This window comes from Cervus canadensis, chromosome 2 (genome assembly GCF_019320065.1).
Source record: "Cervus canadensis isolate Bull #8, Minnesota chromosome 2, ASM1932006v1, whole genome shotgun sequence".
Lineage (NCBI taxonomy): Eukaryota > Metazoa > Chordata > Mammalia > Artiodactyla > Cervidae > Cervus > Cervus canadensis.
In genome coordinates, this window is record NC_057387.1 from 26,110,972 (window position 1) to 26,255,150 (window position 144,179).

General features: G+C 43.5%; 1 protein-coding gene and 1 long non-coding RNA gene across 2 annotated transcripts; both read right to left on the reverse strand.

Moving 5' to 3' along the window:
* Nucleotides 1-52,643: 52,643 nt before the first annotated feature.
* Nucleotides 52,644-58,964, reverse strand: LOC122435752. Its single transcript, XR_006267698.1, has 4 exons — nt 58,835-58,964; nt 58,323-58,499; nt 57,099-57,197; nt 52,644-54,015 (listed from the first exon to the last, which is right to left on the reverse strand). It is a non-coding gene; the product is annotated as an uncharacterized LOC122435752 (long non-coding RNA).
* Nucleotides 58,965-88,710: 29,746 nt separating this feature from the next.
* On the reverse strand, nt 88,711-119,058 carry MAB21L3 (mab-21 like 3). The gene is made up of 8 exons (XM_043459848.1): nt 118,931-119,058; nt 118,035-118,090; nt 117,844-117,936; nt 108,143-108,283; nt 103,591-103,882; nt 97,383-97,561; nt 96,721-96,915; nt 88,711-92,237 (listed from the first exon to the last, which is right to left on the reverse strand). Exons 3-8 carry the CDS (start codon nt 117,877-117,879, stop codon nt 92,004-92,006), a joined length of 1,077 nt encoding a protein of 358 aa, XP_043315783.1. The 5' UTR covers nt 117,880-117,936; nt 118,035-118,090; nt 118,931-119,058; the 3' UTR covers nt 88,711-92,003.
* Nucleotides 119,059-144,179: the final 25,121 nt, after the last annotated feature.

A 144,179-nucleotide genomic window follows, 5' to 3' on the forward strand; every position in this document is an offset into this window, starting at 1 on the left:
TTTGAAAAATCAGCATTGCTACAGAGTGAAAAGCATCACTATAGCAACGCTAAAATCTTTTTATTTCAAACTTCATTGATTCAGAATTGGTGGTAATTTGCACAAGTGTCCAGGCTGAAAATTTTCTTTCTGCTCACTATAACTAAAAAGATTTGCTAAGCAAACTAACAGTGTGGCCAAGATTGCCAGCAGCCGTTTATAACCCACGGAAGACAGCCATTTTCCGTGGGAATTGTGGCATTATTGTAAGCGTATTGGCCTTTAATTAATTTTGAACAATGCCCTTTTCATTAAAGTAGGTTTGGCGGGATTTCTACAAGGCAATAAAACTTGGTTAGTCATTTGTTTGAGCTTCTGAATATTCTAAAAGAGTAAGAAAATTGCTAAGCAAATGAGTTTGGGGCCTCACAGAGAGAATGTGTTTAAGAAAAGACTGGACAACCATTTGGCGAGGAAGTTGAAGAGATTCTGGCACCAGTGTGCAGTTTGGATTAATTCTGGCAGTGAAAACACTTCCTTTTCCTTTCCCCTAAAATCTACATAAAAGCTCCATCAGGCTGACTCACAGAGCGCTTCTGCTTGCAGGGAGGGTGTATCCTCTTGATTTCTCACCTCTGACCTCCACTCCTCTCAAGGCATCACTGACAAGGCACTGGAGAGATCCAAGACTTGGGGACATGTAGAACATCTTTGAATCCTGTGTCTATAAGTTTACGGAGAGCTACAATAAATGACAGTCGATGCTTACTCAGAGCTTATTCTGTGGCAGGTCTTGCTAAGTGCCTGTTTTTACAGATGAGGAAACTGAGGCTTTGAGAGGGTTTTTGTTCGCAGGTGTTTTTTTCCCCTCATTGAGTGACTTGAGAGATCTTAGTTTCCTGATCAGATCAGGGATCGAACCTGTACCCTTGCCAGTGAAAACTCAGAGTCCTAACCACTAGACCACCAGGGAATTCCCTGAGGCTTTGAGAGTTTAAGAAACTGGTCCATGAGCATGGTAGTGCTGAGATTCAGGCCTGGTCTCACAGGTGCAAACAATATGCTTTAATAATCATTCTCTTTACAGATTACATCTTAGTATCATCAACCCCCCCTCTCAGGTCAGTGGAACATGATTCAGTGGTCTTGCTGCATTTTTAATACTTTTAAGTCCTTACAAAGATAGGATGAACATCCATCTCCCAACCATATTTCTTGAAGCCCTAACCAGAGAACTTAGTGATACGTCTCTGTCCCAGGGTCCTGGAGCTTCGGGGAGAAGTGGTGGTCAGCTAAGGATCTCAAGAAGGGCAACTCCATAAATAGAAACCTGAACTTAGCAATACTTACTGTGTTTCCAAGTGGATGCACATTTGCTAGGGACATGGAGGGGGCTCCAGAAATCAGACACTGGGGATGAATATAGAGCCACATAAACAATTTACAGCACTTCAGCTTGGTTGTTTCATCTGAAGGTCATGCATTCAACAGACATTTAATGAGCCTCATTCTACACCAAGCACTGGGCTGAGTGTTGGGGACATTGAAAAAAGACGAGGCCTCTGCCTCTCAAGGGAAATGACTTGTTGAAAAATAACAATATTCAGAAAATAAGAACAGCAGCACAGAGCAAGGAGCAGTCGGAACAGAAGCCAGTGTGGGTGACTGGCTCTCACTGCAGACTTCTGTAGGGACATCTAATAAATATCTATAGTCATGTTGAAGGGGGTGAGCCCTCTTCCTTGAAGGGTAAGGGTCAAAAGAGACTGCCTGAAGAATACTTTAGTGACTCCTCATGATGACTCTGCAGTCTCACTGACAGAGATTTGGCCAAGGGGGAGGGACCCTCATTCACCAGGCTCCCTCTCTGCAGCCCCAGGCTCCCCAGGCTGCCGGTCTTGCTGCAAGCACTTAGAGAACAGGCATGATTGATGGGAGGGCTCAAAGGCTGTTCTCTCACCTCAGATAGCCTCTCACTTCGCAGAGGGAGGCTGCATTCTATTTGCGGACAAACTTCTGGCAGAAACATCTAGGATTCTGTCTACCTTGTGGGCCCTGCCCACCTGGGGCACTGTGTTCTCATTCCAGGTTTCTCTATTATTTGACAGGAGAGAAGCTCCATGAGAAATAGGAACTGCCGTCTCCTGGGGAGGTAGGAAGGAGGAAATGGATGATGGACCTGAGGGGAGACATGGATGGAACTGGAAAAGGGGTTCTGATACCGAGTATCAGTCTGTTACCGGCTGTACCACTGCATAAGCTCTTTTTGAGACCTCAGAGGTCACTGACTTTCCTTCTCCGGCCTTCTCTCTTTTTTAAATTTATTTTTAATTAAAGGATGGTTGCTTTACAATGTTGTGTTGGCTTCTGCCATACATCAACATGAATCAGCCATAGGTATACATGTGTCCCCTCCCTCTTGAACTTTCCTCCTACTGCCTACTAGGCCTTTGCTTAAATGCTCTGAGTTTCAAGAAACAAGCTCTTACCCAGTTTGCTTCAAGTGAAGGCCTCATTTGCATGACTGTGCTTGGTTATGAAGACTACTGGATGCTCATAGGGACCCAGGGACATCAGGATACTTGGCTCCACAGAGGCCAGAAGAGGGACAAGAGCCAGGACCATAGGACCTAGGACAGTGATAGTCTACTTCTCCCCCCACGTCTTGGCCCCAGGGGCTCCTCCACGTTACCATGGAGACTGCCCTCCCATCCTGGTGTTGCACCGGAATGTCCATAAACTTATCTAGCCCCTCAGCTTCCATGGCATCAGGCCTCCTGTCACCTCCAGGGCCCTGCTACTCTCTGTGGATTTTTCTTCAGTTTCTCTTTTTCCCCCCAAACCCACCTTCACTCTCTTCATAATCTCCAGTTTATATTCCTGCTTCTAGAATTTCTTGCATTCTAGAAGCGGGTTCAGGCAGCTATGGCCAGTTGGCCATAGACACATGACATCACAGTGTCCAATGAAGGAATGTCCCTTAGCAAAGGCCTCTGGGCTGGTTCCAAGGTCCCCACATTCCCTGCCTTTCCCCAACCCCCTGAAAAGGGGGCTGTTATGCACTAACGCATTAGGGGACCTGTTCTGCCCAATTAGGACCTCTGCTTTCAGACTCAGGCTCTGAAAGTGCGGTGGGGAAGGGGGGTTAAAGGTGCTTAAAGGTCATCTAGACCAAAGTCCCTATGAGGTTCTGGTCCCTTGTACCACTGTCTGGCCAAAGCATCACCCAGCCACTTTTTAAATACCCTGTGTGACAAGATGCCCATGCCTTCTAAAGCAACCCTATCAACCTGTGGTCTACTCTGCATGTACAAGGAAATTCTCCTTCTATTTAGTTTGAATCTGCTTTAGCCTGTATTCTGCCAAAGACAGAACCGTTGGTCCTATTCTATGCTTCCAGGCCTTAATGGGCCAGTTTAATCCCTTTTAAATATCATACCCTTGTAGATAACAGAAGACAGTTCCCTTGTATCTTCCCTTCAAGAACCTAATTCCCTCTAGTTCATACAAGCATCCCTCACATGACCTGTTTTGAGTTATCTTAGCACTTTACCATTCTCCCTGGACCTGTTTCTGTGTACTTATGTCCCTCTTAAAATGCAGCCCCAGAGGAGAAGTAGTTCTCTAGGCAACAAGTTCCCAGCCATGTGTGGATAGGGCTGCTTCCATCGCAGATTTCCAACTCTTCCTCTTATACTTGATTCTAATGAGGGGTTCCATCTAGTCAGGGGTTCCATGGTCCCCAGTGATCCTTCTGAGTGGCATATTATCAGCAGTGCTTCTGTTTTTACGACATGCATATTTGTTCAAATTGAGTCAGCCAAAGACCACCAGGGACCATCTGTGGTCTGGAACACACACACACACACACACACACACACACCACAGTCAGATTTCCTGGCTTGCTGCAGTGAGAGAAGACACTCCAGAGGAACCATCAGGTACGTGTTCCTGCAGAAGGATTCTGACTGGGCCGTGGGGAAACAGTGCTCTGCTCTGGACTGGCTGCTTCCTGATTCGGGTTCAGGGGAAATGGAGGGATGAAGGGCTGTCAGAAGACCAGGGTGTTTAGCGATTGGGTGTCCTCTTTACTGGGAGGGTTTAGCAAAGCACGTCTGGAACACCATTAGGAAGAAAGCAGTGGTCATTCCTTTTACAGCCACTGCATGCATGACCTTGGGAGAGACAAGGTCACCCGCTAAGTCTGTAGCTGCTTTTATCTGTGTCCTCTCAGCCTGATTAACTAGAAGACTCTTTTATTTTTTTTTTTTTGGTCTTAGCTCATTTTCACTCTTTCAATCCCAGCTGGATGTTTATTCTTTCAGTATCTTTGTGGATTCAAGGGGCTTTCAGAGGCAGGAATGATGTTGAGCACAATCCCCATGTTCCACCACATTTTTTCAATGACAGTCCCACGTAAACCACACAGGCCTGGAGGTGGTGCCTGCCTGACTGTCTTCTTTTTACTGCTCCTACTGTCATTTTTTGGGCTTCTCTGGTGGCTCAGTGATAAAGAATCTGCCTGCAATGCAGGAGATGGAAGTTCAATCCTTGGGCTAGGAAGACCCCCCGGAGAAGAAAATGGCAACCCCCTCTAGTATTCTTGCCTGGGATAATCCCATGAACAGAGAAGCCTGATAAGCTACAGTCCATGGAGCTGCAAAAGAGTCGGACACAACTTAGTGACTAAACAACAACAACTCATTCTTAGGCCTCACTCGGACTGTGATCACAGTCTACCAGTGTCCTCAGACCTCTTGTCTGAGTCCAGGTCCATTCATCCAAATGGCTGCCTGATAGCCCACTGGGACATCCAACATGCCCTTCAAATGCAACATTCCCCTCTCTTGTCCCCTCACCCACACTTAATCACTTGCTCCTGCCTTAGGGTTGCTACTGAGTATTGTGGCTTCATCCACCCAGGCATCCTCCTCACCCAAGATGCTTCCTTTTCCAGGAAGTCCAAACGGTTGCCATAGCTTATCCACACTTCCTCCTAAATATCTTTTAAAGCTGCTTTTTCTTTCTCGGGTCCATTGATACTTTGCTTGGATTAACATAACAGCCTCATAACCCAGCTTCCCCCTCTAATCTCTTCACACTTTAATTCATGGAATGCCCTGCCGCCAGAGAGAAATCTTAAATCATGCAAATGTGATCCTTTTTCTACCTGTGAAATGTCCTTTCACAGCGTCTCATCACCTGGTGTGAAACCTGAAATATCTTACACAGTTCATGATGCTTTTCATCTGTTGGGCCGGCTTTTCATCTGATGGGCCAGCTTTTCCAACCTTGTTTTCTACCACATCTTCCCTTCACCATGTGACCCAGCCACAGAGAGCCAACTCCCTGGACTGGCTGCCCTCATCCTTTCCCCGCTTTGGACAGGCTGTTCCCACCATCTTGAATGTCAGAAATATTAATGGCACTGTTACCAATGGTAACAACATTGATACCATTTATTGATCACATACCATAGGTCAGGCACTCTGCTAATGAATTCGCATGCATGCATCAACATAACAAGTCTGTAAAACAGGTGCTATCATTATCTCCATTTTACAGATGAAGAAACTGAGGTTTAAAAGAGGTTAAGAGACCTACCCAAGGTCACACAGCTGATAAGTGGCAGAGCCAGGATATGAATCCAGGTTTCCATCCACTGCCTCTCCTACATTTATCACTGCATATGATAAATTCCAATCATGCTCTAAAACTCAACTGCCATATTCCTGTTTTTTGAATCCACCTCTTGCTTCTTCTTTATAAGCAGTTAGTAGATGCCCACCTTCCTGCCATGGCATCTTGTACCTAATTAAATTATGTCAACCATCTCCCTGCTTTCCGGGGCTTCTGGGTGGTACCCACCCACACATCACAGCCCTCCCTAACTAAGCAGCCAGGCTCCTCACTGTGGGTTTTGCCTATAACCCAGGCTGTGGCTGCCCCAAAGTGGGGCTCCTTCAAGCAGTCTTGGCTTGGGAAGCTCTCTCTTGGTTTGGCTGAGACCTTTTCAAACCTGCACGGTCTCTGATGCTCTCCTTTCACAGGTGCTATTTCCCCATCATTAATCTTCAACTCAGGATTCAATGTCTTCCACGGTTGCCGAATTCCTGTGGGTGGCGTCAGCCCCGCCAAGTGTTCACTCCAAGTGAGCACCATTCCCACAATTTCTGGGGATGGTAGTGTCTTGAGTCACACCATGCACAGCCCTGGGTGGATTCCCCTTCACCAGGGCAGCCTCTGGGGAAACTTCTTTCTCCCCCAGACTCTCCAGCTTGAAACCAACCCCAAACAACTCCTCTGTGATTAGATGCATTCTGCCTTCCCTGGCAAATTTCCTTGAAAAAGACTCTTCATGTAGAGCTTTTGGCACGATAGTCCAAGACAGGGTTATAATAAGCATCCTCTTGAAGCCTTAAATACAGTCTTTGGCTCTGCAAATACCATCATGATAGACTTGTGTTCTCAGTACTAAGAAATGTTGTGGGCACTGGAGCTCAGAAACGTCCTAGGCCGTGAGGCAGGCTTTGTTCTTCTTTGTGTCTTGGATCCAAGGAGAAAATAGGGTGTTCCAAGCACCAGTTCACACGACACTCTCCTGGAGGCCAAGAGAGGGTCTCTGCAAGCGTGCTTCTGTGCTGAGACGGTGAGCAGAACACATATGTGGGGGCCGCTCAGTGCCTTTGGGCCATGGGGCTATGAGAGTGAGGTAGCAGGGACACATTTTGACAAGTTAGTGGCCAAAAGCAGAGGCTGGGAGAGGGTCTGGATGGAGCCCCCTGCACATACTGCCTGTGGTCAGAAACGATCATGGTTACAGTCGGAATTAGAGACATGGGGCTCAGATGACCTCAGAAGGATACTGGTGGGTTGCCTCACTGAAACCATGAAAGGGTGAACATGAGGCTCCCTGTGTGCCCACCCTCCCTGCCTCCACCCCTCCCACATTCTCTCTGGGTAGTTGCCCTGGGCCGCATGTAGCCATTCCCAAGGCCTAAGGCAAACTCCTTCCAAATCAAACTCTAATACTTATTTCAGATCCACGTGTCCCTTTGTTTCCCAGAAGACAAACATGTTTGAGGAATTCAAGCAAAAATACAAAAATGTTAAAGCTTTGTATTTTTGATAGGAAGGAAGGCCTAGTTAAAAAAAGACTTTGGTTGGGAGTATTTTTATAAATCACACACAGTTTGGAAAGCTAGCTTTTTCATCCATTGAGTTCCTTAAGGCCTGGATAAAACTGTATTTTCCTAAGGAAACTGTGGAATCCTTGTGAATTGCCTTACCTTTCAGGATTTTTCAGAGAGGGACAGAAAGTGAGTGGCCCGTGAGTCGGCTGTCGGGGGGGGGGGGGGCACTATTGGGGCCCTAATGCTGGCACAACCCAGATCTGGACCTAGGATGCAGTGAGACTGGGCCAGAACCCTGGGGGATACTACTGCCATGGCCAGAAAGTCTACAGTTTCCAGGGCACTTTCTTCCCCACAAGGGAAGCCACTGGTGGCTGCAGCTGAACCTGGGCTTCCAGGCTTGACCAGAGGCACGGCCTGGGAGAGATGGGGCAGAGGTTTTCCTCCCTGGAGCAAATTCTCCATGAGAGGCATCTTTGCAATCATGTTTACAAGGTGATACTGTAACACAATGGTTACTCGTACTGGAATGAAAAATTCATTGCCAGAAGCAGAGGGAAACTGAGGGTCAGTCTGCTCAGTTAGTAACTGATGCCTTTAGAAACTGTATTAGTGCCAAAGGCTGTAACAAATACCACCAACTGGGTGCCTTAAACAGCAGACATTATTCCTCACAGTTCTAGAGGCTGCAAGTCCAAGATCAAGATGTCAGCCAGTTCAGATTCTGGTGAGAGTTTCCTTTCCAGCTTGCGGACAGGGCCACCTTCTCGCTGTGTCCTCTCATGGCAAAGAGAGAAGCAGCAAGCTGTCTGGTGTCTCTTCTTATCAGGTTACTGATCCTAACAGATTAGGACTCTACCCTGATGGCCTCTTTGAATCCTAAATACCTCCTTATAGGTGCTATCTCCAAAAATGGTCACACTAGGGGGCTAGGGCTTCAATATATGAATTTGAGGATAGGGGGATATAATTTGGTTCACAGCAGGGTCCAACACTGAAACATTCAGGAATGATGATACCCTTTGAGGTGCTTGCTGCCCTTCCAATCAAAGTCCCAGGCCTCAACCTCTAGCCTACCCACATCAAGCTCCTCTCCCCATCTGCTTGTTCAGTCACTCAGTCATGTCCGACTCTATGTGGCTCTGTGGACTGTAACACACCAGGCTTCCCTGTGCTTCACCATCTCCTTGAGCTTGCTCAAACTCATGTCCTTTGAGTCGGCGATGCCATCCAACCATCTCATCCTCTGTCATCCCCTTCTCCTCCTGCCTTCAAGCTTTCCCAGCATCAGGGTCTTTTCTAATAAGTCGGCTCTTTACATTAGGTGGCCAAAGTACTGGAGTTTCAGCTTCAGCAATCAGTCCTTCCAATGAATATTCAGGACTGATTTCCTTTAGGATTGACTGATTCGATCTCCTTGCAGTTCAAGGGACTCTCAAGAGTCTTCTCCAACACCATAGTTCAAAAGCATCAGTTCTTCGGTGATCAGCCTTCTTTATGGTCCAATTCTCACATCCATACATGACTACTGGAAAAGCCATAGCTTTGACTAGATGGACCTTTGTTGGCAAAGTAATATCTCTGCTTTTTAACATGCCATCTAGGTTTGTCATAGCTTTTCTTCCAAGGAGCGTCTTTTAATTTCATGGCTGCAATAATCATATGCAGTGATTTTGGAACCCAAAAAAAGAAAGTCTGTCACTGTTTCCATTTTCTCCCCATCTATTTGTCTTGAAGTGATGGGACTGGATGCCACGATCTTCGTTTTTTGAATGTTGAGTTTTAAGTCAGCTTTTTCACTCTCCTCTTTCACTTTCATCAAGAGGCTCTTTAGTTCTTCTTTGCTTTCTGCCATAAGGTTGGTGTCATCTCTGTATCTGAGGTTATGGATATTTCTCCCGGCAATCTTGATTCCAGCTTGTGCTTCATCCAGCCTGGTACTGAGCATGATGTACTATGCATAGAAGTTAAATAAGCAGGGTGACAATATACAGCCTTGACGTATTCCTTTCCCAACTTGATACCAATGCGTTGTTCCATGTCTGGTTCTAACTGTTGCTTCTTGACCTGCACACAGGTTTCTCAGGAGGCAGGTAAGGTGGTCTGATATTCCCATCTCTTTAAGAATTTTCCAGTTTGTTGTGATCCACACAGTCAAAGGCTTTGGAATAGTCAATAAAGCAGACGTAGATGTTTTTCTAGAAGTCTTGTGCTTTTTCTATGATCCAATAGATGTTGGCAATTTAATCTCTAGTTTCTCTGCCCTTTCTAAATCCAGCTTGAACATGTGGAAGTTCTCTGTTTACACACTGCTGAAGCCTAGCTTGGAGAATTTTGAGCATTACTCTGCTAGTATGTGAGATAAGTGCAATTGTGCAGTACTTTGAACATTCTTTGGCATTGCCTTTCTTTAGGATTGGAATGAAAACTGAGTTTTGCTAGTCCTATAGCCTGAGTTTTCCAAATTTGCTGGCATGTTGAGTGCAGCACTTTCATAGCATTATCTTTCAGGATTTGAAATAGCTCAACTGGAAATCCATCACCTCTACTAGCTTTGTTTCTGGTGATGCTTCCTAAGGCCCACTTGACTTCACACTCCAGGATGTCTGATTCTAGGGGAGAGATCACATCATCGTGGTTATCCGAGACATGAAGATCTTTTTCGTATAGTTCTTCTGTGTATTCTTGCCACCTCTTCTTAATATATTCTGTTTCTGTTATGTCCATACCATTTCTGTCCTTTACTGTGCCCATCTTTGCATGAAATATTCCCTTGGTATCTCTAATTTTCTTGAAGAGATCTCTAGTCTTTCCCATTCCATTGTTTTCCTCTATTTCTTTGCATTGATCACTGAGGAAGGCTTTCTTATCTCTCCTTGCTATTCTTTGGAACTCTGCATTCAGATGGGTATATCTTTCCTTTTCTCCTTTGCCTTTAGCTTCTCTTCTTTTCTCAGCTATTTGTAAGGCCTCCTCAGATAACCATTTTGCCTTTTTGCATTTCTTTTTTCTTGGGGACGGTTTTGATCACTGCGTCCTGTACAGTGTTACTCACCTCTGTCCATAGTTCCTCAGACACTCTGTATACCAGATCTAACCCCTTGAATCTTTCTGTCACTTCCACTCAAGATCTGAGCCACAGTCAGCTCCCAGTCTTGTTTTTGCTGACTGTATAGAGCTCCCCCACATTTGACTGCAAAGAATATAATCAATCTGATTTCAGTATTGACCATCTGATGATGTCCATGTGTAGAGTTGTCTCTTGTGTTGTTGGAAGAGAGTGTTTGCTATGACCACTGCATTCTCTTGGCAAAATTCTGTTAGTGTTTGTCCTGCTTCATTTTGTACTCCAAACTTACTGTTACTCCAGGTATCTTTTGGCTTCCTACTTTTGTGTTTCAATCCCCTATGATGAAAAGGACATCTTTTTGGGGTGTTAGTTCTAGAAGGTCTTGTAGGTCTTCGTAGAAGCATTCAACTTCAGCTTCTATAGCCTTACTGGTTGGGGCATAGACCTAGATTACTGTGATATTGAATGGTTTGCCTTGGAAATGAACAGAGATCATTCTGTCATTTTTCAGATGCAAGTACAGCATTCTGGACTCTTTTGTTGACTATGAGGGCTGCTCCAACTCATCTAAGGAATTCTTGCCCACAGTAATAGACATAATGATCATCTGAATTAAATTCACCCATTCCAGTCCATTTTAGTTCACTGATTCCGAAAATGTCGATGTTCACTCTTGCCATCTCCTGTTTGACCATTTCCAATTTACCTTGATTCATGGACTTAACATTCCAGGTTCCTACGCAATATTGCTCTTTTCAGCATCAGACTTTACTTCCATTACCAGTCACATCCACAACTGGGTATTGTTTTGCTTTGGTTCAGCCTGTTCATTCCTTCTGAAGCTATTTCTCTGCTCTTCTGCAGTAGCATATTGGGCACCTACCAACCTAAGGAGTTCATCTTCAGTGTCATATCTTTTTGCCTTTTCATACTGTTTATGCCTCTGTAGCCATGAAATTAAAAGACACTTGCTCCTTGGAAAGAAAATCATGACGGACCTACACAATGTATTCAAAAGCGAAAACATTACTTTGCCAACAACAGTCTGGATAGTCAAAGCTATGATTTTTCCAATAGTCATGTATGAATGTGAGAATTGGGCCATAAAGAAGGCTGAGCGCTGAAGAATTGATGCTTTTGAACTGTAGTGCTGGAGAAGGCTCTTGAGAGTCTCTTGGACAGCAAGGAGATCAAACCAGTCAATACTAAAGGAAATCAACACTGAATATTCATTGGAAGGACTGATGCTGAAGCTAAAGCGCCAATACTTTGGCCACCTGATGTGAAGAGGTGACTCACTGGAAAAGACACTGATGATGAAAGAGGGAGGGCAGGAGAAGAAGGGGGCGACAAAGGATGAGATAGTTGGATGGCATCACTGGCTCAATAGACATGAATTTGAGCAAACTCTGGGATATAGTGAAGGACAGGGAAGCCTGGCATGCTGTAGTCCATGAGGTCGCAAAGAGTTAGACATCACTGAGCAACTGAAGAACAACAAATACTTCTGCCACATCACCCAGATGGGCAGGGTGGGCACCCTTGAGGCCTGGTGCTGGGACATAGACTGGCAGAGATATCTGGATAGCAGTCTTTGCAGGGAGCCCAATGGTTAGGCCCCGGATGAGCCTGGGGGAAGGGTAAGAGGAAGCAGAGTGACCAATATCATCTGTCACTTGGCAGAAGCCTGAAGCCACCCGAGGTCAGGACTCAGCAGTCTTATAAAGTCTGTCCTTGGGCAGACTGCCTCATACATTTCACAGGTTAAACCAATGAAACTTTTGGGCCTCTGCATGCCTGGCCTATGATGCAGAGATGTTAAGGCCAGGTTCATCTGATAAATAAAAAATACTTGGGTTGAGGCGGGATGGAGTGGGAGGTTGGGGTTAGCAGATGTAAGCTATTATATATAGAATGGATAAACAACAAGGTCCTCCTGTATAGCATAGGGAATTTTTTTCAATAGCCTGTGATAAACCGTAACAGAAAAGAAAATGAAAAAGACTGTATGTATAAGTGAATCACCTTACTGCACAGCAGAAATTAACACAACATTAACTTAAATCAACTACACTTCAATAAAAATTTTTGAAAACACTTGGGATTTGTCTAGCATTATAAATAGCTCAAATTACAGACAAAGAAAAATCTTCAGTCTCCATTATTCTTCCTTTTCACCCTGGAAAGTTCTTTGGCCTCTACCCCTGTTCTCCTCAATCTGCCGCCACCACTGGCTGTCCTTTCTCTGTCTTTGTTTCACGGCAGTGAATGGTAATGACCTTCAAAAGCTCAGGGGACATTCTTCCATTGTTAGAGAATCCAGCCACGCTGCTCGGGCTGCCCCCACTCAAGATTTTATTCTTCTAGCAATGAATCACTGCTGCCATCTTGTTCCTGTGCTTCCTGTCAGGAGATAAGCGAAGGAAATAGAAAGGGGGTGGGGAGCACCGGCCAGCTCATGGATCACCTACAGGCCTGGGTGGGCTCCAGTCATAGGAATCTGCAGGTGATAGAAAAGGCAGGAAGGGGAATCAAGAGGCTGGCCTGATCAGGAACAAAAGCCGTGACTCTGTGGGGGTGTGGGGTCACACTGGGCTTCACAGCCCTGTAGGTAAGGGGCCTGAGGCAGTGCTATTAACACGATAGGCTTTGGGCTCCAACAAGTCTGGCTTTGATATCCAGATCCACTGCTTCTAGCATCCTGGCATGTGCCCAGCCTTCTGGAGCCTTCCTTTCCTTATATGTACAACAGGGATCTCAGTCCCCTTCACAGGATCATGGCAAAGGCTGAAGGACATGACCAACGCAAACCACCTAGAACAGGGCCTGGCGTAGACCAGGAGCCACGCATTTAGTAGCTTTCTTCTTTCTCTCTCAGATCTTCCTTTTCTCCTTTCTCCACTTAATAGGAAAGCAACCAGACCTAAGCAAGGGTACCATCCTCAGAAAGGTTTGGCAGTGCCCAGCCATCTCTTGGCGGCCAGCTGCCGTGCACACAAGGGAACCATTTCATGCTGGAAACCAGAAACAACTGGGGGAATGTCTGGGAACAATGAACCTTGCCTGGTACCAAGAGGGACCTCAGTCCTCTCGTTTGTTTGACCTTGACTCTGATCTATTAGTTAATTCTTACGTCACAGATTCATGGTAAGAATTTGAATCCCCACCTACAGGCAGCTCTTATCATCATTCGGCTCCATAACCATCATTCAATATTTATTATGTCCAGGCCTTCTTCCAGACACCATATATTTCCTTCAGTCTGGAAAGTGGAAGGCTGAGAGGGGCTGCTGAGAGGCCCATGAGGTCCCCAGAGGTGCCCAGGGCTCAGGAATGAGTCCTTGTTCACTCGACCCTAGCAGCGTAGGTTTAGGAAGGGGTTGGTGACATTGGAGCGAGAGGACTTTTTAAGTTACATGAAAGGAATCTATTTCACTACCAGCAAATAATAAGCTCACAGAATTCATTACCCAAGAGGGAGCTGAGCGTAAGCAGAGAAACTACGTCAAGCGAGGTTTCAGGCAAATTCATAGTTGGCTGATCTGTGTGGGGTGTCCCCTGACCCTGTGACCTTGCCACCAGGAAGGACACTCAGCATTCAGCAGGACTTAAAGATGAAGGACTCTGTCCTCTTGGGCCTTGGGTTCTGGCCATGCAACAGTTCATATGCCCATGAGGCTGTCCTGAATTTCTTAGCTTTGTGATTTTTCAATGTCATTCATCTGAACCAGCGGGGAGAGGGAGTAGCAATCCTGGAGAAATGAGCCTTTCAACAGAGGAGTAAGCAGCAAACCTTACAGTGATTTCTTTTTCTTGTCTAAAATTCCAAATGCCTACACCCTTTTAAGACTGCAGCAATTTCATAAGAGCACGGAGCATTTGCACTGGGAGGGAATTGCTGGACCATTCCACTCACTGCAGTCAGTGTCTGCCCTGAACACTTCTATGCAATAGCAATTAGACTCAGAAATAGAAACAGTGACGATGCTAGAAATGCAGTTGCTGAGCTATGTATCTTTGAGGCGAAAAAGTCTACATACCTAAGAACTGAACGTTTACTCATTTATGCGACAAATATTTTGAGCAGCAACACTGAGCCATGTGCTTTGGATATGAAGATGAATAAGGCATAAAAATATCTGTCTTCTGAGAGCTCAGCCAGTGGTGAAAACAGGCAAACAGCTCCCATATTGTGGGCGCTATGGGAACAGGAAGAACAGGGGGCCCATCCATCTCTACCTGAAGAAGTCAGGATTCAAAGGACTACCGGGGGTTCCTGACATAGGTGAGAAGGGTAAGAGGGATTCATGCAGACAGGACAGTGGGGAACATTTAACTGCTTAAATTCACTATGAGTGGAGCTCAGGTCACCTGAGACAAAGAAGCAGGAGGTGAGTCTGGAAAGAAGAAGACATGGAAGTGGTAATCCAGGCTAACGAGGAGGGCATTAATAATTTTTGGAAGGGAAGCTGGGAATTAGTATGATCAGATTCTAACAGTAGGAAGATCATCGTGGGATGAAGCTAGAAACAAGGACAGGAGTAAGGTAATTTGCAGAAGAGCAATGGCTAGGGACCAGAACAAAGCCTTGAGGTTGTTCCAAAGGTCGGATCGATGGGCATATGGGGGAGGGAAAAAAGAGGGGGTATTCAGGGATGACTTCCTGGTTTCTTTGAGCAGATGGAGGTATCACTGAATGGTAACATGATGCTAAGGGAAGAATGTGACAGAGAAGGTAACAGCACATGATGTGCTGCACTTGCCTTCTGCATGAAGCAGGCAAACTGAAATACCCATTACGTGGTGTATATAAAGATCCAAGTCCCAGAAAGAGATGCAGACTGGAGATCCCGGATCCAAGGGGCATCAGCTGGTGGTGATGAAAACTTAGCAAGGGAGAGTCCAAATGTGGACAGAGGATAAAACTGAGGCTGCCATGCCAGAGAATGCTGACAGCAGAGGAAAATGAACCCTCCAAGGACAGTAAGCAAAGAGGCGGGAAGAGACAGGCTTCTTAGAAAACAAAGGAAGGGTGATTTGTGAAGAAACAGTCAAGTGATGCAGAGGTAAAGGGACATAGGGACTGGAGAGAAGCTATTAGACTTGGCACCTGGATCCTTACTGCTGACCAGGTGGAAGAAGATTCCGTGGGAGATGTGGGGAGAAACCAGAAGGCAGCAAGTCAAGGAGTGAATGGAAGGCAGGCAGTGGGGACAACAGGGAGACTATTCCACTCAGAACCTCAGCTAGAAAGGAAGGAGAAAGCTTGAGGATGCACCAAGGAGAAAAGTTCAGTAGAGGAGACTCAAACACAATTAGAAACAGGCTGTTAAAGTGATTTAAGAGGGAGAGAGAAACTGATGGAGCAAGCATGAGGAAGAGGCTCAGAGAGGAGCTCAGGTGTCCTATGTCCATTTTTCCTCCCTGTCCCATTCCTTCTCTGCAGCCCTCTGACATCCACTTGGACCACTCGTCTAATGTCTTCAGACACTGCTTTACATTATGGTTATTTGAATGTATATCTTACCTTCTATAAATAACTTTGTATTCCTTTCAGGGAAGGAACTCAGTCTTAAACATTTTTGTTGTAATCCATGAGCTTTTTTTTGTTTTTTTAAATAAAATTGAGTTTCACAGTATTTTTTAAAGTGAGGTATAACTCACTCCAGTAATTTACACTCAGTAAATTATCAGACCCAAAGAGCATACAGCTTGATGAATTCTTAGATATGCATAAGCCAATGAAATCACTACTCCAACCTACAGAATATTTTAAGCGCATGAAGCTCTCTCATGGCCTCACCCAGATGGTATCCCATGTTGAAGTAACTATCATTCTGCCCTCTTTCACTGAAGTTTTGCCTGTTTTGGGTCTTCTTATAAATAGGATCTCATGTGCATGTTCTTTGGTATCTAGTTTATTTCTCTCAGTAGTATGTCTTTTATTGTGTGCGATGGTAAGTTCCTTTTTATCTGTGAAGTATTCCATTGTGTAAATACATGCCATAGTTCTTCTATCTGGTGATGCTAGGGCTTTTTCCACTTTGGGGCCAATAAAAATAGTGCTGTTATGCACGTTCTTAGCTATGTACATTGGGGTCATAGCACTCATTCTGTTGGGTGTATGTCCAAGAATGGTATCGCAGGATAGTAGGGTTGACATTTGTTCAGCTTTAGTAGATGTTGCCAATGTGTTTGTGCCAATTTATATTTCCTTGCAGTGTAGGAGTGCTCTGGCTCTATAGTATTTTTAAATAAAATGCAATTCAATGAGGAGTGCTTAAGACATTGAAAAGAACAACTGCTTTCAAGAACCATCAACTCTTCAGAAGTATCTGTTGATATGTTAACAATTACTGTGTAAATAACAGACCACTGCTCGATCCACTAAGAGTTCTATCATAGAACCTCTGGTTGACCTAGTTTGAATTAGGTAAGTTCTTGAATACAAAAATAAGTGAATTTCTCTATGTGTAATTTCTATAATGTACTATTATCACTAGCCATTTTTTTTTAAGCTTTCTTGTTTCATATTCAGGTCCATGAGGTTCTATTTTAATATTCAATTATGGATCTGATTTTCCTGGGAGCTGGCAGAACCACCTTATCCTAACACGATGTATACATCTTGGATGTCTCAGGAGTCAGCATTAATTCAGTTATTTATTCATTCGTTCACTCTGTAAATATATATGGAGCAGCTTATTTGTGCCATACACTGAGAGATGTCAGGAGGGAGAGATCAAGAATCCTTAGCCATGGATTCTGCCCTGAAAGAACTTGGCCTAGAAGACCCGTATACAAAGAATTTAACGCAGAGGAGAAAGTTAGCAAGCCTCATATATATTTCATTGCAAGTTTTTCTAACACAGCAGAGCTAGTACCAACTTAGGTGGAACTTTAGCAAAAGAAACTGCCATTTAAGGGTCAGTTATCTCTCTGAATGGTGACAGCAGGTCCCCTGAGGGCAGATCTTGGTTCTCAGGTCACTGGAGTATTCCCTCAAGATAAGCTTCATAGACGCCCATTATCTGAAGGGGAAGTGACAAGAACCTCTGTTGTTGTTCAGTCACTCAGTCACGTCTGACTCTTTGCCACCTCGTGGACTGCAGCACACCAGGCTCCCCTGTCCTTCACCAGCTCCTGGAGCTTGCTCAAACCCATGTCCACTGAGTCGGTGATGCCATCCAGCCATCTCACCCTCTGTCGCCCCTTCTCCTCCTGCCTGCCATCTTTCCCAGCATCAGGGTCTTTTCCAATGAGTCAGCTCTTCACATCAAGTGACCAAAGTATTGAAGCTTTAGCATCAATCTTTCCAATGAATATTCAGGACTGATTTCCTTTAGGATTAACTGGTTTGATCTTTCTGCTGTCCAAGGGACATTCAAGAGTCTTTTCCAGCACCACATTTTGTAAGGATCAGCAAGAACCTTACAGTTTGACAAAGGATATTCTTTTAAATACCCCTACGGAGAAACTGGACCAAACTGCATAAAGTCAAGAAACCTCTTGGAACCTATTAGTTGTGTTTGTGTGTGTGTACAGTCGTTTATTCATGTCCAACTCTTTTGTGACCCCATGGACTGTAGCCCACCAGGCTCCTCTGTCCAAGGGATGTTCTAGGCAAGAATACTGGAGCAGGTGGCCATGTCCTACTCCAGGGGATCTTCCCGACCCTGGGATGGGACCTGAGTTTCTTGCATCACCTGTAGAAGAAGGTGGATTCTTTACCACTAGCGCCACCTGGGAAGCCCTTGACACATTTATAATCTTTCCAATTATTGAAATAGTTCCAAATGGTGTTAGCTGGCAGCAAAGAGCCCAAGAATCCCCAAGAAACACTCATTAAACTCAACACTAGGCCTAGATAGTTGCCACAGGAGTGCTGATTCTGGAACAGTGAGCAATCAGGGAAAGAAGGCTCATTCTCTGGACCCATCACACCAGCATGAAGGCCCTACTTTGGGACCAGCTGCTGAGTATGTGAGTGTGACCTTAGAATCCAATTTAGAACATTCTTAGATGAACTTCACTTGGGAGAGGGTGGGTTTGTGGACATTTAAAAACTGAGTTCCTATTCAGATTCCAAGTTGCTGAAGAGCTTCATACCAATTATAGGCTTAGCAGATATTGTTGTTTCTGATGGCAGAGTTTTCATCCCATATTCCCTCCAGATCCCTTTGCTATTTCTTGAACACATGGGTTTCTGAGACCTTCCTACAGGAACACGGTCAGAGAAAAAGGACTGTCATGTATATTCTCCATCCAACAATATATATTCTGGGATCTTTTTGCACCACCCTTCTGGAAAGACTTTTGCTTTTATCCTGTGTTGAAACTTCTGTTCTTATTATCTCTTTCCTTCTCTCTGGAAAGGTTTTCATAGAGAATATATTTTTTGAGACGTTGCATGCCTGAAGATGTCATTGTTCTATCTTTGTAGTTTGGGGATAATTTGGCTGGGTACAGAACCCTAGTTTGGAAGGCATTTCCTTTCAGAATTTTGAATGCGTTGTCTCATGTTCTTTTTGTTTCCATTGATGGTATTGAGAAATCCAAAGCCACTCTCATTTCTGATTCTTGGTATGTGACTTTTTCTTTCTCTAAAATCTCATAGACTCCATTTTTTCCAATTTTTTGGCAATATCTAATGAGATACCTTAATATGGATCCGTTATTATCCAATGTGGTATATATTTGATACATTCTTTAAAGCTGGAAACTTATAATTTTTTATCTCTGGGAATTCTGGGCAGTCATTTCATTGTGATTATTTTCTTTCTATTTTCTGTTTTTTTCTTGTTCTTTCTCTGGAACTCCTATTATTTACATATTAGACTTCTTGGACTAGTCTTCTAATTTTTCTTTCTTTTCTTTCCAATTTTTTTAATCTCTGATTTTTTGCTCTACTTTCTAAAAGACTAACTATTGAGTCTTTTTCATTTCTTCCATTTTTAATTTCCAAGAATTCCTTTTTTGGGCTCTGAATGTTCCTTTTTATGTTTCACCTTGCTCTTTTTTCTTGGGTTCAATATCTCCTCTTATCTTTGTAGAGATGTAGTTTACACACACTTTCATTCTCCTCCCCTCGCAGCTTCTCAGCTTCCTCACACACTACCTTTATTTTTCTTCGGTGTTGGTCTTGGTGCTTATTGTCCACATTACCAGCCCTCCTCAGATAGTATTGGGATAATTGATCATGATTAACAGAGTGAAAATATTAATCTGATTGGAAGTTTTTAAGCTGTTTGGAAACTCTTGACAAATGGGTGGGGCTTTGGACTTTGTGCTGCAATGTAGGATTACTGGAGAACCTCCTATGTCAGTATTCCATGTCTGTCCCTCATGGGTTACACAGATTCCCTAAGCACTCTATTTAAAAGAGTGCCTGACACATAGCAAGTACTTAGTACTTGTTATTATTGTGCTAGCTGTTATTACTATTATTGTAGAAAATACACTCACAGAGAAGCAAATATACAGGCAATTCAATTAATCAAAGCCAGTATCTTTGCTTGGATCTTCAGAGAGAATCACAAAGGTGTAATTATTCTCAGAGATTTAGACACAAACTTTAAATGGTGGCTTAGATGCTTCATGTTTGAGTGGATGATAGAGAAGGTGAATGGAAGGAAGATGCTTGGGGCTGACCTGGGAAAGGATGAGCAGGGAGCTGATTGAGAAGGAAGAAGTAGCTAGCAGGGATGTCAAATGGTCATGGTGGCTTCCAGAGAATGCTGGTGGTTTCCTCATTTAAGCTGGTATCTAAACACTGGACTTCCTCAGTGGCTCAGCGGTAAAGAATCTGCCTACAATGCAGGAGCTGCAGAGACACGGGTCAGGAAGATCCTCTGGAGGAGGGCATGGCAACCCACTCCAGCATTCTTGTCTGGAGTATCCCATGGACAGAGGAACCTGGCAGGCTACAGCCCATGGTGTCACAAAGAGTTGGACATGACTGAAGTGACTTAGCATGCACACATTCGCTATCTTTGCAGTTCTAGTGGAATGGGACTTGACGCACTTGGGGACAGATTTGTTAATTAGCTCCATGGCTCCCTGGGTGCCATCCATTTTATGGGTGATGGCACCAGAGGACCAGCTCTGCCAGGGGAGAGAAGGAATATTCCATTAATCTGGCTATGGGTTATTAAGCCACTCTTTCTTCCTGTCACAAACAGATTGTGAATAACACTATGTTCTCTCCCATCCTCCTTCTCTGCCTCCTCTTCCTTTCCCACAGCCTGGGGAGGATTGTGAATCCCGCAAAGTCTCATTGTTCTCAGCCCTTTTCTCAGCCTGTCCAGCCCTTGGTAATGGGAAGGGCCCCCCTTTTCCTCCTTCCGACACCTGTTGGTCCTCAGCTACCTGGGAGTCCCTTCCAGAAACCTGTCTTGCAGCTTCCGCAGTGCTGGACCGCTGGCCAGAGTGATGGATTCCTCCCAGGAGTTGCTGTAGCCTTTGGCAGGGGATCAGCTCTGCGAGTCATTGATTTCAACTGCTCAGCATCTTTCTCAGCTCTTCTTGTGCGTCTGCTGCTCCCAACTCAATTCTAATAACTTTATTGGCACAAAGAGGGGGAGAAAGCGTTGCCAAAGTCAATAATCAAGTTTCTGCAACCTAGATAATTCGATTTGTGTGTGTGTGTGTGTGTGTGGTTGCTTCATGGAGATAAGAACTGTGTGAACCTATATTGGGCTTTATCTTTGCATTATTCTCTGGCAAGGCAGTTCATATAGGGAGGTCTGAGTCAGATCATTTCTCTCAGTTATGTAGCCTCATTATCTTCTATTTCTTGGTTTATGCTTGTTTTTTTCCACGTCTTTTTCACACATAAATTACTTTAATGGCAAAAAATCAGGTAAGCAAACCTTCACTGATCACCTACTATGTCTTGGTGTGATGGGGTATTTAAAAAATACACTATGTTTTATTGAGAGTAGAAGAAAGCTGGGGTTAACTCTAAAGAAGTAATGAAACATGGTTGCTCATCTATCCCAGGCAACTCATCATATCATTCCTATCAGAAGGAAAAGAGAGCTGAATGGTTGAGTGTACAGGTCTCAACTCTGCTCCTTCATTATGTGGCTTTGGGCAAATTTCCTTGTGCCTCAGTTTCCTCACCTACAAAAACGGAATAACATCAATAGCAGCTACCTCCTAGGGCTGTGGTGGAAATCATGTAAGTTTGAATATAAAGCACTTAGAGAAAGCCCTGGCAATCAGTAAGCACTTAATAAATGTTAGCTATTTTATTATTGTGACTTACAGAGACCTCACCGGTTTTCTTGTCCAAGCTCCTTCTCTTCCCAGTGAGTATCTAAGAGGCAAGAGAGATTGACTTGTGCGAAGTCTTAGTTTGATCTCTTTTACTGCAGACAAGGATGAAAATTACCTCCACTCTATAGCATGCTGCTTTTTTGGTCAATGGCATGAGTTTTGATTCTAGAAACTCAAGGAAACTTTCAGCAGGGGATTCCTCTCCAGACCACCATACCATGAATAATCCCTCACAGAGTATATAGGGACTTTCATTGTCTCTCTGACTCACTTGATTTCTTGGAGTAGAGTTACACAGACATGGCCAGCATTTGGCTGAATGATGGTACCTCTGGTTTAGATGATGTCAAGATGGTATAGTGGTTAAGAGTCATGGTCTACTGCCAGACAGATTTGATTGAAACCTTGGCTCTTCCCTTTATACATGCCCAGAGATCTTGGACCAGTTACTTAACATCCTTAAGACTCAAGTTACCCACGAGTAAATAGGAACAATAATGACACTACCCCTTATTGCATCGTCATGAGGATGAACCACGGTAGTATATAAAGAGGTCAGCTGACTGGTACAGAGTAATGCTGACTACATGGGAATTAATATGATTTTTGTACTAGTTTTTAGTACTTTCTTTTACTCGTGCTCATTTTATCTTCAAGACATCCCTCTAAGGAAGGAGAGATTCTTTTATTCCCACCACCTATTCACAGAGGTTAAGTGAGCACCACAGCTCGCAAGGGGCATCAGTGGGGCCGGAACACCCAGTGGCTTCAGGGTACCTATAGGGGTGCTCCGTCTCCTGTATTTACACCCCAGAGACTAAGAGAACCTGAAAATATCCTCAAAATCAAGACTGGGTAAAATAAAGAAGAAAAAGATGAATAAGGTCATCACAAAGTAAAAGCTGGAGTGAGGCTTTTGTTAGACACATTACATCAAAATGCACATAAATGAAACAGACATGAAAAAAAAGGAAGTTCCATGCAGTCCCCAAAGGACCAAACAACAACATGAAGCATGCTATCCATAGAGAAAGACAGACGTAAAAATCATCAGAAGTGGCCTCATAAGTTAAGGCCAGGACAATAGTTTAGGGAACTGAACACTTCCAGCTTATTCGAGATTTGCTGATAAAAAAAGATGGGCAGAGAGAAGGGAAGTATCAGATCATTGTTTGCAAAGACGATGCAGTGCTCACGAAAATGGTTCTGAAGATGAACTTGGTTGCTAAGATCATAAACCCTGCGTTCACATAAACACAAGGCTGGGAATTGGTGTGTTCTGGGATTGTTCATTAAGTCAGGATGCAGTCAGATGAGAGGAGGGAATGGTACCCATTTGCTACAGATCCTTCTTCTCCCTCCCTTCCTGAGGAGCTGTGAATCTGGAGATCCTGCACAGACAAGCCGTCTGGTGTGAAGCAGCTGTTTGAACCGATCCTGAAGCCAGGAGTGAACCCACCTACCAGCTGCCCTGCTCCCTGTGCCTGGCATGGTCTGGTTAGTCCACCTTCTCCCCTAAACCTCTCCCAGGCATCAGCCACCCTCGGGATTGGCAGGAAACCTAATAGCTCTCTTAGCATCAGTTTCCCCAACTTTTGCTATTGGTGCCTGTGGCAGGAGCCTAGGATTTTACAGGGTAAGAGGAAAGCTTGAATGAGGGAGTGCTGTTCAAGATCTGTTTTGACATGTATCGGGTTGGAGTATGATGGCCATGGAAAAGACTGAGAACTAGACCCTCCCACCACCTCTGCCCAAAACTGCCCCTTTTCACAGTCCTTGAGCTCCCCAGGCATAGGCTGTCATCCCCCCTCCCAACTAAAGCAGTTGGACCCTGGAAACAGGCCGCATGGGTCCAGCAGATATCAGAGGAATATGGACCCCAGGGGATGCCTGTACTGTCTGCAGTATCATTGTAGATTTGGCACATCTGAAACTTTTTTTTTTTTTTTGCCTCACTGATAATTTTTTTTTGACTGCATTGGGTCTTCATTGCTGTGTGCGGGCTTTCTCAAGTTGCGGTGAGCAGAGGCTACTCTTCATTTCAAGGCACCGTGCTGGCTTCTCATTGCAGTGGCTTCTCTCGTTGCAGAGCACAGGCTCTAGGCCCACGGGCTCAGTAGTCGTGGTGCTCAGCTTTAGTTGCCCCAGAGCATGTGGGATCTTCCCAGAGCAGGGGTTGAACCTGAGACCCCTGCATTGGCTGGTAGATTCTTAACCACTGGATGACCAGGGAAGGGAAATGCCACTAATAATATCTTGTTGCTTTATCACTGGTCAGGGTGAGTGCAGCCCTGATGCTCTCCATCACCCAGGAAAGTTTCGTAATCCCCAAGTCAGCGCTCTGCTGGTGCTGGGAAAGGCAGTGGCGAGTCCACGCACAGACTGCCCGCTCTGTGGAGACAGAAGCTGGGACTATCCACCCAGGACCTCAGCGCCTGAGATGGACTGCCACCCTCTGTAACTTTTTGTTGATCGATCCCTAGGGAACGCTAATGGACATTTTGCTGTTGAGTGTTGAAGGGGCAGGTGCCAAAGCAGTAGGGCATGACGAGCAAAGAATGCTAAGAACACCTGAGAAACAAGAAAGGAAGCTGGGCCTCTTTACACTGAAAGAAAATAAGGATGGGAAAGAGTATAAGGTGAAGAGTGAGAGGTGGTACCATGGTGAGGGAACAGGGGTTGCCTTTCCTGCCCTGAAGAGTCTGAGGGACTTGGAGCACATCCACAGAGGAGACCGATCACAGCCTGGGGTAGTTCCAGGGGTGGGTGCCTGGCTAGGACAGGCAGAGGCAGGAGCAAGTAGAAGACTATTTCATCCTCCATCCCCTGGGCTTTCAGCCACATCAGCATGTCCTGACTTCACCTGGGAATACTGCTTGTCTGTGGATTAAAGGTATTTCAGTTGGTGTCTTTTTTCAAAGCAGCTGCTGAAAAAGGTGTAGGGCTCATCCATGAGTTTGAGGACAACATTTGCTTCTGGAGGAGGAATCTTCTGCTCCTTGAAACTACAAAACCTACTTGGAGCCATGTCCTCATGGGGTACACCATTTTGAATTCAGCAAATTAAACTGGGAAGTACAAGCCGTCACAGCATTTGGATTTATTGCCATTTTAGTTTTTAAGCCATTTGTCAAGTGCTAAGTAATGAAAAATGGGCTTCCCAGGTGGTTCTTTCAGTTCAGTTCAGTTCAGTCGCTCAGTCGTGTCCAACACTTTGCAACCCCATGAACCACAGCACGCCAGGCCTCCCTGTCCATCACCAACTCCCAGAGTCCACCCAAACCCATGTCCATTGAGTCGGTGATGCCATCCAACCATCTCATCCTCTGTTGTCCCCTTCTCCTCCTGCCCTCAGTCTTTCCCAGCATCAGGGTTTTTCCAATGAGTCGGCTCTTCGCATCAGGTGGCCAAAGTATTGGAGTTTCAGCTTCAACACCAGTCCTTCCAATGAACACCCAGGACTGATCTGTTTAGGATGGACTGGTTGGATTTCCTTGCAGTCCAAGGGACTCTCAAGAGTCTTCTCCAACACCACAGTTCAAAAGCATCAATTTTTTGGTGCTCAGCTTTCTTCACAGTCCAACTCTCACATCCATACATAGCCACTGGAAAAACCATAGCCTTGAATAGATGGACCCTTTGTTTGCAAAGCAATGTCTCTGCTTTTTAATATGCTATCTAGGTTGGTCATAACTTTCCTTCCAAGGAGTAAGGATCCTTTAATTTCATGGCTGCAATCACCATCTGCAGTAATTCTGGAGCCCAGAAAATTAAAGTCAGCTACTGTTTCCACTGTCTCCCCATCTATTTGCCATGAAGATGCCATGATCTTAGTTTTCTGAATGTTGAGCTTTAAGCCAACTTTTTCACTCTCCTCTTTCACTTTCATCAAGAGGCTTCTTTAGTTCTTCTTCACTTTCTGCCATAAGGGTGGTGTCATCTGCATATCTGAGGTTATTGATATTTCTCCCGGCAATCTTGATTCCAACTTGTGCTTCCTCCAGACCAGCGTTTCTCATGATGTAATCTGCATATAAGTTAAATAAGCAGGGTGACATTATACAGCCTTCACGTACTCCTTTTCCTATTTGGAACCAGTCTGTTGTTCCATGTCCAGTTCTAATTGTTGCTTTCTAACCTGCATACAGATTTCTCAGGAGCAGGTCAGGTGTCTGGTATTCCCATCTCTTTCAGAATTTTCCACAGTTTATTGTGATCCACACAGTCAAAGGCTTTGGCATAGTCAATAAAGCAGAAATAGATGTTTTTCTGGAACTGTCTTGCTTTTTCAATGATCCAGCAGATGTTGGCAATTTGATCTCTGGTTCCTCTGCCTTTTCTAAAACCAGGAGGTAAAGAACTTCCCTGCCAACTCAGGAGACTTGGGTTTGACCCCTGGGTTGGGAAGATTCCCTGGAGGAGGGCATGGCAACCCACTCCAGTATTCTTGCCTGGAGAATCCCGTGGACAAAGGAACCTGGTGGGCTATGGTCCATAGGGTCTCAAAGAGTCGTACACAACTGAAACAACTTAGCACGCATGTAATTAAAACAATCTTATATACTACCCACTTGGTTCTTAACTCTACTAGTTCCATTTTATAGAGGCAAAACTGAGGTCTTAAAAATGTCAAATAAAGTCATGCAGCTAACCAATGTCCATCAGACTTCCTGATTTTAGCTGTTTTGCTTTCTTTATTTCTTCACATATAATCTTTTCTTCCCCATTATCCCAATCAAGAATATCATGAGGTTATAACTTAGAGTTCATGATTGAGTGACAGGACATGAGTGAATCTCCTAAAATAATTTGCAGAATTTGCATAAGAGGACATATCTTTTTTCTGGAGAGGAGGGGTCATAATTTGAGCAGATTCATGAGTTTTCATGATACACAAAACATTAAATAGCACATCATAAAAAGAAAAGGTGTACTGCAGAACGCTTCTTTTGCATCAAACATCTGCCCCCTCCCTACATACTCCAGTACGAGTATAACATCCTCCAAACTAAGCGCTTAATAATTATTTCAAATATTTGGCATTGGGCTACATAAAGCATTCAGAATGATCAACTCTTCACTTTTATTGGAACATTTTGGCTTTGTGTGGACACAACCTAGCTCTTGTCCTGACTGTTCCTTGTGTCTTTTCCTCCCACTCCCACTCAGCCTGGGGAAGGGAGATGGTAGACAGTCAGGAGATGATGTTTCTGGTCCTCTTTAGAATACTCTCTTCCAGCCTCTTTAACAGACACTCTTGGTTTCCCACCCAGAATCCCAGTTTGTTTGTTTTTCTTCAGTGTGGTCATGGACTTTCCTGAACTTGGCTTTATTCCCAGACCCAGCACATCAATCTTGATAATATCACCAATCATGGTAATTTTATTTCCCTTGCTAGGAATTGGCTTAAGAAGGAACATGTAACTCAATTCTGGTTAATAAGATTGGAGAGTAACTTCTGGGAAAGAATTTTAGTGTTTTAAAGAACTACAAAGAACACAGAGGTCTCTTTTCTACCTCTGAACATGGCTGCACAGAGATCTGATCATTGGAGCTGTGGCAGCCATCTTGTGTCCATGAGGGAAAATGGCCGACAGGGCACAGATGCCTAAGCAGAAGGTAGAGAAAAACTCTAGGCCTTTGAAGAAGTTGCTGAAATACTGAATTAAACAAGGAGCTGCTCTCCTTTTAAACCCTGTTTTATGTGAGCTAGCAAATGCCTTCATGGTTTAAGTCATTTTGAATCAAGTTGACAGTAACCTGTCAGCAAAAGCATCCTATTTAACATAAGCCCCTCACGATGGAACTTCTTCTATGGAACATGTTAAAGTAGGATCATTTGCTATTTTTGAGACAGACCCATCTTATAGCGAACAAAGAGCCGATGTAACTGGATAAATGACCAAAATAGGAGGGTTTGGGTAAGACATCATGAATTAACCTATATGAGCCAAAATTTCAAATTTTAGAAGAGACTTTTAAGATAATTTAGGGGGTTTAAAAAATTCTGACCAATGGATCCCTACAGTTAGGCAGGAATGCTTTCAGTTCAGTTCAGTTCAGTTGCTCAGTCGTGTCCGACTCTTTGCGACCCCATGAATTGCAGCACACCAGGCCTCCCTGTCCATCACCAACTCCCTACAAATATTTGATTCAAATTCATTTCAAACTGTGTTCTACAATTTTAAATTTCTCAATTAAAACAAATCACAGTTAAATATTTCACACACAAAATGTTATATACTGGAGACAAACCAGGTATTAGATTGTGCTTCCAGCTTTACATGCTTCTGTGTATACAACTCTTGACATAAATGTTTTGTAAATGTTCATTTATTCAGAATATATAGCTCTCCACTGGTTCTTTGTATATTATTATTTAAATGCAGGCTTTCCCATGTCTGCTCACATAAAATTACACACATGAGTATCAAATGTACCATGCATAGGCCCTGTGAAATTAAGTGTCAGGTGAAATATACCTTTGTTCAGCCCCTGTGTAATCATGGTACAATAATAAGCTTTTAAAAAAAAATTTTTTTTAATTACATAAATAAATAAATAAAATAGGTAAATGTGGTACAAAGATTGTGTCACATTATGTATAATTTTAACACTTGTTATAAAATGTGAATGCTTCTCTCTCCCTTTTAAAGACAATAAGCTCACCTTGACAAGGTAAAGCTTCTGGGTTAATCCTAGAAAACTGGTCAGCAAAGACTTTATATTAATACCTAAAATATATATTCAGTGTTCTAAGCAAAATAAATTTGTCTATTTTAAAATTCTGAGTAAACATCCAACAGAGATAGGCAATGGAAAACCTCAGACATCACTGGGTATCTTAGAATTATTCACAGTTGTTGTTACTATGTATCCAGCACTGTTCCGAGGTCTCACTTGCATTGACTGATTTTAAAACAGTCAACAGGGAATTCCCTGGTGGGCAAATGGTTAGGTACTCAGAGCTTGCTGTGGACCAAGTCTGATCCCTGGTTGGGGAACTAAGATCCTGCAAGTTACACAGCGTAGCCAAAATATAAATGAATAAACTTAAAGCAACAGGGCCTCCCTTGTGGCTCAGCTGGTAAAGAATGCACCTGCAATGCAGGAGACCCCGGTTTGATTCCTGTGTTGGGAAGATCCCCTGGAGAAGAGAAAGGCTACCCACTCCAGTATTCTGGCCTGGAGAATTCCAGGGACTGTATAGTCCATAAGGTCACAAGAGTCGGACACGACTGAGTGACTTTCACTTTCACTTCACCCAACAATTTTGTAAGGTTGGTGCAATTAATGTGTCCTATTTTACAGATGAAGAACTGAAACAGAGGCACTCAGCCAGCAAGAGGCAATCCAGGATTTGAATCCACAATGTTTGTGTCCAGTATCTGGACTCTCATTCACTATACTGTATTTTCCATTGGACAATGAAGATTTATTTCATTGAAAAAGCCATTCAACAAAACTCCCTCCCTCCAGATTTGATGCTTGCCAGTTAAGGAATGAGAGCAGATATGCTGTTATTGACTCCACTTTGAAGGGGACTTGTCCTCATTACCTTCTTTTAAATTCTTGGATCTGAAATTGTAGGGTGAAAAACATATGTTTGCAACCACTTCCTTGTGTGAAGTAAGATTCTCTCAATATTCTATAATTAAAACAAAATTTTAAAATACATTGGATAAGCATTATGTATAGCTGCTAAGATATAGAGGCAACCTAAGGTCCATCATCAGATGAATGGATAAAGAGAATGAGGTGTGTGTATATATATATACACACATATATACTTGCTGTGCTTATTCACTCAGTCATGTCCGACTTTTTGCAACCCCATGAGCTGCACCAGGGCCTGCCAGGCTCCTCTGGCCATGGGGACTCTTCAGGCAAGAATACTGGAGTGGGTTGCCATGGCCTCCTCCAGGGAATCTTCCCAACCCAGGGATCGAATCCAGGTCTCCCACATTGCAGGTGGGTTCTTTACCTACTGAGCCACCAGGGAAGCCTATATATATGTATATAGGAATATATATATAAGCCTATATATATATATATATAATGGAATACTACTCAACCATAAAGAGGAATGGATTTTTCCATTTGCCACAGCATGGATGGACTTGGAAGGTATTATGCTAAACGAAGTCAGACAGAAAAAGACAAATACTGTACAATGTATTCCTTATGCGTGGGATCTAAAAAGTAAAACAAACTACAAAAAAAAGGAAGTAGGCTCACAGTTACAGAGAACAAATTAGTGGCTACCAGGGGAAAGAGGGGACGGGAGAGAGATAAGGGATTAAGAGGCACAAACTATGACATATAAAATAAATAAGCTACAAGGATATAATATACAACACAGGGAATAGAGCCAATACTTTATAATAACTATAAATGGAATATAACCCTTAAAAATTGTGAATCACTATATTGTACACCTATAACTTATAGTACTGTACAGTAACTCTACTTCAATAAAAAATACATTGAATGATGAGGTTGATATAAGAATGCAATTGCCATTGGTTTCCCCTTTATTTTCAAATTTTATGTATTCACTGGAAGAACCTTTCTTTTTCTTGTAGATTAACATGGTAACAAGTAAATGTTACAGAACTCAGCTGATAGAGTGATTTTATGGTAATATCCACTTCTATCTTATTTGATAGATGTGGACCTGTCCTTCCTGTTTTGGGCAATGAGTTTTGGAAGGTTCTGTGGTTGGTAGAGAGCAAATATTAGAAAAACACTTGGGAGCAAGGAATAGAAACTCAGTAGCTTCAACAAAGAGGCACTTGTTTCTATCACATAACAAGAAGTCAGGAGGTAGGTGGTGGTGGTGATGCTCTGCTTAACAATATCAGGGCCAACCTCTCTGTTATTCTCCTGGCCTTTCCCTCATGGGCACAGGAAGACAGATGTAGGTGAAGCCAACACATTCACCCTCCAGACAGGAAAGGGGGCAAGGACAGCACCTGCCTCCTCTTTCCCTTCCATCAGGAAAGCAAAATTTTCACAGAAAATTCCTGCAGCCTTCTGTTTATTCAAGCCAAATCTGTTACCTGGTCACTTCCAGTGCAGGGAAGCTGGAAAAGTACTTAGCTTCCTTGGACTTTATAAACAAGGTGGGCAAGAGAAATGAGGCTGGAAATGGATTCTGAGTCAGCCAATATGTAGAAGCTCCCACAAAGAAAAACAAAGACCTTCTAGGTTAGCTTGGGCAAATGGTCAGTTTGAGGGATTTAATAAGTAGGACAACCATGCACCCTTTTAAAATTAACTGCTTATTATGCATCTAGCACTGTACTGCATGCTTGGGAGTCTCAGAGGCTTGACTGTAGAGGTTTTCCCCACCTGAAGGAGAAGATGCCCTTGCTAACCAGTTTTCCACTGTGCTAAGGAATCATGGGAAATTCTCAGTCTCCATTTTTATATAAACAAAAGGATTAGACCTCAAAGGACACTTCAAACTCTAGAGTTCTCTTGTGTGTAAATAATCACTTATTAAGATGTTCTCTGCCCCTGCTTCAATGTCAATGTCAGTGTTATTGTCAGCAACATTAACGATGCATATTTTTCCAGCAGCTTAAGTGTCATGGCATTAATTTGATGTGATAGGAGCAACCAGAATGTTACATGGGAATTATATTTTAATGGAAAGCAGTGTTACAAGCTTCAGAAGCAAAGACAGATGGTAGAAACTTGGAAAAGAAAGGAAAAATAATCAACATTAACAGAAAATAAGAATTTAGAAGGTGAAGCTAGTATCAATAAGCAATTCATAAACATGAATTTGTGTCCCTGTAAGATTCTATCACTGGGTAGACCCCCTTTCAGGAACAAGTGGCAGACCTATTTGTGAAGGCGGCTGCTCTTTGTGCAACCTCAGGGGCTTACCCCAAGCGACCATGTAGACACAGTCCTTCATACATTCAATAAGCCTTCAAGGAACACCTATTATGTACCAAGCATTGTCATAGGTCCTTGGAACATAAACACAAAAGAAGTTGAGGTCCCTTACCTTAGGATGCTCATGTCTATTGGAAGAGATGGATATTTTTGGCTAAAAGTTGAAATTTATCGGGACAAGCTGCCATAACAGAACTGTGAATCAAGTTCAGGGGACAGCCTGTGGTGACACAAGTCAATTGTGCCTGATGTAGGAACGGGGCACCGATGGGGAGGGCGGTGGAGGAATGGGAAGAGTCTTCCCAGGCAGAGGAGAGGTAACTTTTCGTGATAGGATGAGTGCAAAGGCATAGAAATGTGTTTGGAAGATTGCATGTCATTTTGTGCATCTCCTAGAATACAACAAGCATGGGGGAGAAGGGCAAGTAAAGCATTTGAAGAGTTTAGCTCATTTTGAAAGTGTTTTGGGTACCTTACATACAAAAGGACAGGCTTAACAAATTAAGGCAAAACCATGTGGGTTACTGGTTTTCCTTTTTTTTTTTTTGGCAATAAGCTTTTATTTTTACCATCTGTATACTACAGGGGCTGGAAGCCTGGGAACTACTCATTCCTTTACCTCCAGGGTTTTGAACACCACTGACATTCAGCCGGTGAGATGCATTTGTTCACATTTGGGGGTAGGAGGCAGTCGGAAGGAAACTGTGTTAGTCTGTCTCTAGTATTGGCTTGTTATGTTTGGGCTTTGGTAGAAGGGAGGATTTACAAAGTTCTCCAAGTATCCTTGTCAACTACTTGCTTCACCGCCATAGGATGGCTCTGATCATCAGCGGCAGTTTCCTGCCGTTTTCTGACCTGGATGCCAACAACGATTTTCTAATTTGTAGGACCACAACTGCTGTGGTGAACCTAAAAGTGAGCAGCACTATCCCTCCTCTCATTTTCCCAACAGTTGTGTCAGCATCCAGTCCTCTCTATTTAATCTCGTTGCTTGAAATACAAACAGCAGTTTCTCTTTCCCTAACTGAATGAAGGTAAAGAACAAAACCATCCTTCTTTGCAGGCAATAAAATTGTCTACATAGAAAATCTACAGTTATGTTTTAGAATTGAAAAAGAATGTTCATAAAGGTTTGCTAAATACTAATATATATATATATAAAAAATCAGTTGTACACATCACAAACCTGGATTCATCCTTGATTCTTTCTGTACTTCCCACATCTAATCAATCACCAAATCTTATTGTTTATACCTATTTGATATTTCTAAAATGTATCAACATCCCCCTGTGACCGCCCTCATCCAAACCACCAGCATTTTCTCCTAGAATGCTTAGTCCATTTGGGATACTTAAAAAATACCATAGACTGATATGACTCATAAACAACAGAAATCTTTTCTCAAATCCTTTAGATTGGGAAATTTAAGATCAAGATTCTGGCAGACTGCACGGCCCACTGTCTGATTCATAGATGGCTGCCTTTTCACTGTGTCCTGACATGGTTAAACGGACTAGGAACTTTCTGGGGTCTCCTGTATAAGGGCATTAAGGCTATTCATAAGGCCACCACCCTCATGATCTAATCATCTTCCCAGAACCCCACCTTCAATACCATCACATTAAGGATTAGGTTTCAACATAGGAATTTTGAGGGAACAAAAACATTCAATCCATGGCAATGACTGTAGCAACCTCCTAATTGGTCTTCTCAACGCCGTTTTATCTCCTTGCCTTCCTCACGGCATAGGTGGAATGGTCTTTGTAAAACATGACCTCAGGTTTCCCTGGTGGTGCAGTGGGTAAGACTCTGCCTGCCAATGCAGGCACGCAGGTTCAATCTCTGGTTCGGGAAGATTCCACCTGCCACGGAGCAATTAAATCTGTGCGCCACAACTACTGAGCCTCCATGCTAGAGCTCACTAGCTGCAACCGCTGAGCCCGAGTGTGGCAATTACTGAAGCCCAGGCACCCGAGAGCCTGTGCCCCACAAAAAGACACAGCTACCACAATGAGAAGCCCATGCCCTGCAATGAAGAGGAACCAGAGAAAGCCCACACGAAGCAACAAAGACCCAGTGCAGCCAAAAATAAATAAATAACATTTCTTCTTTTTAAAAAAAGTACAGCCACATATATTAAAAAAATATATATATATATATAAACTCAATCTAGGCATTGTGCTGCTTCAAAGACTCCTCCTTGCTCTTAGGAACAATCCCAAATTCCTAAACATGGTTTTCAAAGTCCTTCACAATCTGCCCCTATCTACCTCTCCAGGTTTACTTCTTTCTACACCACACTTCTCTCTTGAGATCTCTAACCATACTGTAATTCTTTTACATTCCCAAATAAGCCTTTTCATAAGGCAGGTGTCTTCATAAGGGACATTGAATCTTTCTCCATAGGCACCCACCCCCACCCTTTAGCTTCTAATCAACTGTCAAGCTTGGGATTCGAACTCATTTCCTCTGATTTGGTAAACCAAGCCAAGAATCCTGCCAAGTACTCTCAAAATTCCCTGGGCCCCCTGCCGCACCATGGCACTTACCATACTTTATTGTTATTGCTTGTTTAATTATTCTCTTTTAGTCCCTTTTAACCTCCACAGAGGATGGAAGTGTGTGAATCAATGTATTTCTACTGCTGATGAATAGAAGACATCTATTAACTATTTGCTGAATATGGACCCCTATTCTAGGCCCTTTTCAGCAACTGGATTAAAGGATGAAGGGGTTGGCAGAAAGGGCAGGTTAGGGTGAAGACAACCAGGATGCTACTGATGGGTTACTGTCCTACACAAACCACTACAGAGGACCACAGTGAAGTTCATTTATATCTCAGTAAACTCCAGGAGGAGGTGAAGCATTTGCCCTGGTGCACAATTTAGAGAGGTACCAAAAAAGCTCAGGAATCAGGATACAGAATACTTTAATGAATGTGAAAGCCATATAAGAGCTGGAGGCAAGAGGAAAAATCAGGAAAAAATACCAATCCTATCTATATTTAAAATTTGTCTATTTTGCATATTTTGTTGAGTTTTTATATTTTGCTCTTTAAAATATTTCATTAAAATACTATTTACTCCACTGATTACTGAGCTTTTTGGCACATGCTTAAATTTTGTAACTAAAGTACATTCATCATTCACCTAACCATAGTCCCAGCTCTTAAGTATCCATAAGATGTTTTACCAAACTCTCATGGGAGGCTTTTTCTGCTTCCTTGTTCAGTATATTATTTGCAGCAAGTTTTAATATACCTTTTATAAAATGAGAGCTTCCCTTTTATTCCTGGCTTACCAAATATATTTATTAGGAAAGGTCATTGAGTTTAATAAGTACTTTTAAAGCATTTATTAAGATCATCATACAGTGTTTGTCCTTTAAAAATGTAGTGAATTTAATAGCCAAGAAACAACCTAAATGTCCATGGACAGATGAATGGATAAAGAAGATGTGGTATATATGGAATGGAATATTTCTCAGCCATAAAAAGAACAAAATAAAGTTATTTGCAGCAACACAGATGCAACTAGGGGTTATCATGACCCAGGTTCAATCCCTGGGTCAGGCAGATCCTCTGGAGAAGGGAATGGCAATCCACTCCAGTATTCTTGCCTGGAGAATCCCATGGACAGAGGAACCTGGTGGGCTACAGTCCATGGGGTCACAAAGAGTCGGACACATCTGAGTGACTAACACTACTACTACTAGGGGTTACCATACTCAGTGAAGTCAGAAAGAGAAAGACAAATACCATATGATATCACTTATATGTGGAATCTAAAATATGACACAAATGAGTCTATCTATAAAGCAGAAACAGATTCACAGACATAGAGAACTGATCTGTGGCAGTCAAGGGAGAGAGAGGATGGGAGAGGCATGAAGTGGGAGGTTGGTGTTAGCAGATGTAAGCTATTATATATAGAATGGATAAACAACAAGGCTCTACTATAGGGCACAGAGAACTATATTCAATATCCTGTGATAAACTACAGTGGAAAAGAATATTAAAGAAACTATGTATACATATAACTGAATCACTTTACTGTACAACAGAAATTAACACACCATTGTACATTAACTATACATCAATAAAAATAAACTAAAAAGAATGTAGTGAATTCCATGGATAACAATGTCATGTTTTTCCCAATTTTTATCACTAATAAACAATACATACATCTAAGGATGAATTAGATGTCATTTGACTTTGTCTTCTGTCATTTGAATTACAGCTTTAGGTAAAATCCCCCATTAATATTCTTGTAAATTAAATTAGTGTGTTGCCATTTTATTTTTAGCTTCTTCATTTTAAACTTTTCCCAAATGAAGCACATTTTAAAAAATGCTGTTATCAATAGTATCAGTCTTCCTTTACTAATGGTCTAGGGGAATTTGACACGTTTTCTCTTCCTAGTGCCTCTTGTTTTCTGTCACATTTTGTGCGTAAGGGAAGGGTTGGTGGTACTGACAGTACAGTAACCGTTAAACCTGATGGGAACTTTCAATACCTTTTATGGGAAATAAAAGAAAATCTCCACATATGGCAGAATTCTGTCAGGAGAATTTACTGCCACAGAATTCTCTAATACATCTGAGGGCCGCAGAATAATAAAGTTGGACCTTAAGTATGAGAAAAGGTAGCCAACTCTTTTACATCTTTTCCTCATATCTTGGCTGGGAATATAAAGTAAAAAATTGTTTCATGACTGACTCACCAAGAGCGGTTCAGCCTCTCTTTCCTAGGAGGATCTGCTGACTTGTTAATTGGATAAGTCAATGTGAAGTCTTGCATCGGAAGATGCAAAATGAAACAGCTGCACGTGGTAAAGCTGAGGAAGTAAACGAGATTGTCCAGGAGAAATGTGGACAGTGGTCATGACCACATCTGCCACATTCAGCACAGGCGTACTCAGTCAATACCTAGCAATGGATAAAAGAAGGAGCCACTAAATCCTGCCGGATTCCACCGTCAAGGACTAAGCTAAGGTGGGAAAGACGAGAAGGAATCAGAAAATCCAGCAAAGTGGCGTCATGAATGCCAAAGAAAGAATGCTTTAAGTGAAGGGAAATAGACATTGTAGTAAATGTTGCTGAGAAGCTGCAGCAATTACAAAACAGTTGACTGGAAGTAAAACTGAAAAATGCCACAGCCATAACTTAAAAGAAGTAATGATTTTGATGTTGTTGTTTGGTGTGTGACAAGAAGTTCCAAGGGAGATATTCTAAGACAAGGCAGTAGCTCAGTAATGCCATCAAAGGTCCAGATCCTTTCTCTTTGCCATTTGCAGAGTTGAGTTTCCTTTTTGTGTCACAGCATGGCTGCTATATCTCCAAGTACTGTATCCACATCCACAGCAGAAGAGGGGGCATGGGCAAAAGGGTAAGCAGTAGACCAGCTGAGTCCACCCATCTTTCTCAGGAACACCAAAACTTTCCCAGAAGCTTTTACTTTCCCTTCTTTGATGAGATATAGGTCACATAGTCACCTTCCGATCAATCACTGACCCAAAGTCTGGAGATTCTGTTACCCAGCAAGGACCGGCCATCTTACTCACAATGAAGCCGATACTATGGCATGAGCTTTTGAAAAAGAGAGCTTTATCACAAGATGGAGGGACAAGGAAAGAGGGGGCAAGACACTCAAACCTGCATCTTTGATCCAGGGTTCAGGATGATTTTTAAGGTATTAGGAGACTGTCAAACTTGGAAACTGATTGACTAGTCTTCAATTAGTCCATAGGAGCTACTCAGCTGCTGGAAGACACAATCTCCTTATCGAAATAGTTCTCCCTCTTAAAGTGCTCTAGAGACAACATCCCTGTTCTTTGAGTTCCGCAGACCAGGAGCTCCCAGCCCCCAGGGACTAGAACTAGTCTGCATCCGGTCAGGAACCAGGCCAGACTGTAAGACGTAAGTGGCTGGCCAGCGAGGGAAGCTTCATCTGCAGCTCCCCAGTGCTTCCTCACATTACTGCCTGAATCATTCCCTCCCCCACACCAAAATCGGTCCCTGGTATCAAAAAGGTTGGAAACACTTGCCTTAGACTGAAGACTCTATTTAAGGTCAACCTGAAAACACGGGTTCCCTTCTTGCACATGCGCAGTGCCATCTCTGTAAAAACCACAAGTTTGAGTAATCAACAACCTATTTATGGAGGCAAAACTGATTTAAGCAGGTGCTGTTTCAGTTTGATTAATCAACAACCTATTGAGACAACCTAAGGAGGCGCAACCAGTTTTAAGCCAGTCAGTGGTTTCCATGTTTTAATCAGATTCATTCTCTACAATCAAGGGGGTCTTCAATGGTGAATGATAAAAATGGGATTCTTTTGGAGAAAAGAAAGAAGAATGCATGTTGGGAAGACAATGGATGATGTCTTTTGCCAATGTTACCTTTTTAAAGGGTCTGAAGAGGATCAGTTGCATAATTTGCAGAGTTCAGTGCAAAATGAGAATTTAAGATTCCTTATTCAAAATTAAGAATTTCAAGACAGAAACAGTGAAGCATTAAAAACAAGCACAGAGCCCTTCGGAGTGTGGGGCCCTCTGCAAATGCATTTACCCATGTCCATAAAGTCAGCTTTGGACCCAAAGCTGTCCATTGAACTGGGCAGTTGGGAGATCATTGGTCAATTCAAGTGAGCTGGGAAGGAGAAAGGAGGAAGAGAACGCAGTAGGCTGAGAATTGAATGGGATGTGAGAAAGTGAAGATAGCACCAATATTTTTTGGAGAAAATAGACATGATGCAGTGGGAGAAAGCTAGCTAAATAGGGAAAAAGAGAAGAGAGTGGGTGGAGGCTATATGTCCCCAGCAAACCACTGCAAGGCATTTTCTCTGTCTCGTACACCAGCTTGTATTGGAGACTGTGGATGACTTTCATGTAGGGCAGATAGAGAGGAGCTGGAGCTGAGAGCTCCACTCACACTTATCAAAGCACATGCCACCTAACCAGGAGATCATGGATGCAGAGAAGAGAGCCCCAGGTCAGAAAAGCTGAGCTCAAAAATTCCCAGTTCTTCAAGAGACTAACAAAACCAAGTCCTCCTCCCTTACTTAGCTCAGCAAAGAATAGCAAAACATGTGTCACAGTTTATATGAGGATGACTTGCTACAAAGGGAAGGCACAGTTGCTATCCTTTGAACAGACACCCGCGACACAAAGCCTGGGCATCCTTCTCCTCCACACCAGCCCCTCAACACTTATTTTAAGAAGGGGTGTCAATTTTAAGAGATTCATTACTTATATAATGATGCTGTCAATACAAGTGATGGTGGAATGGTGTCGGGGGAGGGGCAGGAAGAGATAGACCTGTTTATGTAAACCCACTCTGTTTGTTCCTGCCTGTCACTTTTGCCATCCATTGGAGGCTTGGGCTCATGGTTTATGCCACTTGGTGAGATAATCAGTGCTTCAGTGATGTCACCCCCATCAGTGCCAGGAGACATAAATTTCATTTCCCAGAAGATGCAGCAGACATTAGCTTCTGGGCAAACAGTGACTCTAGCAATAAATATTGGCAGAGAAGAGAGACCTTTAATGGAAAAGCTTTGTGAACCTGGAGTAGCTAGACTGTAAATCCCAAAACAGAGAGGGATTTAATACTTTAGATCAGAAGACAGAGCCATCAGAAGCAAAATAAATAATTCCTGAGCCCATTTGAAGCAATCAACTATTTAAATCTAAGTATTAAATAAAAACCAAATAAAAACCACAACTGAGGTAAAAAATATATATATATATACACATATATTTATATATGAAAATGAGACAGAAACTCCCCATCTAGAAAGAAAACAGCCTTGCCTAGGTTCTGAGCTGTGTGGCTAATCGGAGGGGCCGTGTCGTCCTCCAAGAAAGCAGAGCCAATCAGGAGACCACAGGCAGAGCCTCTGCTCTGGGACCAGGAAGAAGGGCAGGGCCGGGAAGAAGGACAGGGCCAGGAAAGCCGAAGAATTGGATCTTACCTGAAGGTTACAAAAGCTGAAAATGTTAAGGGAGAACAACAAAACAAAACAAAAGAGGATATGTTGCAAACTTATATAAAAATCAGAAAGTGTCCCCCAAATACCATTTGTCAGCAAAACACATTAAGAGACTGAGTTCTATGACATTTTAAGTAATTAAATGTGAATTTCATTCTTTATCTCTCTGCAGTCAGTTCCCGTCAAAGACTGCTGCAGGAAGAAACCTGAGGCTTGTCTTCATCTTAAAAGATGTCTAGGCCCCTAATGCCTAACAGTCCCTGACACTAAATCCTAGTTTTAGGAACAATCTCCCACCTGGACAGAAGATGGTCTGGAACCTTGAGCAGGTGGAGTTGAAAGAAGGTGCTCAGCTTGTGGTGTTTGCCTCCTAGGGCATTTGGCCTGGACTGCAGATCCAGATGTGTTCCATAGGAACTGGGCTGAAAATCATCACTGTAGAGACCTGCGGGGGAAGTGTTGAGAAGGCAGGCTTGAAAATCCCAGCTAGATGGTGATACCCTCAGGACAAGAACCAGGTCTTATTCATCTTTATATTTCTCCTGCTCAGCACATCGCCTGACCTCTGGTGCCCTCAAAACTTGCTTACTGGATAAATGAACAAATAAACTTTGGATGAAATACTTGTATCTGAGTCTCGGCTCAGTTTACCTCGTAAACCCCATGTGGCAGTCAGCAAACCCTCAGAGCTCTTCAGACTATAGTTTTCTCCAGGGAAGTCAATTATGCTATGTGGTTGTAAGGAATAAGTCAACTAAAGTGCGTGAAAGAGCCTGGTAAATTAAAATGCACTAAAAATATGTTAAAAAGTCAAGAGAAATCTTTTTCTTGACCACTTGTTATCTTTCCTCACTACCCTATCACTCTCCCAGATTCAGACTAATTTATGATCTCCCACCATGACCTTAAAAAGCACTGGAGTGATGATGGGTGGAGGAGGTAGAAAGACAAATTAGCTTCAAATTGCTGTAATTCTATACATCTCTTTCTCACCTAAAAGTAACAGTATTCCTAAAAGTGTATCTGCAATTTCCATGGACCCAAAGACTGCCCCCCTCACATCCAGGCATCCAGAACAGTGGCCGTGTATTAGATGGATCTGTGTGTGTTCGTTTGCATGCACACCCACACACACACTGGGAAGAAGTGTAGATGATCCAGCTGTTGAGACACTGTATCTCCCAATGGATATTAAGTGACCCAACAGATCTAGGCTTATTCCCAGTGAAAACAGGAAGTGAGCCGTTTTCGATGCATTACATCAAGGGTCAGTACTCCATAACCCATAGGTCACATCTGGCTTTTTACCTGTTTTTATACAGTCCACAAGCTTAAGAATGGCCTTGCCCAAGGTCCAGTAGAAGAGCATATAGGTTAAGCAACTAGTCCTCTGTGTTCCTAGAGATGCCAGATCCATCCTGGGTCCCTGGTTGTACAGTGATCCCATGCTCAGTCACTCAGTCAAGTCCGACCCTTTGTTACCCTGTCTACTGAGGCCCACCAGGCTCCTCTGTCCATGGGATTTCCCAGACAAGAATATTGGAGTAGGTTGCCATTTCCTAGTCTCCTGTGTCTCCTGCATTGGTAGGCAGATTGCTAACCACTGCGCCACCTGGGAAGCACAGAGGAACGAAGCACCTAGATAGAGATCCCAGTGTAAGGTAAATAGAGATCCCAGTGTAAGGTAACATGGCCTCAGCTAGAGGTCCTTGCCATTTATGATCCCGCTAAGGGTACAATTCTACTGAAGACCAAACTGGCCCCCTGAGGCTACCCAATAGTCCCTGGGAGTGCCTGGGGTGTGGGCTGATCTTCACATCCAGGTGCCACCCTACACCAGCCAGTTCTGACTGGCACTTGGCAAACAGGTGTGGGGAGATCCGATCAGGACAGGCTGAAGTCCCTTGTGCCGGACTGCACTGCCAGCCGTCCCTGGGTCACCAGTCCTGTGTGTGTAGCTCTGTCCCCTGTCCCTTCAGTGAATTGTTTTATGGTTTCACTACTGCGGTTTTATTATGGGTACTGCATGCAATCCGGCTTCTCCCTCTTAGTACTATCCTTGCCTCCTGAGGATGTAAAATGCCTCCTTCCCTGGGTGGACTCACCAAGTCTCTCCTGATGCCACCTTTGGCCAGAGGCTTTTTACAGGGGGTGGAGGCAGAACCAACAACATTTAGCACCTAGCCTGAACTGGTAAGAGCAATGTAGTGAATGATAAAGTCAAGTTCAAAGTGCCAGCGGCCTAGGTGTCAATCTGTTTGGTGCGGAACTAGAGAACCCCTCAGCCAAGAGCAAGGGAGAAAGTCTAAACTTAAGTTATACAGGGAACTTCCCTGGAGGTCAAGTGGTTAAGAATTTGCCTTCCAACACACGAAGTGTGGGTTTGATCCTTAGTCAGGGAGCTAAGATCTCAGATGCCTCGGGGCCAAAAAACAAAACAACAACAACAAAAAACCCATAAGATAGAGAAATATTGTTACAAGTTCAATGAAGACTTTAAAATTGGTCCACATCGAAAAAGTCTTTTTAAAAAGTCTTTAAAAATTTAACTTTTAAAAAAAGTTAAACAATCCAGGGAATACTGCTTCTTTCAATGCCCAGTGCCCACATGGTGCTTGTCTAATGGGATCTATGAGCTGAGCTCAAAGGTAATAGGAAGGGCTAACTTGGATTTTAAAAGTGAGCCTTAAAGATAACTAAGGATGTAAAAGAAACGCCTCTTGCTTCTGAACGGCAGGAACCTGCGATTGTCTAGGGAAAGGCCCCCCAAACAGTATCTGGCAAGGAGAGAAGGAGGAAGAATGGTGGGTCAAACAAGGCGACTCTACTAGGGAACGCAACTCTGGTTGGAGGCATAAGAAGGCTCAATACAGACACGAAGGCGTGTATGTGCTTCATCCAGGAAGGAAGGTTGCTATGGCAAAGGTGTGGTTTTGCTTGTTTTGGAAGGAGGCATTCAGAACGCAATTTGTAATCTTAAGGGGAGAGTTGAAATGGGCTATGGATTTGAAGCAGGTGGTGGCTCAGCCGTAAAGAATCCACCTGCCAATGCAGGAGCTGCTGCTGCTGCTCCTAAGTCGCTTCAGTTGTGTCTGACTCTGTGCGACCCCATAGGCGGCAGCCCACCAGGCTCCCCCTGTCCCTGAGATTCTCCAGGCAAGAGCACTGGAGTGGGTTGCCATTTCCTTCTCCACCAAGGCAGGAGATGTAAGTTCAATCCCTGGGTCAGAAAGATTCCCTGGAGAAGGAAGTAGCAACCTACTCCAGTATTCTTGCCCGGGATATCCCATAGACAGAGATAGTCCATGAAGTCAAAAAGAGTTGGACATGACCGAGTGACTGAGCACTCAGGCAAGAAAGATTTCATTGGGGTGAGGGGTGGCAGTGCTCTGAGCTGTGTAATTCACTCTTCTGCACCTGCTTTCAGCGTCTGTTCTACACAATTGGCTGCAGAGGTCCCCCAGTGTGCTGAGCAGGGGACTGTGTTTACCAGAGTCTCTCCGCTGTCTGAGGCCAGCTGATATCCTGAGAAAAAGATTCTCACTGGGACAGACTGCTTGATGTTGGCGCACCCTTGGGGAAACCCCCCCAAGGCATTGGTGCTTCCCCCAGCACTATACCTCACTTTCTAGAAAACTGCAGAGGAGCAAAAATGTGTACAATTTGAATCAAAATACAAGTGCACTAATGGAAATTACATTTCTAATTTGCATCTGTATAGTGCTTAATGGTTGAAGTTATTTTCAAAGGCAAGATCTTCCCTTGGGAGGTGGCTATTATTTTCAGTTTTGCTGTTTTGCAGACAAGGATGATGAGTTTAAGTGTGAATCTGTTACCTTACACAACAGTAAGTCCAGTGATAGAGAAGTCCAGCTGTGGTGCATGGGTTTAGTTGCTCCTTGGCATGTGGAATCTTCCCAGACCAGGGATTGAACCTGTGTCCCCTGCATTGGCAGGTGGATTCTTATCCGCTGTACTACCAGGGAAGTCCAGATTATGTCTTTCTTTAGTTCATTTTTATGATAAAGGGTATCTTCACCAGAAGCCCTTCTCTGCAGACTTTTCCTCCTGTTACATGAGCCAGAATAGGGTTACAGGTCCATCTCTAATGGGATTGCTGGAAGGAGGATGCGTTATCAGGATGGGCTGGGATGAAACATACTGTTTTCACTCTAAATTCATGGCCACTCACATCAAGAAGGCTCTTACTGCCACTTTCCATTGCACCAGAGACTCCTAGACTAGTGCTTCTCCCACTTGAGTGTGCATCAGAGTCATCTGGGGTGGGGGTGTTGTTTGAGCACAGGTGGCTAGACTTAGGTGAGAGTTTCTGGTCCAGGAGGTCTAGAGCAGGGCCTGAGAATTTGCATCTCTGACAAGTTCTCAGATGATACTGATGCTGTGGGTCCCGGGATCATACTCTGGGAACCACTGCTCTAGATCATTGACCCTCACTGTCCTAGACCACACCATCAGCCTCTTTTCTTTTCTTCTCAAACATCCACCACCTCTCCCCACTTGATCCTCCATCTCAACTGATGCCTCAGCTGATGCTGCCCATTTCATTGAGACTACCTTGCCGCTCCTACCATCACATCTAACATGGTACTCGTACATTCTGGTTTCCTTGCCATCACTCTGCATGAGCTGCCAAGCTCCTATTGAAGGTCGATCCCAACATCTGTGCACTCAACCTCATCTCCTCTCGCTTATCCAAGAATATCACTCAAAAATATGTTAGCAGATATGCTCTGACATTGTCCATCTCCAAAGACACCAAAAACAGACAAACTTCCTTGACCCCAATTCCTCCTCAACCATTATCTCAATTCTCTGTTTCCTTCGATAGCAAATCTCTTGAGATCTCATCCTCACTCTCCTCACTTTCTTTCTTTCATCCTCTCTTGATCCCAGTCTGATCCAACTTTTGTTTCCACCTTTCTGTTGAAACTGCTCTTGTCAAGGTCAACAATCACTTTCTGGTTCCTATTTCCAGGGGTGAAGTCCAAGTTCCCACCTTATCCAGCCCATTAGCAGTACCCAATGAAGCTCATCACTTCCTTTTTGGAGCCACACTCTCTTTTGACTTCTGGCCACTGATTTCTCTTGGTTCTCCTCTCTCCTCTCCGACTGTTCCCTCGCAGTTTTTTCTACCTACTTTTCTTTTTTTCACTGACCTCTAAAGACTAGAGATTCCTAGAGCTCAGTCCTCTCTACCTACATTTTAACTGGACATCGTTTTATCTAGTGTTTTACATGCTGCCTACCTGACATGATGCCCCAATTCATATCTCTAGTCTAGATCTCTCCACTGAATTCCAGAGACATGGACCCCATAGCATGCATCACAAGATATACAGTGGATATGTCAAAATTAACACCCCCCAATCTGGGCTCCTTCTTCTTCCCCAGAAATCCAGCACATATATAGAGCAACTTTTTCTTCCTACTTACAGCACATGGGGATTTCATTCTTTCCAGGGCTTCCTTGGTAGCTCAGCTGGTAAAGAATCTGCCTATGAGGTGGGAGACTGCGGTTCAATTCCTGGGTTGGGAAAATCTGCTGGAGGAGGGATAAGCTACCCACTCCAGTATTCTTGGGCTTCCCTGGTGGCTCAGCTGGTAAAGAACCCACCACCAATGCGGGAGACCTGGGTTCAGTCCCTGGGTTGGGAAGATCCCCTGGAGAAGGGAAAAGCTATCCACTCCAGTATTCTGGCCTGGAGAATTCCATGGACTGTACTGTCCATGGGGTCACAAAGAGTTGGACACAACTGAGCGATTTTCACTTTCATTCCTCATACCAGAATCTTGGAATCATCCTTGACTCTACTCTTCTCTCTCATACCATATCCAAACCATCAGCAAATACCATTGGATCTACCTTCAACATGTACCCAGAATCTGATCCCCGACCACAGCTTCTACTGCCATCAATTCTGGTCCAAGTCACTCTCCTGTCCTGCCTCCACAGTTATCAAAGCATCTTAGGGACATCCCTGGTGGTCCAGTGTCTTAAGATTCCACACTCCAAATGCAGGGGCTGGGGTTTGATCCCTGGTCAGGGAACTAGGTCCCACATGCTGCAACTAAAAAAAAGATCCTGCAAGCCACAGCTAAAGAACCCACATGCCACAATGAAGATTGAAGATCCCTTGTGTCAAAACTAAGACATGGTGCAGCCAAATAAATACATTTTTTAATTTTTAAAGACTACAAAGAAAATACCATTAAAAAAAGAAGCACCTTAATCTCTCTACTTGTTATCTTTCCTCCCCTCAACTCCCATCATCTATTTTCAACACAACCAGCCAAAAGATGCCATTAAAATGTAAATCAGATTATGTCACTCTTCAGCTCAAAATCTTACTCAGGGCAAAAGCCAAAATCTTGACAAAGGCCTACAAGTGATCCAGCCCTGGAAGTTTCTCTGACACCATCTCATTCCCCTTCTCTCGCTTCTCTACAGCTAGGCTGGCCTCCCAGCAGCTCCTTGAACCCATCAAGCACAGGTTTACCTAATACTTAATGTGACTCTACCAGGGGCACCCCTCCTGCAGAAATCTCTGAATTTAGCTCCTTCACATTTCTGCTCAGATGTTTCTTGTTCAGAAAGACTTTCCCTGACATCCCTAAGTGAAATAGGAATAATTCCTTCTCTCACTTCCACCGCAACATTTTCTCTTTCCTAAAAGAGAAAAATTGACCCTAATTGTCTCATAGCACATATTACACCTAACATATGATGTAGGTTATCTGCTTATATGTCTCCCTACTAAAATGAAGGCAGCATGAGGGCAGGCAATTTGAACTTATAGTGGGCACCCAGTAAAATTTTTGAACTGATTAATGGAAAGGGGAGTTCCCACAGAAAACAACAAATTAGCAACTAAATCATACTTTGAACTCTTGTGAGTTAGGTTAGTGATAGTCAGTCCCACAGAGCCCTATCAACTATTTTCAGTCTGAGCTTCTGGTCTGCAAGGCCCAGAAATAGACACTGGACTACATTATTCCTTGGTAGATGCTATCGTCCTCAGAGACATGGCCATCTAGCTTTCATCAAAAGAGCTCCATTTTGAAAAGGGAACACTTGTACATTGTTGAGAATATAAATTGGTACAGCCAGTGTCAAAAACATTATGAAAGTTTCTCAAAAAATAAAAAAAGAACTACTATATGACCCAGTAATTCCACTCCTGGGTATATACCCATTAAAAAAAAAGGAAACACTGGACTTCTCTGGTGGTGCAGTAGGTAAGAATCTGCCTGCCAATGCAGAGGACATGGCAGGGGACTTGGTTTGATCCCTGGCCTGGGAAGATTCCATATGCCTCAGAGGAACTGAGTCCTTGCATCACAACTACTAAAGCCTGCAAGCCCTAGAGCCAACATGTCTCAACTACTGAGCCCGCATGCTGCAACAACTGAAGCCCACGTGCCTAGAGCCCAAGCTCTGTAACAAGAGAAACCTGCTAAACAAGAAGCCTGCACACCACAACTTGAGAGTAGCCCCCGTTCTCTGCAACTAGAGAAAGCCTCTATGTAGCAATGAAGACCCATCACAGCCAAAAATAAATAAATAAAGCAGTGTGTACATATCAAAAAAGATTTGCATATCTTAAAAAAAAACAGAAACACTAATTCAAAAAGATCAATGCAATCCAATGTTCATAACAGCATTATTTACAATAACCAGGATATGGATGCACCTAAGTGTCCATCAACAGATAAATGGGGACTCATCTGGTGGTCCAGTGGTTAAGAATCCCCCTACCAATGCAGGGGACAAGAGTTCCATCCCTGGTTTGGGAAGATTCCACATGCCATGGGGCAACTAAGCCCATGCACCACAACTCCTAAAGCCTGCATGCCCTAAGCCCATGCTCTGAAACAAGAGAAGCTACCACAGTGAGAAGCCTGGGCACCACAACTAGAGAAAGCCCACACGCGGCAATGAAGACAGCACAGCCAAAAGTAAATAAATATTGTTGAAAAACAGGTAAATGGATAAAGACATGGCATATATGTGTGTATACATATATATTTGTGTATGTATATATATATACACATACATATATATAACAAACACACATATATATACATATAGTGGAATATTACTTAGCCAGAGTAATTTTAAGAAATAAATTTTACCATTTACAGCAATATGGATGGACTTAGGAGGTATTATGCTAACTGAAATAAGTCTGACAGAGGAAGACAAATACTGCATGATATCACTTGTATGTAGAATTTTAAAAATAAGAGAAACTACTGAATATTACAAAACAGAAACATACTCACAGATATAGAGAACAAGCTAGTAGTTACCAGTGGGGAAAATAGATCAGGAAGGGGCAAGATAAGGGTAGGGAATTAAGAGGTACAAACTATTATGTATAAAGTAACTAAGTTACAAGACTCTCTTGTATAGCACAGGGAATATAGCCAATATTTTATAATAACTATAAATGGAGTCTAACCTTTAAAAATTGTGAATCACTATTTTGTACACCAGAAACATACACAATATTGTAAATCAACTATACCTCAATTAAAAAAGCAAATTCTCCAAGTCCCAAGTCCCCCAACTAAAGGTAGTAGTTAATGAAACTGGTGGCAAAATCATTTTACAAGCAGATAATCCCTCCCTGATTGATCAGGTTCACAACCAACTAATTCTTGTACATTGTTTTTGCTCAAAGCTGGGCACACATGTAGGCTCCCTTAGAGAAACTTACCCACCAGAGTTGACCCTCTCCTTTCCTCCCACAAGTTAAAACTCAATAAAAACCACCTGATCATTTTGGTGATTCCATTCTGCGCCATATAACCACCCGTGTGAATGTGTGCTCAGTCGTATCTGACTCTTGACTCCATCGGCTATAGCCCATTAGCCTCTTCTGTCCATGGAATTTTCCAGGCAAGAACAATGGAGTGTGTTGCCATTTCCTCCTCCAGGGGATTTTTCTGACCCAGGGATTGAACCCATGCCTCTTGCATCTCCTGCATTGGCAGGTGAATTTCTTACCACTGCGCCACCTAAGAAGCCCCTGTACCTTGACAAATAAATTGATTATTCTATGAGGAGGCTTTACTCTTCTATCAGCATTGATTTGATTTCTTTCACGTAAGCCAAAATTGTTCTCATCCCCAGACAATGGTGTTCTTTTGTTAGAAACATACAGCATCCTGTGAAAATGGCAAGAACGTCCATGAGGAATTGTCTGGGTTGGAGCCTTGCCAATGGGGCAATACCTGTCTGCGCTACAGAGACCTGAAATGACCTCCCCAGGTGATTTTTTTTTCTCTTCTATGGAAGACCGCACTAGAGATTTTGGAGCAATTCAACAGATCATGAGACTGGCAAAAAGAGACAGAAGGACTCAATTGGGAATGAGCCAGGGCAGCAGCCTGACCCCTCCACTGAAAGGGATTAAATTGAACTAACTGGATTAGAAGCTAAGGCAGGTCTCAGATACTGAGAGGGTACTGGAGGCTTTCAGAATTCTGCCAGTGATAAAGCATAGGTGTCACTGGTTTTAGAGCAAGCCACCTGAAAACACTGCAAATTCCAAACCCACTGGGTGAAATCTTTGCTAAATGAATCATTAACTCTCCTCATTGTAAAATAGGAAGAAAAATCTCCTTAGGCAAGAAACTCAGAGCTTGCTGGGGGCATTTTGTTTTGAGAGAAGTATGAAGGGAGTAATCATCACATGAATTCCAAATAGAAACTTCAGAAAAGAAAAAAAAATACAGAAACAATAAAGAAAGAAAGAAACTTCATCCAGTCTGGAACAGGGCCAAATGCTATGAAAATAGCCTGAGGTCACCCATTGATAGATGTGAAGAGAGTTTAAAGTTGTAGGTATTCCTGACAGTTAAGTGATTAGAGTTTGTTTCTCTTTACTTGTGGCTTCCCTAGTGGTTCAGCAGTAAAGAATCCTCCTGCAATGCAGGAGGTGCAGGTTCGATCCCTGGGTGGGGAAAATCCACTGGCAGAAGGTAATACCACTCTGGTATTCTTGCCTGGAGAATCCCATGGACCAGAGGAGCCTGGAGGGCTATGGGTCACAAAGAGTTGGGTGTGACTGAAGCGTCTGAGCATGCACGCACTTGCCCTTGAGCTGAGTATTTCAATTTTTTTCCAACCATGCTGCATGGCATGTGGTATCTTAGTGCCCCAACAAGGGATTGAACCTATGCCCCCTGCCTTGGAATCATGGAGTCTTAACCACTGAATCTCCAGGGGAGCTTAATTAAAAATTAAACATTTTTAATAGATGTAGAACTAGTCATAGGTGAAAGGGCTTCATAAACTGCAAAAAGCAAAACAAAAACAAACCAAAAGGGACTTCCTGGGTAGTCCAGGGGTGAAGACTCTGAGTAGCCAGATTCATTGATTAATTAAAATAAACCCCAGACCTGTTGTGTTTGTTATCTAGCTGCTATTATTCAGATTCAGAGTTTATGTATTAAAAAGCTCAGGTGAGTTTCTGTGTTCCCATGTCTGTTTGCGCCCATCTCCAGTGAGTCGTCACGGCTACTCTGCCTGGGACCTCTGCTCATCTTGTAAGGCCATCAGGAGTCACATGTCCAGTAGGGATTAACACTCAGAACTCACCTCAAAAGCAGAGCTTGTCAGATTGTGCTGTGTCTTCAAACCAGGTCAATCTTGCTAACACACAGATTCTGATTCCCTGGGTCTAGAGTGTGGCTTAAGAGTCGGCACATCCAACAAGCTCCCAGGTGATGCCAATACTACTGGTCCACTGACTGCACTTTGAATAGCAGGCTTTGAGCTACATAGTCTGCAACTTGGGTTCTCTTTTCAATGATAGAATGTCCAGGGAGGCAGATTCAGGTGTAACTGGTTAGGTCAAATGTCTGGAGCAATGGTTCTCAAAGTGTGGTCTAAGACAAGCAGCATGAGCATCACTTGGGAGTTTGTTAGAAATGCTAATTCTTAGGCCCCCTCCCCAGAGTTTCTAAACCAGAACCTCCTGTGCAGTGGCAGTAATCTGTGTCTTGATAAGCCCTCCATGTGATTCTGATGCTCACTAATGTAGATCCAACCAGTCCATCCTAAAGGAGGTCAATCCTGGGTGTTCATTGGAAGGACTGATGCTGAAGCTGAAATCCAATACTTTGGCCACCTCATGAGAAGAGTTGACTCATTGGAAAAGACCCTGATGCTGGGAGGGATTTCGGGCAGGAGGAGAAGGGGACGACAGAGGATGAGATGGCTGGATGGCATCACTGACTCAATGGACATGAGTTTGAGTATCCAGGAGTTTGTGATGGACAGGGAGGCCTGGCGTGCTGCGATTCATGGGGTCACAAACAGTCAGACACGACTGAGCAACTGAACTGAACTGAATGTTTAAGAACCACCACTCCAATACATTAAAATCACCTGAAAAGTTAAAAACAAAACCAAGACCTGAGTCCATTCAAGAGAATCGAACTCAGTCATTCTGGGGTAGGACCCAGGCATGCATAGAGATTCTACTGTGTAGTCAGTGCTGAGGACAGCTGGGCTGGAACAGAAAACTGATCCTTCTCATGCAGGAGGATTAAGTTTAAAGCATCTCTGTGACCCACCACAGGCTTGTTGCAGGTCTGAACATCTATCCAAACAGTATGCACCCTGGGTCTCCAGGATGGCTGGGTCAGAGTGTGGCTGATGCAGAATTAAGTCCTCACTCCTCACCCTGACACTCCTCCCTGGCGAACCCATGTTTCTCTTCTTTGCTCACAGTGTGCCCTGACTGGAGCAGCCTCCTGCTATACCACCACCAGTCACCCATCCTTAAAGACCCATATCAAACCCAGGTCTTCAGAAATCCCTCCCTAAACTCTTGCTAGATTAGATTTACTCTTCCATAGGGTCTCACGGCCCTTTGTGATGCATCTTGTGATGCTATTTGTGATTCTTATTTTCCTGTATTACCTTCATGCCTTGACTCTTCCTCTCCACTGAATTGTAAACTCTTTGAGATACCAAGAATCGCATATGACTCAACTATGTTATCTCTTCCTTCAGTGTAAGTGCCACACTGCAAACCTAGTAGGCATTCAATAAATATCTTCTTGAATCTGGAGTCAAAGCAGCTGGGGTTGGGGTTTGTCTTTGCTGCTAGTGGCTGTGAAACAGGAGGGAAGAGGGCAGGGCACAACCTTGAAAAGAATGACATAGTCGTTGAGGATACGACATGAACTAGTTAGAACCAACTAGGTCCAAAACTGCAGAATATTTGACTTTCAGGGGACCTTGGGCCTCATTATTTGTTTATTGTAATGTATTACCATGCTAATGACATACCCACTAGTGCCATGACAGTTTCCAGGCTGACCATAAAAGGCCGAAAAGTGGGCAGTGGTCCAATTCCTGGAAATCATCCTTTTTCCAAAACAGTTGGAATAATCCTCCCAGTGATTAGCCTATGAAATTACCCAGCACAAGAAAACTAACCATCCCATATTTTGGGGCCTCTCACATTCTGAGATGGCCCACATTCTGTCTGTGGACTGTGTTTCTCCCAGGCCTCTCTCACCTTTTGAGATGGACTGTATTCTATCTATGGAATGTGTATCCCTCTAAATAAATCCACTTCCTACCTATCACTTTGTGTCTCACTGAATTCTTTCTGTGATAAGACATAAAGAACTTGAGCTTCAATAAGTCCCAATCAGAGTTTTGGCAGGGTTCAAATCCCATCTGAGTTCTGTGGTTTCAGCCACATGACTCAGTTTGCCAACTCTCTCTTAGTCTCGCTTACCTTATCTTTAAAATTAGGATGTTGAACAAGATAGTCTTTAAGGTCATTTCCAAACCCCAGATTCTCTGATTCTGTGTAGTCTATTCTTATCCCTATGGACTACACACAAGCCCTCCTGATACTCGGTATAGTTGGCTACTGGATTAGAGGTGGACACAAATTCTTTGATATTCCTCTCATAGAGGGGCGAGGTCTACTTCCCCTCCCCATTATTCTGGGTTGTACTGTAACTGGCTTTGGCCAATAACAGACTGCAAAGGACATGATATTGTGCCAGTTCTGGGCACAGTAAGTGGCTGTCCTGAGCAGGGTCAGGATGAAGTAGAGGGAGAGAAGGTGAGGAAGAAACTTGGAACTTTGGGACTCCAAAGACAAGCCTCTAACAGGGTATGGCAGTTTTGGCTTTATGCATCCTGGGACACTAGGTGTTAGGGATCTGAACCATAATGGGGAAAAACAAATCTGACTCCATATTGAACCTGTTTATTTTACTTTAACCTTTGTATTATATTGCTCTTGCTACAAAAATGCTGCCTATAGCCTGCAATATACAGGACAGTCCATTCTCAAGGGTCTGATGTTTCAAGGTATAACGTCAGAGATACATATTCCACTCATACAGAGATAAAAGGTGCAGAACAGAGAATAACATTTGTCTTGTTGGAGGTTTATAGGAACACTGTGACCAGACCTAGGTGAACAGAAGAAAGGATTCTGGCACCAAGAAGTTCACAGCAACCAACCACACTCTGTCCCCTTTTAGCGTAGAAGAAACCTGAACTCTAACTCAAGTAAGATGGTTTTCAGGGATACTAGTCCACCATCTTCTCAGTCTGCTGGCTTTCTGAATAAAGCCGCTATTCCTTGCCCCAACCATTTATCTCTTGATTTACTTGCCTGTTGTGTGGGGAGCAGTAGGAGTTTGGACTCAGGAGCAGAATTGTTTATTATGTGAAGTCTGGCCAACTTACTGGAGAGACGATGCAGAGAGGCTTTGAGTCTACAGGAAGAGAGAGGTTTTATGAAGTCCAATCTTCCAGTCATCCCTGCCAAGGTGCCAGACATGTGAGTAAAACTGTTTTGGGCCCTCCAGATCAGCCCCACCACTAGCTAAAGGCCAGCCAGTGATCCCAGTTGACACCACCTCGAGCAGCAGAATCATGCAGGTGAGCCCTGCCCTCCTTCCTGAGATATAAAATCACAATACATAATAAAATGGTTGCTGTTTCAGTCACCACATTTAGGGAAGTTCATTACGTAGCCACAGACAACCAGAATACTGTGTTGATGGCATTCTGTGAAATTCTTTGCAGTTTAACATGCAAATATTTGATAGATGTTGGAGAAAACATAAAAGAAACCTGTTAAAGTGGATGACATTTTGTGCTCTTTCCACTGACTTTGATTTCTCAAGTCAATTACATGGGCGGTGGACACATTTTTAGAGCAAACCCACTAAAAACAAGGGCCTCCTTGAGATCTCTCTTAATGACTATGACGTAGCCCAGGAGCGCGGTGTCAGGACTTGTCCAGCGGATGTAGGAGGAGGCAGGGAATTGTAATGAAGGCTGGAGAAGGTGGGGCCCTCACTCAAAGAGGGCTTTGTCTGCTCCTGGACACAGTGTGGCCGTTTCCTCAGGCGAAATGTTCAGTTTGGGAGAGATTTGCAATTTGAAAAGACAGATTTTATTTCCTCCTCTTCCCAGCTAATTTAAACCTCCACTGATCCCAAGGGAGATTTTTAGTGCAGTATAATAAGGACACTTTCAGAATCACAGCCTCTTTTTTTCTGAATGTGTTTCTTATGTAAATGCTGCATCAGAGCCATTTCCCTCTTCTTTACACTTTACTTCTGCTTTTAAAACCTGCAAAATAGAAACACAGAGAAAGACACCTTGAAAATACTTTGGGTTTCATCTCTTTTCCATTTTTACCTCAGGCTCCCCACATTTTTTAAAAAATCCTTATTCTTCAAGTCAAGCATATTTAAAAATCATGTTCTGTTGAACTGGAGAAGCAGGAAAAAAAAAAAGATTCCTGTATATTTAGGTCCAAATATACCAAGAATGCAAGGCACTTTATAATGATCTAACAATCCTCAGAAGGCCACAGTGAGGTCAGGTGGCCCGTCAAGAGTCATTCAAAGAGGCCCCTCTGAGGCCGTGGTGCTCCCCTCTCCCATGACAGTGTTTCTGGAGGCAACACGGGGGCGACGGGTGGGGCAGCAGGGAAGAAAAGTGCTGGCTGCCTAGGGCTCTTCCAAGAAGGTTTCCTTTCCTTCCCGACTCCCTTCCACTTTCCCACTGCCTCTCACTAGGGAGAACTGGCCACCGTGTAGTGTTTGTGGTCCACGCTTGTTACCCTATATGGCGGCTATTCTACAACACCTAACTGTACCGATTTGTTCATATCTGTTCACCTGGGCTCCCAGTCTGACTGTGGCTCAGATCATGAATTCCTTATTGCAAAATTCAGCATTAAATTGAAGAAAGTAGGGAAAACCACTAGGCCATTCAGGTATGACCTAAATCAAATTCCTTACGATTATACAGTGAAAGTGACAAATAGGATTCAAGGGATTAGATCTGATAGAGTGCCTGAAGAACTATGGATGGAGGTTTGTGACATTGTACAGGAGGCAGTGATCAAGACCATCTCCAAGAAAAAGAAATGCAAAAAGGCAAAATGGTTGTCTGAGGAGGCCTTACAAATAGCTGAGAAAAGAGAAACTAAAGGCAAAGGAGAAAAGGAAAGATATATCTATTTGAATGCAGAGTTCCAAAGAATAGCAAGGAGAGATAAGAAAGCCTTCTTCAGTGATCAATTCAAAGAAACAGAGGAAAACAATTGAATGGGAAAGACTAGAGATCTCTTCAAGAAAATTAGAGATACCAAGGGAACATTTCATGCAAAGATGGGCACAATAAAGGACAGAAATGGTATGGACCTAACAGAAGCAGGAGATATTAAGAAGAGGTGGCAAGAATACACAGAAGAACTATTACAAAAAAAGATCTTCATGACCCAGATAACCATGATGGTGTGATCACTCACCTAGAGCCAGACATCCTGGAATGTGAAGTCAAGTGGGCCTTAGGAAGCATCACTATGAACAAAGCTAGTGGAGGTGATGGAATTCAAGTTGAGTTATTTGAAATCCTAAAAGATGATGCTGTGAACGTGTTGCACTCAACATGCCAGCAAATTTGGAAAACTCAGCAGTGGCCACAGGACTAGAAAAGGTCAGTTTTCATTCCAATCCCAAAGAAAGGCAATGCCAAAGATTGTTCAAACTACTACACAATTGCACTCATCCCACATGCTAGCAAAGTAATGCTCAAAATTCTCTAAGCCAGGCTTCAACAGTACATGAACCAAGAACTTCCAGATGTTCAAGCTGGATTTAGAAAAGGCAGAGGAACCAGAGATCAAAATCCAACATCCATTGGATCATTGAAAAAGCAAGAGAGTTCCAGAAAACATCTACTTCTACTTTATTGACTACACCAAAGCCTTTGACTGTATGGATCACAACAAACTGGAAAATTCTTCAAGAGATGGGAATACCAGACCAACTGACCTGCCTCCTGAGAAATCTGTATGCAGGTCTAGAAGCAACAGTTACAACCGGACACGGAACAACAGACTGATTCCAAATTGGGAAAGGAGTACGTCAAGGCTATATACTGTCACCCTACTTATTTAACTTCTATGCAGAGTACATCATGTGAAATGTCGGGCTGGATGAAGCACAAGCTGGAATCAAGATTGCCGGGAGAAATATCAATAACCTCAGATATGCAGATGACACCACCCTAGTGGCAGAAAGCAAAGAAGAACTAAAGGGCCTCTTCATGAAAGTGAAAGAGGAGAGTGAAAAAGTTGGCTTAAAACTCAACATTCAGAAAATTAAGAGCATGGCATCCAGTCTCATCATTTCATGGCAAATAAAATGGGGAAACAATGGAAACAGTGACAGGCTTTATTTTCTTGGGCTCCAAAATCACTGCAGATGGTGACTGCAGCCATGAAATTAAAAGACGCTTGCTCCTTGGAAGAAAAGCTATGACCAACCTAGACAGCATATTAAAAAGCAGAGACATTACTTTGCCAATAAAGGTCCATCTAGTCAAAGCTATGGCTTTTCCAGTAGTCATGTGTGGATGTGAGAGTTGGACTATAAAGAAAGCTGAGCATCAAAGAATTGATGCTTTTGAACTGTGGTGTTGGAGAAGACTCTTGAGAGTCCCTTTGACTGCAAGGGGATCCAACCAGTCCATCCTAAAGGAAATCAGTCCTGAATATTCATTGGAAGGATTGATGCTGAAGCTGAAGCTCCAATACTTTGGCCACCATGTGAAGAACTAACTTATTGGAAAAGACCCTGACACTGCAAAAGACTGAAAGCAGGAAGAGAAGGGGACAACGGAGGATGAGATGGTTGGATGGCATCACTGACTTGATGGGTATGAATTTGAACAACTCTGGGAGTTGGTGATGGACAGGAAAGCCAGGTGTGCTGCAGTCCATGGGGTTGCAAAGAGTCGGACACAACTGAGCAACTGAACTGAACTGAAATGATTCACCTGGGCTCTCAGGTAGCTCAGTGGGTAAAGAATCCGCCTGCAATGCAGGAGACCTGAGTTGGATCCCTTGGTCAGGAAGATCCCTGAACAAGGGCATGGCAACCCTCTCCAGTATTCTTGCCTGGAGAATCCCATGGACAGAGGAGCCTGGCGGGATGCAGTCATGGGGTCACAAAGCATTGAACAGGACTGAGGCAACTGAGCACATTCACCTGCTTAGGAGCAAAAGCAGTGGGGGAAAGAAGGATTATATCTCATTTCCATATCCCTGCACACAGCAAAAACAATAAAGAATAAAAATACACTTAATGAACGAACGGATGATTGAACAAATGAGTTTCAATTCCAAATCGGGCACTTACTAGCACAATTGCCTTGGGCAAGTTCTTCCACCTCTGAGAAGATCCTGGTTTCCTTCTGTGTGAGATGTGGAGAGTGGCAAGCCCCTCCCTCGTGGGTAGCTGTGAGAGATAATGGGGTAACATTTGTGAAGGGTGTGGCAGAACATGTCAAGACATGTCAGGCACACAGTTGCTTCTCAGCTAAGGTTCAGCCACTCCTCATTTCCAGATCCACCTCCTAAAGCAGGGCCTCGAGATGCACTGGGCCTGGCTGCTCTATAAGCCTTGAGCGCCGGGGCGAGGGGGACCACCTGTGGGGCTCGTTGTTCCCAAAGTACTGCTCTTCCTTCCTGTGTCACTTACATCAGTTTCCTTAAGACCTGGTCCTTTAACCTGAGGCTTTGCTGTTTGGTTGCTAAGTCATGTCTGACTCTTTTTGACCCCATGGACTGTAGTCTGCCAGGCTCCTCTGTCCATGGGGATTCTCCAGGCAAGAATCCTGGAATGGGTTGCCATGCCCTCCTCCAAGAGATCTTCCCCACCCAGAGACTGAATGCTCTATCACCGGGCAGGCAGATTCTTTACTACTGAGCCACCAGGGGAGCCCCAACCTGAGATTTAGTTTCTATTTAAAAGGCAAATTTGGGGGAGGGAGGAGAAGGGGACACTTCAGGCCTGGAACCTCTGTGGATGAGATAAGGAGGGGGGGGATGGAGGAAACTGGGAATCTTGGGATTCCAAAGACAGGCATCAGGAGGGGCTGTCTTGCGTACAGGAGAGATCAGAGTTCAGATCTGAGCTTTTCCTGTTGCTGGAAGCAAGTCAATTACTTAACCTCTTCAAATTGTAGCCTGTTGTTTGTCAGTCGTCCAGTCGTGTCTGACTGTTTGCAACTCCATGGTCTGCAGGACCCCAGGCCTCCCTGTCCCTCACCATCTTCCAGAGTTTGCCCAAGTTTATGTTCACTGCATCGGTGGTGCCGTCCAGCCATCTCATCCTCTGATGCCATCTTCTTCTTCTGCCCTCAATCTTTCCCAGCATGAGGAACTTTTCCAATGAGTCCTCTGTTCACATCAGATAACCAAAATACTAGAGCTTCAGCTTCAGCATCAGTCCTTCCAGTGAATATTCAGGGTTGATCTCCCTTACGTTTATTGACCTATAAAAAAGGACTGTAAAAGCGAGGGTGCGGGGTGACTCTGGGGTTAAATGAGGCGATATAGCCAATGCTTAGTAGTTAGTTACAGTTCCTGCGCAGTGGGTGCTGGAGAGAGACAGAGGCAGCGCCTGCGGGCTCCAGTAGGTTAAGCAAGGCTCACAGTGGGGCTCCATCGGGCCATGGTTACTATTTCCTTCCCATCACCTCAATCTCTCAGGCTCCGCTCTTTGCCTGGGGCCAGCTGTGACCACACTGACAGCCACCTAAATTATGAGAGAATGCACCTTTTCCATCCTCAAATCACAAACCAGAGACAAAGGCGAGAGTACAACAGTAATATTTCATGCCAGCGGAGACAGTGGGCCTCAACTTCAGCCTCAGGAAGGAAATGGTGAAAACATTCCACCATTGAATTGAAAGCCAGGAGAAAACAGTAGGTGGGAGGCAACCCACAGAGCGGGGCGGGGCGGCTGCGGGTTGCGCCTCGGGCCGCGAGGCGCTAGGGGCGCAGGTGGGAGCCTGTCCGCGCCCCACCTCACTCCACCCCACCCCCCAGGGCGCCGGTGAAACCTCCCGGGCCGTGGCGCCGAGCTCTCACCCCTTTGCTTTTCTCCCCTGCTCCTTCCTTCTCCCCCTCTCAGCCCCACCGCGGCTCCTACACCTCCTCTCCAGGCGCCCCGGCGGGGGCGAGGATCCCACCAGGTGCACCGCGGGAAGCTCGTAGCGCGGCTCACCCTCTTTCGCCCCTCCCCTGGCTCCGCCTTCCCTTCCTTTCTCTTTCTCTCCTTTCTCTTTCCATTTACTCTTCTCTCCTCTACTCCTACGCTCTTTCCTCCTCGCCTTTTTGCTTCTCCCCTCCCCGCCTCGCGAGCCTCCCTGTCCACACACCGCGGTCTGGAACGCCCCAGAAGACGGCTGATGACCTGAGACGGATCCCAGCGCCCTGTTGATCTTTTCTTGCTTTGCTTTGAGGAGGAGATAGCTATCTCCGAGCATGCCCTGGCTGGCTTGTCCCAGTGGGCCCACTGAGCTGCTGGGCACCCAAATTTCGATCCTCCTCCTGCGCACTCCGCAACGCCTCCTCACTGTCCTGTGTGCGCTCTAGGCTGGCCCCAGACCCGTTAAACCAGTCTCTGTGGTCCCCGGACACCGCGTCTGAGAGCCACATGCTGCGGGAACAGTGAAATGTAACAAGCTATCCACCTTCTCCTCTCCCTGCTGGCCTCTGGTTGCGGAAATGCTGCCACAGGGCTCAGGTTGTTCGGGGAGCCCAGTTAGGAGTGGGGGGTGCAGGCAGGAGAGCCAGGTACACCCCTGGGGTGGGGATGGAAAGGGGCATCTGGAGGGCCTTCTGGCCAGGCTGGGCCCCAGAGCAGAGCCTTATTCAAATTCAGAATTCAGTGCCACACTCTGAAAGCCTCTGGCATTTCCTCCTGGGTGGGGATGGGTTTCACCACAGGTCACATTGCTCCAGGAAAGAAAAAGAATCGTGATCTGAATTGTCATGGCAAGTGTGTACTTGAAATCTTATTAAGGTTTATTTTTAGATCTCATGTCTGCTGCACTTATCACCAGAGATGAATTCTAGAGGGTCTCTCTGCTTTACTGATCTTTAAGGAAAAACTTCCAAGATGAGAGAAGAGTGGGAAGACGTAGGTCTTGTCCTGGGAGGGTATGTTTTTGTGAAGCCCTCACCTGCCTTGAGAGGGCAGTAGCCCTGGCCTGGGTTCAACAGGCCTCCTGAATGTAGCAGTAATGCCAGGACTGTGGGAATCCTTTCCGGGGGTGAAGGACATTGCCCCTGTCTTCTTCCAAGCCTTGACACCACAGAAGACAGGTCTCCCTACCCACCCCTACCCCTCAAGGCAGGGTCAATCAAGGCAGATTGACCTCTGGGTTTGTCTTCTAGTAGCAAACAGTTGAGTGCTTTCTATATGCCAGGTACCTTCTATACAGTAACTCACTTAATTCTCACCATCACCCTATTTCCATCCCCTAGTTACAAGTTAGAAAACAGCCCTGCAGGGAGATCTAACCAATCCATCCTAAAGGAGATCAGTCCTGGGTGTTCATTGGAGGGACTGATGTTGAAGCTGAAACTCCAATACTTTGGCCACCTGATGCGAAGAGCTGACTCTTTGGAAAAGACCCTGATGCTGGGAGGGATTGTGGGCAGGAGAAGGGGACGACAGAGGATGAGATGGCTGGATGGCATCACCGACTCAATGGACATGGGTTTGGGTAAACTCCGGGAGTTGGTGATGGACAGGGAGGCCTGGAGTGCTGTGGTTCATGGGGTCACAAAGAGTCAGACACGACTGAGCGACTGAACCAAAGCTAAAACTGAAATAGAGAGCTTAAGCATTTTGTCTGACATCACAGAGCTTTCTGATCACTTTCCTCATCCTAAAAGTGTCCACACCTGCAGGTACCCTGCCTAAGTCCCGCTAGCCAAAGAGCACAGTGAGGGTGGTCGTTCACATTCTGCAGCCCTGAGCACAGGTGCTGAGGAGGAGGGAGCCTAGGCAATAACGTAGGAGCGCTGCTGCAGACAGAGTGACTCTGCATCAACGCTCTGGCAGCCGGTGCCAAGAGCTGCCTGTCCCTGCCAGGCTGCAGAACCATCTCCCACATCTGCCTCTTGAACTGGTACTTCTCTCCTAATGGCCCATCAGCAGCTTCCCAGCCAGTCTCTCCCTCTCCATCAGAGTCCACGTAGTCATAGGTTGTAACAGCCCCCCACAGTCCCCACTTCTCCCAGCTTTGAGGGCAATGTGGAGGCACTGAATACACCCCCAAGAAAACTAGAGAGGAGCCTGACGGCACCTTGAAGGATGCTGCTGCTCCCCACTGGAACCAATCAGAGACACAATGACTAGAGAGGAGATGGGTCGGGGAGAGACTCAGGTCAGAAGGGGATGGAGTGTGGGATGCAGAGGTTCATGGACATGGTCCTGCCATGCCTCTGGGGACTCTTGGCACTGTCCTTTCTTTGGCTCAAAAGCGGCCTCTGTACCACATGTTTTGCCAGCTCCCTTCTGATGAGGCTGGAGGGCGAGTGGGGAGCAGTCTACAAGAGTAGGCCAGAGCAGGAGAGGAGATACCAGTGGGAGCAGGGGAAAGCTGGAGTGGCTGCTCCTACAGAAACAGAATCAAGCCAAGCCACCTCCCTCTGCAAAGCAGGGCCCAGATCACCTTGGAACATTGCAGGGGGGTCTTGGAGCAGCAAAGGAGGAACGCCAAAGTGGCTGTAAGCCTCTCAGAGCGTGTTGAGAGTCAGTCCACGCCCACACACACGGATGCACAGTTATATACCTCCAGCCTCCCTCTTCCACACACACAGACTTTGACACACTTTATGGGCTCCCAAGGTGGTGGTAGTGGTAAAGAACCTGCCTAGCAATGTAGGAGATGAAGGAGACATGGGTCCCATCCCTGGGTCAGGAAGGTAGGTCCCCTGGAAAAGAAAATGGCACCCCACTCCAGTATTCTTGCCTGGAGAATCCCATGGACAGAAGAGACTGGTGGGCTACAGTCCATGGGGTCACAAAGAGTCAGAAATGACTGAGCAGATTTCTTTCTTTCTTTCTGCTTAGGTTACATACTCGGGCTTCCCAGGTGGCTCAGAGGGAAAGAATTCACCTGCCAATGCAGGAGACACCAGAGACATGGGTTCGATCCCTGGGTTGGGAAGATCCCCTGGGAGGAGGAAATGGCAACCCACTCCAGTATTCTTGCCTGGAGAATCCCATGGACAGAGGAGCCTGGTACAGTCCATGGGGTCGAGAGAGTCGGACATAACTGAGCGACTAAGCACAAGCATAGAGTCCATACCCACATTTGACATAAGCCACACACACACACACACACACACACACACACACACACACACACACACACACACACACACGTGGGCAAAATAAAGACACAAAGGGACAACCAGTGAACCACACCCTTGTGAGAGACATTTTTGTCCGTTTACCCAAACAGGCCCAGACCCAAAGGCACACAGTGACGGACTCCAAGATGCGACCACTGGGCATTCCAGACAGCTGGTCCCAGAACCCAGGTGTCCAGCCCTGAGTTGCCCAGAGCTCAGCTGCTCTCACCCAGCCTGGTCTGGGAAGCTCTGAGAATCCCAGGAATGGCTTGGAGGTGCTGGGCTTCCCCCAGGAATGTGAGGCACGCAGACTGGGGTACCTGAGAAGCTTTTGGAAGGCCTGAGGGAGATGGGTGGGGGGGAGCTTTGTCCACTTGGAATGGCCTAAAGCTTCCACGGGGTTCCTCTTCTTGTGTGGGTGGTGGTCAGTCTGGTCAATTGTGTTCCTTGTGGCCACAGTGTCCACTGGCCTGGATGCCACCAATGATGTGCCCCCTGATCCACACAGAAAAATCACCAGACCTGGAGGCTGAATGTAATGTAATGTGTGTGCTCAGCTGTATCCAGCTTTTTGGGACCCTATGGACTGTAGCCCGCCAGACTCCTCTGTCCATGGGATTCTCCAGGCAAGAATATTGGAGTGGGTTGCCATTTCCTTCTCCAGGGGATCTTCCCAACCCAGGGATTGAAACAGAATCCACTGGTGCAGAAAAAGCACCAGACCTGGAGGCTGAATAGCTCGAGGCTAAAAACACAAATTCTGGAGTCACACAGCCTGGATCTGAATCTGTGCTCTGCCTCTGACTAGCTGTCTGACCCTGGGAGTGTTACTTAACCTCTCTAGGCCTCAGGTTTTTTCAACTATGAAATGAGAACAGTAATACTTACCTCCTAGGGCTACCGTAAGAGTTCAGTGGGTACATTTGGACAAATTGCCTAGTGGTGTACACTGCGAGCACTTTGAAGAGGTGGCTACCTAACTGAGAGGGCTGGGGGCCCCGGGGCGGGCGACAGAGTGGCTGATAAGGAGAGGAGGGTGGGGCAGAAAGAAACCAATGGTCTGACCATGACCACACATCTATGTCTCTGTGCTGTCAACTTTGATATTCTGGAGGGAGAATAAGTAAGAGCATATTTCCTCACAGAGTACAGTGTGCTCAACCAGAAAGCCGCAGAAGACAGGAACATTTCCTCATTATTATATAATCATAGCAAAGATAATGCCTCCTTCTCAAAGGAGTCCAGAGCACTTAGATCCTGCATGGTCAGAGCCCAACATGCCGGGCCCTGTGCTGGAGGATCCAGGCTGCTGGCTGCCAGCTCGGGCTGCTCCTGCGGTGGGAACAGCAGCATGTTGACCACAGGCATCCTGAGGACCCCATCACACACAGGCTTGTGCGTGCACATGTACACACACACACCCCAGCAGCAGCAGCACCACCACCATACTCAGCATCAACACGGCATCCTCAGAACTCCTGCGACAGGTCCACTGCCCCGCGGCCGACCCACACGGCGAGGCCACTGATTCATGTGCTCCGGCTCTATCATCCACAGCCCCTGGAGGCTGCAGAGCAACTTAGAAGTCTTGGAAGGGCTCCGCAGAAGCAGGGGAGCCCTCTCAGCCCAGTGTTTGTCAACAGGAGAAGTGAGGTGAGGGGTACCGGCCTGACACAAATTGGCACTTCCTCCTCCCCTCTTCTGTAGGCTGAGTTTGTGTCCGAGAGGGTCCCATGAGCAGGGCAGCCAGAGGGCTGCTCCACAACGGAGTACAGGCAGTGACTCCCGTCTGCCCACTGCGAGCCTCACTGCGGACGCCACTGGGGTAAGAAGCCCAGGAGGACCCAAATCATGGATGAGGACCTCGCCTCTCTGTCCAAGCTCCGGATTGGACTACATGGAGGGGAGAGAGGTTTTCTCCTTGTTTGAAGAAGCAGAGGCCCATGGAAGGATTCCGTGAGGCCAAAGAAATTGCAGAGTTGCTGATTTGATAGGGCCGCTGAGGCAAAGGAGGGCTGTCTGGGATCAAGTGTGAGTCTGGTACCACGAAGACTTAACACTTCCCTCCACTATTAAGCATAGATGGCGTTTTGCTTTTAGGAGAAAGAGGGACACGTGTGGCTCCGGACTTGAGAGGTTTTTTAAAATTACTTTTTATTGGAGTATAGCTGCTTTACAATGTCATGTTAGTGTCTACTGTACCACAAAGTGAATCAGATGTATATATATATATACATACACACACACACACACACACACACACACACACACACATATATCCTCTTTTTTCTGGATTTCCTTCCCATTGAAGGAAGTGCTCTTTCCACAGAGCACTGAATAGAGTTCCCTGTGCCTTACACTAGGTTCTCATTAGTTATCTACTATATTATATATAGTAATAATATACTATATTATATATAGTAACAATAGTACATATATGTCAATGGCCATCTCCCAGTTCATCCCACCCTCCTCTTTCCCTGCCTTGGTGTCTGTATGTTTGTTCTCTACGTCCATGTGTCTATTTCTGCTTTGCAAATAAGATCATCTATATCATTTTTCTAGATTCCACATATATATATGCCTTAATATATGATATTTGGCTTTTTCTGACAGTTTCTAGTTCTATCCATGTCTCTACAAATGACCCAATTTCACTTCTCTCTATGCCTGAGTAATATTCCATTGTACATATGCACCACATCTTATTTTTTTAATTTATTTTTTAATTGGAGGAAAATTACTTTACAATATTGTGTTGGTTTCTGCCATATATCAACATGAATCAGCCATAAATACACATATGTACCCTCCCCCCATGAACTTCCCTCCCACCTCCCGCCTCATCCCACCCCTCTAGGTTATCACAGGGCCCCAGATTTCAGCTCCCCGTGTCGTACAGTAAATTTTCACTGGCTATCTAATTTTTCATGTGATAATGCATATGATTCAATACTGCTCTCCCTATTTGTCCCACCCTCTCCTTCCCCGACTGCATCCACAAGTGTGTTCTCTATGTCTATGTCTCCATTGCTGCCCTGCAGATAAGCTCATCAGTAACACAGGACTGGAAAAGGTTAGTTTTCATTCCATCCCAAAGAAAGACAATGCCAAAGAACATTCAAACTACTGCACAATTGCACTCATCTCACACACTGGCAAAATAATGCTCAAAATTCTCCAAGCCAGGCTTCACCTGTACATGAACTGAGAACTTCCAGATGTTCAAGCTGGATTTAGAAAAGGCAGAGGAACCAGAGATCAAATTGCCAACATCTGTTGGATCATTGAAAAAGCAAGAGAGTTCCAGAAAAACATCTACTTCTGCTTTGTTGACTATGTCAAAGTCTTGACTGTGTGGACTACCACAAACAGTAGAAAATTCTTAAAAAGATGGGAATACCAAACCACTTTACCTGCCTCCTGAGAAATCTGTATGCAGGTAAAGAAGCAACAGTTAGAACAGGACATGGAACAATGGACTGGTTCCAAATCAGGAAAGAAGTACATCAAGGCTGTATATTGTCACCCTGCTTATTTAACTCCTATGCGGAGTACATCATGTGAAATGCCAGGCTGAATGAAGCACAAGCTGGAATCAAGATTGCCAGGAGAAATATCAGTAACCTCAGATATGCAAATGACATCACCCTAATGGCAGAAAGCGAAGAACTAAAGAGTCTCTTGATGAAAGTGAAAGAGCAGAGTGAAAAAGTGGCTTAAAACTCAACATTCAGAAAACTAAGATCATGGCATCCAGTCCCATCACTTCATGGCAAATACATGGGGAAACAATAGAAACAGTGAGAGACTTTATCTTTTTGGGCTCCAAAATCACTGCAGATGGTGACTACAGCCATGAAATTAAAAGACGCTTGCTCCTTGGAAGAAAAATTATGACCAACTTAGACAACATATTAAAAAGCAGAGACATTACTTTGCCAACAAAGGTCCATCTAGTCAAAGCTATAATTTTTCCAGTAGTCATGTATGGATGTGAGAGTTGGACTATAAAGAAAGCTGAGTGCCATAGATTTGATGCTTTTGAACTGTGGTATTGGAGAAGACTCTTGAGAGTCCCTTGGACCACAAGGAGATCCAACCAGTCAATCCTAAAGGAAATCAGTCCTGAATATTCATTGGAAAGACTGATACTGAAGCTGAAGCTCCAATACTTTGGCTACTTGATGCAAAGAACTGACTCATTAGAAAAGATCCTGATGCTGGGAAAGATTGAAGGCAGGAGGAGAAGGGGACAACAGAGGATGAGATGGTTGGATGGCATCACCTACTGCATGGACATGAGTTTGAGCAAGCTCCAGGAGTTGGTCATGGACAGGGAAGCCTGGCATGCTGCAGTCCATGGCATTGCAAAGTGTCAGACACGATTGAGTGACTGAACTGAACTGAACCATCTTTCTAGATTCCATATATACACATTAATATACAATATTTATCTTTCTTTTTCTTACTTCACTCTGTATTATAGGCTCTAGATTCCTCTTTCTTACTTCACTCTGTATTATAGAATCTAGGTTCATCCACATTATTAGAACTGAGTCAAATGTGTTCATTTTTATGGCTGAGTAATATTCCACAGTGTATATGAACTATGATTTCTTTATCCATTCATCTGTTGATGGACATCTAGTTGCTTCCATGTTCTAGTGTAATGTAAATAGTGCTGCAATGAATGTTGAGGTGAATGTGTCTTTTTCAATTATGACTTCCTCAGGGTATATGTAGGCTTCGCTGGTGGCTCAGATGGCAAAGAATATGCCTGCTATACAGGAGACCCAGGTTCGATCCCTGGGTGTGGAAGATACTCTGGAGAAGGAAATGGCTACCCACTTCAGTATTCTTACCTGGAGAGTTCCATGAACAGAAGTGTGGTGTGCTCCAGTCCATGGGGTCACAAAGAGTTGGACATGACTGAGTGAGTTACACTTTCAGTTTTCAGGGTATATGCCCAGTAGTGAGATCGTACCACATGTTCTTTATCCATTCCCCAACTTGAGGGGTTCTTATTGCCCTTCTTTTGGCCTTCCTGCCTCCCTGGGCTCTCAGATATACACGCTTACGCTTGCAGCTGATCGTAAGCACCTTCATCAAAGGATGGATGGACCATCACCATTTCCTGAACACTCTGGTACTTGGTACCAGGGAACCCCATAGTCACAACACTTTTTGCCTAGATTTCTGTGATGTCCAGGTCTCATACAGATGTCATAAGACAAGGAAGACCACTGTATTTCTGGTGCTTCATGTAGAGGCAGACACATAGTAGGTGCGGACAGCTTTTAAAAATGCCTTCCTATCATTGATAGCACAGTAAGAGTGGTGACCCTGACAGCAACAACCATCACCGCTGTGTGCCAAGGGCTCATTATGGGCTGGCCCTGTTCTGCATGCTTTGTATGTACTATCTCATCTAATGCCCTTGGTAGCCCTATGGGACAGGTACTCTTCCCAGCTACATGTTACAGATGAGGAACTGGGGCACAAAAAAGTCAAGTACGTTGCTTAAAGTCACGCAGGTCCTATGGGATGGGGCCAGCATCTGTATCTGGAAGGAGTCCAAGCACCTAGCTGTGAGGTCAGACTTCAGCGCCCCTATTTTTCTACTGCAACCCGTTCCCCTCAATTTCTCCAGGCTATTACCTTCCTCTCTTTCCAGATTCATTTTACCTGCCACCTCCTCTTGTGAGGCTCCCCCATCTGTCAGCCCACAGTCCCCAAGGCTGAGCTGGGTGACTCTTGCTTTGTTTCCCTAGCATCATGTAGATGAGTCCATGGCACTTGCTGTGAAGGCACATTTATTTTCTCCCACACAGTTCAACAATAATATCCTACCCATCACTCTATCACCACCGCCTGGCAGCATGCTGGATACTAGGTCATTGCTTGTTGAGTGGTGAACATTACCTATAAAGGATCAGAGAGTAAATTAGACTTTGCAGACTACATGCAGACTCTTTCTCCTCCCAATTCTTGAAAAATATGAAAACCATTCTTCTCTTGAGGGCCACACAAGAACAGGCCATGGGGTCAGTTGTACCAATGGTTCATAGCTGGTCAAGTCCCCTGTCATTGGGGAAGATATTTCTAAACAAACAAACAAAAATTACTAGTCAAACTAATTCAATGATTTTTCACGTGAGGGCCATATGGGTATATCAAAATGGCAGGCAGAGGTTGGGTGGGTGTGTTTGATTGTCACAATGACTGGGGAGCGGGGTTAGCCACACTTGGTGTTAACAGGTGCACCCAGGATGCTAAGCATCTGGCAATGCTCAGGGCAGTCCTGGATAACGTGTCAGAGACTCACTGAGGCACACAGGCTGGTTGGTTGATGCTTTTTTCTTACTGCTTTCAGTAACATGCAATCATGTTGGGAATTCACTGAAATAAAAGGCATTAGAGAACCACCAGTTCCTTCTCAGATCCAGTTGTTTAGGTGGTACAAATAGGAGAAATGAGACTGTATGCCTTGAGGCAAGGAAGGACCCTCCCTAGGTTTTTCTTGGGATCCCTGGCACAACCTTAAGACCTGCTGTAGCTTCTTGTGGCTTCTAAGCCCTGCCCCAGAGCAGGGTTGTCCCTGGAAGATCACCTGGGGAGTATGAACGGAAGCAGGGATTCACCAAACTGTGTCATAATCAGTCCTGAGCAGGCCAGATCCATCCTTGAGGCCTGTCCCTTGTTGAATTGGGGGAGACGCAAAGCTGTGTGTGGGCGGTTTCATTGGAAGTGGACAACCAAGCCACAAGAAACATGGAGTGGAGAAGCTTGGTTAGTGGTTGATCCAGGAAGCCCAAAGCAGCCTGCAGAACAGCCACCTGACCCCTCTTTATCCCCCACTTCATCCCACCATGGCTTCCCTGGTGGCTCAGATGGTAAGGAATCAGCCTGCAATGCAGGAAACCTGAGTTTGATTCCTGGGTCGGGGAGATCTGGAGAAGGGAACGGCAACCCACTCCAGTATTCTTGCCTGGAGAATCCCAGGGACAGAGGAGCCTGGCAGGCTACAGTCCACGGGGTCAAAAAGAGTTGGACATGACTGATCAAGGAACACTTTCACTTTCATTACATTATGCATCTGGAGTTTAAGCACATGTTTTGATTTAAAAATCTCTCATGCTGTCATCATGAAAACTAATCAAATATTAGTCTAAACTTCTACTTAGACGCCAGCAGGCACTTTAGAAAAATGTACCAATAAGTACAAAAGGGTCCAATCTTCTTTTGAAGAGCTTTAATGGTAGTTCTCTAGACCATAGAGACTTAGAATTGGGCATAAGGGTCTAGATTTGGAGACTACTTCTAGCTCTTATTAGCTACGGGTGAGTTCTCTTTTCTTATTTATTTTTGGTTGCTCTGGGTCTTCTTTGACGTGCCTGGGCCTTCTCTAGTTGTGGCGAGCGAGGGCTACTCTTCCATGCAATGCAGAGGCTTCTCATTGCAGTGGCTTCTCTTGTTGTGAAGCACAGGCTCTAGTCATGCAGTCCAGTAGCTGCAGTCCAGGGGTTCAGTAGTTGTGATGCATGGGCTTAGATTCATGTGGAGTCTTTCCAGATCAGGGATGAACCCATGTCCCCTACACTGGCAAGCAGATTCTTATCCACTGTACCACCAGGGAAGTCCAGCCATGGGCGAGTTCTCCACTCTCTCTCGGAGTCTTCATTTCCCCATTTGTAAAGCCAGAATGATTGACCCCTTCCCATCCTGTTCTCCGGGGGTGATTTTGGTAATGCAAAAGAGATGAGGCGTGTTAAAGCCTTTTATGAACTATAAAGCATCATAAAAAACAGAAAATCCCTCAGGACATCTTGTTTTTGCATAAATCAGAAACTAATTTTCTATAAAAATTCCTTTTGCCTTAGAATCACCTCTCTTTAGAACAAACTAGCTTTTCTCAAGAAAACAGGTCATACTGACCTTTCATTTGGGGGCCAGACACCAAGGTATCAAGATTAGTTCCAATTTTATAGCATTATACAGAAGTTCCAAGATAGGAATTCATAAAGCATTGGGGTGATTTACTCTGTCACTGATCTATTCATGAAGTTCATATCCATACCTTGCTTCTACACTTGCTCAGCTATGTAAGATGATTTTTAGATTGCTGTCTTACTGACCTCGTGTCACGGCAACCCCATGAGGTAGGTTTATTACTTCTGTTTTACAGATAAGGAGATTGAGACTAACAGAGTTTAAGTAACTTGCCTACAGAAATTCAGTGAGAAATTAACGGTTTTCTTTAAAAACCTTTTTTTATAAAATTAAATCTCGTTGTTTTGGGGGGCTGTGCTGTGCAGTATGTGGGATCTTAGTTCCCCTACCAGGCATCAGATCTGTGCCCCTCTGCACTGGAAGCATGGAGTCTTAACCACTGAACTTCCAGGGAAGTCCGTATCTAGTTATTTTCATCTGTGCTAGAAGATATGAAACAAGTGTCCCCTCCTTATTAAATCATCAACACATGTACAATCATTCTTCAGTTAAAAAAAAAAAAACATGCAAGTGAAAAATAAATTGACAGAAAATATGCAAAGACCAAAATTTCAGAAATTCTGTTTTGGTTTTGTTTTTATGGGCTGAAAGCAGAAACTTCAAATCAGTTTTTCAAGGAAAAATAGGAAAGGAAGTGAAAATAAGCCTGGAAATTTCAGGAAGAATGAAAAAGACTGGTTTATGAGGACTTTAGGCTGTCAGCTCTCACTTTCGCCAGACATCTCTCTTGTTGGTTGACCGCTCAGATGTCTTGAAGGAATGGGAGCTGTTTTCACCTCACATTTTCCCCTCTGTTCCTTCAGACAATGAACTGGAGCCCTCGGGCCTGAAGCAGATGTTTTCCTCCCCACTCCTTGTCATTTTGCTCTTCTGTGGCTTCTATGAATCCAGTATTTCCTGGCTTCTGTGGGCCAAGCTAATTTGATTCTCAGTTACAACACGGCAGCATCACTTTATTGACCTCATTCCCTTACCTCCACGTTCTTGGCTCAATTTCTGACGAAGCTCAAGGACCAACTCTATCTGTGAGGTTGCAGGATGTGAGGGAAGTAGAATACTCTCTTCATCTTCATTTTATTTCTATAATCCCACCTTCACCTCTGCTGGCCCAGAAGCATCAATACCCATTTCTCTAAAAGCATTAGGAGCTGTCTCCAACCTTCAGAAGAGCCTCCGTCTAGTGAGTCTGATGAGTCCACTCCCCACAGGTATGTGAATTAAGCAGGTCAACTGTGAGAACTGGCAGCAGGCTTGGCTGGGCACCGGGAGGAGAGGTGTCCACAGGGAAGGAGCTACTGCCACTACCAAGCAAAGTTCTGTCCAGCTAGAAATGGCCTACACTAAGACTATCACTTGGAGAAGGAAATGGCAACCTGCTCCAGTATCCTTGCCTGGGAAGTCCCATGGACAGAGGAGCCTGGTGGGCTACAGTCCATGGGGTTGCAAGAGTTGGACATGACTAAGTGACTAAATCACCACCCACCAGGACCATCACTATAGAAATCCTACCCATTTTCAAGGTCCATCTCACACTCTTTATATACATGGCTTCTCTGAGTCTTCATTGCTGTGCACGGGTTTCCTCTAATTGCGAGGAGCAAGCTTCTCATTGAAGTGATTTCTCTTATTGTGAAGCATGGACTCTAGGGTGCACAGGCTCAGGAGTTGTGGCACACGGGCTAAGTTGTCCCGAGGCATGTGCAATCTTCCCAGACTAGGAATCGAACCTGTGTCCTCTGTATTGACGGGCAGATTCTTAACCACTGGGCCATCAGGGAAGTCCCCACCTCACACTCTTGACCTTGACCATCTCAGCTGGAAGAGACGTCCATTGCAGTGCTGCTCTGTAAAACAGAAGAAGCATGTATCACTGACCACCAGTGGTGTATCATTGACTACCACTTATTTGTCAGAGTGATTTGGTTTCCCTCCTAAACAGTCAATTCCCTGAAGGCTAGAATTAAATCTCATGCAGCCTTGGACCCAAAACAGCACCCAGCCTAGTGCCTTGCACACAGGAGGTGCTCAATAAGTTATTGAGTTTTAAAACTAATGGCTTTTTTAGATTTCTGCAATATTCTAGATGTAATGGTCATAAAAAGCATATGTGAGAAAATCTCTACACCCTTGGAAATTAAATGAAACACTTAAAAATAATCCATTATTCAGAGAGGATGTCTCTAGGAAAATTAGAAAATATTTTGAACCAAATGAAAATGAAGATCTAACATATCAGAATTTATGGAACTTATAACAGTGCTTAGAGGGAAACTTATGGGATTAAATACTTAGAGTAGAAAAGAAGATTATCTAAGCTTATACCTTGAGAAACTAAAACAAGAAGAGCAAATCAATCTAAAGCAAGCAGAAGGAAGGAAATAACAAAATAAGACTAGATATCAGCAAAGAAAAAAAATAGAGAAAAACAGTGAAACCAAATGATCGTTCTCTGAAAAGATCAATAAAATTGATAAACATCTAACTTAAAAAGGAGAGAAGACACATAATTACAAGCATCAGGAATGTAAGAGAGATATCACTACAGACCCTGTAGACATTAAGGAATAAAGGAATTATTATGAACAACTCTACACACACAAATCTGACAATTTACCTGAAATGGGCCAATTTCTCAGAAACCACAACTATCAATTCAGTCATGATAAAACAGATAATCTGAACAGTCATATAATGATTAAAGACATTGAATTTATAGTTTTAAAACCAGTTGAAAAAGAAATCTTGGGACTTCCCTGTCAGCCCAGTGGTCAGGACTCTGTGCTTCCATTGCAGAGGGCACTGGTTCCATCCCTGGTTGGGGAGGAAGATCTCACATTCTGCATGGCAAGGCCAAAAAGAAAAAGAGAAAAGAAATTTCCAGACCCAGATGGCTTCCTGGCAAAGTCTAAGGCAAAAAGAAGAGGAAGAAACACTTCCCTACTTAAATTTAATGAGGACACCATTATTCTGATACTGAAACCAGACAAGGACTTTACAAAAAAAGAAAACTTGAGATCCATATCCCTCATGACCATATATGTAAAATTCTCAACAAAATATTAGCAACTTGAATCCAGAGATACAAAACAATAAGAGCATGACCAAATGTCCTTCAGTGAGTGGAAGAGGCAATGATAGTATTCTATATTCTCACTGTGGTGATGGGTGCACAAATCTATATATGTATTACAAGTCACAGAAATGTATACACACACACACACAAACTAGTCACTTTTACCATATGTTAATTTCTACAATAAAGTTTAAAAACGTGTGTGACGTGTGTATGCTTTGTGATGATAATAACTGATGTTTGTATTATACTTTATTTTATTTAATTTTTTATTGAACATTGTTGAAAATCAACAATGTTGATGGTTCTTTGAAAAGATCAATAAAATTGATAAATGTTGTGCCAATCTCCGCTGTACAACAAAGTGGCTCAGTTATACACATATAGACAATCTTTTTTTTAACATTCTTTTCCACTTATCTTTTGACAAAAAGTGCTTTCAAACACGTTTCACAAAATCCCCTCAACTACAATCATATGAGGCATGAATTACTGATCTCATTTTTACAGACAGGGCACCTGAGTCTCAGGTGAAATGTTCTCCTGTGTATTAAAGAGGAGAGTCAAGCTACAGGTCCAGACCCTCAGTGGAAGGTCCCATCAGCCCAGATTCCCACTAGCACCTCCTGGCTCTGTGCTTGTAGCCCTGGATGGGGACGGTGTGAATTCCTTGTCCTCTGGATAGAAAGTGAATCCAGGAGCAATGGCTGTGCGCAAGGGCAGTGGCTGCAGGGATTTCCCTGGAGAAGGAGTTGGGAGCTCACAGTGCAGAGAAGCTCTGGTCGCGCTCCTGGCTATAGCAGGTAACTCCATACAGCTGAGTTCAGTTCACTGGCAACAGAGGAGCTTTCCACTCTGAATGCCTGCTCTCCATGTGGTTTCTTTTCATCTCATGATTTTCTATTCTACAGTGAGGGAAAGGTATTCTACCATGTCCCAGGGAAGTAGTGGGAGGTGCGAGTGGAGGAGTGAGAATGAAGATTGCCAGAGTATTCCATCCTATTTTTTGTAATCCCCTGCAACTTTGTTAAACTCCTTCTCTGAGAGACCCTCTACTCTCCACCCCCACCCTCTTCCAAGAAGCACGTGAGTTAAAGGCAGAGGAGAGAGCAGGACCTGGGGAAGCACACCCACTGGTGTCCTGTTGATGGAGGTGGTCAAGGAGAGTGGGAGATGCGCCGGGAACACACTTATGAGAAACTGCTGATGAGCAACTTTATATATATATATAGTGTGGGCTATATATAACAATACATATATATATATATATATCTCCCCTTGTTCAATTCAACTAGTGTATTAGTATGTATCAAATATAGGCTTCCCAGGTGGCTCAGTGGGAAAGAATCCTCCTGCCAAGTAGGAGACATGGGTTCAATCTGTGGGTCAGGAAGATCCCCTAGAGAAGGAAATGGCAGCCCACTCCAGTATTCTTCCCTGGAGAATTTCATGGACAGAGGAGTCTAACAGGCTACAGTCCATAGGGTCTCAGAGAGTCAGACACAACTTAGTGAGTAGGCTCCTCCAGAGGATCTTCCCAAACTAGGGATCAAACCCCAGTCTCCTGCGTCTCCTGCATTGCAGGCAGATTCTTTACCCGCTGAGCCATCTAGGGAAGCCCAAACAACAATAATTTATCAAATATCTAGACAAGTATTTGATACCAAGCAATTGCTTATTTTCCTTCTTCATCAGAGAAATGGATCTTACTGGCCATTTTTAAAGGACTTAATTTTAAAATGGAATCACAGCTCAAGGTGCTGCAGGAACTTGTGCTAAAATGCGAGAACCCCTCAGGAAACTTTGGACAAGCAAGGGGCCAGTTTATTTCCTAGCGGTTGCCCTACTGGAATTATATTTTGCTGGAGTGATATTGTGCTTCAGGCTTGATTCTGGCTGCAGCGTCCTGAGGCTGACTCATTCCCTACCAGTCCAACCTCACGGGAATAAGTCTGGCATAGGGACTGCAGGGATGAGACATTTCTGCAAGGCACAGATGATGTAAAACTGAATCTGAGACTATGTTGGGAGGGAGCAGTGGGCTAAAGGAGAAGTTTGCAGGGTCTCCATATCCTGTGCTTGGTGAGCAGGGAGCATGGGCAAGCCACTTTTCACATACCAGCACGAGCAAATCATAGCAAAGGGGAAAGGATGACTTCATCTTGTTTTTTCCTGGGAGCGTGAGGCACGGGGACACGCTTTTTAGGGAAGCTAGTTGTGTAGCTCCTGTGCTTGAAACACAAATCCTAATAGCTGGAAGAAGCACAACCCTAGGAGGACATATTTTAAGGATGAGTAAGAAAGAATGTGGGCTTCCCTGGTGGCGCAGTGGTAAAGAACTCACCTGCCAATGCGGGAGACACAGGAGATGTGAGTTCAGTCCTGGGGTTGGAAAGATCCCCTGGAGAAGGAAATGACAACCCACTCCAGTATTCTTGTGGGGAAAATTCCATGGACAGAGGAACCTGGCAGACTACAGTCCATGGGGGTCACAAGAGTCAGACATGACTCAGCAACTAAACAACAAGAAAGAACCTAATTGCTCCCCAGGCAGCCCGAGGTTGTCCTGTGAACCCAGGACCCTTTCTTTCTCAAGAATCAAGAATAGTAGACTTGTAAATACTATTTTAAAAATCCCTATATCCAGAAGCTTTCTTCTTTGGGGGGCAGATGGCCTGCCTTAGTGTTCCCGAAACCAAGCCAGTACAAGGACCTAGAATAATTCTGAATTGATTTCAAGATCATGGGGTGCTTTATTTTAGTTTAGGAAGCAATTTCTCACATACTGTCTTCCGTGTGAGAAGACACATTATTTGGTTTTACAATTCTGTGAGGCAGGTTTTATGATCCCCTTTTGAGGAAACCAAGACTCAGAGAGATTAAGGAACTTGCTCAAAATCTCTCAACAACCCCGCGGTGAGGCAGGGATGAAATCCCAGGTTTACTCAGCACCTGGAGGAGGAAATGGCAGCCCACTCCAGGATTCTTGCCTGGGAAAATCCAAGGACAGAGGAGCCTGGTGGGCTATAGTCCACGGGGTCGCAAAGTCATGGCACAAAGTCGGACATGACTGAGCAAATAATCAGAGCACAGTATGGGAATTGTTCATGTCCCAGACAACAGAAAGAGTGTGGGGCCAAAGAACAAATGGTTGGGGAAAGGACACTGAGTTCGGCTGAAGCACAGGGGGGCACGTGGAGGTGGAATTAGGTTGGGCCGACATGAAGGGACGGACTTCCCTGGCAGCTCAGATGATAAAGACGCTGCCTGCAATGTAGGAGACCAGGTTCAATCCCTGGGTCAGGAAGATTCCCTGGAGAAAGCAATAGCAAACCACTCCAGTATTCTTGCCTGGACAATTCTATGGACACAGGAACCTGGTGGACTACAGTCCATGGGGTCGCAAAGAGTCAGACACAACTAAGAGAATAACACTCACCCTACATGAAGGGAACCCCAGGTGGCTGTGTTTGTTCACCTGGCCACAGGAAACCATTCAAGTGTCTGTAGTGGGGAGAGTGTTTGCTCAGAGCCAGGGGCTTAGGGCAGTGACCCAGTAGTGACACTTCCTATAGGTGGAGTGGAGAGTGACCGCAGAGGGACTGTTGAGGGCATGAGCGGAAGGGGTGAGAGCTCCCGTGACAGATGACGAGGGCTCGAACTGGGCAGAAGTTGAGACTATGCAGAAATGGAGCACTTCACATAAGACCAGCCTGTTCAAGTCTCAGCAACCAAAGGAATATGGCGGCTGAAGGACAGCAAGCCTGCAAAGATGGTTTGAGGCCCCCAGCTCCCAGGCCAGGAAGAGAAGAGGGGAAGTCAGAGGAGTTGGGCTGTGAAGAAAGGCAGAGGGGAGGGGTAATGTGTCTGCCTGGGGCATCTGAAGGTTGAGAGCCCAGTGGGATGTCTAGTGAAAATGTGCAGCTAACTGTCAGAATGTTAGAGATATGGGTGTGGCCGACAAGCCCTCTAATCACTGAGCCAAAAATAGAGCTGGGACAGAACAGAGCTGGGGGAGCCTTTGACAGCAGCCTGCAGGATTACGGACTACAGAGCGCTGGCCTTGATGGGGATCTTGGAGCCCACTCTTCCTAGGTTCAGAAGGGGCATCTGAAGCCTAGAAGGATTGGGTGACTTGCCCAAGGTCACACAGCCTATTTGCCCTCCCTAATTCTTCCAGGAGGTCAACGAACTTTTAGGTGACTGAAGTGTTCAAATTCAGCAGCCCCTAGCCTGCATCTCTTTAAGTGTTAAGCTGATTAGGATACTGTGTGTCCGTGCGTGCTTAGCTGCTCAGTCGTGTCCAACTCTTTGTGACCCCACGGACTGTGGCCTGCCAGGCTCCTCTGTCCATGGAATTTTCCAGGCAAGAATACAGGAATAGGTTGCCATTTCCTACTCCTGGGGTATCTGGATCTAGGGATCGAACTGGGGGCTCCCACATTGCAGGTGGATTCTTGACCATCTGAGCCACCAGGGAAGCCCACCTAGAGAATGAACTCTATTGGTAAACTTAGTTGCCACCCAGGTAAGAGCAAGCTCCTAAAAGAATCAGGTGCAGAATGGGTGGTGGCTTGGATTTTATCGGGCTTTTGTTTGTGGCATGCTTTGTCTCCTAAAGTCTTCTACAGCCAGCACCCCTTCCCCCCAGAGCCACAGCTATAGATGATCCACTTAGTATTCTGAGTCCTGGATTCATAACCTCTCACTGAGCAAATGTTTTTGGGAGATGAAGCGCAAGGAAGAAAACCACAATTTGTCCTAGACCCCCAATTCCTTTCTCCTTTACTGAAAGGATATTGCTCCAATTACAAACTCCAGGACTTTCAAGAAAAGCAAACGAAAGCCCAACCACATGGCAAAGGTCACCGGGCCTGTGGAGAGAGTGAATGATTAACTCCTGTGAAAGCCAGTTTTGAGGATTTTTTTAAAATAGTGTTCAAAGGTGCCACTTAGAAAAATTTAGCCCAGGGCAAATGCTAAGTAGGCCTCCCTCTCACATCATGCCATGTGCTCCACCCATCCCCCCTCCCTGAGGACTCTGACCCCTGCCCATGTGAGGAGTGTCCTATGTCCAGAGCAGAGGGTGTGGGTCCCTTCCCGCCAGGCTCCTTTCCCTTGGTTCCTGCAGGTTCACTCTGCTGCAGAGCCAGCAGGAGGGTCAAGGCTTCCACGTGGAACCCAGGTCCTAGGGTGCTTTGCCCCACGTGTCTGTCAGGTCACCTGCACTGTGAGAATTCCTTAGGCCAAGTGCAAACACATGTCCCTGTTCACCTCCAGTGGGGTGACCTTGGGGGAGTTCCTCTTCTCTCTCAGCTTCCAAATGCTCATCAGCAAAATGAGTTGATGATGCCTACCTACTTCAAAAGGTGGTTGTGGGGATTAAACGAGATAAAGCACTGTGTGCCATTGTTGTGCTTAGTCGTGTCCAACTCTTTGCGACCCCATGGACTGTAGCCCACCAGGCTCCTCTGTCCATGGGGATTCTCCAGGCAAGAATACTGGAGGGGGTTGCCAAACTCCTCCAGGGGATCTTCCCAACCCAGGTATTGAACCCAGGTCTCCAGCATTGCAGGCAGATTCTTTACCGTCTGAGTCACCAGGGAAGCCTGATAAAGCACCCCCCAAACACTGCCCCACACGAGGGACGGCTCAGCACATCTTGGCTTCCTTTCCGATCCTGGAAGTTTCCCCCACCCTCTCCTCAACCCTCCTACCAGGACGCCTCCGGCTTCTACTTTCCCCCTCTCCTTTTCCTTCAGGCATTATCTAACGAAAAGGGCTCCAGGGAGCGCGGCAGCTGTCTTCCCTCTGCCGAGGCCCCTCCAACTTCGCGGGGAAGGTGGCTAAGCGCCCTGCAGCGACATCCGATGGGTCTGCAGGAGCTGACGTCTGTCCTGGGGTGACCATGCCTCCCCTTGTGCAATAAACACTCCCCACTGCAAAGAAGAGCCCAGGGAGGACGCCCCGCCTTGAGGATGGGAACAGCCTTCCTGGGCACTGAGTGAGCTGTGGGTGCGGGGCCCAGGAGCGGCCGCTGGGAGCGGGTACTGCGCGCTCCCGACAGCCGGCGAGGGCGGAGCGGCGCCGAGGGCCGCAGTGTCCTGACCTGGCCCCCGCGGCTGGCTGGCTCCGCGCGGGCGGAATTTCCCCAGGGTCCGATCTGCTGCGGCCGGTCCGCGCGAGGGAGCCGCGGGCGCCCCCTGCTGCCCTAAACAGTGCAGCGCCACGGCCCCCGCACCGCAGATCCCCTCCTTTCTTTCCATCCCTCCCAGCCCAGCCTGCCGAGGACTCTACCAGGCCCGCCTTGCGCAGAGCCGGCTTCCACCCTCTTTCTTGCTCCTTCTCAGTCCTTCAAGAGACCGAGTCCTGGTTACCAAGGCCACCAGTCACTAACGGTAGCCCCTGGACACAGTCAAGGACAGGGAGCGGTCTTGATGCCCCTCGCATCTCACGCGGTGGGCAAAGAACATCCTGGAAGGAATCAGGAGAGGAAAAGAAAGAGCAAGAGGAGAGGAGGGGCCCGCTGAGCGGCTGTGATGATGGCGAGAAGCACAGAGTTCACCTCCCTGTGACCACCGCCCCCACCCCTGCCCCACGGCCACCACCAGCGTCCCCAGCTGTGCCTTTTGCTCCCAGGGCAGCCTGGCTTGCTTGGCTGGCTGGTCTCCCAGCCCTGAGAGGGCAGGCTGGGGCACCCTCTAGTGAGCACGCACTGTGTTGGGTGCTGGACCCAATACTCTTAGAGCCCTCTGTGCCCTGAAGAGCGAGGTGACATATCGCATGACCATGAGCGTTCCGCCCGAGGCTGTCCGGGCGTTTTTGTTCATGTACAACCACATTCTCTCTCACAGGAGCCCTCTCACTGGTCTTTTGCACCCGTGTTCAAGGGTGGGTCCTGACAGCACAGTCATCGATTACAAGGTCCAAGTACAGAAGACAGAAGTTCACAAAAGAAAGTCGCACAGCCAAAAATAAGCTGGTTGAATGAGCGGAAATGAATGACCTAGACTCGGAGACTTTCTGCCAAGCCCACTACTGTTCGTCCCCACGCTTGGCAGGAAGGGAGGGTGAGGGCCTTTCTGACATGCTTTGTTTAAACACAAAATGTATGTGTGTATGTGTGGCTTACAGTTCACAAAACGCATGTGTTGAATGCCGACTGAGGAGTAGCGTCTGCAATGAACACACACCCGGATCCCCACTGGCGGTGGCGGAGGCCGAGATGCCCTGACATGTGGGCCCGCCCCTCTGCAGCAGGAGTGAGCATCCTGGATTTGCTGTACCTCTGCTGTGCTACGCAGTGAGAGAGGAGCCAGGCCCTTCCTGGGAAAAAAAAAGGGGGGCTTTTGGAGCCAGAGGTAATTTCTCTTTCTGTAAAGCTATCTATGTGATTCTTCAACCCCTCAAAATGTTACTTTGTGGGGGGAAGAGCCTGACTGGAGAGTGAGAAGACTTGAGTTCAAGTCCAGGCCTTGCCAGGAAGTAGAGGATTCCTGCTGCTGCTGCTGCTAAGCCGCTTCAGTCGTGTCCAACTCTGTGCGACCCCGTGGACGGCAGCCCACCAGGCTCCTCTGTCCCTGGGATTCTCCAGGCAAGAATACTGGAGTGGGTTGCCATTTCCTTCTCCAATGCATGCATGCATGCTAAGTCGCTTCAGTCATGTCCAACTCTGTGCGACCCCATGGATGGCAGCCCACCAGGCTCCCCTGTCCACAGGAGTCTCCAGGCAAGAATACTGGAGTGGGTTGCCTATCATGGAGCAAAATCAATTCATTCCTTCATTCATTTAACCAGTATGCACTGAGTACTTGCTGTGCACCAGCATTGTTCTGGGTGCAGGAGATACAGCAGTGGGGGACCACCTCTGTGTTGGGGCGGAGTTTATACTCTAAGAGGGGACCAGGCAACCCCCTATGGGAGAGTGAAGCAGGGCAGACTGGACAGGGAGGAGTGGGCGGCGACCACAGGTAGGCAGGGGATTTCTGAGCAGAGGGGCGAACAGGTATAAAGGTCCCGGGGCAGGAAGGGACTTGTGTCTGAAACAACTCGAGAGAACAGGTGTCCTGTCCCTGGCACAGAATGAAGGGGAGCAGTAGTGGCCAAGGGCAGAGACAAGAGAGGCAGATCACGTGGGCCTTGTGAGCTGTGAACCAGAGTTTCAAGTTTTTCCTAAGAGTGAAAGAAAGCTGTTGGGAGGATTAGAGCAGGGGAAACACATGGTTTGAAGGGCACATGAATAAGACCACTGTGGCTCTTGTGTGGAGGAGACTCTGGTGGGATAGCGTGGTGTGGCAAGAGCGGATGGAAGGGACAAGTTAGGAAATCCCTGCAGAGTTTAGAAAGGAGAGGAGGATGAACTGGCCCAAGGGTGGGGCAGCTTCGGGGGGGGTGTGTGGGAGTCATACTTGAACTACATTTAGGAAGTAGACTGAAAAGGATCTGCTGGTGGATTGAAGGTATTGGGTGATTGAAAGAGGCTCCAAGGGTGACTCCTGGATTTCTGGCTGAAGCAAATAGTCAAATAATGATTCTACTTACTGAGGTGAGGGTAGGGTTGAGAGGAGAACTTGAGAATTCCATTTGGGACATAATAAATTTGAGCACATAACTTTTCCTCCTCTCTTTTGGCCTCTGTCTTCTCAACTGTAAAGTGAAGGGGATGCCCCCTCCATCCCCAGGATCTCTCTATGGTCATTAGGGTTATTTTTCTTAATTCTTCCTCATTCTCATGTATTTTAGACCCACTAGTATATTTTTAATTCAGAGAAAAGAAGTGATAAGAAGATAGAACATGTCAAGACTGGGGTGAAGAGGAGATGGAGACCAATGATACTATTTTATGTAAAGAAGTTAGGGAAGGTCTTCAGGCAGAGGATAAGATTCTAATTCTTTGGAGGGCGAGAAAGAGATAGAGAACAAAAGCAAGTCTCGGTGTCCCACAAGGGGTCCCACCCATTGCTGATGTTTTGACAACCAGGAAAGGGGAATCAGGGTGGAGGGTGAGGGGAGTGAACCAGAGCAGAGTGCATAGATGAGGAAGAATCAGCAAGTGTGACTGGCCACAGTCTGACTTAGACTTCATTTTCTGTATTTCTTTGGTTTGCTCTTGAGAACTCTCAAGGGCTCCTGAAAGGAAAAGCACTTTAGACTTTCAATTACAAACCACCTCAAAGTTTGTGATTTGAGCCAAAACAGTCATTCAACCTGTATGAAACTCAGTTTCCTCTCCTGGAAATGTGAAGACCTCTACTTTATGAGCTAGAATATTCTGTGATTCTATGGCTTTTAAGGCAATAAACACATCCAAATGCATGTCAAAGTCCAAGAAACAACTGAATGGTTAATTTTTTTTTGGTAAGTTTTGCATTTTCATTCAACACAGTATTTATTGGGCACTTACTATGTGCCCAGGGTTGTAAAGATAACAACCTTAAGAATGCAGATCAAAAGTCCTTTCCTTATGGAGCTTTCAATCTGGTGGAAGATAGATAGATATGGTAGTACCCATTGAAATAAAGCAGAGAAGGAGGGTAGAACATGTCAAGATTGGAGTGAAGAGGAGATGGAGACCAGTGATACTATTTTATGTAAAGAAATTAGGGAAGGTCTTCAGGCAGAGGAAACAGCAAGGACAAAAGTCCTGACGTGAAGTCACGATGAGAGTGTTCCAGGAAAAACAGGGAAGGCAGCTGTATGACTGGAGATGAATGTTAGAAAAGGGAAAAGGAGGAGGAGATAGATTCAGGGAGGTAGGGGCTCCAGACTATCCAGGGCCTTTGGATTTTTGTGTGAGTGAGATGGGAAGTGACTGGAAGATTGAGTGCTGAGGACTGACACAGAAGAATAGAGTATCCACTTGAGGAATTTTCTATAAGAACGATGTGATTCTTCCTGAGCCTAGCCCAGGTGCTCACCTTTGGGTGTAAAGGCAACACTTGTTAGGTCAGAGCAGCCTGTGAAACATCAGGTGGAGGTGGTCTGTAGGAATTCTCTGCAGTTCACAAAGAAGGCTTGACCGGAGCGATGCACTTGGACACCCTGGGGTGATGGATGGTATTTGGAGCTACAGGAGTGGTCAAGTTGCCTGGGTTGAATGTGTAAAGTCTGAAGAAGAAGACGGCCCAGGACTGAGCCCTCGAAGGAGGGATGACAACATTTAAGGGTGGACAGAGGAGGGGTCAGAAAGGAGAGTGGGAAGGAGCAGGGGGAGAAGAGAGACAAGGGCGTCACAGGAACCCAGAGGAGAGTGGGGCGAGGAGGAGAGCTGACTGTGCTGAATGTTTCCCAGAGGCTGTACAGGATGGGAACTGAGAAGTGGCATTTGATTTGTCATGCAGGGTCAAGCAGAAGCCACATCTGGGTCGATGTTTTAATTTTCAGCTCCCTTGGGTTGGGCTAACTGGCCAATAGCATAGCAGATTAGGTGTTCTAGATGACCCCTCCCCTCAACTGAAGGAGCTCAAATGCTGGGTTAACCTTTACAAGTGTCTCCCTGAGATAGAATGAAAGCAATAAATCCATAGACCCCCAAAATGAAGTAGAACTAGGAACCCTGGCAGGTGAGTGAACAAATCTCACTTTTACCCTGAGGGTTTGCTGATCCCTAGAGATCTGGACCTTTCATTGGCAGCTGTGCAATTGTAGGGCCTGCCCAAGATGGGAAGTCTAATAGTCTTCTCCTGCATGAATCCAGAGCTCAGAAGGCTATTTCCTCAGAATAAAGGTGAACAAGAAATAAATCTGCCATGAAGAAGGCAACGAGCTTGCCTTAACCTTGGCTCTGAGTGGAGGGAAATGAATCCTCCCAGGATTGTGACCATAAGCTAGCCTCAAATATTTCTGTCTGAATTCATCCATCTGTTGGCCTTGAAAAATCTCAAGCATTTAAATTTAATTTAAATGGACTTGGGTTGGTAGTACTCTCAGATAACTGGAAGAATTAAAAAGAAATCCTTTCTGGGTACTCCAAACAACTTCAGTCCAGACCTCAAACAATTTTCACAGGTAAAGTTTAAAGATAAAATACACAGTTTACCTTAAAAATTTACAAAACACACAAAGAAATAAGCTCTATGTCTGGTAATCAGTTAAAAAAAAAAAGCAAACAACCAAAGGTTTCAGATATTTGAATTTCAGATGTAGAATATAAAACAATTATGTTTAGTACACTTAAATGAATAGAAAAGAAGCTTAAAAACATGAGCAAGAATAAGAGATTTTAAAGAATGAACAGGCAGGCTTGAGAAATAACCAAAAAGGCCTAAATGAAAACTGAAAATGAGAACTATAACACTAAAAATTTAAGTGGGTGGGTTAAAATTAGATTAGATGCAGCTGAAGAAAGAATTAGTTAACTAGATAACAGACTCAAAGAAATTATTGAGAATGCAGGTTTGAGTGATAAAAAGATGAAATTTATAAAAGAATATGAAAGTCTAGAGGGTAAAATGGTAAACTCTATTATGCATTTAAACTGGATTTCCCTTTCAAATGGAATCTAGAGAGAATGGGAAGGAGGCAACTAGCATTTAGTATTAAATGCTGATAATTTTTCAGAAATACTGGAAATAATTCCTCAGATTCAGGAAGTTTAACAAATCCAAACAAAAAGCAAGATGGGCAGTGGAAGGGACGGGAAGAGAGAGGGAGAGAGAAAAGAAGGAGGAAGAGGAAGAGGCGGAGGGGGTGGGGGAGGGGGTGGGAGAGGAGAAGAAATTCAAAGCAGCCAGAGAGAAAAAGCAAAGTAACACCAAATAGTCTAGTGATTGTCTTGTAAACAGAAACACTGACGCCAGAGAAGAGAGTGGAAAATATCTTCAATGTGCTGCGAAAAACTGTGAGATCCTATAACAAAACACTCAGAAAAACTACCTTTCAAGAATGAAGGCAAATAAGGACAGTTTCAGACAAGCAAAAACAGAAAGCTTACTCTTGTGGACTCTCACTATAGCGCATGCCAGAGCATATCATCCAGGCAGAACGAAAGTGATCCTGAATAGGAAGTTTGAAATTCAAGGAGTAGCAAGTACAGATAGTGATAAATATGTCAGTAGAATATAAAATGATAATTATTACTTATATTATTTATAAAATATATTATAAAACTATAATATAGTAAGATGTGGTACAATATAAATATATGAAAGTATATTGTATTTATAAATAATAATAAAATATCCATTTTACATGTGTGTGAATGTGTGTGGAGGGGGGCACGGTGGCAAACAGGCTAGAATCAAAATCCTGCCTCAGAGCAGCAGGTACCAGGGAAGGGGGACTGGAAGGAGCCAAGTCTTCTAGATTCCTTCTTAAGAGAGGAGAGGAAAGGTGTTGGCCAACATTTGACTATAGAGTTTAGTCTTTATGTATAGATTTGGTAACCATTAAAAGGACAGAGATAGGGTATGAGCCTTTTAAAGTGATAAGGGGGGAAAGGAATGAAAAAAGTATTAATTTTTTAAAGGCAAGAAGGTAGTGTGGGAGGCAGGGCAAGAAATGGGTCAAATATACAGAAAGAAAGAAAGGAACAAGAGCTAATTACATCCACATACATTATTCAACAGAAAAGACGTAAATGGACTAAGCATTAGAGTTACAGATCTCAACTGTCAGATAGAATTTTTTAGAAAATCAGCCATTTACAGGAGATAGTTATTAACCACACCAGTAACAAAAACATAACCAGGGAACACAATGTATTTTTGAAAATATTACTTTTTTAAAAATTCTAAGCACCTCATGAGTCAAAGCAGAAATCATGGTAGAAATTGATAAGTAAATAGAACTGAAAGATGAAAATACAATATACCAAAAGAGATACAAATAGAGTAAAATTTGCTGCTGCTGCTGCTGCTGCTGCTAAGTCGCTTCAGTCGTGTCCAACTCTGTGCGACCCCATAGACGGCAGCCCACCAGGCTCCCCCATCCCTGGGATTTTCCAGGCAAGAACACTGGAGTGGGTTGCCATTTCCTTCTCCAATGCATGAAAGTGAAAAGTGAAAGTGAAGTCGCTCAGTCGTATCTGACTCTGTGCGACCCCATGGACTGCAGCCTACCAGGCTCCTCCGTCCATGGGATTTTCCAGGTAAGAGTACTGGAGTGGGGTGCCTAGAGTAAAAGTTAAAGGATGGGAAATTATGCACTAGGCAACAGGGAAACAAAATAAAGTGATGTCCCTCCATTAATATCAGACAGAATCAATGTTTAGGCAAGATATTTACAATAGTTTAAAAAATGATCCCTTTCCAATGACAGAATCTTGGATTAACTGGGAAGATGTAAAAATTCTAAATCTGTATGTTCCTAACAATATCATCTCGAAGTATATTAAATAAAAGTTTGACAGAATGATAAGGGGAAATGGAAAAATCCAACTCATAATGGGAGATTTTAAAACAACTCTCTCAGTAAATGTTGGAAAATGCAGCCAAAAGATAGTCTGTGATGCACAGAAAATTTGAGCAGTACGTGATCTAGGTGACATTTCTTGAACATTGCCTGTAAACTTGTACCCCTTCTTTGTATGACACAAAGTAATGAAGCGATGCTAGGCTAAAAAAACTGAACTTGAAGGGTATCAGAGGATTGAGGCCTTTCAGACTTCCCTCTGACTATAATGCAATATAGTTAGAAATCAGTAACAAAAACATAACTAGGGAACACAATATATTTTTGAAAATATTACTTTTTAAAAAATTCTAAGCACCTCATGAGTCAAAGTAGAAATCATGGTAGAAATTGGTAAGTAAATAGAACTGAAAGAAGATGAACATATAATATACCAAAAGATGTAAAATTTCACTAAAATGGTATGAACAGGAAATGTATATAGTTAGAAAAGCAGAAAAGCTGTGGAGCTGAGCATTAATTTAAGAAGTTATAGAAAGAACATCAGGATAAACCCAAGAAAGTAGAGGGAAATAAACACATGAGCAGAAATTAACGAAACAGAAAACAAGTGTATAATGGATAAGCACTCACAACTGATTCTTCGATTAGTCTCTAACAGATTGCCAAGAAAGATGTACACAGATGCATCAGAATTCAAATAGATAATAATAAAATATTATGAACAAGTTTGCCAGTAAATTTGAAAACAAATAAAATGGGTAGGTTTCTAATAAAATACAAATTGACAATACCTGCTTAGGAAGACATAGAAAACCTGAATATCCTTTATCCCTTAAGGAAAGAAATTAACAATTTAAAATCTTCTGACCAAAAAAAAAACCAGAAACACAAGGCCCAGATGGTACGTTAGGGGAGTTTTACCAAACTTTCAATAATAATTTATGCTTAAAATATAAAAAAATAGAAAAAAAATAGAGGGCACTTCCTAAATCCAGTAAAAGGTACAACTATCAAATTTTAGAGAATATAGGAGCATATGTCTATGACCTTAAGAAAGTGGGAACGATTTCTTAAGCAAGACACAAAAGGTGCCCCATTATAATGGAGAAAGTCACTGAAAATTCACATCCATTAATATGAAGAATTTAGATCTGCGTTACCACTTCAGAAGATATATTGACATTACCTCATAAATTGAAACATAATTTATTCCTGAACCTGAAATTTCACTCTAATGTATGTACGGTTAAAAGACTTGAGACTATCAGAAGACATGTATAAAACTGTGCATAGAAAGAGTTCTAATCATTGAAACTAGGAACAACCCAAAGGCCCAACTGACATAGATACATAAAATGGCATAATCTCACAGTGGAATATTATACAACAGCTAAAAGGAACAACTATGCCACATGCATCCACACGGGAGTTTCAAAGGCATACTGTGGACATAGATGCAAATCACAGAAGACTTCATTCAGGATGGTTCCATTTACATAAAGCTTAAAAACTAAAAAGACAATTGGGATGTACACAGGTCACATTTTGTTCATTCTAAAATATACTTTTTCATATTTTAACCTCTCTAAAATTAGGATGCATCTTATAATTTATGGTGTTTTGTAATTACCCTTAGGAGTAATTTCTCTTTCTTAGACATGAAATAATGATGCATCTCACAATTGGTGAGGACTTAGGTTCAATGAAATATGGTAAAACTAAAGAAAAGCAACAGAATGATGAATGTAAAATTTGGGAGCAGGATGACCTATGTCAAGGAGAGAGGGGCCTGAGGAACAGAGGAGAATTCTAAAGAATTGGCAAAATGTTTTATTTTGTTTTTTTTTTAACCTAGATATTGAGTATATTGGTATTTGTTTTACTATAATTCTTCAAACAGTTTAGACCTTCGTATGTATGATACTTTTCACAATGAAAAAAGTGTGAAGAAGCGAGGAAATGGAAACACGTGTATCATTGAGGAAGCTGGAGAGAGAAAGGGGAGAAGAGATGCAGGTGATGATTGGGGGAGGGTGCAGAGGACGCTCCAGGAAACACATGGGAATGCCATTTCCAAGATGCCAGGAGGCTTCAGCCCATCACACATGGAGATAGCAGGAGAGAGATCTCTTCCTATACTGCAGCAAGAGTGACAAAAGGAAAAGGTGGGCTTATGGAACACATGGAGTGTTACGGGTATGTTTTCCTTGTGATGATTTTTAATTTCTTAATGAAGGATTTATCTATGGGGTGGCAGTAGTTATCAGGAATGGCAGAGGTGGACAATAGGCATCTAAAATGCTAAACGTTTATTCAACGGTTACATGCCAGCTTTAAACAAACAACTTTTTATATCCATTGTTCTCTTTATCCCCTCCTCAAAGTGATGAGGTATATGTTCTCTTATGATATATTAGTTTCCCAGGGTCACCATAACAAGATACCACTGACTTAAACAGCATAGCTTAAACAACAGGAAATTGTTTTCTCACAGTCTGGAGGCTACAAGTCCAAGATCAAGGTGCCAGCATTGCTGGTTTCTCCTGAGGCTGCTCCGCAATTTTTAGGTGGTCATTTGTTTGCACCCCCGTCCACTGTGTCTCTTCTTCTTCTAAGAACATCAGTCTTATTGGATTAGGACCCCACCCTAATAGCCCCTAGCTCTGAAGCCCCTAGTTCTAAGTACAGTTGCATTCTGAGGTATTGGAGGTTAGGGCTTCAATATATGAATTTTGGGGGGACACAATCCAGTCCATAACAATGCCCATAAAGTAATAGAGATTTAGAGAGGCTTAACAGCTTGCCAAGGGCATGCAGTTAGTTTCAGAAGTGGGATATGAACGCAAGCAGATCAACTGCAATCTCTGAATGCCAACCATTCCACTAAAAAAATAGTTGGGGGACACCTGAAGAGTGGAGGTGAATGAAAAAGGGCTTCGGGAGAATTAAAAAGAAGAAAAAACTGACCTGAAATAAAAGAGTAATATTATGAGATTTCTCAGAGCTGTGTAATCTATCCCAGGAAATGAAATAGATGGACGATCCTCTCATAGACTCCATTTCTAAATTTGAGCTTTAACCAGAAAGACGGTCATCTTTTGGCCAAAATGGCAGGAAAAGAACAATTCAGCATCAGCTGAAGTCCTCTCCCCTTGGTTCCCTTTTTGCAGAGGCCAGTTTAAATTATGGGCTGAGAGGGGCGACACCTGCTGGGCTCTGCGCTGCATGGGTGGGAACCTGGCTCTTTTTATATGCAGTCCCCCACTGCCCTCTGCTGGCCAGTAGTAGGAACACCCGGGAACGTGCACATAGCTGTACTTTCTTCAAAAAACAAACAAACAAACAAACAAAAACCCCCACAAAATTGTAGGGAAAGGTGGGAAGAATCTACTGGAATCAGGCTGTGGAGTATGTCAGTCCCACTCCTTTCCACACACATACATACACTTCAGTTCAATGGTACAATCAATTTTCACTTTTGGGAATTCTGTGACTGTTTTAAAACTTGCATCAGCTGTTTCCATCATTAAAAAAATATATCTGCCACCTTCTCAAAAATGATGTTTCTCAAGAATATGAGAATTCAAATGCAGAATAACCAACAAAATATTGGTTTGCTCATAATTTCATGTTTTTCAAAACTATAAACTAATGGTATGCTTGTTCAGTATTTTAAAACCATGATTTCCAATGTGACAGTGCAAGGACCCCACTACTTGCTTACAGCATTTTTGTAAAAATAATTGTATCATTTTCATACATGACTTTTCTTTAAAAAAAAAAAATCAGTCGTTTATGCTTTTAGGAATTATATATCTGGGGCAAATGTTCTAAGTAATAAGGGATTCCCTTGAATTGAGAAGCATAAATGAGTTCCAGAAGAAACTGTGAATCCCCCAAGAACTCCTAGAATTCCTTGTCTGTGTGTTTCACAGGATGTGTGGCCTTGATGATCTCAAGAGTACTGGAGTGGATTGCCATTTCCTTCTCCAGGGGATCTTCCCAACCCAGGGATGAAACCCAGGTCTCCCGCATTGCGGGCAGATGCTTTACCGTCTGAGCCACCAGGGAAGCCCTTGATGATCTCAGTGAAATTCAAATACGTGGGCTCAAGGGTCTTCAGGGCCCCATCCTAGTGTGGGTCCCCAGACTCCCTTGATACAGTTTCTAGAATGAACATTCAAAATGCAAATCAAGTCATAATACCTTTTGCTTCTGGAGAGGTCAAATGTCACATCTCTGATTTTAGAGTAAAATACAAATTCCTTACCAGCTTTACAAGGCCAAGTGATCTGACTCGTGCCAGCCCCTCCAAGTCTGCCCCTGGCCCTTTTCTTCCCTTTCAGCTGTTCACAATTTCATCCTTCAAGGGTCTCTCTGTGGCTCTATTTCAGTATTCTGTTTATTTCCTTTGGGGTATTTGCAACCATCTGTAATAATCATATTTATTTATCAGGTGTTCATTTCCTGTCTCTACCATTAGGTGTCATCTGCATCAGGTGAGTCCTCATCTATCTTGCTTCACTGTATCCCCAGTACCTAATGAACGTATATTTATCAGTGAACAAGTAAGTAAACCAAGTGAGCAAAGGAAGGAACTGAGAGGGGAATGACACCAAAGTCATTCCCTGCAGATCACAGTACTGAGTTCTTTCCATAAGGAGAAGTCCCACCCCTGACCCACAGGATGGGAAGCCAGCACTGGGGTCACTGCACATTCACCTTTGACTCCATAACTCATCAAAGCCACGCCCCTTTCTTAGAGAACACCAGGGGACCAGGTAGACCCACAAGCCCCAGCCAGCAGGAGGAGAACTGGAGGGCACAGGGGCAACACAGGCATGCTAACCACCCATCAGATGTAATCATTCAACCAGTTGTGTTGCTACTGATCCTGAATGCAAACCCCAGCCACTAAAGCAACAATAAAACGTTGTGTTGATCCAGCGCCCTCCCCTTGAAAGGGCAGCAGCACAGTCCCGTAGGCTCACAGCCCTGCCCTGGGGGAGGCAAAGAGATAGTCCCATTTAACAAATGGAAAATCACGAGCCTGTGCTCAGTGGGCTGGAGAACCACTCCAGGATGATGCCTGGCCTTTCGGGGGTTCTCATCTATATCCTCCCCATCAGACAATCAGAGCCTGAGTCAGGGAAAATAAATTCAGAACCATCATCAGTTCAGAATCTATGGCTCAGGGAAGCCCGATGAGAGCCGTCCCCAGAAGAGGTAGCTAGTGGGGCAGAAAGGCTTGCTTGGTTGCAGGGAGCATGGACCAGACATCATGGGGCAGAAGTTTCCCCACTGAAATGCTGCTGGGTCGATGTAATTTCCACTGCCATCTGTGGCTTCTCTCCCAGACAGGATCCTGGCGTTTGACTGAGGAACGATCCACGGAGAGTGAGGTCAAGCTTCAATGAAATGTCCAAGAATGTCCCAGGCCAGGCAGTATCAGGGCAGGCTGATCTGGGGGTCCTTCAGGAAGAAGGCCAATGTCTGGGCCAGGGCGTCCAGCTCGCGTGAACTGGCATACTGCAGGAGGTTGCTCTTCCGCACAAAGTAATGCTTGAGGAAGTGCTGACTCACGCACTTGTGCAGCTTCCTCACCAGGCGCAGGAACCCCCTGCTGAAGACCTGCCAGTCCTTGGGATAGGGGTACTTCTCACAAGTCCAGAAGAGCACCGTCTGCGGAAGCAAGAAGTGGTGTCTGACATCATCCTGGGCCACTGAGGAGGGTGTCTTCAGGAGCGTTCCTGAGCTCACGTGGCCTTGGGAGGAGGAGACAGGAGCCCCAGGGTTCTAACCGAGGATTCAGGATCCCTAGCCTCCTCCTCCTGGTCTCCCTGCCTCTTCGGTACTTTCTCCTCTGACTTCCTTACCTGTTATCACTTGGCCATCTGAAAGTTATCTCAGTCCATATGAGGATGAGATGGTTAGATGGTATCACCAACTCAATGGATACGAATTTGAGCAAACTCGGGGAGATAGTGGAAGACAGAGGAGCCTGGCATGCTACAGTCCATAGGGTCACAAAGAGTTGGATATGACTTAGCAACTGAACAAAAACAACAACAGGTCCAAACTAAACTCCTGGGCCTCCCTCATATACCTGGTGTACTTCCAGGGTTGTTTATTCAGCCTGTTATGCAAGATAGAAACCTAGGAGCCAAGCCCCTCCCTTACCACCTCCTATCGAGTCCTGCCAATCCTCCTGCCTATGTATTTCTCAATCCACCCACTTACCTTCATCACTGATATTATCATCCTCTGACACAGCCTGCACCTCTTCTAGTCACCATCCTATCTATTGCCATCCATATTGTAGCCAACGTGATCTTTTTGAAATATCAATCTATGTTTCTTCTTGTCTAAAATACTTCAAAGTCTTCCCATTGCTTGTTAATTAAAAAATACAATTGTTAGCATGGTTTGGTTGACAAAGCTTGGTCCCTGCTTTCTTTTCCAGTCTCACCCTGTGTTCTCCCTCTCTCTCTCCTTCTATCCACGCTGGCCTCATTTCATGCTCTCTTCTACCACAGGGCCTTGCACAACCCACTTCTGTTTGGAGCATTCTTCCTTCCCGACTTGTCCAGAAAACTCATCCTTCAGCTTAGACTTCCCTACAACACTCTCTTCGTCACATTGTTTTCATTTATTCACCACATTCTCATCATTTCAGCAGCAATGATGACAGTCGTGGTCGTTTTCCTGTGTATTTATGTGTATTACTAGATGGCAAGGGCTTCCCAGGCAGCTCAGTGGTAGAGAACCCACCTGCCAATACAGGAGATGCAGGAGACTGTGGGGTCGATCCCAGGGTGGGAAAGAGCCCCTGGAGAAGGAAATGGCAACCCACTCCAGTATTCTGGCCTGGGAAATCCCATGGACAGAGGAGCCTGGCAGGCTACAGTCCATGGGGTCACAAAGTGTAGGACATGACTAGTGACTAAACAACAACAACTAGATGTCAAACTCCATGTGAGTAGAGAACAAGACCTATTTGTATTCACACTGACATTACTAGCATTCAGCAGAGGGACTGGCCCATGAGAGGTAGTTAGTAAACATTTTTTGACTGAGTGAAATAATGAATTAATGTTTGGGTTTAGATACTGAGTATTTTTAAAATATAGTCTTTACTAAAAAGTAAAAGAGCAGTTTTAGGTTCACAGCAAGATCCTGAGTGTGTTTTGATTTAGAGGACATTGTTTTGAGTAAATGAGTTGGAGATAATTTCATGCTAGTCAAGATAACCTAGATACAAAAACATGTTTTAATTCCTCTTGTAGTTAAGCTTTTATCTCCCTATGCAAACAGAAGCACTTAAGCCTATTATAAGCAAGCCTCTGTGCCTTTGATCAGGTTTAAACATAAATAAGCCAATGAAAGATAAGTTCTTTCTTCAGTTGAAATTGCTATGGGGGAGGGACTTCTCTAGTGGTCCATTGGTTAAGGTTCCATGCTTCCAATGCAGGGGGCATGTGTTTGACCCCTGGTCAGGGAATTAACATTCTACATGGTGTGAGGCAAGACCAAAACAAAACAAAAAAACAAACAAAAAAAACACCCACATTAAAATACCCAATTAAAAAAACATTGTTGATGGGGGAAGCCTCTTTGGGAAGGATGTAACAACCTTCTATGAGGTGACCGAGATTGGCACATCCTTCCTGATGCTGTTTTGCAACCCAGTCTCTCCCACTTTCCCCGGACTAAAGCCTTGGCAAGGATCCTACACACTCAAGCCATCATCCAGGGTGGTGTTTAATAGCACACTGCCATCAGTCAAGTCCATCCCAGTGTCTGCACATGAGAGAATTCTGCCCTTGGAGCAAGAGTGGAAGACAAGAGGAAAAGGCAGTCAGTACTGTTTCGATTTCTCAACAAACAACCCCACCCCCTTTTAAATGCCCACTCTTAAGAATGTACAATTTTATTATGCCATGCAGGTGGGCTAGGGAAGACTAAAACAGAAGACATTTAAGGAGTTGCCCTGAAATCCTCTAGATGAGTTAGAAGTCACTGGAATACAAGTAAATCCTGGCTGGAATGCAGCTTTGAGAGCAGTCAAGGGCAGGAAGACCCCTGGTGGCCCTATTCAATCTTCCTAAAACACTCATGCTACTTAAAGTATTTCCATTCAGCCTGATTATGGAGCAATGAAGTGGGTGGTTAGTTAAAAGTATGAGCTTTGATATGAGATAGCCAAGGGTTTCCTTCTCAGCTCCGACTCTTCCTAGCGTGGTCTGTGAAAAGGTATGTAAGAAAGAAGCTAAACCCCCCAAGTGAATTAGACTACCTTCAGAAAATATGCATCCTCGATCCAGGAGAATAGATGTATGTTTTTAGGGGGACATGCTTGGGGACACTTTAGGAATGCTGAAACAGAAGAGGAAGCCCTCGCTATGTGCAAATGAGATGTTAACAGATTCTCAGGCAGGACAGGGAAATCAGGTTATCAGAAAAGATAGAAAGCAAAGCAAAAAGTAGTGATTCTGCAGGGGAGAAAAGGGGTGAAATGTAAGGTCATTCATAACCATGAGCAGCAAGTATTTACTGAGCAACTACTATGTATGAAGCATTGGGAGAGATACAAAGGGTTTGGTACTAGCTGCCCTTCAATAGCTTGTGTTAGGAGTGAAAGAGTAACACAGGACTAGAAAACAGTCATCCACTGGATGAGACGGGGCACAGACAGGAGCGTGCAGAAGGGCACAACACACCCCAGGAACTTGCGCTTTCCGGTGTAGGTCAGGGAGAAGGGCTGATGCTCTGAGATGGATAACAGCTGGGCTGGGGCTGTGCCGTCTGTAAGAGTTGGATACCTCCACCCCCAGTGTGATGCACATAGTATTATAGGAGCAACCAGTTCACCAAGTGTGGTTGGAACTTTGAGAAAGAGGAGTTGAGAGTGTGATCAAAAGCCATCTCCCCAGGGTGAGCCCCTGATCCCTGAATCCAGGTCAGGTTCTGCTGCCCTGCATCCTCCTAGAGCAATGCTCCTCTCCTTCCCAGTATTCCCCACATGGCACGATTCTACATGCATTTGTAGACTGTTGACCAACATCGGTCTCCCTTGCTAGACCACAAGCTACACAAGAGCAAGACCACGTCAGCTTGCCCCTCCATGTGTAGAGCGCACAGCAGGTGCGGGGGCAGGTGACTGGCCCACGGACATCTCAATAAACATTTGCTGGGTGAATGAATGCGTGAGTGAATGAGTGCATGCATTTATAACTGTCTAATGCTAAATCCTTGCCAGGGACCTCCCTGGTGGTCCAGTGGTAAAGAATCTGCCTGCCAATGCAGGGGACATGGGTTTGATTCCTGATCTGGGAAGATTCCATATGCCTCAAGAGTAACTAAGCCCGAGCACCACAGCTACTGAGCCTGTGCCCTAGAGCCTCTGCTCCTCAACAAGAGAAGCCACTGCAGCGAGAAGAATAGTCCCGGCTCACCAGAACTAGAGAAACCCATGTGCAGCAACAAAAACCCCTGGCCGTCAAAAATAAATAATTTAAAAAAAAAAAAATCCTTGCCAGGTGATTTGCAACCTGGAAGTTCAGGTTTGCTGCCATGTTCGTGGGGTAGCCCCAACATTTCCTGGTTTCCTCCTCTGCACAAAGTGTGTGTGTGTGTGTGTGTGTGTGTGTGTGTGTGTGTGTGTGTGTGTGTGTGTGTGTGTGTGTGTGTGTGTGTGTGTGTGTGTGTGTGTGCGCGCGCGCATGCAGGCACACGAGTGGCTGCACCTGGGATAGAGTGGAGACTGAATGCATGATAACATGAGGGAAAATGTGAATCCACCTGAGGTCTGAGCCCCTCACAAGATCTCACCAGACTGTAGACTTCTCAGGGGTAGAGAATGCATGCTGTAATTCATTTCTGAACCTCAGCAAGGTTTCTGGCACAAAGTGGGCACTTGGGTTGGTTTGTTGAGTGAAATAGTGGGGGAGAGAGGGAGACAGAGTAGGCAAGACAGAAAGGGAGTAAGAGAAGGGGGGAACCGGAAGCGGGAAGGGAGGAGGCGGAAGGAGGAGGCAGAAGACAGGAACTCTGGGAAGGGCTGCTGTGGGCCCGCAGCGGGGCTGTGTTTCCACACTCAGAGACACACACACTGCAGAGAGACCCATCCCGCCGCAGCCCTTCTGCGCTGGGGCCACCCCCTCACCTGCAGGTGGTAGGACGTGATCACAGGCCGTGTCCCCGGACACCAGACGTCCTCCTTCATCTGCCTCAGGGCCTGAAAGCACTTCCGGCGGCAGCCCCCGTCCTCATCCAGCTGCTCCAGCAGCACCTGCTCCGCCCGCAAGAAGCTCAGCTGCCAGTGATAGCTTGAACAGGCCAGCAAGCTGAACCCGAATGACTGGGAGGGAGAGAAACACCGCGGGAAGTGAGAAGGGTGGGCTGGTCCAGGAGAAAGCCATCTCCGAAGCAGCCCACTAGGGTGGGGGCCCTGGCAGTGGGCAGGCAGCACGGCCCACGTGGGGTCACCGAGGGAGCCTCCAGGCCAGCCCCTTGCACGTGGGCAGTTCACGGGGAAGGCTGTGCCCTCTTTCTCTCGGGCAGTGTTCTCCGACTTCAGCCTGCCCCAGAATCACCTGGAGGCCTCATGAGAACACAGACTGCTGGGCCCTGCCTCCCGTGTCTCTTCAGCAGGGCCAGAGTGGGGCCCAGGAATCTGCATTTGTAACAGGTTCCCAGGTGCCCCTGCAGGTTCTGGGGATCTAGTGAAATCTCAGTTATCCTTCCGAAGCTGGATGGCAGCCAATGATGCCGTGGGTGGTTAAGCTGAGAGCACCTCTGGTGAGCCAGGTCCCTGCAGGATGATACCTTGATGCACTGCACTGTCTCTGGAGAAGGCCAGCGCTTCAGACACGAAGGCCACTGGGCTTTCTTGGACCAGGCGGTGGGGATGTCCACTGAGGGGGTCAGCTGTAGTTCCACCTGACCCGCAGAGGTTTCCACGACAACTCGAACGACAAGATGGTCCATTAGCATGCGGACCCTACCTGGTGGTAAATGACAGACAGACAGTGAGAAAACAAATAATGGTTCAATACCAGCATTTGAAGAAGGAATTTGTGAGCTGTGGCTTGGACCAGCCCCTTGTAACTGGTGGAGCAACTTTCAGAATTTCGTTAGCACCCGCAAGGTGGCATGTTTAGGTCAAAGTAAAAGTGTTCGTGGCTCAGTTGTGTCTGACTCTGCAACCCCACGGACTGTAGCCCACCAGGCTCCTCTGTCCATGGAATTCTCCAGGTAAGAATATTGCAGTGGATTGCTGTTCCCTTCTCTGGGCAATCTTCCTGACACAGGGATTGAACCCACATCTCCTGCATTGCAGGCAGATTCTTTCCCATCTGAGCCACCAGGGAAGCCCATGTTTATGTCAACATGAAACAGTTAGCTAAGTAAATACTGATAGAAACATTACTAGAAAATCTCACTGTTGGCGAGGTTTTCTTTTCTCCTTCATCCTCTCCCACCAAGGTTTTATCATACCTTTTCTAAAAAAGCAGTTGACTCTTTCCAGAAGGCTCAACTGAGACATAGAATACAAGGAAAAGGAATAGTTTTTGCTACTATAAGATGAAACCCAAGCATTTTTCTATAACCCCGGTGTCCAACCACATTTAGGATACCCTCAGACCCCTGACTTATTCATTTGCCTTTGGTGGAGTTCAGCTTAACCTGTCTCTTAACCCAGTCCCAATCTCTGGGATGGTATTTGTTCCCACCACCCATTAACTAGCCCAGCTTTGGAGGGATTTATCACCATAAGCCTTGTAATCATAAAATACTTCCAAGTGTGTCATAGCCACTGGCTTAAAGGGTTAAACGGGTAGAAAGAAGCCCTCCTTGTCTTTTCCAACCAAGCAAAGAGAGAGAAAAGGAATGGGTCTGGGGATGTTTTCCAGTTGGTAGACTAGAATTCATTTCTAATCTGTTTCCCCTTTCTTTCAAAAGATAAACAGTAGTTTTTTGGTTTGTTTGTTTGCTTGCCTTCATTATAGATAAGTATGAGCCATCTTGAATCGAAATCTATTATTTTGTTTTTCCTTGCTCAAAGAAGGAAATGAAAACTCATTCATTAATTGTGTTAGGTTGTTCAAAAGGAAAACACTCCTCTCCTTGACTGGGGTGTGATAAAGAGCTTATTGTCTGTATCTCATCAGAGTTGCCCAGACAGGAACATGACAACGTTTGGCACTTCAGTGTTATTTACTGAAAGCACCTCATCAACCTGGCCCAGTTTGAAGCTCTCATTTGCTCTTTCACTGTTAACAGTGTTGAGTACAGAGTGAGGAGGGAAGCGAACATATTGGCTCCAGCCTGCCTGGTCCACACCTGGCTTCTGCAGCTCTGCTTATTTGGTGTGTGAAATTCAGCCTATTACTTGATCTCTCTGAATCTCAGTTTCTTGTTTGTAGAACAGTTAGAAAAATGATCCTAACTCTAACAGGATTGCCAACAGTATTAAATTAAATAATCCATGAAAGCATCCTCCACATTGTAAGAAACCATTCAACACGAACTATCTCCATTACAGAATCTTTCAGAACTATTCTGTCTAGACAAGCAAAAGTACATGCAAATCCTTTGCTTTCTACACAAATGGAGTTTCATATTGTTCAGCAGTTTGGTTTTTCACTTAACGATGTTGCAGGGATGGAAATCAGTCCTGAATATTCATGGGAAGGACTGTTGTTGAAGCTGAAACTCCAATACTTTGGCCACCTGATGCAAAGAGCTGACTCATTTGAAAAGACCCTGATGCTGGGAAAGATTGAAGGTGGGAGGAGAAGGGGACGACAGAGGATGAGATGGTTGGATGGCATCACCAACTCAATGGACATGAGTTCGAGTAAACTCCGGGAGTTGGTGATGGACAGGGAGGCCTGGTGTGCTGCAGTCCATGAGGTCGAAAAGAGTCAGACATGACTGAGCGACTGAACTGATGTTGCACGGGAATTTTTCATAACTCTGTGTGTATACACACACACTCCATTCTTTTTTTAATCCTAATTTCTCTCCATTAGTGAGAAATACATGCAAAATGCAAAAGTCAACAAAGTATTTTAAAAGGGAAATTAAAAGGAGGAATTTCCATTAAAGTCATATATTGGATTGGAGATGTCCAAACCCACGGCCTCTAAGACATAAAAGTTTAAAAACATTATTTGCAAGTAAGGAAAGAGACTGCCAGAAAGTAGGAGACTCACATGAAACTAGCAATGAAGCAAGAACATCTATCCAGGAAAGTACTAAGTGGGAGAATTGCTAAAATACCCTGATGGCATTAACCCTTGGTACTTACAGCTTCTGTGTATAGAAACAGCACAGAGAGGCAGAGAGGGGGTCTAATGGGCCAAGGCTAGGTGGTGAGCCTCACAAGTCTGGAGTCAGGAAAAGCTGTATCTTGAGGAACATTAGGAACTAAGAGAAATAGACAGGTTTTTCTTGTGGGCTCTGGGTAGTTGATTCAATATAAAACACAACAGCAATAAAAAGCAGGATTTTCCTTCCTCCCTAGAATTTCAAAGGCATTAGTCACCCTCCTGTGTTTAGGGCCTGAATGTTTCCATCCCCAAATCATCCAGGTAAGGTGGAACTTCTGAGAATACCAGGAAAAATCAAACATAAGTCTTCTTAGAGAAACATATCCCAGCACACTCATAGAGCGTGAATAATGTCGCCTAGACAGATGATGTGAGTCAGTCCCGTATTGACAAACTTTTATTATTTTTAAAAGCTGCATGGTAGTCCACTAGGCAGATGTAGCATAATTTATGCAGCCAATGTTCCTTTGTTAGCCATCAGATGATTTCTGATTACTTACTATTACCAAGCTTATTTCGCTGAATATCTTTGTGCCTATTTCTTTGTATATCTGTAAGAATGTATTTTAGAACTGGAATTGTTGAATTGCCAAGTAAGCACATTACAAATATAAAAACCCTTTTTAAAAAATGGGGGCATCAATTTACACTTCCTAGAATAATGCATGAAAAATGCCTATTTAACCATACTCACCCTGCACTGAACAAAATTGTAGGTTTTCACCTCTCAACCTACCAGGTGTTTTAAATGTACATTTCTTAAAATGTATGTTAAATGGGGCAATTTAAAAATTTTACTAGCCTTTTTTTTTCCTGTGAATCATGTTTTTTGGTCAGTATTTCTATTGGTCTGCTCACAGATTTTCTTATTGGTTTATAAATACACTTTTATAATTAAGGAAATTAGCCATTTCCAAAGTTTGAAATCCACCATTTTACTCTGTGTGAAACGTGAATGTGGGTCTTCTCTGGTGGTCCAGTGGTAAAGAATCTGCCTGCCAAGGCAGAGAACACGAGTTTGACCCCTGGTCCAGGATGATCCTGCATGCTGTGGAACAACTAAGCCCATGTGTCACAACTGCTGAGTCTGAGTGCTGCAACTACTGAATTCCTCATGCTCTAGAGTTGGTGTTCCACAACAAGAGAAGCCACAGCAACTAGAGAGTAGCCCCTGCTTGCCACAACTAGAAAAAAACCTGTGTGCAACAACAAAGACCCAGCACAGCCAAAAATAAATTAATTTCAAAAAAGTATGTGTGTGGGCAGGTGTGCACATATGCTGCACTGAACTATAGCTTAGGATTTGGGGGTTGTGAGAAAGCTACAATTCAAAAAGATTCATGCACACCAAAGTTCATTGCAGCATTATTTACAATAGCCAAGACATGGAAGCAACCTAAATGTCTGTCAACAGATGAATGGATAATGCAGATGTATATATATGTCTATGTGTGTATATATACAATGAAATATTAGCCATCCATAAAAAAGAGGTTATCATACTAAAGTCAGAAAGGGAAAGATATGATATCACTTATATGTGAAATAAATTTATATTGGAAATAAAAGCAAAACTAAACAAATGGGATCTAATGAAACTTAAAAGCTTTTGCACTACAAAAGAAACTATAAGTAAGGTGAAAAGACAGCCGTCAGATTGGGAGAAAATAATAGCAAATGAAGAAACAGACAAAGGATTAATCTCAAAAATATACAAGCAACTCCTGCAGCTCAATTCCAGAAAAATAAATGACCCAATCAAAAAATGGGCCAAAGAACTAAACAGACATTTCTCCAAAGAAGACATACAGATGGCTAACAAACACATGAAAAGATGCTCAACATCACTCATTATTAGAGAAATGCAAATCAAAACCACAATGAGGTACCATTACACGCCAGTCAGGAATGGCTGCTATCCAAAAGTCTACAAGCAATAAATGCTGGAGAGGGTGTGGAGAAAAGGGAACCCTCTTACACTGTTGGTGGGAATGCAAACTAGTACAGCCATATGGAAAACAGTGTGGAGATTCCTTAAAAAACTGGAAATAGAACTGCCATATGACCCAGCAATCCCACTTTCTGGGCATACACACTGAGGAAACCAGATCTGAAAGAGACACATGCACCCCAATGTTCATCGCAGCACTGTTTATAATAGCCAGGACATGGAAGCAACCTAGATGCCCATCAGCAGATGAATGGATAAGGAAGCTGTGGTACATATACACCATGGAATTTTACTCAGCCGTCAAAAAGAATTCATTTGAACCAGTCCTAATGAGATGGATGAAACTGGAGCCCCTTATACAGAGTGAAGTAAGCCAGAAAGATAAAGAACATTACAGCATACTAACACATATATATGGAATTTAGAAAGATGGTAACGATAACCCTATATGCAAAACAGAAAAAGAGACACAGAAATACAGAACAGACTTTTGAACTCTGTGGGAGAAGGTGAGGGTGGGATGTTTCAAAAGAACAGCATGTATACTATCTATGGTGAAACAGATCACCAGCCCAGGTGGGATGCATGAGACAAGTGCTCGGGCCTGGTGCACTGGGAAGACCCAGAGGAATCGGGTGGAGAGGGGGGTGGGAGGGGGGATCGGGATGGGGAATAAGTGTAAATCTATGGCTGATTCATATCAATGTATGACAAAACCCACTGAAATGTTGTGAAGTAATTAGCCTCCAACTAATAAAAAAATTAAAAAAAAAAAAAAAGTATACAAAGCAACTTATTTACAAAACAAAAATAAAACTATAGACATAGAAAAGAAATTTATGGTTACCAAAGATGAAAGGGGCAGACAGAGGGATAAATTAGTTTGGGATTAGCATATACACACTAATATATAAAAAATAGATTAAAAAAATAGATAACTGGGGGGGCACTCTCTGTCCCCCTTCTGATGTCTATGTCAGAAGATTTCTCTGTCCCTTTTCATACTTCAATAAAACTCTGCTACACACGCACGAAAAAAAATAAAATAGATAACCAACAGGACCTACTGTATAGTACAGGGAACTATACTCAATATTTTGTAGTACCCTATAAGGGAAAAGAATGTGAAAGAGAAAAGACACATATATATCTATAACTGAACCATATTGCTATACACCTGAAACTAACACAACATTGTAAATCAACTATACTCCAATAAAAAAAGGAAAAAGAAAAGATTTTGTGGTTGTCAAACATGATCGGTTCCTTACAGCCTCTGGCTTTTGTGTTCTGGTGTAAGTCAGTGCTTCCGCAGCGTGCTGCCCCAGAACATGGGAAGCATACTGCAGGCAGTTGGAGGGTGTTGTGGTGAAAATGTGCTAATAACAAAGATCTGAGCTTTATGAGGAATTTGCTTGTTCGTGAAAGCACCCAGGTTTTGAAGCTAACATCTTGGAAAGGGTGCACAACCCAAAGACTTCCTTATCTGTGCCAGGGCAGGAATTGACTTAAGGCCACAAACGCGTGTTGTGAGCATGAATTCCATTCTGTGTGTCACACCAGGAAAAAAAAAAAAAGAGCTAATTCATGTAATGGGGATTAGGCAGATGTAAAACGCACATGATTTTATCCTCAATTTAGGGGTGTGAGCTTCAGGAAACACCCAAGCAGAGGACACTTTTTTTTTTTTTTCAGGGCAGAACAGAAATGCCAGAGACTTTCCTTGTCCGCTTCCGCATTAGCTCACCTGAGAGGCAACAGGTCTCAATTGCGTTTTCGACCAGTTTCCGGAACACCTGGAGGACCTTGGCGGGCACAATGTCTCCCTCGATGTTCACGTCGGCCTCGTGCCACTGCCCGGGGCTCTTCAGGAACTGCTCCACCTCCAGCCACTGCTGCAGGCCGTCCGGGTCCTGCAGGGGACGGGGCAGGCGGGCGCCCCTCAGGCTGTAGTAGCGCCAGCGCTGCTGCCGGGCCTCCCTGTAGCCGGCCAGGCCTCTCATCGGGACTGTGACGAGGAACTGGGAGGGAGCCAAGACCTGCGGTCGGGAGAGGGGAGAGCAGGGGTGTCAGTCCGCAGACTCGGGAGGGGACGGAAGCCCCGGGGGAGCCGCCCTGCTGGCCCAGGCCACTCGGTGAACCACTCAACCCTCAGCAATGTGACAAGGAGGACAGAACCGCGCCCACCTGCCCGCCTGTCGGCAGAGGATTCCATCTCTGTTGTGCCACTAGCCCATTGTAACGCTTCGGGCAAAGAAATTAACACAGTGAGGCCTGGGTTTCATGGATCTGCAAGAAAAAGAGTGAAGTGGACCCAGAACTCTAGAGGCACCTGACGTGTGGGGTGGGGTCGGGGTAGGGGAGAAAAAGCAGGGAGGGGAGCTAGTAGTCACTGCATTCTGCACATACCAAGCACTCCAACGCTTGTGCATTCGCCTGTCTCGTGTTCAGAGTCACACACGAGTTGGGCTTTGCTAATATTGACCAAATGAGGAACCTGAGGCTCAGAGGGGTTCCAAGTCTCCCCAGGGACACACAGCCAGTCAGTGGTAGAGCTGGAGCCTGACCTTGGTTCTTCTGATTGCTCATTCAGTGGTTAATTTTCTCTCCTGAGCTGGTTCTTGGTCAAGAATGAATGACCTGGGAGGACTTCCCTGGTAGCCCAGCAGCTAAGTCTCTGTGTTCCCAATGCAGAGTGCCCAGGTTCAATTCCTGGCCAGGGAACTAGATCCCTCATGTTGTAACTAAGAGTTTGCATGCAACTAAAGAACCCAATGCCACAACTAAGACCTGATGCAGTAAAAAAAAAAAAAAAAAAGAATGAATGACCTGGGATGGGTGAAAGATCTGATAATAAATTAAGGGTGGGAAGGCGTGGAAAGGAGGTGAAACCATTTTGCCAAATGCAGAACTTTTTTTACTTGGACTGGTGATCCACAGACAGTTTTAATGACTAATCCTTACAGAATCACAGAAATGAAAACCTTTTGTTGGGACAATGTGAGTTACCGAGATGATTCTAAGTTAAATGGGAAAAAGGTGAACACTAAGAATCTACTTAACTCCGTTTTTACAAGAACCAGGTAAGCAGCTGTCAAACCAATAGTCCAAGAGATAGAACATGATGGTAAGTGGTGTGGCACCACCAAAGGGAAATGACACTTAACCACATCACACAGCAGCCCACTCCACCCTGTATGTTTCCCCATCACTCAGTTATACACTGAAGGAGCTACCTCCTTTCCATGGAAAGTTCTGACAATGGAATTGGATAACTTTTGCCCAGGGACCTGTCGGTGTGAATTCAGGGGTGAACACTGAAATCAGCAGCAACTGAATCTTCCTCATTCTCAGGGAACAGTAGTTTGATTCTTGAGATGATGGATCTGAAATGGAGCAGGAACCTATGGTCCTTGCCCCCCACCCCTGTCCTCTGCCTGCCTTTTGTCTGTGGAAAACTTTAGTCAAAGAATAAGTTTAATCAAAGAAGTGAGACCATGTGGAAACAAAGGAAAACAGTCAAAGGAGATAAAATAATAATAATGTAGTCATGAAGCATGGTCAAGGACCTTTAGTTCCTCCTCAAGGGTTATCGTTAATATTCTGAGCCATATCCTTGAGATGTACAGATACTGAAACCCCCACCAGCTGGAGAAATTAACTACACAATGACCAGACTATAGCCATGACATAAGCTGCCTCAATTCCGAGAATTGGTCTCAAAGAAACAGAAACAAACTGACCCTGCAACTGAAGATTAACTGTACCTAAAACAACCAAGATGATGCTGGTCAGACCACCGATGACCAAGCTGAAGATGACTGTCAGAGGTGACTGTGCTGTTTTTGCAAGTAGCCCCCTCCCTATTTATAAAAGCTCTTGCCCCTGATTGTCAGGTGGGGAGTCGGCCTTTAGACAGACGTCCTCCCTCCCCCACCATTTGCCGAATCTGAAATAAACTTTCCTTTCCACCAGTGTGTCCTGTTTATTGGCTTTTGACTGGTGAGCAGCCAGACCCCACAATTCAGTAACAGGTCACATGACTTCTGGTATCCATTGAAATGTGGTAGGATTAAAACAAGGCAGGAGACCCAAACTATGACATTCAAAATCTATACATTTTTTTGAACCCACTTGCATGTGAATCCAAAAACACAAGTATCATGTTATTAATCACATAAATGGTGCTTAATACATACTTATCAAATTTGGCCCAAGAGAAAATAAAAGCATATTTATATGCCCCACTGTAACTATTTTTCAAAACTTAATGTATTATATAGGACACGATGTATATAAATGCAAGATGTATTTTAAGTTATGACTTCTAAGTGAGACCACAGCAAGAAATTTCCCCAGATATAGTTCTAGAAAAAGTGATGTATGTTTCTATTCGTAGTCACTGGTCTATATTTGTCCTGTTTAGGTTGGCAGAGTGGTAGAGGTGGGCAGATGATGTTCTGACGTCCCAAGATCCAATCTAACTTTATAATTAGCATCCTGGGGTAAATTTTCTAAAATCTGATACTGTCCCCAAATCCACAAGTCCCAGAATCTCGTGGGTGGTCCTTGTACCCACCAAACTTGAAATGTACTGGACTGACTTCCCAGGTAGCGCTCGTGCTAAAGAACCTACCTTCCAACGCAGGAGACATAAGAGACTCCGGTTCAATCTATGGGCCAGGAAGATCCCCTGGAGGAGGACATGGCAACCCACCCCAGTATTCTTGCCTGGAGAATCCCACGGACAGAGGGGCCTGGTTGGCTACAGTCCACGGGGTCGCAAAGAGTCGGATACAACTGAAGCAACTCAGCAGAGCAATGGTTTTTCATTCAGGTACTAATTCTTTTGCTTACGCATTCATTCAGCAGAAGCTGAGTGTCCACCATGGGCCACCCACCATGCTGGGGACTATGAAGGGAACAAGCAAGAGACACGATCCTTATAAACAAGGAACTTACGGTCTTCTGTGAGAGCTGGGGCCTGTGTATATGTAAGTTTACTACTTATATTAAAGCTTCCCTCGTGGCTCAGCTGGTAAAGAATCCACCTGCAATGTGGGACCTGGGTTTGATCCCTGGGTTGGGAAGATCCCTGGAGAAGGGAATGGCTACCCATTCCAGTATTTTGGCCTGGAGAATTCCATGGACTGTAGGGTCCATGGGGTCACAAAGAGTTGGACATGACTGAATGACTTTTACTTTCACTTATATTAAAGTATAATATAATTCTTTAATTCTTATGTGTCATAAGAAAAATCAAAATATAGGAGCATGGGGGGCTTCCCTCCTGGCTCAGTGGTAAGAATCCATCTGTCAGTACAGGAGACATGGGTTTGATTCCCGATCCGGGAAGATCCAAACACTGTGGAACAGCTAATCTCTTGGGCCACAACTATTGAGCCATGCTCTAGAGCCCACATGCCGCAACTACTGAAGCCCTCACTCCCTGGAGCCCCTGCTCCACAAGAGGAGCCATCGCAATGAGAAGCCCTTGCACCGCAACTAGAGAGTAGCCCCTGCTCGCCACAAGTAGGGAAGAGCCTGAGCAGCAACGAAGACCCAGCACAGCCAGAAATACATACAATTTTTAAAAAGGGTGCAGGGGGAGGGGCATGCACAGGGATTCAGAACGATTCAGAGCCTTGTTTCTCTCATCTCTAAAAGGGAGCCAACCATAATGCCTCTTCTACTGGGCCGTGTGCAGGTTTGGGTGCGATCTCTGTGATCTCAGTGCGATCACTGCAATGCCTCATGAATGCTGGTTGTCACACAGGGGGCCTGGGGCTCACAGTTCTGTGGGGCTCCTCAGTAGGGACCGGGTTGCCAGGCGGCTCCTGCAATCTCTAAGGGCCACCTCTTCCACTTTCTTTCTTCTCCGACCTGTAGCCCATCGACTATCACTTTCAACTATTTTTCTCATCTATGCCCTGAGTCCTCTCTCTACACAGTGCCTAGTCTATTACGTGTGTGCTTAATAAATGAATGTGTGCTTCACTGAACTTTAGTCGGTACACTAGGACTTGCTTTGGGATCAGAAGCCCTGGGTGGAATTCTGACTTTAGTGCCTAAAAGCCTTGATCAAGTCCTTTGACCTCTCCAAGCTCCCATTTCATCATCCGTTAAGTAGGAATGTGGGGCCTCAACTGCGGCAACATCTATGCAATCAGTGTGCAGATGGTAAATACTAGGAAGCCTTATTGGTTCTCTTAGTGGTGTGGGCGCCTGACACATACTGAGACTACCCACCCACTTCCTGGCTCACTGGGTGGGCACTTAGAGACAAGTCACCTGCTTACCTTAATGTTCTCATTGTACGTGTCACAGTAAGGGACGGCTTGAAATCGAAAGTCTTGGTAGCTTATTTCTGTGGTCAGGTGATGGACAACTTTCTGCACCTCTTCCACCATCTGCGAAATCCACTGGCGCCTCAAGTCCACCTGCATGTGAAGGGATCACAAAGGTGGTTATATCTGGATCAGGCCCCGGGGAAGGGATGAGACAGGGCTTGGTGATGGGGACCAAAGCAGTCAGCTCAGAAAATCCTGCCTACCCAAGAACTCCAGGAGAGATGTACTCACATCTGATGATACTCACTGGTGCCTCAGTGTTCTGTTCTGAAATAGAAGAATTGCTCAATATCGATCTAGAACCTGCCACATGCTATATGCCTGTCTAGGTCCTTGGCACGACAGTAGACAAAACAAAAGCAAACAAGATAGAGATGCTTGCCCTCTAGTTGAAAATACAGGATACATGTATATATGTCTCTCTCTCTCTCTCTCTCTCTCTCTCTCTATATATATATATATATATATATATACACACACACAAACACACACATGCTTAATGTAAGATCAGATATTATAAGTCCCAAGAAGAATAATAAAATAGGGGAAAGGACTAGAGAATAAAGGGGCTGCCATTTTAGGACCCCCTGGAGAAGGATATGGCAACTCACTCTAGTATTCTTGCCTGGGAAATCCCATGGATGGAGGAGCCTGATGGGCTATAGTCCTATAAGGTCACAAAAGACTCAGACAGGACTCAGCAGCTGAACAACAACAACTTTTTTTTTTTTTTTACTCTTTGGCCATGCTGTCTGGCATGTTGGATCTCATTCCCTGATCAGAGATCAAAGCCATGCCCCCTGCAATGGAAGTGTACAGTCTTAACCACTGAACCATGAGGAAAGTCCTGGGGCTGCTATTTTAGACTGGGTGGGCAGAGAAGGCTTCTGGAAGGAGGTGACATTGGAGTGAGCCCTGATGACAAACTCCAAGCAAATTGGAATTTGGAAAGCAAATTGGAAAGCAAATTCCAAGACCCCTAAAGCAGGAGTAAGCTTAGCAAGGGCTCAAGGGCCAGCAAGGAAGCTGCTGTCATTATAGGAAAAGAAGGACAGTGAAGAAGATGAACTTGGAAGGGATGGTGGGGGCCAGGCTACCAGAGGGTTTTGTGAACTGTGGTAAGACTCGAAAATGGGATAAGAATACCTGCTTTCCAGGTTGGTGAATATGAAACAGTCTAATGCATGTGAACATGGGACAGCTTGCTTCCTGTATGTCATCAATAAACGATGGTTCCCTTCTCCCCTGTGTTCACTTCCTCCTTTGGCTCCTAGACCCATAAGAAAAGGTGTGCAATGATGTTTCTTCTGACTCTGCACAGAAGGTCTCCAAGAACTGGAAGGGGCTCTTTGCTACTTTACTTGGGAGGCACCGACAGGCTGACGTATGATAAGTATCTCCCTCATAGATGCTGGGGAGCATGTTTCTTGTCTGACCTTAAATATGATGATCAAGTCTATGTGCATTATGTGCTCAGTTTTATTTGACTCTTTGCAGTCCCATGGACTGTAACACACCAGGTTCCTCCATCCATGGAATTTCCTAGGCAAGAATACTGGAGTGGGTTGCCAGTTCCTTCTCCAGATCTTCCCGACTCAGGGATCGAACTGGCATCTCTTGCATCTCCTGCATTGGCAGGGTGTTTCTTTACCACTACGCCACCTAAGAAGCCCTGATCAGGCTTACACTAGCTTCTAATTTCATCTTCTTGCCACAAGTAAGTTGTGTCTGACTCCTTTGCAACCCCATGGACTATAGTCTGCCAGGCTCTGCACATTCCACACCTCTCTATGTTCTTCTCACGACATTCATCCACAGGAGAAGGGACCAAGGGTAGCTTTCTTGAGCATCTGTAAACTATCAAGATTCCACATCTTTCATCGCTTCTCGGCCTTTTGGCTAAGATCAAGTGAAGATTCTGCATCTTCCAGAGTAAGCAGAAGAGAGAAGGTAGTCACAGAGAGGGGAAGGTCATTTGCCATGCCAAAAATAAAGGCAAATGCTTGTAGAAGCATAATCAAGGGTCCTTTCCAGTGTAGGACTTCTCTCGCATGTTGGGATTCAATTCTATTAGACCAGTTTTTGCTGAACATCCACTTCATGCCAAGTTCTGTGCATACAACGTTGTCAAGAGGTTGACAGCAGACCCATAAATTGGAAGTTAAAATTATAGCCATCTAGTCGTGAATACAGGCTTCCCAGGTGGTACAGTGGTAAAGAATCCACCTGCCAATGCAGGAGATGCAAGAGACATTGCTTCAATCCCTGGGTCGGGAAGATCCCAGGAGTAGGAAATGGCAACTCACTCCAGTATTCTTGCCTGGAAATTCCATGGATAGAGGAGAGCCTGGGAGAATATAGCCCATGGGGTTTCAAAAGAGTCGGACACAACAGAGTAACTGAGCACACACGCATGCACAGTACTAACAATAGGTCTGCACAGGATGCTGTGGGTACAAGGAGAATGGAAGCTGCATCTAGTTTGGAGGCCATCCTGGAAGCCTGGGGCATCAGAGTTGTAACTTAAAAGGCTGGCAGCAGTTATCTAGAAAGAGAAGGGCATGAAGATTGTTCTAGAAAGAGAAAACCTAACCTGAGGAGCACAAGCAGAGAGACACAATCATTTCTACTTTGTCGGAGCAGACGTTACCTTGGAGGAGGATGGTGAGGTGGGAGAACAAACAGTGAGAGGTCTTGAAAGAAAAGGAAGAAGAATGTCAAAAACAAAGTCAACAGTTACTGGCTGAATGAGATAAGGTCCCCAGATGTCCATATAGTTTGGTAACTAGAACCAGAGTGATGTGTTTGGGGAAAACAGTGGGTGTTAAGTCAGGGAGCAGTGGGTTTAGAGAGAATGTGAGATGAGTGAGTAAACTCAGAAGCAAGCGACTTCTCTGGGAAGCCTGGCTGGAGAAGGAAAAAACAAGAATAAGGACAGCAACACGTTTATTTCAAAAGGACGCACAGATTCCAACATGTTCAATGCTGAGAGGAAATAAGCCAGTGGAGAAGGAAGAAGGCAGAGAGCAAAAAACCCCAAGCAAGTGTTTCCCAGCCAGGAGGAGTCACGGAAATCCAGAAACCTGGTGAGGACTGGCCTTGGTGTTTCAGAAGGGACGGAAGATGGGTGCAAATGCAGATAAAGGCACAGAGTTCCTGCCTGACACCTGTTTTCTTTATAGAGCAAGAAACAAGGCAGTGTGCTGACAGTGAGGTGAGAGGAGGAGGGCAGGGGGCTTCAGGGTAACAGACATTGGCAGAAGCTTCTCTAACAGATGAGGGGCTGTTTGGGTCTCCAAAGGTTTGTGTAAAGTTTCTGGGCTTCCCAGGTGGTGCCAGTGCTAAAGAATCTGCCTGCCAACGCAGAGGATGCAAGCAATGTGGGCTTGTTCTCTGGGTTGGGATGATCCTCTGGAAGAGGAAATGCAATCCACTCCAGTATTCTTGAAAATTCCATGGACAGAAGAGACTGGTGGGCTACAGACCAGGGGGTCGCAAAGAGTTGGACATGCCTGAGCACTCATGCATGCGTGGTAGGTAGGCAAAGTTTCCAGGCAGTAGCAACACTCTGCTGTGGGTCCATGAGGCTGCAGATTACCAGTGGGCTGAGTTGTAAGAGGTTGTCCAGTACCTCTCAACTCTCCAGGAGTAACAGTAGAGAGGTTAAGATTAGAGGTTGCTGGGCTTCCCTGGTGGCTGAGTGGTAAAGAATTTGCCTGCCAATGCAGAAGACTCTAGTTCAATTAATCCCTGATCCAGGAAGATCCCACATGCCACAGAGCAACTAAGTCTATGCGCCACAACTACTGAGCCTACAGTCGAGAGCCTGGAAACCACTACTGACCCCACATGCCTCAAACACTGAAGTCCGTGCACCCAGAGCCTGTGCTCCACGAGAGAAGCCACTGCAATGAGAAGCCCACACACCACAGTGAAGAGTAACCCCTGCCATTGGAGAAAAGCCTGCATAGCAACGAAGACCCAGCACGGTCAAAATAAATGAACAAATAGAAAGATTAGAGTTTGCTGGCACCATCTGGAGAAGAGACAGGAAAGGGGTCAGTGGTGGGCCATGTTTTCAAGGCTGGGCAGAGAACGGATGAAGTCAGTTTGGGAGATTAAGGGATACTGGACAAGTTCACCAGTCAGATGTCTGATGAGGAATAGCAGGAAAAAGTAATACAAGGGCTAACTAGATAGAAAACTGCAGTCAGAATGGTTGGGAAATAGTCATTTCAAATAGTTAAGGTCTCAGAATGTGTTAAGGACTAAGGCTAACTTGCCAGATCTTCCAACTCCATTGATGTGAGTCCACAGAACTTGAATGTTAGTAACATAAGGGTGACTCAAGAGGAAGGCTTCCACAGGTGGCTCAGAGGGGAAAGAATTTGCCTGCAATGCAGGAGACATAGGAGACGTGGGTTCAATCTGTGGATCAGGAAGATCCCCTGGAGAAGGAAATAGCAGCCTACTCCAGTATATATCTGCATACATATTTTGTTTCTCATGTTAATAAACTAATGGAAGATTTATGACCATATTGATACTATTATATAATTTTTAATTGATAAAAACTTGAGAAAAAGTGTGTGTGTGTGTGTGTGTGTGTCTGTGTGTCTGTGTCTGTGTCTGTGCCTCTTGGAAACAGTTCTCCATTGGGAATCTCTTCTACAAATTATGCCACCATTCGGTAGTAGAATTTTCTCACTGGCGAGGACAAGTTCAGACACTCCTCAGAAGACACCTATAATTTCTCACTCATTATTCCTCTAAACCAGCAGTCCTCAGCCTTTTTGACACGAGGGACCAGTTTCTTGGAAGACAATTTTTCCACAGACTTGGGGTGGAGAGGGGATGGTTTCAGGATAATTCAAGCACACTACATTTATGGTGCACTTTATTTCTATTATTATTACATCAGCTCCACCTCAGCTCATTAGCATTAGGTCCCACAGTTGGCAGACCCCTGGTCTCAACCACAACCCAGAAACCCCAGGTTGTTTCCCTTCACTTGTCCTGACCATGGCTTAGTGAGGTATAACAAGAAGAGTCTAAATCAGGGTGCAGAAAAGCAGGGAATGGGGCTGGAAGCAGCTTTACAGGGAGCAATCTTGGTGAAAGAAGGGGGCTCCACCAGAAGTAGAGACCTGTCACTAGCCCAACCTCAGAATCCCTTTGTTGACTCTCAAACTTCAGGAAGAAAGCTAAGACACCAACTGCAACCTTGATGCAGCCTTGTCATTACATTTATTTCATGGCAAAGCTTTGAAGCAAACTGAAGATGGATCAAAGCTCATTCAGTCCAAACTTTTTTTTCCCCTTTGTGCACCACACAGCTTGCGGGATTTCCCTGACCAGGGATTGACCTTCAGCAGTGAAAGCGCCAAGTCCAAACTACTGAACTGCCAGGGAATTCCCCTATTCAATCCAAATTTGACCCTGGGTGCCTGTTTAAGTTTCATTCACTTTCTCTGCTGATTAGGTCAATGCACAAAGGTGTGTTTCTCTTTCTAAAGAGAAACTTTTTTTTTTTCCTAAAGAGAAACCTTTTTTTTTTTTTTCTAAAGAGAGCATTGGTGGGTGCGACAGAGCAAAAACAAAAATGAATTATAATAATTTAACCAGGACCAAGATGCTAGATCTATGTAGTTAGATTATCTAGTTCAACCCCTGCATTGCACTGACTGGAAAAGTTATGCCACACTCATTAGCATGCAGATTCAATCACTCTAAGCAAAGTTTACACAGAAGCAGTCCTCAGAGACTGTTGGCACTTTCAAGATTTGGCCATCCATTTTCTGTAGGTCTCCTGCCCTCCAGGGTATGTCTACATGCCCACATGAGTGTCCACCTCCCCAGGTGCAACGTCAGGCCTGTTGTTGTCCCACATCATTTGCTACTATTAATAGCTCAAATCTGTGAACAATTTACTGTTTCAAATATAAATTATTGCCAATTCAAGTGTATTCCTTAAAATAACATCAATCTGACTCACTTGTATTCCCGTATACTTTCCTGAAGGAGGTAGGGGGTGTAAGAAATAGCGTGACAGGAATGCCACAGGGCTGGCCACACCCATGAGCAAGTGGCCAGGGCAAATGTCATCCACAATGAGTGCCGTTGGTGAAAAAAGGCTGAGAACTTCTTTCTAAACAACAGGAAGTCAGACTTTAAATTCTGGAATTGCCTTAGCTCCAATAATCAGTTTAAAAAAGTGGTGCTGTGGGACTCCCCTGGTGGTCCAGTGATTAAGAATCTGCCTTCCGATGCAGTGGATGTGGGTTCAATTCCTGGTCAGGAAACTAAGATTCCATAAGTTTCAGGGCAACGAAACTCATGTGCCACACCTGGAGAAGCCTGTGCGCCACAACGAACTCTCAGAATAAAAAAAAAAAAAAATAGTGGTGGTCATGGGACAGACACTGTTTCTATCTTTCAGGGGTTAATAATTTAAAGGACTGGAGACTTAAATACAGTGATCCATACAGAGAAGACATCACATTCCCTATCTTTTTAGACTAATTCTTCCATGACCCAAATGCTTGGACCCCACAGGATATTTGCAATTCATATATATAGCAGAAGCCAGAATAACAGCAGCCCTGCAGAGGCGAGGCTGGTGAGGCTTTGCAGTGAAAGATACTTTATAAGGCTTAGCTCCTTTGAGGCTTCCCTGGTGGCTCAGACATAAAGAATCTGCCTGCAGTGCAAGAGACCCAGGTTGGATCCCTGGGTCAGGAAGATCCCCTAGAGGAGGAACCGGCAACCGACACCAGTATTCTTGCCTGGGAAGTCCCAGGGACAAAGGAGTCTGGAGGGCCTCAGTCCATGGAGTCACAGAGTTGGACACATCTGAGTAACTAACACACACACATACACATATAGATCCTTAGAGCCTCTGGATAATCCTTTAAGGTAGACGCTCTGGTAATCCTCATTTTACAGAGGAGAAAACAAGTTCAGAAAGTGTAAGTAATTTACCCAAGGCCTGGGAGTCGGCAAGTCACAGGAATCCATCCCCAGGCAGTGCCCTTGTTCACAACCACTGCACCACTCTGCCTCCGCAAGGACAAGGCGACTGGGAATGAAACCCATGCTAACTGCTTGAATGGGGTTTCCTGAGCTGGAAGTCCTCTCCGCTTGTTAAAACTCGACTCATTAAGCATGTGCTGCTAAGACTTTGTCTTGACTCTGTGAAAAACCTCTTCCATCAGAGCTCACAGTGCTCTCTTCCCCTCCAGCACCCTGTTCAAATCTCTATGTAGCACTTGTGATGTTAAACATTTGCCTGTCTGCATGGGGGAACATCCTCCTTTTAGCTTTGGGCTTATGTGCAAAATCTGCAGGTGAGACAGGGCCACCCTTAAAGACACCCAGACACAAAACGTCTCTCACACTGAGCAGGCCATACCCGGATCTGTGTTTTCAGCGCTGTGTTTTGTGTTGTGTGTGTTTATGGTGATATAGAGGGTTTAGCAGAGGAAATGTAATTTGGAACATAACAGAGTAGGGTGAAACCTCAGCACCTTCATTAACTCTGTGACTTTGGATACGTTTAATTCACACGAGCCTCTGCTCCTTTCTATAAAAATGAAGGTCATATGCATGTATCATATGGTTGTTGCTTAAATGACACTGTAGGGCCTCAACCTGCCAGCACCTTTAACACTCATCTCACATTATCTTCAATGAGGCCTGAAGATACTTCTAACTACATACATGCAATGATCCTATGTGAATGTCAAGAGGGAACAAAGATATCCAAGGCACTGCTCTTCCTTCTGGAAACTTATCCAGAATAAAATGATATAGTTAAGTCACCACCAAGATAACAATAGGAAAGGTGTCAGGAACTAAGATACAATTAAATAAATATTATCAGTGATGATTATGATGGGAAGTCATAGAAAGGCAAAATGCTTTGTGTTGGGGTGTCAGGTTAATCCTTCATGAGAAGGTGGACTCAGAGCTGAGTTTGAAGGATGAGTATGAGCCAGAAAAATGAAAAAGAGGGGGATGTCTCCCTGAGTGGTGGAGGGAGAGCTTCAGCCTGAGACCTTTTCAGGGCACAGTTCTTACAGGACAGGACTGTCAGACCCAACCACCTGTAGGGGCAGAACAGTGGACACACGCAGGAGAGGGAAGACTGGGGAGAGGGACTGTCAGACTCAGCAGTGCCACAGCCTCCAGTGGGACAGACACTCAACTCCAGTCCATGGCTGCCAGACAAGAAACTAGGACCTAGTTTCAACACCTGCATTGCACTGACTAGAAAAGTTATGCCACAGATACTCTGATTTTTTTTTTTTTATTCCAGAGAGGAAGGAAATCTGGATTTCTATGCAAAATCTCACTATTTGGAAATGCTTGTCACAAAATTGAAAAATTTGAAAAATTCTCTGTGGGCCAAAGAAAACACATGCACAGGCTGGAGTCAACACAGAGAGCTTTTGTTTAGAATTTCTGTGATTGAAGATGCAGGGAAGCAGAGGGTAGAAAGATAAAGTATTATTTGAATGCCAGGCTAAAATATTTGAACTTTTTTCTTTCAGAAAACACAGGACTATGGGGAAATGCCAGGTTACACACTTTCTCCAAAGGGAGAAATCACTTTGTTTGCTGTAATTTTTATTATCATAAGTTTTCCCTATTTATCTCTCTTAATGGATTTGGCTAAGAAATCAACTTGATTTGTCACTATAATAATAAATTATACTTTGTTAACTTATAAAGGCATGAAAACACTAGACTAATCTCTAACTCTTAATGTTTTAGTTTAAAGGGTGGTGCTGTCTTAGCAGCTTCATCTGTAAACAGAAAGGTTTAAATTAGATAATATTTATGGTTTCTTCAAGTTCTAATATCCTAAGAGCCTATGACTCTACAGAGAAGACATTAAATTGGTTGTTAATCCATGTGTACTAAAAATATAGTCAATTCATTCAGTTGCTCAGCAGTGTCTGACTTTGAGACCCCATGGACTATAGCACGCCAGGTTCCCTATCCATCACCTTTATATTGTAATCTAGCAGTTTTATAGTTTTCAAAAAGCTGTCTTATTTACTCTTTTTCAAAGCCCCCCACTAAGATCCTATTATCACTCCCATTTTACAGAGAAAAATCTGAGGCTTAGACAGGTTAAGTGCTTTGCTTATGACCACCCAGACATCAGGCTTCCCAGGTGGCGCTAGTGGTAAAGAACCTGTCTGCCGATACAGGAGACTAAGAGACAGGGTTCCATCTCTGGGCTGGGAAGATCCCCTGGAGGAGGGCATGGCAACCCACTCCAGTATTCTTGCCTGGAGAATCCCATGGAAAGAGGAGCCTGGAGGGCTGTAGTCCATGGGGTCGCAGAGGGAGACACCACTGAAGTGATTTAGCATACCTGCACGCACCCAGGCATCAGTGAGGAGCTGGAGTTCCAGCCAAGCTGTAACTCTGTATTCCACATTATATACCCAACATACCTCTTGCACTGGAATCTCAAAGACAGGGCTGAAATATGGTAAATCCCTGAACACTCTTATGGGTGATGGTCTTGGGGCATTTTCTATGTCTTTGGAAACAGCCTGAAATCCTTTCTGCATCAAGGTTGGTGGGGTAGGAGGAGTGGGAGAGAGCATGTGGGAGAGACTGGTATTTGTCCTTACCTTATTCAGCAGGCAGTCTTCTAAGTAGCCTTCCATCCGAGATTTCACGGCTTCCTGGTCAATTCTGAGCAGAACGGCGGCGTCTCGGTTTGTCTGTCAGTGGAGACGGCGCTTGTGCGTGGCTTTCCCAGTGATGTTAATCTCTGGGGCCTGAATTTCTCTGGGAACGTGTGTGTGGACCAGAGACTTACCTTCTCAACTCTTCATTCAAGTTCTTATTTCCAAACTGTGAGCATCCGTCTTTTATCTTTGGGGATACAAAAATCAGAAAAGAATTGAAGGAGAGTTGATGAAATTGAACTGGAGTCCAACCTAATTTTACTCTATTCAGCTCTACTGACATATGCTTTGACCGAAGGGCAATTTTCCAAGTTGTATTTTCCACTCAAATACTCAAAACTTCCATTCAAGATAGAAATGCCTGTAGGTGGCTCCTTCCCACTTGTTTATGCTCTTATCCTGACACTAGATGCATCTGTGAGCTCAGTATCTTATATCTCCTTGTTCTAATCCTGTTGACAGTAAATAGTTTCCTTGCTCCCCCATCCAGAAAATCCTGCAGATGAATCTACCTTCTTTACAATAAACAAATAGGAAACTGCCAAACAACCAGCGGCACCCGTCATTATGTCTACAAATAAGTGATCAAGACACAACAATTTGCACGTGGAAACGCACACACACAGGTGTGGACACACACAGACACAAACACAGAGGTACACACACACAAACGCACCCAGGAACGGCAGGACAAGAATCCTTCTGTTCACCTGCTGGCCTTCCCCCCGGAAAGCTAGCAGTAAAAATACAGACAGTGTAAACAGGTCCCTCAGGAGTTGAGGAAACACTCACATCTGATTTTGCCAGCAAAACCATGTTGGAAAACAGCTCAGGCAGCAAATTCCCAATCTGGCTGGCTGAGGCTAGTTTTATTACAGAAAAAAAAAAAAAAATCGAAATGGCTTGATCTCTGAACTCGGTAAACATCAGAGTCAGCTATTGGATGATCTAAAGAAATTACAGTGCTTCTGGGAGCTCAGCTCTATTCGGAGCAGGGTTCCAAAGGCGAGTGTCTTTCCAAACCCACCTCTGAGAGCTGTCTCTGAGTGCTGGGCAGCCACACTGGGCGCCTGGGCCACTGTGTTCTGTAACCACAGCATTTGCATATATTTCCTGAACGTGGCATCATCTGAAAGCCACACCAGAGCTCGGGCGGCCCGGCAGGTGCTCCACCCACCTCACCAATCCCAGTGTTCTGTCCAGCCCCTACAGCTCACCTCTGGGAACCTGTGGGTGTGCGTGCATGCTAAGTCTATTCAGTCGGGTCCAACTCTTTGTGACCCCACCAACTGTAGCCCACCAGATTCTTCTGTCCATGGGATTCTCCAGGCATGAATACTGGAGTGGGTTGCCATGCCCTCCTCCAGGGGATCTTCCCGACCCAGGGTTGGAACAGTTGTCTCTCAGTCTCCTGTATTGGCAGGCAGTATCTTTACCATTCGGGCCACCTGGGAAGTCCTGGGAGGGAACCTATACGCTGATATATTAATATTAATACATCTGGTAAAGCCACCACTCCTCAATACTGCCTCGATTTTTCATTTTCTTCTATTTGTAATTTTAAATCTCCTGCTTTTGATGGCAAGTGCTCCCAAATATTTCTGAATCTTCTTCCTTTGCCTTCTCTTACCATTGGCTAGTTCCTCCAAACTATTGGTTTTTCACAGGAGGAACAAGAGCCTCTCCCTCTGAGCTTCTTGCAATTCTGAGTTCTCTTTCCAATTCATTTTCAACTTCACCAATGTCATCCTGCTTTTCCCAGGTGTTTTTGCTGTTTCCTTTCTGCTGCTTCACTGTAATTATTAACATGGGAATCCCTTTCCTCTGGTGGGGCCTTTCCTACTAGTCTAAGGTTACTCCAGATGCCTGTCATCAGATGCACAAACTTTCATCCTTTTGTGCTTGAGGTGGTCCTACCTACTGCGATTGCTTCAGTCCTACAGCTGAAAGTAGCATTCTTCCCTCACGCTAGGGTCCAGTGACACCGGCCTGAAGTGAGCAGTGAAAGCAATGAACAGGGCCAAGTAAGAAGATTGGAGGAAGAAGGAGCACGTACAGGGTGGCTTATTAGACTCCAATTTTACCTGGATGCTGTACCCAGGAAATAGAGAGTTATGTAAACACAGCCAGTTGCCTGCTTTGTGATATGGTTCCTTACGGGCAAAGGTTCTGAAATACAGGGCAGATCCACAAACACAGACTCTCTGAGAGGTTGGCAAAGACAAGCTTTTTTGGTTGATAGAGATCTCTGGCTAATTGGATATGGGATCAGCAAATATTTATTGAACAACAGACTGCCTGAGGCATTGTGCTGTGTCACTGAGAGGGACTCATTGAGGACTCAGATTCTCCTCCTTCTTCAGGAAACAAATATCCTCATTTCCCATGACTCACATCAAATGCAAGAATGAACATGTAGACCAGTGTTGGCTCAATTTCAGGTGTGACGACCAAGAAGTCATCCTTTAAAGGCAGTTTAACAAGGTATTTGAACCCTACACCATCAATATGAGAAGCCCTGGGAGGATCATATCACCTGGTTCACCAGCAAAGCTGTTTGCTACAGATTTAGCCTCAGTGGCCAGGACTTTCATACCCAAAAGTGAAAGGGTTGGCTTGATCCAAATCAATCTTAAATATACAAATCTGTTAAAGTTCACCAAGGTTACAAATTCTGACTTATTCTTTCAAAGAGTTCTTTTAATCCTGGGGTGACTCAAACATGACAGCTCAGAGGACCAAATAGAGATAATTGTTTAAGCTGTTAGGAAGCTCCCAACAATGAACAGCCAGGCAGGGACTCTGTTCTGTGTCACCTGGGTAGCCCAGTACCTAACACATAACTGACCCTCGATACCTAGTGGTGAATATTTTGTTGCATTAAATGCTAAAGTGACCATTCTAATAAATAAAATAACTTTGAGATGCATAAAACAGCAATGATGACCTGTTACAAAATAGTATATACTCAGTGGTATACTATATACTATATATATACTATATACCTGTTACAAAATAGTATATACTCAGTGATCCCAGATTGGGCTACAGGAAGGAAAAGGAAACTGTCTGGGCCTGTGTCCATCTGTCTGTGTGTCCATCCATTTATGTATCTGTACACTGGGATGTCATTCTGACTCTTTCTCATTCAAAAGGCCCAGTGTTGAAAGGCAATCCAGAAACTTATTTTGAACAGAGACCAGCTGTTGATGTAATAAAACTCTCACTATGACTTGGATGATATTGTGTATTTTCAAGTTAAATAGTAAGGTATTTCCACGTTCATACCTCTCTACCTGGTAAACAGAGTTATATTTTCATCTGAAACTTTTCCTTAAGTCAGGGTGCTACTCCCTTGCCTCTGCTCAAAGTCATACGAGGCTGGCATATCTTTCAGTTGACATCACCAGAAAAACACTAGGAGTGGAGAAAAACTTTAAGGAAGAAGACATTTGGTTTCATTAATTTGCTAACCCATGAAACTAACTGGTTCACCTCAGTTTCTGTGATACCTAAGTGACGAAGTGGCAGGAAACAGATGACGGGAGAAATTAATTATTCCTAATTCTTGGGTACACAGGGGACTGCTTTTCCTCCGAGCCTCTTTGCTCATGACACATGACAAGTTTGTCTGTTTTTAGTTAAAGGAAACCCAAACAGAAGATAAAGACATAGAGATCAATAGAACAAAATAGAAATTCCGGAAACTGACTCACACAAACATAGTCATTTGATCTTTGATAAAAATGTAAACACAGTTCAGTGGAGGGAAGATATTTCTTTTCACTAATGTGTGTTTGACCAGTTGGTCATTGATAGGAAGGAAAAGAAATAAGCCTTGATATAAAGTTCATACCTTACATAAAGACTAACTCAAAATGGATCGTAGGTCTAAATGAAAAGCATAAACTAAATCCTTGTGATCTGGAGTTAGGCCAAGAGTTCTTAGGAATGACACCAAATAGATTATCTATGTAAAAAAATTGATAAATTAGACTTCATAAATTTCCTTTTGTTCTTCCAAAGATATTGTCATGAGAATGAAGAGACAAGATATGGACTAGAAGGATATATTTGAAAACTACAGACCTAACAAAGGACTTGTATCCACAACATGTAAAGCACTCTCAAATCCAATGATAAGAGAACAACACAACCTAAGGAAAAGTAAAGGACTTGAGTAGACATTTAACAAAGAGGGTATAAAGATGGCAAATAAAAATGTGAAAAAGACAGTATCATAAAGCACTGGATAAATGTAAATTAAAAACACGAATAGATATAATTATTTACATACTTATTTGAACAACTAAAATGAAAAAGTGCTGTCAATACCTAACGCTGACAAGTATTTGAAGCAACTGAAAGTCTCATACATTTCTGATGGGAATGGAAATTGGTTGGGTAATTTCTTATGAAGTTGTAAATACATATTTGACCCCCAGCAATTCCACTCCTAGGTATATATCCTAGAGAAATGAAAACTTGGTTTACACAAAAACATGTACATGAATATTCACAGCACTGTTATTTGTGTTAGCCAAAATGTGGACCCTACCCCAAAGCTTTTCAAGAGGTGAATTGATCAACTGTGGTACATCCATACCATAGAATAATATACAACAATAAAAAGGAACAAACTATTGATACCCACAACTTGGATCAATCTTAAATACACTGTGCTGAGTGAGAAAACCCAATTTCAAAATTTACACATTGTATGATTCCTTTAATTTAGCTTCCTGCAATGCAGGAGACCTGGGTTCAATCCCTAGGAAGATTCCTTGGAAGATCTCTTAGAGAAGGGAATGGCTACCCACTTCAGTATTGTTGCCTGGAGAATCCCAATGGACAGAGGAACCTGGCAGGCTACAGTCTCTGGGGTGGCAAAGAGTCAGACACGACTGAGCTACTAACACTTTCACTTTTCATTAATTTGGCATTCTCAAAAATTCTTGAAAAAAGATCAGGTTATACTGGTGGAAAACAAATTAGTGTTTGCCAGGGGTTTGAGGTGAGGTGAGGGCATGACTATCAACAGATGCTATGACAGAGCTTTTAGGGATGGTCTGTTCTGTGTTCTGATTTTGGCGGGGTTTTCATGAATCTGTATATATGTTAAAATCCTAGAACTTTTCAATAGAAAAAAAAGTGTTACTATAGATAATTTTTAAAATAAAGAAACCCAAGGATATTGATTATAATGAAAACATAATCAAGTTACTAGGGTCCTCATAGATAATATTTTCTGTTATTTTATTGGAAAATATAAGTATTGTGAAACAAAACAGTGTCCTTAAAAAAATCTTTTTAGAGCAATTTTAGGTTCACAGAAAAACTGAGAGAAAGGTAAAGATTTCCCATATATTCCCTCCCCTGACACGTGCATAGCCTCCCTCATTATCAACATCTGCTACCAGAGAGGGACATTTGTCACAGCTGGTGGACATTCACTGCCATGTCCTTGTCACCCAAGTCCCAGTTTACATTATGGTTGACATTTTGTACGTTTATGGGTTTGGACAAATGTATACATCATTGCAATATTGTACAAAGTATTTTCACTATCTTAAAAATAGTCTGTGTTCTGTCTCTTCATCCCTCCTCCATCACCCTTCCCCTAACTCCTGGTAATTACTCTTTTTTTTTTTTTTTTTTTTTTTGCTGTCTCCATAGTTTTGCCCTTTCCAGAATGTCATATCAGTTCAGTTCAGTCACTCAGTTGTGTCCAATTCTTTGCGACCCCATGGATTGCAGCATGCCAGGCTTCCCTGTCCATCACCAAATCCCGGAGCTTACTCAAACTCATGTCCATCAAGCCAATGATGCCATCCAACCATCTCATCCTCTGTCACTCCCTTCTCCTCCCGCCTTCAATCTTTCCCAGCATCAGGGTCTTTTCTAAGTGAGTCAGTTCTCCACAACAGGTGGCCAAAGTATTAGAGTTTCAGTTTCAGCATCAGTCTTTCCAATGAATATTCAGGACTGATTTCCTTTAGGATAGACTGGTTGGATCTCCTTGCAGTCCAAGGGACTCTCAAGAGTCTTCTCCAACACCACAGTTCAAAAGCATCAATTCTTTGGTGCTCAACTTTTTAATAGTCCAACTCTCACATCCATACACGACTACTGGAAAAAACCATAGCCTTGACTAGATGGACCTTTGTTGGCAAAGTAGTGTCTCTGCTTTTTAATATGCTGTCAAGGTTGGTCATAGCTTTTCTTCCAAGGAGCAAGCATCCTTTAATTTCAGGGCTGAAGTCACCATCTGCAGTGATTTTGGAGGCCCCAAAAATACTCTCTCACTGTTTCCATTGTTTCCTCATCTATTTGCCATGAAGTGTTGGGACCGGATGCCATGATCTTAGTTTTCTGAATGTTGAGTTTTAAGCCAACTTTATCACTCTCCTCTTTCACTGTCATCAAGAGGCTCTTTAGTTCTTCTTTGCTTTCTGCCATAAGGGTGGTGTCATCTGTGTATCTGAGGTTATTGATATTTCCCTGTAACTTATTATATAACTGGAGTTTTGTAACTCTTAATTCCCTTCATCTATTTAACTCCCTTCACTTCCCTCTTTTCTGGTAATTATACCTCGTATTGATGGTGTTGTTGAGTTCAACTATGTCTTTACTGATTTTCTGTTTGCTGGGTCTGTTCATTTCTGATAGAGGGTTATTGATGTCTTCAACTATGATAATGGTGTTATCTATTTCTCCTTGCAATTCTACTGGTTTTTGCTCATGTAATTTGATACTACGTTGTTAAGTGCATACATGTTAAAAATTGCTCTGTTTTCTTGGAGTATTGACTCCTTTATCATTATGTAATGTCCTTCTTTATCCTTGATAACTTTCTTTGCTTTGAAGTCTGCTGTCTGAAATTTATATAATTACCTCTGCTTTCTTTCTATGAGTTAGCATGGCTTTCCAGTTGATAAAGAATCTGCCTGCAATGTGGGAGACCTGGGTTCAATCCCTGGGTTGGGAAGATCCCCTGGAGAAGGGAAACGCTACCCACTCCAGTATTCTGGCCTGGAGAATTCCATGGACTGTATAGTCCATGAGGTCGCAAAGAGTCAGACATGACTGAGTGACTTTCACTTTTGCTTTTCATGGAGTATTTTCTTCATTTATTTCCCCTTTATCTTTATACCAAAAGTGTGTTTCTTATAGATAACATATAGTTGGGCCTTGGACCTTAGTTTTTGATCCACTCTGACAATCTATGGCTTTTAATTGGTGAACTTAGACAATTGACATTCAAAGTGATTATTGATATAGTTGGATTATATCTATCATGTTTGTGACAGTTTTCTATTTGTTGCTCTTATTCTTTGTGGCTGTTTTGTCTTCCACTCTTTATTTTTGCCTTTGGGGGTTTTAGTTGAGCATTTTATATGATATCATTTTCTATCCTTTCTTAGAATGTCATTTAATTAGTTAACTTATTTTTAAAAAATTTTCAGCAGTTGATCTAGAGTTTGCAATATATAACTAACCCAAGTCTGTTCTCAGAGAACACTATACCACTTCACAGATGGTGTGAGTACCTTATAATAACAAAATAATCCTAATTCCTTACTCCTTCCATCCCTTATATTATTGTTATCATTAATTTTATTTATGTATAAGCAAACATAAATGTGTGTATATATAAATTTATTATAGTTAGACACACATGTAATATACAGAAATATACATAATCAAATTCATTCTTGCCATTATTATTTTGAACAAACTGTTTTGTTCAATCAATTAATTAAAAAATTTTTTTATTTTACTTCATATATTCCTTCTACAATGCTCTTCTTTTCTTTATATAGGTGCAAGCTTCTGACTTATTTTCCTACTCTAGAGAACTTCAACATTTCTTACAAGGCAAATCTAATGACAACATATTCTCTCAATTTTTATTTGCTCAAGAAAGTCTTTCTTTCTCTTTCATTTCTGAAGAATAATTTCATAGGTTACAGAATACTATGTTGGTGGTTTTTATTCTTGCAACACTTTAAATATTTCGCTCCTGCTGCTAAGTCACTTCAGTCGTGTCCAACCCTGTGCAACCCCATAGACGGCAGCCCACCAGGTTCCCCCATCCCTGGGACTCTCCAGGCAAGAACACTGGAGCCGGTTGCCATTTCCTTCTCCAAATATTTTGCACCACCCTTTTATTACTTGCATCATTTCTAAGAAATCAGATATAATTCTTTTCTTTTGTTTCCTTATGTGCATTTAGTTGCTCAGTCATGTCCGACTCTTTGCAACCCCATGAACTGTAGCCTGCCAGGCTCCCCCATCCCTGAGATTCTCCAGGCAAGAACACTGGAGTGGGTGGCCATTTCCTTCTCCAATGCATGAAAGTGAAAAATGAAAGTGAAGTCGCTAAGTCATGTCCGACTCTCAGCGACCCCATGGACTGCAGCCTACCAGGCTCCTCCGTCCATGGGATTTTCCAGGCAAGAGTACTGGAGTGGGGTGCCATTGCCTTCTCCGATGTTTCCATATAGATAGGTGTATTTTCTTTCTTTTGATATTTTTTCCTTATCCTTGATTTTCTATAATTTGAATATGATATGCCTCAGTGTGGTTTTTATGGCACTTATTATGCTTGGTATTCTCTGAGCTTCCTGATCTGTGGTTGTGGTATTTACAATTTATTGAGGGGGAATTCCCAGTCATTATTGTTTCAAATATTTATTGTTTCTCCCTTTTCCTTCTGATATACTCATTATGTGTATTTTACACCTTTTGTAGTTTTCCCACAGTCCTTAAGTGTTTGTTTTTTACAGGCTTTGTTGTATTTATTTTTCAGTTTTGGAGGTTTCTATTGAAATAGCCTCTAGCTCAGAGAGTTTTTTTCCCCACAGTCATGTCCAGTCTACTAATAAGTCCATTAATGGCATTTTCATTCCTGTTTCTGTGGTTTTTTTAATCTCTAGCACTTCTTTTTTTTTTTAAGGATTTCCATCTTTCTGCTTACATTACCTGTTATTAGATGCTATTTTACCCAATAGAACCTTAGCATATTTTTAAAATATTTATTTATACATTTGACTGTGTCAGTCTTAGTTGCAGCAAATGGGATCTAGTTCCCTGACCAGCAATCATGCCCAGGTCCCCTGTATTGGGAGCCTGGTGTCTTAGCCACTAGACCACCAGGGAACTCCCTTAGAATATTAATCATTGTTGTTTTAAATTCCCTACCTGAAAATTCCAACATCTCTGCCATGTCCAATTCAAATTGTTTCTTGTCTTTTCTTATGTCTTTCATATGTCTTGACATACGAAAGACATATGCTTTTTCATATGTCATTTTTTCTTGTCAGTCATAATGTACTGGGTGTAAGGAAGTGATGTAAATTGAACCCCTGTCTCTTGCATCTCCAGCACTGGGAGGTGGATTCTTGCCCACTGCACCACGTAATGCAGGGGCGGAGGGGTGGGGCGGAATTCTAGTCCTGTGATTGTGCTGCGCTGTGCTAAGTCACTTCAGTCATGACGACTCTTTGCGACCCTATGGACTGCCAGGTAGTCCGCCAGGCTCCTCCAACCATGGAAATCTCCAGGCAAGAATACTGGAGTGGGTTGCCATGCTTTCCTCCAAGAGATCTTCCCAACTCAGGGATGGAACCCGAGTCTCCTACATTGGCAGGCGGGTTCTTTACCACTAGCGCCACCTAAGAAGCCCAGTCCCATGACTAAAAGATCAGTCTTTAGCAAGCCTGTGCTTTTGGACCATAGACTTCACTAGTGCTTCTCAGCCTTCCTTTTTTTCTCTCTCCTGAATTGGGACAGGATGGCTGAGTGGGCTGGAGTTGGCTATTCTCCTTCTCCCTTGTAGAAGGCTAGAGGTTACTACTAACTAGAGTTGGTACTTCCCTTCTCCCAGGCCTGACAATATAGCAGCAGACTAGGTCTTGGTTGACCAGTTTCTGCTGAGCATAGGCCTTGCAAAGAAGAATACATTGATCTGCTGTATTTAAAAATGGTTCCTTTCTTCTCCCTTGCAGGAAGCACAAAAGCTTTTTTCTCCCTCCTGATATTTACTGTGAGGATCTGGTGGACAACCTAGAGGTAAATCTCACAAAATTGTGGCGGCCCCCCATGACCAAGTCCCTGGAGCTTTCTGCACTGAGCTTCCAGCAATCCATCAGCTACAGTGCAGGCTTCTCTGCCTTGGTACTGGTTCTCTGATGGTTTCTACATCCAGATCTCTTCTCTGTGTCTCCCTGTATTTGCTTGTCTGTCTCTTCAATTTTGGAGACAGTGGCTACCTTGTGTTACCTCCTCTCTTACAAATCCAGGACAGTTGTTGACTTTTCAGTCTGTTCAGCCTTTTGTGTTGTTGTGAGGATCAAATGGCAACTTCCAAGCTCTACATGTAGAACCAGAGACCAGACATCCAATGGTGTCATTTCAAATTCTCATTATTAGAGTTCAAATACTGCTAATTATTAAAATGCTAATAATAATTTAAAATTTTAAAATAAAATGGCTAGCAAGTCAGATTTAAATAATTAAATCTAATATTATGAGTGAAAGATCAGGCAGGTCATTCTGGATATGTAAATGTGCTATTACTGCTGTGGCTAGTGGCCTTTCTGAAAATATATTTTAATAAACAGATAAATTTTTAAGAATTTAAAGGAGATCAAACCAGTCAATCCTAAAGAAAATCAACCCTGAATATTCATTGGAAGGACTGATGCTGAAGTTGAAGCTCCAATACTTTGGCCACCTGATGCGAAGAGCTGACCCATTGGAAAAGACCCTGATGCTAAGAAAGGTTGAAGGCAAAAGGAGAAGAAGCAACAGAAGATAAAATGGTTAGCTAGCATCAACAACTTAACGGACATGAGTTTGAGCAAACTCTGGGAGATAATGGAGGACAGAGGAGCCTGGCGTGCTGCAGTCCATGGGGTTGCCAAGAGTTAGACACGACTTAGAGACTAATTAGCAACAACAAAGTTTTAAGAATATGTCGAAGAAAGAGAAAGTGGAGAAAATATGCAAGAAAATTAATGGCTGTTATTCTGGGATGGTGGAACAATTACAGGCTTATATCTTTTGGTGAATTGGTTTGTATACATTTACTACAATGAGTATATGCTATTTATAATCAGAAAAAAGGTAAAAATAATACAAATGCTATTTAAAACAAAATGAACTCACTTCTTGGTGCTTCTTTTTATATTTGCTTTCCAGTTTTGCTCACATTGTTTTCATAATTAGAAAACATCAATCTTATAAATGTTAAAAAGTAGGAAAATACTATCACTCAACTGTAAAGTATATACTTCTATGTTGGCTTTTTTTTCCAGTTGTATCATGCTGAGGCAGGAAATAAATAATCAAAAAAAGAAACAAAAATATATGTAGGTCAGAGGCAGTAAGAGAACTGCCATAATGATCCATAAATCATTTCACAGTACACGTCTAACTTTTCAAGGTAGCTACACAATTTCAAGGAGAAGCATATAATATTTGCAAGTACACTGGGAAATTTTAAAAGACAGGCAATACGACCAAACTCATTGCCCTCTTGCTTTGTACAAGTCCTATGCTGGCTGCCCCAAATGCAAAGATCCTATAGATTCCATAGGTTTCTCTCTTAGGTTAAGTTAGAGAATGGCGGCCATAGTATAAAGAGTGGTACCACCAGCCCTGTACTGAAGGGTTAAATCCCAGCTGGCCCAGACAGGAATTGCTGCAGGGAAGCATGGGAAGGAAGGTTTAGTGCACACCGAGGAGGTGAGGAATGAGAGGTTGATGGGAGGGGGCATCCTAAGCCAGGAATGACAGCTGGGAACAGGCAGAGAGAAGCAGCCAGGAAACGTGGTCAAACAGCACACCTGGCGGATGCCTGAGTGCTTTGAAGAGATTACACAAGAGGCTGAATTCAAGCCTAGGGGATTTTGGTTTTTCTTTGTAGGCAATGGAGAGCCTTTGAAGGATTTTGAACATGCACTGATAAGATAGATATTGTTCTCTCAGTTCAGTTCAGTCACTCAGTCGTGTCTGACTCTTTGTGACCCCATGAATCGCAGCACGCCAGGCCTCCCTGTCCATCACCAACTCCCAGAGTTCACCCAAACCCATGTCCATTGAGTCGGTGATGCCATCAAGCCATCTCATCCTCTGTCGTCCCCTTCTCCTCCTGCCCCCAATCCTTCCCAGCATTAGGGTCTTTTCCAATGAGTCAACTCTTCACATGAGATGGCCAAAGTATTGGAGTTTCAGCTTCAGCATCAGTCCTTCCAATGAACACCCAGGACTGATCTCCTTTAGGATGGACTGGGTGGATCTCCTTGCTGTCCAAGGGACTGTCAAGGGTCTTCCCCAACACCATAGTTCAAAAGCATCAATTCTTCGGCGCTCAGCTTTCTTCACCGTCCAACTCTCAGGGTTGCCATGCCCTCCTCCAGGGGATCTTCCCAACCCAGGGATCGAACCCAGGTCTCCCGCATTGCAGGCAGTTTCTTTACCACCTGAGCCACCGGGGAAGAGCAATTGTTCTGTAGAGTGACTTATTTTGCACTGTGGGGTTATCCATCTCTCTGTAGCCTTGCAGGCATAGATTGTGTCTGATTCACTGCTGTCACCACACTCAGGGCCGATTCTGGCTGCTTCAACACCACTGTGCAAAGCAGAAAGGGTGGATAGACTCAGTCCTCCAAGGCCAACGCTTGGTGAGCTGACCATACCTGTGTGAAAAAGATCTTCTGGAAGAAGCACCCCTCACAAAGTTCCGTGGCTTGATGAGTAAATAAGATAATATTATATACACTTTCTCTGCATCTCATTCTCTAACAGTACAGAGTGGCTATTCCCATCCCCTCACCCTGCCATGTTTACTGCTAAAGACAGAATTCACTGTTTGAACAGCTGGATAATCATGTCATAATTTATTCTACTTCTGTTGGGCATTCCCTTTGTTTTGAGGTTTCTACCTGGAAACAAACAATGTTGCAATTCATTTATATTTTTTGAGAGTATGGTATGGCTTAAATAATGTAAGAAATGTCTTTTCTTCAAAGCTTAGAGACAACTCAGCTGCCAAAACATTTTGGCTTGATCCTTGTCAAAGTGAGAAATCTATTTTTTAACATCTCTCAGGGCTATTGATATGCTTAATTTTTTTTTACCTCTTCTAGGGTCAATGTTAACAGTTTATGTTTGAGTCAAAAATCATCCATTGCCTCTAAATTTTCAAGTTTATTGCCACAGACTTTTATATAATCATATTTCTTTATGATTATTTTCATTTTTTTCACACTAAATTCTTGATATTTCTCCCAAATCTGCTCTTTGTCCAGTTTTATGGAGATCAGAAAAAGAAGCCATCAGCATCATCCCAAATTTAAAGTCATCTTTAAACTTCTATCCCTCACCTCCCATATTCAATCTTCCATTCAGTCCTGTCTGCCTCTAAAATAACTCTTCAGTCCATCCACCCATTCCTCCTGACTGCCATTGCCATTACTTCGCTACCTTAGCCTTGGGAATCTAATCCAAAGAAATAAGTAATCACATATAAGGATGCCAGATACGAGTAATAATAACAATACAATCAATAATAATAACCAACATATACAAAACACATTTTATATGCCAGATACTATTTAAAATGTTTTACAAATAATAAGCCATTTTATCAACATGGCAACCCAATAAGGTAAATACTATTACTTTTCCCATTTTACAAGTATACTAGAAAATATAAGTACAAGGATGTTTATCACAATATCATTTATAATAAGGACAAAGAGATTGCCGATCATTGCTGGAATAGTTGAATAAAATGTGACCATCCAATGGAAGCAAACTGAGTGTCCATTAACAGATGAATGGATAAAGAAGATGTGGTGAATATATAAACAGAATACTGCTTAACCATTAAGAAGAACAAAATTTTGCCATTTGCAGCAACATGGGTGGATGTGGAGGGTATGATGCTAAGTGAAACAAGCCAGAGAAATACAAATGGTGTATAATATTACCTATATGTGGAATATAAAAAATACAACAAACTAGTGAATATAACAAAAAAGAAGAAGATTCACAAACACAGCAAACAAACCAGTGGTTACCAGTGGGGAGAGGGAAGGAAGAAGGCGCAATATAGGGTTAGGGGAGTAAGAGATACAAACTATTAGGTATAAAATAAGCTACAAGGATATATTGTACAACATGGAAAAATAGCCAGTATTTTATAATAACTGTAAATGGAGTATGACTTTTAAAAATTGTGAATCACTGTATTGTACACCTGTAACTTATATAGTATTATACAGCAACTATACTTCAATAAAATTTTTTTAAAAACTAGACCATACATATCATATAATAGTGTGTAACTAAAAGAATGATTTGGATTAGTTCTCAACCCTGGTTACACACAGGATTATCTGAGTAGCTTTTGAAAAATAGCTGCTGGAGTCCCACCCCAAACCAATTAAATCAATCTCTTGGTGTAAGTTAGGGTGAGAGTCACTGAGTTATATTTGGTAGTTACCTTGGAGGGACGTCCATAACAAATCACCAAAGATTCCAAGAAGGATACATAACATAATGCCATTTTTTAACAACAAGGACAAAGAGCCTCAATATGAGTGTGTGTATCTATATCTTTATACTACATTTATGTTTAGTGTCTATAGATACACTATATAGATATAATATACTTACATGTCATATATTACATATAGTATATATAACATAATTTCCCCAGTGGCTCAGCAGTAAAGAATCTACCTGCAATGCAGGAGACCCAGGTTTGATCCCTGAGTTGGGAAGATCCCCTGGAGAAGGACATGGCAGCCCACTCCAGTATTCTTGCCGGGAGAATCCCATGGACAAAGGAGCCTGGCGGGCTACAGTCCATGGGGTCACAAAGAGTACGACATGAATGAGCACACACTGCATGTATATAACATACAGTAACACATGGAAAAGGTGCATATATGTCAACATGAAAAAAATACATAAATATACACACATTAGGTAAGAAATGGGGTACAAATGGTTCATAAGTGGGAGACAGAGAGAGGAAGCAGAGGGAAGATAGGAAGAAGCTTAAAAAAGAAAAAGAAGCTTACAGTTGCTCTTCACCATATAAAACAGCATATATTCTCATAGCAATTATCTCAAGGAAGTGAAATTTCAGGTAAGTATTTATAAATCTCTGGGTTAAAAAAAAACATTTTCTAAATGTAAAAAACATTTTCATGGGTTTTCCCCAGTGGTACAGTGGATAGAAATCTGTCTGCTAATCAGGGGACACGGGTTGGATCCCTGGTCTGGGAAGCAACTAAGCCCCTATGCCACAACTACTGAGACTGCACCCTAGAACCTGCAAGCCACAACAAGTGCAGCCCACGGGCGCCTAGAGAAGCCACCGCAATGAGACGCCTGCACACCACAAGAGTAGCCCCCATTCTCTGCAACTAGAGAAAGCCCATGTACAGCTTGTGTGCAATTGTACCAGTGCAACCAAAAATAATAAATGAATGAATTATGAAAAAATTGTCATTGTTTATATAATCAGAAAAAACTTTTACATTATCTTTTTTTTTTTTCCCAAGCTGTCTTCTGCTTATGGCTTTAGCACACACAGTGTTCCCTGCTGGAAGAATGCGCCTCTGATCCTCTGCCTGGCTAACTCTTCCTTATCTTTAAGAGCTCAACTTACGTATCAGTTCCTCAGGACTCCTTCCAGTTGGATCAGAATGTGTTCCCTCTGTCACGTTCAATCCTATCCCGCTGTCCTTTGCTGTCAGAGCCCTTATCAGAGTTTGAGATGAGATGTGTACTTAGAGCACATACATGTGTGGACACAGGGCATGTCTTTTCCCCGCTCTAGAGTGGGAGCCACAAGCAGTCGGGACCAGCTCTGCTTGGCTCCCAGTGAATTCCCATTCCTTGCCCAGGGTTGGGCACACACAGAGATCTCACAAAAAAACAAACAAAAACAACCTTGGTAAGTGCTTGGATCATTTCTCTGAATTTAGGAACTTTCCACATGTCCCTACTTGCACCTTAACGAGATTTTGTGCTCTCTGATGTCTGAGACTGTGCCTTCTACCTTTCAGGTGTCTCTTGAGTGCTCTACAGATCTCTGGCTGATTGGATAAGTTGCTAACCCTGGTTTCCCCACGAGTAATAGCATTTTTCCTACCAGGACCACTGCTGCTGTCTCCTCCTGCTGCTCTGGGAGAAAGATAAGTGGAGATAAAGTTCCCAACTACCCCCAGAGGTCTCAGCTCTTTTGAGTATACTTAGATGTTCTTTAGTTGCCAAGACAATTACAAGTCTTTTTTTTATTTTGTAGGTTGTTCCCTTCTTCTCTCCCCCCAATGGTGGAGCTTACTGTCTCCTCTTACTATGGACTTCATTACAGCCCCCCCAAACACCTATGTTGAATTACTAATCCCTAGTATCTCAGAATGTGACTATATTTTGAATGAGGGCCTTTAAAGAAGTAATGAAATTAAAATGAAGCCATTTGAGTGGGTCTTAATCCAATCTGACTAGTGGCCTTATGAAAAGAGGGAGAAACACCAAGGATGCACGTGAACAAAGGCAAGGCCATGTAAGGACAGAGAAAGTGGCCACCTGCAGACCAAGGACAGCTCTCAAGAGAAACCAAACCTGCTGACTCCTTGATCTTGGCCTTCTAACCGCTAGGACCATGAGAAGATAAATTTCATTGTTAAGCCATCCAGCCTGCAGTATTTCGTTCCAGCAGCCATGGCACAGCAGTTTATCTCTGCTGAAGAACTCAGTGAGGTCCCGAGGGCTCTCCAGGCCACTGAGAGGCCCCACCCTTTGTTCCCTCCATGATGTCAATCAACTACTTGCCCCAGGAAGGGCAACAACCTTTCAGCCAGTGTCTTCTGAAGGGTGAGTCTCTTACTCTTCTGGGTCATGTTTCTGCCACTCTCTCCACCTCTACTAGAAGCTGGGGACAGCTTTATCTTTTCTCTGTTCCTAGGACTTTTCAATCCTAGGACCACAGAAAGCTCGCTCTCTGAGAAACGTAAAACCACTCAGAGTGCCTGCCAGAGGTTTTGTCACCAAAAGGAACACTCAGACCCCACTCCTCTGCTTCACTAGTCAGAAACCACAATATTTGTTCTGGAAACATGATTAAGGAAATAAAATGACAAGGAAAACACAGCTTTTTACCATATGTTTATGGCAGTTTATAATCTACAATCAATGTTGAGAAAATAAAAATTGGCCTTTTGGGCATATGTTTCTTCAATAAAAGTGATCAAGGTGAACCCAGTCAGAGAAAACAGTAACAAGAAATAGAAAAGAATGAATGAAGTTTGATACCTTGACAGCAAGGAGTCTTTATTATTAAACATTTTATTTTAAAAAATGGTAGAACAAAGTGCGAAATGACTGGCACCAACTGAAATAACTCTTTTACATTTTGCTTTATCATATAAACAGTAACATTTTTCTTACTACGAAGTCTCTGTCTCACGATGTAAGCCTCATTGGGTTCATGGGATAATGGAGTGAACACAGAGACAAGTCTGATTTGCAGAACCACAGGATACTTTTACTGTCCTCATTTCACACTCCAGCATCAGGAGAGGCAACATGATATTACAAGCCCTCTTCAGAGGAAGGCTATAACAAAGGCCTACAAAGGATATGTAGGTTAAGCCCCCTTCTCCCACACTGCAATGTCCATCCCAGCCACCACCCAATTCATGCTCTCTCATCACCATGACAACCTCCATCAGTCATAAGCAGCCAGAATACTATCAACCAAGAAGTAAAGCATAAGCCTTTATCCTCAGCTGATGTGGGTTTATTTCAAATAATGATCTTGTTTCTCAGTATAAATTCTTGCCTTATTACAACAACAAGTAGCCAGTCACCAGCACTGGAGAGATACAAGGGCTTCTGGGCTCTTGGTGCCAAAAATTGCTTAGATTCTGATTTCCTTTTCAATATCCAATTAAGGGTAAGACTACATAAATCGTCAGCTTCCCAGCTAACTCCAACTATAGCTCAGTCATTAAATGAGACTAAAATGATCTCAAATAAAAGGCAATGCTGAATGATACTAGGCAACAAATTAATCACACACAGTCCTTACCAAAAAGAAAATGAAAGTAATATCATAAAGGCCAACTATGTCTGCAGTTGTTTTAACCTCAGCTTGGGTGCCCAGTGCAGCATAACCCCTTTTGATGAACTATTTCTAGAAGCTTCCTAAACCAAAATATCTGTTAAAAATATTTCAGTGTATTTGAGATGACTCAGTTAAAGATAGAGCAATCCATGGCTGTAATTATGAGGGAATTATAATAGCTTTTCTACACAAGCTGAGGGCAGAGTAATTATTCTTCATATAGTTTGCAACCCTGAACTGAGTAAAAGTCAACACTGCTATGTAAAGCGGATAGAAGAACACATAATTGACAAATATGTCTGCCATTTGGAGGTCTACTGATAAGTTGGTTTTCATCTCTTGATAAGTGAATTTTGTATTGTCTACTTTAAAGGCTTAAGTACAATCTCTGAGGGTAGCTGTGTGCATTTAAATTAAACTGTAGGACACTGAGGACACTTTTCTTTACATTGAACATAACACCACACTGAAGAGTTCCAAACTCATGGAAGGGAAACGAAAGGGCCTGTTTTAATGATGAGAGAAACACAGACACTTAATTGTAATACAGGTCAATAGTATGTACATCAGTGGTAAGGACAAGCAAGACCATTAACTGTGCTAAAGTAAATAACATCAATATTGCCTGGAAGGTTAAGGAAAAACTCAATGAAGAAGGAATATTTAGATTGAGTCTTGAAAGGTGAAAAGGACCCTATGAGGGAGTTTAAGTAAAACAATCTCTATCTGAAGATGACATTAAAAAAATCATAAGGAATCCACACACACACAAATCTGTTGGTGCTAATAAACAAGTTCAGCAAACTTGATGGATATAAGATCAAAATCAGTATACTAAATAGTTAAGTCAGTTTTATTAACATACACTTGGAAATGAACAATGTGAAAATAAAATTAAGAAAATAATTCAACTTAAAATAGCATTAAAAAAGAATAAAATATGAGCAAATTTAACAAAAAAGCCTAAGACTTATACACTTAAAATTTAAAAGAAAAACACTGACAGAAATTAAATAAAACTTAAGTAGGCAGAAAAATACTTCATGTTCATTAAATGGAAGACTTACTGTTCTTAAGATGGAAATACTCCCCAAACTGGTCTACAAATTCAGTACAGTCCCTACAAAAATTCCAGCTATCTTTTGGGGCAGAAACTGACAAGCTGATTCTGAAATATATATGCAAATATAAGGGACAAAGAACAGCCAAAGAAATCTTGAAAAATAAGAACAAAGTAGGACTTATGTTTTCTGATCTACTTTGAAACAGCAATTATTTCTTGGACATGATACCTAAAGTACAAGCAATTAAAGAATAAATTAGATTTCATAAAAATTAAAAACTATTGTGTGTTAAAGATCACTATCAAAATGTGAAAAGATAACTCATAGAATGGGAGAATATATTTGCAAATTTATATTTCTGATAGTTTGTTATCCAAAGTCTACAAAAAGCCTTAAAACTCAACAATAAAAAGACAGTTAATTAAGAACTGGGCAAAGGATCTGAATACACATATCAACAAAACAGACATGCAAATAAGTCAATAAGCACACGAAATGATATTCAATACCATTAGTCATTAGGAAAATGCAAATTAAAACCACAACAATTTATCTACTTAAAACAGACAACTGTAATATATAGTTGAACTACACACGCAATTTTGTTCTGTTATTTTCCAAGTCTCCTGTAAATGTGTTAACATATTTTCATAATTAAAAGAAAGGATAAAAAGAAAAAAAAACATAAAGAGATGCCACTTCACTTTCAGTAGGATGGGCTATAATCAAAATGACAGACAAGAACAAATGTTCGGAGGATGTAGGAAGTCAGAATTTTCAAAACTGCTGGTAGGAATGTAACATGGAGCAGTCACATTGGGAAACAATTTTTCAGGACCTCGAAAAGTTAATTAGAGAGTTATCTTATGATCCAGCACTCCTAGGTATATACCCAAGACAAATGTCCATACAATAATCTGTACCTGAATGTTCATAGCAGCATTACTAATAGCTCCAAAGTAGAAACGACCTAATTGTCTACCGACTGATGAATGAATAAATAACAGTAGTGATTCTATACCATGGAATATTATTTGGTAACAAAAAAGGAATGAAATGCTGATATATATGTGCTACAATATGAATAAAGGTTGAAAACATGCTAAATGAAAGAAATTGGATGCAAAGAGCCACAAATTATATGAAGTAATTATTGCATATGTAATAAGTAAGTCCATGGAGACAGAAAAGAGATTAGTAATTGCCAGTGTCTGGGGACAAGTAGGAATGAGGAATAGCTGCCAATGGGTATAAGGTTTCTTTTGGAGTGATGAAAAAATTTTCTGGCAATAGTTACATAACCTTGTGAATATGCTTAAAAAAAAGTGAATCATACATTTTAAAAGAGTGGATTTTATGGTATGTGAATTACATCTCAACAAAAAAACATGGAGTCATAACAACTTCCCTAAAGCATTCTCTATATGCTTCCTGCAAACCACTGATACAATCTTCTGTCTCCTCACCCAGTCTTATAAGATCCTTAAAATTAGAATTTATTAGAAAGACTTTGTTTTCCCAGAGTCTAGCATAACACTTAGAGGAAAGTAGGCTTAAGGTATTTAAGCAACTGGAATGAATTTGTTGTTGCTGGAGTCAGGTGAAAGAAGAGTGGTCTGATCTGAAACCCTAGAGGTCGTCAGTGTCCAGACAATGGCTGGGCCTAACAGGAGGAGACGTCTGAACTTTGTCCTGCAGGTACTGGGGAACCCTTGAGAGTTTTTAAACTGGGGAATAAAATGATAACATTTGTATCTAGAAATAAATCCCTCTGAGGGCAGAAAGATGGCAACAAAATAGAGATGTTAAGTTAGGAGGCACTAGATGACCATAGATGTGCAGTGAAATGACAAAATAAGCCCATGTATCAAAAACCTTCCTCTACTCTCAGCCTCAAGCCAACTGAATTGACCAATGAAAAATATGTTTGTTTTCTAATTCACACTGGAACTAAGGGGTGATATTATCCATTTGTCACAACCTGCAGAGGGATACAAATTGGAAGGCACCAGGAGCCAATTGCTTTTAATGATAGTAAGGATGGGATATATCTTACAGTAGGTAGGTATAAAGAGCTTCTGCAACTCAGAAACAAAAAAAAAACTCAATAAAAAAATGGGCAAATGACTTGAATTGTCATTTCTCTAAAGAAGATCTACAAATAGCCAATAAGCACATGAAAAGATGTTCAGCATCACTAATCATTAGGAAAATACAAATCAAAACTACGATAAAGTACCATTTCACGCCCTTTAGGACAACTATAATTTAAAAAATCAGAAAATAACAAAAGTTGGTGAGGATGTAGAGAAATTGGAACACTTGTACATTGCTGCTGGACATGTAAAACTGTGCACTGGCTATGAGAAATGGTATCACAAATTTAATTTTAAATTAACTTCTAAATTTTAATTTAAATTTAATTTCCTCCCAAATTAAACTTATAGTAACTACCTGACCCAGTGATTTCACTTGTGGGTACTGTACTCAAAAGCATCAGAGCAGGGACTTGGACAGGTATTGCATGCCCATGTTCACAGCAGTATTATTCACAACAGCCAAAAGGGAGAAACAATCCAAATGTCCATCAACAGATGAATGGATAAACAAAATATAGTCTACATAAACAATGGAATAGCACACAACCTTAGGAAATTCTGATAACACGCAACAACGTGTATGAAGCTTGAAGACATTATGAGTGAGATAAGCTAGTCACAAAAGGACAAATGTTGTACAAGTCCACTTGTACGAAGTACCTAAAGCAGTCAGATTCACAGAGTCAGGAAACAGAAAAGCGGTTCCCAGGGGCTGGGAAGAGAAAGAATGGAGGTTTAGTGTTTATTAAATGGAGTTTCAGTTTGGAAGATGAAAAATTTCTCAACATGGATGGAGGTGATGGTTGTACAACAATGTGAGTGTACTTAATGCCACAGAACTGTACACTTAGAAATGATTAAAATGGTAAATTTTATGTTATGTATATTTTATCACAATGAAAAATGCAACATATAGAAAAAGATAGAAAATTTACAATATGGCAAGAAAACATACAAGCCAGGAAACATAAGATGACAGAAGTCCAAAGCAGCAATTATGACAATAAATATCAGTGGATTAAACTCCCTATAGACTCTCATATGGAACACAATTATCTCAATTTTCTGCTGTTTTCAATAAACACTGTAAATATGTAGTAGTCAAGCAAGAATCTTCATGTACCATTACTAATATTAAGAATAATGACATAAAGCATAAACTACTAGAAGTACAAAAAGAATTTGGCATAAACACAACTGTGATAGGAAGCTTTAACACACCTCTTTCAGTCCTTGGCAGATCAAGTAGGTAAAAATTAAAGCAGAAACATGAACAGTCTTATCAAATGCTCACAAAAAATATGGAAAAATCATGACAGAGAATTTTCAATATTCTAAAAAGAAACTGTACTGACTACATCTTTTGACCAGTACAAAACAACAATAAAAAATAATGATTATATACAAAATAATTCCAACTACTTGGAAATTTTTAAAAAATAACTTAAAACAACAGAAACACAAAGACACTTCAGTTAATCTCATCAAATAAAAAGACAATTACAGTATGAAAATTTGAAATCAGAAAGATATAGTCACAGGTATAAAGAGATTATTCTTCTAAACCATATGCTAATTAATTCAACATCTGAAATAAAGTGGATGAAGTCCTAGAAGAAAATTAATGAGGAAAATCAACTCAAAAGAAGTAAGAACATTTTAAGGGCAACCACTATAGAAGAAATAATAAAATTGTTAAGAAGATGCCAGACTCCATTTACTGGTGACTCCAGGGAATATACAGTTCCCATAAATTTTTTCAGAGTGCCAGAAAAACATAGAAAATACTTCTAGGTCCAAATATCCAGACTTTACAAATGAAAACATTTGTCACTTTTGCTACTTATCTTTTTTTAAAAAAAAAAAAGTGTAATTGATACAATAATTCTCATAAAATTGAAGTCTCCTCACTGACTGCCTTTCTCAAGCCCCATTCCCTCCCACCCACCCGCCTTCTTCCGCTTTAACAATCCTGACCGTGCATGAGTTCTGGATCCTTACAGACTGTTTTCTTTTTAAAGGGGAAGCTTTTAATCTGTGAGGATAACAGGAACCACTGAGATGAAAGAAAAATGCTCAGCTATTTAGGGGGAAAAAAAAAAGTCAGTTCCCTGTATCCCTTCACTGTTGTTTAGTCACTAAGTCTATCTGACTCTTTGCAACCCTAGGGACCATAGACCTCCAGGCTCCTCTGCATAGGATATCCCAGGCAAGAATACTGGAGTGGGTTGCCATTTCCTTCTCCAGAAGATCTTCCTCACCTAGGGATTGAACCTGCATACCCGAGTTGCAGGCGGATTCTTTACCACTGAGCCGCTGGTGAAGCCCATATTCCTCATACACCAAAATAAATTCCAAGTAAATGAACAAATCACAAAAGGACCCAGAGGAAAAAGGAGGTAGGAGGTCAACATTCACTTAACCTTGTGTATATGAAGAACAGATGCTGAAGGTCCTGAAAAGGCCAAATAAAAATTCAAAACTTCAAAATTAGAAAACATACTTTCACAATGTGGGAAAAAGCAGAGAATCTGAGAAGACAATCTATAGAAGAAGAAATACAGACAATTAATAAACAAAAAATTCCCAAACTGTTATTATATCTCTAGTTACAGAAACAGGCAAATTAGATTCTAACAATGAGATATTCTTTCATCTGGTCCCTCCCCTAGTTTGATAGTTTGGCAAAAATTAGAGAAAGGTAATAATGCTTAGAAGCCGGTGGGGAATATGGCCCTGATATATTAACAATGGCAATGTAAACTGACAAGAAAATTGTTATCAAAATTTTTAAAAATCATGCCCCCTAATTCAATGACTCTGCATCTTAAAATTTATATGACAGAAACTTGAAAGGTATGCCAACTCTCTGTATGCCTCATTTTTAACAGGAAACAATGGATACAAACTAAATAAAAATTGGACACTGGCTAATAAGTTATAATCATTTATATAATGGAAGACTTTGTGGCCTTTAAAATTATACAGTAAAGAATATTTAATAACAGGAAAATGCTTATGACATTATTGACAGAAAAAAGTAGGTCACAAAACATTACCCATGAAATAAAAGTGGTCTTCTCTGGGTGGTAGGAGTGCACCGAATTTTTACGATAGATTTTTTTTCCCATTGATTTTTTTTTTTTACAATTAACATATTTAAATTTTTATAATCAGAGAAGAGATATAAATACAATTCAGTATTTAGAGTAGAGATTGCTCAGGGAGAGTATACAAAGTGAAAAGGGAAAAGGGCAAAGAATAGAACTCATGTGAACAACTAGATACAAATGACTAGTAATATTTGCTTGTTCTCAAAACACTAAGACCTGTTCATCAGCCTTAAGCGTGGTCCACATATTGTAACTGAATTTGCTTCCTGTTCGTTCACCTAAGGCTCCCTTGAGTTTCAATGATTTAATCACAGATGACACTCTGACCAGATCACACTCTTTCTGAGTACACCTATAGACAGAAAGAATCCTCAAGAATCATTCTCCCTATGGTCCAGAGAATGGTGCAAGCAGCGTTCCTCTCCCCGGCTCCCTTGTGGATCTCTAGGTGGGAAACACACACTTTCCAATTACTTCACTTTCCCAATTACTTTTCTCCCACACTTACCCTTCCAAGCTGCTTCCAAAAGGGAAAGAGAGAAGATCTGGAGTCCAAGGCTAGAAGAAATGGATTTTATAGTCCTTCCTCTCCTCCCACCGGAAGCTCCTGTCTCCTCCCCAACCTGGGATTCCTCAGGAAAGTGGGAGGGGATAAGGGGAAGGGAGCTTCCAGATATTCAAGGAAGATAAGAGAAAAAGGAAATGGTCTTACTAAAGTCTTATTTCCTCATTTACATGATTAGGTGGCAAATGAACTGGGCCAGATTGAAAATATGTTTTCTTGAAACATTTAATATAAATTTCATTTTGGAAAAAAAAAAATATGGCACCATGAGAGTTCACTTTCTTTAAAACATTTTTTGGGAATTTGGGGGCAGTCCAGAGGTTGGTTAGGACCTTGTGCTTCTTCTCCAGAGGGTGCGGGTTCAATCCCTGATCAGGAACTAAGATCCCACAAGCCTCACAGCGTGGCCAAAAAAGTAAAATAAGACATGTTTTAAAAGGTGTGTATTAAATCCTTGTTCAAAAACCTTTGGCAGTTTCTAGGTAGTAGAATTTACTGAAGCTCTCCTATTTGGCAGCTGGAGTTTTATATACACATTACTCAATAATCAGCACAGGGACATATGATATCTTAATATTTCATGTTAAAGAAGAGGAAAAGAAAATTTAAAAAAATCTGATTTTAAAGCTGTATTCTTGCAATACTGTGAAGATTTCAGAGGGTCCTTAAAATGTCTTTTGGGAGCATGCTGAACTACTCCAAAGTCATTAAGTTATCAAACAAAGAATTTTAAAGAGGAATATGAAAAAAAAAAAAAAAAGATGGCAGTCCTGGTCTTTGCACAGGACTTTGAAATGTGGCTAATCTGATAAAGGGAAAGAGTATCTACAAGAGGAAAGGTTTAGGTGTCCCTTTGCTGATAGCAGCAAGCTTACTCTCCCCAGATAACAGGCTTTATTTAACCTGTTAGTTGTTGGCATAATTAACCACCATCAAATGAAACCACTTGAAACCACTATCAAAAGTCTCAGCCTGAGACCTCATCTCTCAAGAATCTCTTCATTGAAAAAGAAATCCATTTCAGTCACCAGCCAGTTTCCCAACTTGGATCCCAGAAGGTCTCTCAGTTTTACTAAGTCCTTTTCAACTTGCTGGACTTAAATCCCACCAATTAGGCCAAAGACTCTGGGAAGACTCACAGCTTAAGAAACCCACCTCAATGATCTTTGACAGCTCCAAGCTTATGAAAATGCCTGGTACACAGTAGGTACTCGGTGAATTTTTCTTGAATCTATTTGGTGGAAAGGTAGCTTAATAGTTGCCCTAAAGTGAATAATGAAA

Excerpts from the sequence above, each read along its gene's own strand:
- MAB21L3 (XM_043459848.1), bottom strand. The coding sequence starts at position 117,879 with ATGGAAGGCTACTTAGAAGACTGCCTGCTGAATAAG. Across the intron at positions 103,883-108,142 it reads CGTACAATGAGAACATTAAG|GTCTTGGCTCCCTCCCAGTT; the intron begins GTAAGCAGGTGA and ends TCCCGACCGCAG. Across the intron at positions 92,238-96,720 it reads TCACGTCCTACCACCTGCAG|ACGGTGCTCTTCTGGACTTG; the intron begins GTGAGGGGGTGG and ends TTGCTTCCGCAG.